This window comes from Stenella coeruleoalba (assembly GCF_951394435.1).
Source record: "Stenella coeruleoalba genome assembly, chromosome: X".
In the NCBI taxonomy this organism is placed as follows: domain Eukaryota; kingdom Metazoa; phylum Chordata; class Mammalia; order Artiodactyla; family Delphinidae; genus Stenella; species Stenella coeruleoalba.
The window spans coordinates 122,514,883-122,651,405 of record NC_137152.1 but is presented as its reverse complement, the minus strand read 5'-3'; the positions used below and the strand labels follow the sequence as shown (position 1 = coordinate 122,651,405).

Here is a 136,523-nt window from a genome sequence, read left to right as displayed (position 1 = left end):
GGCGGCTGACATGGGGCAGGACTCCAGCAGCACCGTGAGCCACCACAGCTGTCGCCCCAGTTACCCAGGGAGGCCAGGCCCAGGATGGTGGTGGCAGCGAGGACCACAGCAGTACAGCAGGGGCCGAGCTCTCCTCGGTGCCGTCCCAGCCCATCCCCACTTATGGAGAACCAGGGTTGCCAACAAGAGCCCAGGCAAACACCCAGTACCCAGCGCCAAGAGCTGTCCAGGGGGCCTCCCGCCACCTCAACCCGCTCAGCCCCCTGCCTGCCCTCAGGGTCTCCCACTCAGTGCAGGGCAAGAGCGTCTAGGGTAGATGCCCCTCCCCGACCACGTGTCTTTCACAACATCCATCCACGCCATCCATCCCCTTCCTCTCCCTTCCTGTTAGACCTGTTCCTCCAACCCAGCCCCAGACGATTCTGGGTAATTCCTCCCTCCAGGAACCTCGCCCCTCAAGGCTCTGCCTCCCACCAGCCCAAGCCCCTCCTCTCTTCCTCCATTCCTCAACCACCAACAACCTATATCCTGCCCTGGCCATGCCACCAGCATGATCACCGGTGCCCTAACCGCCCAATCCAAGGAGCACCCTGGAGTCCTTGGGGCACTCGTTCTGTAGCACTTGGCACAGCTGACGGGTCACCCCCTTGGAACTCTCCCCTACCCTTGCCTCAAGCAACCCTCACCGCCCACCAATCCCACCCCCGACAGGGGTTTATCTCAGCCAGATCCTGACACCCAGCTGCCGACTCACCAGTGGCTCCTGCATGGCCCCGAGACACGCCTGACTCAGCCCATCCATGACAGGCCAACTGCTCCTGCACCGCGCCATGGTGGACGCCGTCACTGAGCTACCCAAGCTCTTGGGCCTGCACGCCACCTTGGGCCCCAGACATCCCTGTGGCCTCACTGCTTCTTTCCTGGGTGACTTTAATAGCTCCTAAGTGGCCTCCTCCCTACCCTCCACCATACAGCTTTGCAATCCATGCCCCCAAGGAAAGCCAGTGATCTTTCTCCAAGACAATCTGATCATGTCACTCCTCTGCTTCCATCGCTCTGACGCACGCCCACTGTTCTGGCTGGCACACAGCCCTCTGCGAGCTGGCTCTTGTCCCCTCACCACCCGTATGGCCCTTTGCTCTACTAACACCAAACCACTGGCTGCTCTTGAACACGCCAGTCCTCACTTGCCTCATCTCCTGTCACTGCACGTCAGCCCACCAGTCTGCAGGGGTGTCTCCCCTTCTCTTTGAGAACTCTCGCTGATGACTCAAGACCCAGCTCCAGGGGACTTCCCTGGTGGCGCGGTGGTTAAGAATCCACCTGCCAATGCAGGGGACACGGGTTCGAGCCCTGGTCCAGGAAGATCCCACATGCCGTGGAGCAACTGAGCCCGTGCGCCACAACTACTGAGCCTGTGCTCTAGAGCCCATGAGCCACAGCTACTGAGCCCGCGTGCTACAACTACTGAAGCCCACGAGCCTAGAGCCTGTGCTCCACAACAAGAGAAGCCACCGCAATGAGAAGCCCGCGCACCATAACAAAGAGGAGTGCCCGCTCACCGCAACTAGAGAAAGCCCACCTGCAACAACGAAGACCCAATGCAGCCAAAAATAAATTAAAAATAAATAAAATTTAAAAATAAAAAAGGGGACATTTTAAAAAATCCGCCTGCCAGTGCAGGGGACGTGGCTTTGATCCCTGGTGCGGGAAGATCCCACGTGCCACGGAGCAACTAAGCCCGTGCACCACAACTACTGAAGCCCGCGAGCCACAACTACTGAAGCCCGCGAGCCACAACTACTGAAGCCCACGAGCCACAACTACTGAAGCCCACGAGCCACAACTACTGAAGCCCACGAGCCACAACTACTGAAGCCCACGCGCCTAGGGCCCGTGCTCCGCAACGAGAAGCCACCGCAATGAGAAGCCCGTGCACCGAAACGAAGAGTAGCCCCCCGCTCGCCACAACTAGAGAGAAGCCCACGTGCAGCAACGATAGACCCAATGCAGCCAAAATAAATAAAGACCTAGCTCCATTACCACTCTCCCCTCAAAGCCTCTCCTGAACCTCCCAGGTCCCCCTTCCACATGTTCCCACACCAGCCCCTGTGCCCCCTCATCTGGTTGCACGGTTCTTCCTCTCTTCTCCTCCCAATCATCTCCCCGCATCACACTGTCACTTGCTCCTCAACTGGCTGCCCAGCCACAAATGCCTTCAGACCAGGGAATGCACCTTCAACCTCTACACGCCCCCCCACCTGGTCCACTGGGAAGGGACCCTGCAGATGACTCCCCCACCGTCCCCCATGTGTGTGATGCCACACCTCAGGCCAGGACAGAATGTGAGTCTGGGGCCCTGGCTCTCCCCAAACTCAGCCTTCCCTCGGCCCAGCCGCACAGAGGGGGACACAGGCAGACACGGGCGGGGCTTGCCAGTCAGTTGAGCAACAGGGTGACGAGAAACAGCAGCAGGAAGGCGCCATGTCAGACCCGTGTTGATGAGCCAGCCAGGCTTGTGACTGCAGCGGTAGCTGAATAGGCACTTGGGAAAACACTCATCACCAAAGCTGGGGGCAAAGCCCAGTGCCCCGGCCCAAGTCCAAAGGGTGCCCCTGCAGGGCCCCCGGCTAAGCCAAGAGCAGCATTCCCTAGCACGGCCGACCGGGCCTGCCCAGGAGCTGGCCTTCTAGAACTTCTTAGTGCCCCTCACACATTAGGCCCCATGCTCTTGTGCCTGTCCCCAATTCACCCAAGATCCAGCTCCAACACTCCCCGAGAGCCTCCACCCTCTCCCAGGCACATCAATGTGCCCTTTTTGTGTCTGTCCCCTCAGTGTTCTGAGTCTCCACCGAGACCCAGGACAGAGCAGGGCATACGGTGGAAGGTGCTGAGCTTCAGAATCTCCAAATTTCAACAGCCCAGAGATGTCAGCCTAGAGAGAAGGCTGATGGACTGCTGTTCCCACTCCTGCTGGCCATCCTCCACCGTGCTCGGCTGCACTGTCCAAGTACTGTTATGCAGGTAACTATTTCTAGCCATTTCTGGACAACAGGTGAGAAGCCACAAGCCGAAGGGATTTCCCAAAGGTTCAGGGCTGGTAGAGGGGCCACGGTCTGGGTTAAATGCACCCAGCGACTGGGAGAGAAGTCAGTGCACGAACCGTAAGAGAATCCAGATGTGCCCTTGGCAGACAAACGTCATCCCCAAATACCTGAATTCAACTGGGCTTTCTCGGTAAGATGTTTCTGGACGCTGAGTGGGGCTTTCATGCTTTTATAAAACGTTGAGTAAACAAGGATCGGCAGGAGAAACAGAGCCAACCATATCAAGCTATGGAGACGTGGTTTCACATGTGCTTTACACCGATCCTGTCTCCCTCCTGTGGGCGAACAGGGGGAGGCAGACTTGGACTTTACAGGAAGTGGGACGAGAGCAAGGAGGAGGGTCCTCCCAAGTCCCAAAAGGAATATTCTATGCTTGTGGCCCCCCCTTGCCAATCCTGCCCACTAGCATTTACCAGGCATCTCCCAGGTGCCACGCCCTCGGGTCACTCAGCCCTCAGGGCCCCGCAGCGAGACAGGTGGGCAGGCAACTCCCCTCACCCTGCTGCCCTGGGGAAGCGGGAAGCTGGTGTCACAGCGCCACCTGTTGACTCTCCAGGCTGACTACAGCTCTGCCTCTGGCGCCGCTCCACAGGGTGGCAGGTGGACTCCGGGTGAACTCGGCCCAGCTCGCCAGCAAAAAAAACACTGAGGAGGCGGCGGCGCGGCGGCGTGGGGAGGTGGCCACCGTGGCGAGGAGCCAAAAGCCAGGTGCTGCCCCAGCAAAAACTTCGGACAAAGCAGACCAGTAATAACAGGGTGGAAGCCGCCCCAGGAAACTCTTACCCTACAGAGTCTGGAGTCATGAAAATAAGGAGGCAGCAGAATGGGAAGAAGGAGAGTTTACTCAGAAAGATCCAGGGAAAATCTTTCCAGGGCTGCCCCCATCCATCTCAGGAGTACATCTCAGCACACATGCTCGGCCTTCCTCTTAGCCCTTGAGTTCGGACAAAATGGGAGGGGGCCAGGGTCGAGGAAAGGCCAAGGCCCTGCAGCAACTCCAGCTTAAGCCCAGGTGGTGCCTATCTACCCTGGGGACAGCAAGGCCAGCTAGAGGGAGCGGGGACGGGGGGCCCTCTAGAGCTGAAGAGAACCAGCGAACAGGAGCGAGCCTGTCACGTTGCCTTCTTGAAACCAGGGAGCAGAGGCATTCTGTATAAACTGGGGGACAGAGAGCAACCAAAAGAGGCCAGACAACCTAGACAGATGTTCCAACGCTAAAATATGCTGGTGGCCCCCTGGCTACTTCAAGGGGATGGGAAGGAGGGAGCTGTCGACCCCCAGATGTGCCCCACGTGGTACTCCAGTCCAAAGGCAACAAGGCAGTGTCACCAGCAGGCGGTGGCGATGTGCTGTGGAAAAAGCCCAGGAAATAGGCCTGGCCCGGGCTGGGGAACCAACAAAGCAAAGAACGAGAGGTGGCATTGGCTACGCCGTCCAATACAGAGGCCACCAGAGGTCCTTTCAGTTCAAATAAATTAAAATTACATTAAATGAAAAATCCAGCTCCTCAGTCACACCAGCCCCATTTGTTCACAGCGAGAGTGTCTCCAGCCTGCAGGCAATTGGTCACATGGCGCTGGGCTGGAGGAGCCAATCGCCCTTCCCATCTCCAGCCCTGCTCTCCGCTCACCCTACCCTCTGCCTTCAGAGAAAGGGGCCCTCCTGGAACATCAGGCTTCCGATGACCTTGGAATCAGGAAGACTGAACCCCTGTAGTTTGGCACCCTGCCCCCAAAGAGGTCATTCACCATTTGCCTTTAGAGTATGAAGAGAATTCTTCGGCCAAAATCCAGTAGCTGAGCAAACAATCCATATTTTAAAAGAAGCCAATGCGTGTCAGATGGTCTTCCATGGCCTCTTCGTAGCAACTCCCCCCGCATTAACACGGTCCCCCCTTTATCAGAGCCCCCTCCTGGGCCCAGCACCCACAGGACACCAGCACACTAGTAGCTGGGGTGAGTTTGGCTGGGGGAGGGGGGGGACTAGAAATCAACGGACTTATCGAAAAGGCTCTTACCCAGTGCTGAGCTGTGAAGCACTACTGTATTTGTAGTCTTAGAAAATGATGGCAGGGCTTCCCTGGTGGCACAGTGGTTAAGAATCCACCTGCCAATGCAGGGGACACGGGTTCGAGCCCTGGTCCGGGAAGATCCCACGAGCCACAGAGCAACGAAGCCCGTGCGCCACAACTACTGAGCCTGCGCTCTAGAGCCCGCGCGCCACAACTACTGAAGCCTGCGCGCCTACAGCCCGTGTTCCACAAGAGAAGCCACTGCAATGAGAAGCCCGTGCACCGCAACGAAGAGTAGCCCCTGCTTGCCGTAACTAGAGAAAGCCCGCGCGCTGCAACAATGACCCAATGCGGCCAAAAATAAATACATTAATTAATTTAAAAAAAAAGAAAGAAAATGATGGCAGCTGATGGATGGATCGTCGGATCAAGAGGAAACAAAGGTCAAAAATCCCTTTACCTGGTCTTCTAAGGTCAGTCCTCCACTTAAATCACTTTATCTTTGGGTAGGCCCTGAGCATCAGATTTTAAAAACCCCTTAGGTTCCCTTATCTAGACACAGATTTAAACAAACAGTAAAAAAGCATAAACAAAACCTGCAAAGTAATCTGGGAAACGTGAGCAATCACTCCTGAGTTGGTTACTAAGGAGTTACTGTAAGGTTCTTGTAATAAGCAAGATGCTAGTATGCTTACGGTTTTTTAATAAAGTCCCTCTCTTTTCCAAGTGATAATCCAAAATATTATTTTGCCTGTAAACATAATATTTGGGATTCGTTTCAAAATAATCCAGAGAATAATGGGGAAGGGGGCAATCAAATGAGACTGGCCAGGGAGACACTCATGTTGAAGCTGAGTGACACCACAGGGGGTTGGCTCTTCTACGCTGCCTCCAGTGCTGAGAACCGGATGCCCAGGGCCCTGAGGATTCCTTGGCTTGGCCGCCTCCAACCCTTATTTGGCCTCTCCCTGGGGCAGCCCTCCCCCCACCCTCTGCTCTGGCTGCAGTACCCGTCCTCTCTGTCCTTCTGTCCCACTCTGCTCTCCCGCCCCCACTCTCCCCACCCTGTGCCCAGCCTGGAATGTAAGACCCCTGAAGGCCAACACCAGCTTTCTCTTCAACTCCCTACCCAGGCCCAGCACAGCCTACCACGTGAGTGGGAAAAATCCCACGAAACTCTCTCACTACTTGGGGTGATGCCGGTAACAACTACCATTTATTAAGCACTCCCCACGTGCCAGGCATGATGCTGAGAACATAACCCAAGTCACCTCCACCCTCACACCAAGTGCTCGAAAGAGGCATCCTCAACCCCTGCGCAACAGGTAAGGAAAAAGGCTCCGGAGAGTTAAGTGACTTACCCGAGATCACACAGCTAGACAGTAACAGACCCAGAATCCAAACCCAGCCAATTCCAAAGTCCACTCTCACTACGCCCATCTGTCTCTCAGGACCACCATGGGCTGTTATACTCCCTTGGGCAAGGGAAGAAAGCGCCCCGTGGCCACTGCAGGCGGCAGAGCCCAGGCTGGACGTTCATCCTCGCCTGCTGGACCCACGTGGCCTCCGTGGACACGGTGGCTCTGGCTTGTCTCGCCATCAACACAAGCCCCAGCGGCCGCCTGGGCACCAACTATCTGCAGAGCTGAACGCTGGCAGCAAGCAGGGCTGACCCAAAAGCAAAGAAAGCAGAGCAGAACGTCCCGCTCACCCCAGAGGGTCTGGATGGATTCCGCCTCACCAGCAGGTTAAAGGGCACGATCACCTTCCAGGAGACAACCCAGCCCCCAAGTCACTGGTGGTTAAGCAGAGGAACTTTGTAGCAAAGCACGGGCAGCTCCATCTGGACTGACTGTGGTGACACAACCCAGCCCCAGAGAGGTAGGCAGAAAACAAGAGCTAACTGTGGACCAAGTTCAGGTCACTACAGATCGAGGGGCCTCACGCACGACGGTGGACCTTCCTGGGTCTGGATGGCGACCACTACTTGGGTCCTGACCAGTAACATTTTAGCAAAAGCGGAGAAAACAGAGCACTGCTCTCAGAACACGCAAAACTCAGCCCAGCAAGGGCTGCTGTGCAGCCACACCTGCAGCTCCAGAGGGATGCCCGCCAGAGGCGCTCCCAGAGCAGGGAAGTAGGCACTAAGGCAACGGATGAGCAAGAGCCCGCGAGACAGAGCCCGCGCTGCCGAGTCCACACTGAACAGTGCCCTGCGCCACACCCATCACAGACCAGAGGCCCGCTACGCAATGCTGGGACCAACGGCATCCACATCCACATCCTCGGGGCGCCCAGACATGTGTCTTCACGAGCACCGCCCCCACCCCCCGGCGTTCCTGCTGCCAGAGCTCAGGAGACCTGAAGAGCTGGGCATCCAATCTAAAACACTCGACACAGCAGTTCGATGAGTTCAACCAGGACATGGGCCTGAAGCTGTCCCTGTGTGCCCAGGACACTCCATTCAGTCCCTAAGGTGAAGGTGGCACAGAGCCAACCAGACTAAAGGGGGTGAGCCCAGGTCCCCACGCTGCCCCTCACAGGCCGCTGGGGCCCTTGGAGGACAGCTCTGTGAGCCAGCCCACAGCACAGCACGGGCCTTGCACGGCAGAATCAGGAGGGAAGGCCCAAATAAGCATGAAGAGGAGGTCTTGGCTAGACCAGCAGACAAGAGTTGGGGGGTTCCAGGCAGAGGCCACAGAAATACTCAGGGACGGGGACCCACGAGGCTGGTTCACGACACGGGGCAGCCGAAGCAGAGACTGCAGAGGGCTGCAGGATGTAGGTTTCAAGCCTTGATGCCAAAGGTGCTCTGAAGGCACTGGAAGCAGGGGGTGGTGGAGTCGGTTTTACATGCCAGAAAGGTCACTTGGCTGGGGCAGGGTGGACAGGCTGGGAGACCAAAGCCAGCGGCAGGAAGCCTACTTGGGATGATGCAGCCCCACTGTGGCAGCACTTCCCCGGGGAACGAGGAAGAGAGGCTCAGGAGGTGAGATCCCTGGCTGTGGAGTGGGGACAGAGTTCCAGTTTTGCAGATGAAGAGTTCTGGAGGCTGCCTGTACAATAGTGCGCACGGGCCCAACACTACTGAGCCGTACACTTAAAAATGGTTCAGATGGCCAGTTTGATGTTAATGCATTTTATCGCAATTTAAAAAAGGAAAACACAGGAGCAGGGGATCACATGGGACAAAAAAAAAGAGGCAGAGCACCCCCAGGTTTCTAAGTAGAGACAGCTGTTCTCAGACTTTGGGGCCCAGCCCACAGAGAAAGGAGCGTGAGGACATGGGAAGGTAGCAAGCTGCCCGACGTCAGGGCGACCACGAAGCAGACGCAAGACAAAAGCCCAGACCCTGCCCCCTGCCCCTCCCCAGCAGCCTGTTGCAGGGAAGTACAGACTTGTTTAAGGACGTGATGCGTCCTTTAAGCCTGGGGCCCCTGTTTTCAATCATGAGGGCTGCTCAAGGTTCCCCCCAGGTGCTTTTTTTTTTGGCCGCCCTGCACAGCCTGTGGGATCTTAGTTCCCCAATCGGGATTGAACCCGGGCCCTCAGCAGCGAAAGCGCAGAGTCCTAACCACTGGACAGCTAGGGAATTCTCCCCCAATGTGCTCTTGACCCCAGCCCCATGAGGAACCAGCGCCACCCCCAGCCTCTCTTCTGAGCATTGCTCTCTGCCTCTGTGGTCCCCTCACCCACTAACCTGCTGTCTCTCCCCCTGTCTTGCCTCTCCCTGCATCTGCTTTCATTCCCCTCCATCTCACTTCCAGGGAGCGGCCAGCACCTCCCTGTCGCCCATTCCTCGACCCCTTGGTGCAGTCATCGCCCTCCTCTCCCCCGGCTTCTTCGTTCCTTCCAGCAGGCCTCACCGGCTCCCTTCCTTCCACGCGGGTGGGTGTGCAGCCTTCCTCTGGGTGCTGCCACTCTGTGGGCGCCCACAGGAGAACCCACCACCACCTCAACCTCAGAGGCTTGGCATCCCCACTAGTTCCTCCCCTTTCTTCCACCAGCACCTCTGAAGCCAGGTTCAGGCCACCAGCATGTCTCAGTTCGGCGACCTCTGACTTGGTCCCCCTGCTTGCAGGCTCTCCGGCTCTACTCCACCCCAGGCGCCAAGTATGAACACGCAACTCTGACCATGGCGCAGCGCCACTGGGAAAACTCAGTGCTGTACCACACAGAGTTCGGGTACAAACTCTGAAACTGGCATTCAAAACCCTCCACCCTCTCTCTGGCCACTCCTGACCCATCCACCCTGATCCACGTGCTCTTTTCCAAACAGCCTACAGGGGTTCAGGGACTGAGCCAGTACCTGCAAGGGAGACTTGCACAAATACAGATGAGAAAGAGACAGACAGTGAGAGGGGCAGAGACACTTTGAAGAGTACCAGGCGGTCTAGCTGAGAGGCACGCAAAGTGACAATTGAGAGGGGTTTTCCCTGTTTATGATATCAGAAAAATGGGGAGATCGGCCTGATGTTCACCAGCGGGGAATTGGTAGACACCTAAGAATGCTGGCAACAGATGGGGTGTCCTAGAACAATGTTAATGACAAACTCAATGGAAGACCCATGTTCCCACGTGGTAGTTACAACCTGACCCTGTTTTGAAGAAGCATGTGGCTGCTGAGGTCCCATCACTTCAAGTCTGAATTCTCAGCTCTGCTGATGACTAGTTCTGGGAACTGGGGTCTCTGAACCCCAGTTGTTTCTTCACAGAGCTACTATAAAAATTAATGTGTGCCTGGCATACTGAACGCTTAACAAGTGGTAGCTGCTATTAGGCATAGAAAAGTCTAGAAAAATATTCAACAAACGTATGTGTCGACAGTGGTTATGATAGCATTTTAGAGGATGTATTTTCTTATGTTTATTTAAAGCCTCAACCTCCTCCAAAGGTTTTAGACTACCAGATTACTTAATAATCCTCAGATGTACAAATGGAGCTAAGAGATTAAAGTCGTTGGACTCCTAAAACTTAGACTAATAAGACTGATGTACAGATCGTGTACTTGATCGAGGCACCTTCCTACCAAAATCCAGGGGAAAAAGGCAGCCCACTATCCAGTCTATGGTCTGAGGCAGGCTATACACCAACAATCTGGCACCAATTGCTCACTCCGATGCACACTAGCTGGCATCTGAACAGAGGGTCGGAACTCGGCGTGAGCTCGGGCTGGCCACTTAGAACCTGTGCAACTCAGGCCGCTCCATCTCTCTTGGGCTGCCCTTTTCCATTTATAAAGGCCCACTGAATTATGAAGAATTATTAAAGTCCTTACTGACTTCAAGCAGAAACAGAACCCAAACAGCTCACACGCACACAGGCGAGGCCACCTGGCCATCCAGTCTTCACGATAAGCTTTTGTTTTCTTTCTTTCTTTTTTTTTTTTTTGGCCATGCTGCGCGGCTTGTGGGAATCTTAGTTCCCTGACCAGGGATTGAACCCAGGCCCTCGGCAGTGAAAGCGCAGAGTCCTAACCACTGGACGGCCAGAGAATTCACACGTAATCTTTTTTCTTCTTGGATGGTTAATGTCATGCAAATAGAGAAGTTCCTCAAGGGCCACGGCCGCCATACAGGATCTGACCCCTAGACTAGGGAGGAGTATATCATCTCAGAAAATTCTAGAAACAATTAAACAGCTCATTTGTGGGCAACTGATGAATCCACACTGATCCTTGGGGTCACTGTTTCCTTTTCTAAGAAGTCACACAAGACCAACCTCACATCCTTTTTTTGATCAGCTACTGGCCAGGAGGGACACGGGAGGGTATGGCAGGCACAGCAAGCTAAGATGGACAGGCAACAGATGTATGGCTGCTGGAACAACCAGGCCCAAGAAGTTACTATGCCCGACATGTTTTAAAGGGAATTCGATGAAGCCTTCCTTACACGCCTGTCAAATGGAGAGGTCAGAGCAAAGTGAGGGAGGCAGCTGACACGACAGAGCACAGAGTGGGATTGTGAGGGAGCATGGGACCTGTGGGCCCAAATCTCACTCTCCTCTCTCAGTCTCCGCGCGTCCCTTCAGGAACAGCCGAGGTATAAATGAGGACTGCTCTTCTTTGAATTCACCTGTTTGGGTTAGGAGACTGCCAACTACTCTGTACCCTGACGGTGGTGGTGGTGTTATCCTACTCTGCATTTGTCAAACACTCACAGAACCAGATGCCCATTTGTGCTATATGTCAATTTTTTAAAGTCAACTGCAGGAATTAAGCTGGAACACCTCGCTTCACAGTGTCGCAGAGAGGACAGAGCTGAGCACACACTCACTCGTCTGGTACACCTGGTTACCCACTGTCCCCTGGCCTTGTCAGATAATACCTGCCCTGGAGATCTCCTTCTGGAAGAGATCACAAAAGCAGAGCAGTCAGGAGAGTCTCAGTCCACAAGATCATACTTCTTTTTTGGAGCTTCCTGAAACCCTAAAACTCTAAGCTATGTGTCCAACTCCTCCCAGCCTTCTCAGTTCCTGACTCTCAGAAGTTGGAAGACAGCAGCCTTGCAGATCACTCCTGTGATCAAATGTATCCTCCTGAAAAGCCCTTTCCAGCTCCACCACCCGGCACTTTCCAACTATGGAAAGTGACTTTTTTTCTGAAACACTGAAACCCAGTCATTCCAATGCCCAAGAATCCATCCACTGACCCTACTTCTCAGTAACCTCACGGTAGGCTCTTCCCAATAACTCCGGAAGCCCTTGGCCCCCAGGCTCCAATAGGCCTCATGCTCCTGTGACAGACAGGTCTACATCTGGGAAGGCCCTGGGGACAGGGTCGGTCTCAGCCCCTTCGTGCCATTTCTGCCCACTCTTCTCAGGACAGGACCCCATACACAAAAAGCCCCTGTTCAACTGGTCCCTTTTTTTTTTTCTTTTTTGCAGTACGCGGGCCTCTCACTATTGTGGCCTCTCCCGTTGCGGAGCACAGGCTCCAGAGGCGCAGGCTCAGCGGCCATGGCTCACGGGCCCAACCGCTCCGCGGCATGTGGGATCTTCCTGGACCGGGGCACGAACCCGCGCCCCCTGCATCGGCAGGCGGACTCTCAACCACTGCGCCACCAGGGAAGCCCTCAACTGGTCCCTTTTAAGCTGGGCTCCAAAGAGCCTCTCCCAGAAGAGGGTAACGCCTGTCATTTACTTCACTCTGTGTACAGAAAGCGAGCTGGTGATAAGACATTTGTCCTAAAAGAACGTGTTGCAGATTACGGCAGAGCCAGAACGTGGTCTTCTGACCTTCTAGTCAGCCCGCTCCCACCCTCCATGCTGCCTCCGGAGGTCAGGAGAAAAATCAGAGGCCTCTGGGGAAACTGTGTGGTTCCCCTAACACAGAAAGGGCCTCCAGTTCAAGGCCACAGACTGAGGAGGCAGTCATGGGCTAGGTCCCTTCACAGTCCCCCAGCCCTCCCCACTCACAAGGACAGCAGCAAGGAGAAGCCAGCAATGTAGAGGTTCCTCTGGGCACGGAAAAGCTTCATGTGGAAGTGTTCCACAGCCCCGGGGTTGTTCTGGAGGTTCACCTTCTCCGTCACGTCGTCGTACTTTCGAATCTCGCGAACAGCATCTGTGGCGGAGCAGAGAAGAAATACGGGCATTTAGCTCCCGCTCAGACTAGGCTGGCCTGTCCAGGTAAGACAGGCGGCATGAGCTGGGGCAGTCTTGCTTCCCTCGAATCTGTCTCCCCTGCTATCCCCCTTCTGTACACACCTTGGGGGATGCCTTGTCAGAAGCGCTGCCCTTGGACCTACTCTCTCCTCCAGCTTTTCTCACGTCACCCCCGGACCCATTCTACACAGGCCATGAGCCTGCTCTCCGCGTCAAGATGCTCATCGAATCTGAGACATCGCCAGCAACAGAGGCAGCTCCCCTTTCCCATGGTGCCCCCAATGTTTGGTTCTGTTTATCTCAAACTGGGCTGGTCATGGGCCATCCAACTGATAAGCCGGGGTACTCCTGTTTATGGAAATGCCCGCTAGGGAGGCATGAGCTGCCTAGGAGTCAAGACCTGAAGCATGCGTGCTAGAGATTCAAGGGTTTTCATTTCTAAGCTTTATAACCCATTTTATTATTTAAACTGTTTTATTCTGATTACAAGAGAAATTCACACTTATCAAAGGTTCAAACATAGCAGAAATGCAGAAGGAGTAAGAATCCCATAACATAATCACCTCCAGCAGGACCTGCTACATGTGGCCAGCTTAGCTAAAAAGCAGTCATTTTCAGTCCCATTACCTGATGTCATTCTCTTTGCAATACACACATCTGAAATTACCCCAATTACAGGTTTATTGTCCATCTCCCCCAAATTAGACTACAAACGCCACGAGAGCAGAAATCTTTTCTATTACACCCCTAGGGCCTAGCATAGTGCTAGGCGCACAGGGGGCACACAAACACCTGCTGAATGGTGAACAGCCTCTGCTCTGGAGAGCTGCTGCTGGCCACACAGCGCTCTGGTTCACCCGTGTATTCACATCTATGTGTTTGTGGAATAGAAATGGAACCATCACACAGGGAGGGGGAAGGGTAAGCTGGGACGAAGTGAGAGAGTGGCATGGACATATACACACTACTAAAAGTACAACAGCTAGTGGGAAGCAGCCGCAGAGCACAGGGAGACCAGCTCGGTGCTTTGTGACCACCTAGGGGGCGGGATGGGGGGGTGTGATAGGGAGGGTGGGAGGGAGACGCAAGAGGGAGGGGATATGGAGATATATGTATACGTATAGCTGATTCACTTTGTTATACAGCAGAAACTAACATAACAATGTAAAGCAATTATACTCCAATAAAGACGTTAAAAAAAATAAGAAAAAAAAAGAAGAAATGGAACCATCCCATACCTACCGCTTTTCTCCCTCAACCCTGAAATCTCTTTTTTCTTGAGGTACACTGATTTGTAACATTATGTAAATTTCACGTGTACAACATTTCTACTTCTGTATACCCTACAATGTGCTAAAAAACATGGAACGCTTCATGAATCTGTGTGCCATCCTTGTGCAGGAGGCGTGCTAATCATCTCTCTTTCCAATTTTAGGATACGTGCTGCCAAAGTGACCATCTGAGACATCTTTTTAAGTCAGTACATAAAGAGCTACCTAAAGAGGGCTCTTAATGGACCCCCATGGGAGAGGGTTAAAGTATCACTGTATGGCTATTGTCTGGTTCTTAATTTCTGGTTTGAGACTGCTTGTTTTTTAAGCTGATCTTACATTATAAAAATCTGTCCCCCTTTACTGGTGTTTTTGTGTTACATCTGTACCATGAAGCAAGCCCTCTTTCAACACTGTTGGCAGGGATATAAACCAGGACAATGCTTTTTATGGACTGCGTGTTCCTGGCCCCAAAAATTCCTAAGTTGGCATCCTAACCCCCAACCAGATGGTATTAGGAAGACGGGCCACTGGGAAGTGAGCACGAGGCCCTCGTGAATGGGATTAGTGCCCTTGTAAAATAGACCCCAGAGAGCTCCCTTGTCCCTTCTTCCATGTGAGGACATGGCAAGAAGACAGCCACCTATGAACCAGGAAGAGAGCCCTCAACCAGACACTGAATCTGCCAGCACCTTAATCTTGGACTTGCTGTCTCCAGAACTTTGAGAAATACATGTCTTTTGTTTAAGCCACTCGGTCTATGGTCTATCGCAGCCCAAACTAAGACATAAAATTTTAAATGTTCATGCCCTTGGGTTCATCCATTCCACCTCTATGAATTTACCCTACAGAAAGTTTTGCATATACGTGCAATGATATGAGGATGCCTATAAAGAAGGAATTACACTATAACCATATGATAAAATACTACCCAATCTTTAAGAAGAATGAGACTGCTATAAGAAAAAAAGCCTAAGATACAGTAAGTGGAAAAAGCACAATCCAAAACAGTGTGTACTGTGATCTGAATCCAAGCCAAAAGGGTATGTACTAGTTTAATAAAGACGGCAGCATAGAAAATGCCTGTGGAAACATACCATAAACTTTTAACAATACTCACCTGTGAGACATGGGATTATGGGGGACTTTACCTTTCTAGGTTGAATTTGTGAACTTTTAAAGATGTGTTATTTTTGTGATTTAAACAAACAAAAACCATGTTTTCCTACACTGTCTTCTGCATCCAGAAACCCCAGCACCTCCAGGACCACCTCTGGCTGATGGCAGAGAGCAGACCGGGGATGGGGGCGTTGGGCCAAACTAGCCCAAGTCACGCAGCAGAGTGCTGCCCTCTATCTCAGGCCTCCAGCCCAGGGTAGTTGACCCTGGACCCTCATTAAGCCCACTCCCCCAGTGAGATGTGCCCTAGGCCCCTCCCAGTGATGGCTAGGGGCCAGCCAGGCCTGCAGCTTCTAGCTGGTTATGTTATGTCATCAGTATTTGCTACTAGCTAACAACTTATTTAGGTAGGCCTCTCTAGATTATGCTTCTTACCCTTAGGATAGAAAGCAGCCTATCATCATAGCAGGACGTCTCTCTAGAACATCCAGGTAGTTCCCTGACCCCCAAAAAAGAGGAATGGCACCTTTGCCAACTACTGCCTTCTGCAAAGGGCCCCCCCGGCCCACTCTGCCATACTAGGAGAGTTCGTGGAGTCTGGTTTGCAGAGGGGCAAGGCCCCAAGTGAACACCCTCAGCACGGTCCCTCCCCACCCCAATTCTTGCCCCCAGCCCACACCCAAAAGCAAAAGCACACACACCCAATTCCAAAACCCTGCAGCCTGGCCTTTCCTGCTCACGGGAAGACACGCATAATCCCTACCTGTTCTGGACTCAGAGGCTGCTCAGGGAGAGAACCCTGATTGGAAAGAGCTGCCTCTTGGGGCCTTACCAAGTACTTCAAGAACAGTGAGGTCTGTGCGCAGCTGGCACCCACCCTCCACGGCTGGGAATGGATAGGCTGCACCTCACCTGTCCAGAGGCAGTCCTGCCTGAACCTATCCCATCAGGCCCCGAGACATCAGGAAGGAGACACGCCTAATGCTGCAGCTGGTGGGTGGAGCCCTGCACTTTCCCCTGAACTATGGCTCCCTGGCCTCCCACCCCCTGCCACATTTCTGCTGGGGACTCAGGGAGACAGAAGTGCTCTGAGTCTAAGCAGGCATCGCACCTTGGAGACAGGACCACTGTCTATGGCAGAGGTGAGCCAATACTTTGGAGACCAAGCAGGGGGATGTACTGATCACTTACCGCAGCAAAAGGCACATTTAACAGACAGATGAGAGCTATACTGATTCCTCGGGTCTCCAAACAATCATGCCACCACCTGGCCTCAGGCCCCGCCCCTGTTCATCTTTCAAGCCCCTGCTGGTGTGTACCTCAATGCAGGGTTTATAGAACTTCAGAACTGGAAGGACTTCGAGGAACCTGAAGTCTGACCCAGATCCAGAGAGGTCTGGGATTTGCCCCCTAGATATGCTATCAGACCTCTTGCCCCCCGTATACTTCAGGACATGGCGGCTTCTTTCCCAGCTTGACTCCCTATCTATTTGGTAGCTCAGTCCCCTATCTGAGGCCTGTTTCAGGCACTGAGGAAGAGACTGACGCTGCTAAGTGCCCAAGGAGCAGCACTACTTGGACCAAGGTCAGCATGAGCCAGTTAGCTTCTCTTGGTTTCAGCTCTGGAAGGGCGTGAGGAGCTGCCTGAGACATGAGGTGGTCATCGCCAGGTACACAAAGGCCGCCGGTCAAAGTGAGGGCCCTGCCAGCAGCCAGCATCGTCGTCTTTGTGCATGAAAGGAGCCTCCTCCCCCAAGAGAAAGACAGGCGCCCTTCAGTGGTCTGTCTCTGAGAAGCCAAAGCTGTACACTGCTTACGGAACATGGCACGGGGCTTTGCAGCAGAGGCTACTTTGGTCAAAGGGTCTAGGTCAGGTAGCTGCCCTCAGCCACAGCTCACTCACCAATGAGCAGCAGCACAAGGATGACAACGAGAACCACAAAGAAGGTGTTGCCATAGGTCACTACCAAGTGCACGAGGCGGGACTTGAAAATCTTCTGCCATCTGTGAAGAAAACAAAAAGGCTAAGGCCTGAAGAGAAAGAACGCACGCCGGGGATCCAGGGCCCTGTGAACAGAAATACAGTTTTGCACTCGTCTCCAGCGGCTGAATATCCCATACAGATTCAGCCTCAGCCACTTGCAATTCTCCAATTTATGGCATCCATTCAAGAGTGTTAAAAAGAAAAAAAAAAGATACATGTCCGTGTATAGAAATTTCTAGAAAACCAGTCTTAAACACTGGTAGGCTCTGGGGAGGGAAATGGGAAACTTACTTTCCCCTCTGTAGTATCAAAATGCTTGCCACGTACACATTTCTTTAAACTGTTTTCCCCCGTTGACCAATCGTGGTTCACCTAGACTCCCACCACCCTACATTACCATGAAGCAGACCGCAGACCTCTCTTCGTTTCCCTCCATGAATACCTCAGGATACAGCTCTATCAGAGAAGAGTCTTCCAAAATACTAATCACGATGCCATCACCAGACCTCAAAAATATCAACAAGATCTCTCATCATCAGAACTCCAGAGCCAGAACTCCAAAGTCCAACTGAGACAATTATTTTTAGTTGGTTTGTTTGAATCCTGACAAGATTCTGATTCTGCATTTAGTTGGTAAGTATCTTAAGTCTCTCTTATTCTATAGGCTCCCTCTTCCCTTGCTCTTTTTTCTTTCCCAGTTTACTGTCTGCAGAAAACAGACTGTTTGTCCTACAAAGCTTCCCAGATTGCAGCTCCAAGGGGGCCTCTGTTCTGCATCTCCTGTGAACTGTACGAGGCGACTCACATCTCGCTTTTGTCAAGAATATTCCTTAAGCAATGTTGTATACTTTCTATCACATCACGACAGGGCCTTCACTTTTTCATTAAAAAAGAGCTTTTAAAAAAACATCCATAAAAACACAGCCTCATCTGTAATGCCCCAATTTAAGTCCAAACGTGTTCATATAATAAATGTAATTAAAATTAATTTCCAGTTAACTTTCTACAGGTCCTCTGTTCATTGAAAAGAAACATGGCTCCAGCCTTCATAGGCTGAGTAATGCTCATGAGGGCACTACGCAATGCCAGTGAGACTAGTTAGGAGAACAGAAGTCACCAAATCAATGGCAACGTGACCCCGTGATGCAAGTTTTGCAGATCCCACAATGCCATTCCCCGAACGCCAGGGCCCCCGAGGGGGTGGCAGGAGGGCATCATTCCCAGAACCATAACTAGGTCTTCTCCCCTCTGGGACATTCTGAAGACCAGAAGGCAGGGCGCACAGGAAAGGAACTCGGCAAGATGTGACAGAGCAGAACTGTGGGGAAGGTTGGCGATAATCAACGCAACCCTTGCCACCCCTACCCCAGACAGGTTCTACCTGTTTCCATCCGGCCTCAGTTCCAGGGCCCACCAACTCTGCAGGGATAAGCTGCGGAGCAACTCTCCCTGGCTCGCCTGCGCGCTCCACGGGCCATACCTTTTGGGAGAAATGAAGGGAATGCAGAGAAGCAGCACAGCGAAGACCTCTGCATAGAGGAAGGTGGCGACTGCAGTCCACTGCAGACTCATCGTGTTGCTAGCAGCTTCCCAACGGGGAGATGTGAGCCTGTTCCTGCGGGAGCACAGAAAAAACGGGAGTCGTGACAGCTGGGCGGCCCCCGCACCCGACCTCAGAGCCTTCCAAGGCCTGGCTGACACGGGCTCGAGCCCCGGCAGTCTGGGCGCTAACACACCCAGAGCCGCCTTTTCGGACAATTCCTTCCCGGTGGAGTCCGGGAGGCTCCTCCCGCCTGCGGAACCGGGGCAGCGTCTGGAATCGGAAACCCGTGGAGCCCAGAGGCCGTCCTCGCAGCCCCGCGGGCCCGGGCCCGCCCCGCCCGCCGAGGGGAGCGCTGCGCCAGACGCTCCCGCCCCCCACACCCCAGCCCCCGTCTCCATAACGCCCTCGCGCTTTCTCCCGAAGCTGCGGCGCTCCCGTCCCCCGGGGAAGCCAAGGGGCCCTGGCGCCCGCGGCCCTCCCATCGGGGCCCACAGAGAACCAGCAGCCCCTCCCGGGGTAGGAGCGGGGCTCCAAGGTCTCCCGACCACTGCGTCCGCCTCCGAAGGGGCGGAAGGGCTCGGGGTACCTCAGAAAGCCCCGGAGAGCGACTCCTAGAGAACGGGAGTCGGGGCCAAGGGCAAACGCGGGTCTCGACCCTGCACCTCACGGCCCCATCCAGAGAAACTTCTAGAAGACTGTCTCCTCAAAAGCCGGAGGAGCCCCTCCCGGCCGCCCGGGTCGGCCACGGCGTCCACCCCGCTCCAGAGAAACCCCGACGTGGCCCCGACCCGGCACGCCCTCCCAAGCCCCACCCCGGCGGCTCCTCCGGATGGACTCGGCCGTCGCCCCCCGCCCCCGGCGACGGCTCCACCCGCCGCCGCCCCGACTTCCCTCTGCCCGGCCCTGCCCTCGCACTCCCAGCTCGGCACTGGCCCCGCGCCCCGGGCCTCGCGGCGCTGCCCGCCGTTCCCCCCCTCGTCGAGGAGCCGGGGCACCTCGGCGACCCCGGAACCCGGCCGGGAGCGCGGGCTCGCTCACCGAGTTTCCCACAGTCAACCGTCACGCCCCGTCGCCGCCGAACTCTCCCACCTCAACCTCGGCCCCGCCCCTTCCCCGCAGCCGGAACCGGAAGCGCCCGCCGGGTCCCGCCCCGCCCCCAACCGCCGCGAGGCCCCGGAGGCCCCTCCCAAGGCGGTTTTCCGCCCCGCCCCCGAGCCGAGGCTCCGACGCCCAGGACTGGGGAAGAAGCTGCGCCTCGGGCGCGCGGGGAGTCGGGGCGAGGCCTTGGCGGGAAGGCGAGGTGCAGCTTCTCTAGCCCGCGCGGTCCTCCCACGTCTCTGTGGTCCGGGGAGGGGGCGGGGCCCAACCGTGGGGCGAGAACGGGGTGGGGCGCCCCGCGCCCTGGCTCCGCCTCCCACCCCTCCTCCGCCTCCTCCCCTTCCCCCGAGTTCCCCCTGGGGAAGAGTGGGTGGGTAGGTGGGGATTCCCGGCGGGTGGCGGAGTCACAGTCGCTTCAGCCAGGCTGCGGAGCGGACGGACGCGCCCGGTGCCCCGGGGGAGGAGGAGGTGGAGAGGAAAAGACGCCCTCTCTGCCCGAGACCTCTGGAGGCTCTGACCCCAGGGGCCAGGGGACTGACAAGTTCCTCCACCTCGGCTGCCTGAAGAGGCCGCGACCCTGGAGGCCCCTGAGCCCACCGCACCAGGGGGCCCAGCACCACCCGGGTGGCCTAAAGCGACAGTATCTGGGACCACTGCGAGGTTTCCAGTTGCCTAGACAACGAGCCTGGGGTCAGAGCCTCCACCCTTCCAGCCACCTGCCTCCTCTGCTGCCTCAGGCACCAGTCCCAGACCCGTGAGTCCAGCCCAGGTGACATGACGGTGCTCTCGACCCCCCGGCCCTCGCGGGTGACCACGCTGAAGCGCACAGCTGTGGTCCTGGCCCTCACGGCCTATGGAGCCCACAAAATCTACCCCCTGGTGCGGCAGTGCCTGGCTCCGGCCAGGGGCCCTCAGACGCCGGCTGGGGAGTCCGCGCAGGAAGCTTCCGGGGCCACGGTGGGCGCAGCGGCCAAGGCCGGTGTCAACCGGGTGTTCTTCCAGCGACTCCTGTGGCTCCTGCGGCTGCTCTTCCCCAGGATCCTGTGTCGGGAGACGGGGCTGCTGGCGCTGCACTCAGCCGCCCTGGTGAGCCGGACTTTCCTGTCGGTGTATGTGGCCCGCCTGGACGGCCGGCTGGCCCGCTGCATCGTGCGCAAGGACCCCCGGGCCTTCGGCTGGCAGCTCCTGCAGTGGCTCCTCATCGCGCTCCCCGCCACCTTCGTCAACAGTGCCATCCGCTACCTAGAGGGCCGACTGGCCCTGGCGTTCCGCAGCCGGCTGGTGGCCCACGCCTACAGCCTCTACTTCTCCCAGCAGACCTACTACCGGGTCAGCAACATGGACGGGCGGCTCCGCAACCCGGACCAGTCCCTGACGGAGGATGTGGTGGCCTTTGCCGCCTCCGTGGCCCACCTCTACTCCAACCTGACCAAGCCGCTCCTGGACGTGGCTGTGACCACCTATACCCTGGTTCGAGTGGCCCGCTCCCGCGGGGCCGGCACAGCCTGGCCCTCGGCCATCGCTGGCCTCGTGGTGTTCCTCACGGCCAACGTGCTGCAAGCCTTCTCGCCCAAGTTCGGGGAGCTGGTGGCAGAGGAGGCGCGGCGGAAGGGCGAGCTGCGCTACATGCACTCCCGGGTGGTGGCCAACTCGGAGGAGATTGCCTTCTATGGGGGCCACGAGGTGGGGCAGCTTGGGGCACCGGAAAGCGTGTAGCTGGGGGCTCAGGGGCCGGAGAGCCAGGGCTGCCTATGGCTGATGCCAGAGGTGTGGGCCAACCAGGGCCTTGGGCAGCTCAGATGGCACAGTAATGAAGAGGCAGGAAGGCTGGGTGGGGACTGCCCTGGGCCACTTCTGCTTCTTCTCCGCCTCACTTGTCTTGGCCGTAGGGCTGTGGACCCTAGCGATTTGAGGCTAGAGTTCCCTGGTTGCCCCATTCTTCTAGCCAACAGAGAGGAGGCTCCTGCCATCTGGGGACGTGGCCTTATGCCCGGGCCCCCAGACCCTTTGAAGGCTGGCCTCTGGCCCAGCTGGCCGGCTGGGCAGGCGGGCAGTATGGGCATGACTCAGCCCAAGCGGAGGTTAACGAGCAGCGCGCAGCGTGCCGGCCGCAGCGGTGGTGGAGCTCAGCGCTCCAGGTCAAGGCTTCCCCCATCTGGAGCCCGAAGGCCCGCCTGGCTGTGGGCTTGGCCGCCTCTCCGAGGCCCCGGCCCAGGATGCTGGGCCCAGGCCGCCACTGCGGCAGGACGCACTTCCTGCCTGCCCGGCGGCCACCCTGCCCCCAGCGTGGCCGCCCTTCCGCCTGGGTCCCAGTCGTGCAGCTTCCCGGCAGGCCGGGTCGGGGGGCCGGGCCAGCTACGGCCAGCCTAGGAAAGGTTACTCCAGGCCAATGCTCCCTTTATCTCGCCTCGGCCCCTCCCCTTCCTCGCGCCTGGGGTTGCGGCTGCCTCTGGCTAGGCTCTCTGCAACTCTGGTTTCAGTTCCCAGTGTTTCTCGGGGGAGGGGCACAATGGCATCCATCTCGTGAAGGCCCATGTGTCGTCCCCGGGTCAGGTGGCCTTGTGCCCCAGACCTTGTCTCACTGGCTGCGCATCACACCAGGCAGATAGGCAGGCTTGTCTCTGATTTTTAAAAAGGGTTTCTTCCCGAGCAGATAGGGGGCATCCCGGGCATGGGCTGGGCTCCAGATTGGAGAAAAAGTGCCTGGTCTGCAGCTGCAACCCCCTCTCCTCCTCTCCTGTCCTCTGGGCCGCAGGGCCTTGGCAGGCAGCCGTGGCCTTGGGTGAGGCACTTGGCACGTTCCCCGTAGCTACACTGTCAGCTCCTGCCAGCTCCCAGCACGAGCCTGGATTGCCCGGGTGCTCATTTCAGGAACAGGAGATGGGCTTGAGGCAAAGCCACTGAGCGGTGCTGCAGACCTGGGTGGTGGGGGGTAGAAGAGAGATCACTGGCTCCTTGAAGGACTTCCTCTGGGCTAGCTTCAGCAAATCGCATGCTCACCGGGAGGATTCACCGGCCAGGGCGGGAGGGACCTTGTGAGCGTCCACAGCCTGTCTGTTAGGGCCTCAGCCAAAGGTCTGAAAGCAGTGTGGAGTGATGGGCCTTCACGGGTGGGTTGATTGCCCTTACTGTATAGGCAGGTGGCTCACCCCAGTCCCATAGGCAGACGTCCCCATGCCCAGACTCAGATCAACAGGCTAGGGCGGAGGTGACTGGCTGGAGGGCAGACAGCAGGGTATTCTGCTGTTGCTGGGATCTCGAGGAGGCTTATTTAGACACGCACATACAAACACACAACCTCTTATTGGCTTGTGCCTAGGTAGACCTTTCTTCATAAGTGGAAGCATGAAGCATCGTTTACAAGAATTTGGTCCTCCTAATGGCTCAGCCAATGTGATCCAAATTCCATACCTCTTGCTACCTCCAGGCTGGGTGAGCTGGGGCAGGTCACTTTGCCTATCTGGGCTGCAATGGACATGAGAATACACACACAGTGGGACATGGTGAGAATCAAATGGAGAGTCAGCTGTGAAACCACTTGGCGGAGGAAACGGTTCCAGGCTGGGCAGCTGTTGTCGGTCAGGGGTGGGAAGGCGGGGCTCGGGCATGTGCCCCCGCCCCCACAAGAAATCTATGCCCCAGTGGCCACCTTGCTGTGACTGCTTCCTGACCACTCCAGCCCCCCGCCCGTCTACCTGCTGCTATCACAGGGAGCCTCTTTCTCTCCCACTCCCTCTCCTCCTCTCTCTTCTCCAGGCCCTGCATAGGTCCCTCTCCTGAGATGGCAGGTAGTGGCCAGTGCAGGAGGGGGAGGGCAGGGGAGGCCCACTCTCTGCTGAGCGGGTGGGCCAGAGTCCTCAGCTGGCTTGGGCATGGGGCTGTCCACTGAGGGCGATGCCTGCACGAGCTGGCTTGGGAGTGTGCCCTGCAGGTTCTGGTGGGAGAATGCAGGGCAAGTGTGTCACCCAGAGGAACTGTGGGAAAGTAGAGGGAGGTGGGGCCTAAGCAGGTAGAGGTTATTGAACCAAGTTCTTCAAAACCAACAACCGCCTTTTGCTTTCCTGTGCTGTCCTTCGCTTAGTTCAGGGTAGCCCCCCAGCAGTTGCCCAAAGAAACGGGCAAGGTGGCTGCCCTCAGCCCATGTCGAGAAGCTGTGCAGGGCAAAGAGGGGTGTGGTGAGCACTCCAACTGAAGAGGTAACGGAAAGGAGATGAGCGTGGGCCTCGGGAGGTGGGGGCGTGAGCCCCTTCACTGCCGCTGCACCCCAATGCTGTGATGTCCATCCCATACCTCCCCCGAGTTTGAGACCTGTCCCCTGTAAACGTGGCCCGGTCCTAACCCCCGGCTCTCAGCCTCGTCGTGCTCATCATACAGCATGGCCTGTGTGAGCGACACTTGGGGACTCTCGCTGTCCCCCCCGTGGGACTGACCGCCAGGCCGCTGGGTCTCCGGTGCCCGATCCCTGCAGGTGGAGCTGGCCCTGCTGCAGCACTCCTACCAGGACCTGGCTTCGCAGATCAACCTTATTCTGCTGGAACGCCTGTGGTACGTCATGCTGGAGCAGTTCCTCATGAAGTACGTGTGGAGCGCCTCGGGACTGCTCATGGTGGCAGTCCCCATCATCACCGCCACCGGACACGCGGAGTCAGGTGAGTGCACCGCTGGGCTAGGCTTGGGGGGCCCCAGTGCTCAGCCGGCCCACCTGACTTTTCTACTTCTGGGGTCAGGGGGCACCCGGCAGGTCACACTCTCCCGGAGCTCCTCGCTGCCTGCCACCCTGTGTGCGGCTCCCCTTTACAGCATCTCATGCTTCTTGGTCCCGCTTGGCCAGGCCCAGGGACTGCAAGTCAGGAACAGCCTTCACCAGGCGCGTGCACCCTTGCGCATCTGGCCCTGCCCTCGGCTCATCTTGGAAGCAGGAGGGTGGGGAAGTCCGTCGAGGGAGCCCCTTCCTGGCTTGGGCTTTGGCTTTCCCACCCACGCCTACAATAGCTCTTGCAGGTTGTCGAGGGCAGAGCCCCCTTCCCCAAGGCCTTGGGGGGACTGGGAAGGATTCGCATTTTGTTCCTCTACTGGTTTGCAAGGAATTCATTCTGTTTGCAGTCTTTTCATGGTTGCCCTTCGAAGGTTAACGTGCTCACTTGAGAACAGTCTGGGTTAATCAGTAGCTCCTCCTCCTCTGGGCCCTTACTCAGAACACGTGGGCTGGAGGGCCAGCCCGCCTGACGTGCTGATGTCCCCAGCAACGGGTTTGCCGTTGCTTTATCCGGTTGGTGCGTGTTCAGATTCACCTGTGAGTTTCTGCTTTCTTGGCTTCCCAGCCCTTCCCCGCGGCCCAGTGACCCTCCTTCAGACAGCCGTCCTTCAGAAGTCCTTACTGTGACGCTTTCATCATGGAGCTTCGAGATGATTTTCTTGTCTGAAAATGTCTTTATTTTATCCTCCCCCTACCCCCGAACTGAAGTTCAGTTGGGTGAGGGAGTTGAGACGGACGGTGGGTTTCTCTCAGCCCATTGACAACATCCCGTTGCCTCCGTTGGAAAATCTGTTACCAGCTTAACTGCTCTCACCAGCCTGCGTGGTCTCCCTGGTTAGACTTTTCTCTTTTTCTGCAGTCTCTTTAGGAAGCGTTTGCCTGTGTGTTTCTGTCTATTCTGCTTGAGACTTGTTGTATGGCCGTTGAATACTCAGATTGTTCCATCGTTCTGGAAAGTTCTCAGCTGTTATCTTTTCAAATATTGCCTCTCTCATTCTTTTTACTCTTTCCTTCTGGAACTCTCACGATGTGTTGGGCTTCTCACTCCTTTGTGACTGTCCGTCTCTCTTCACTTTTCCCCATCTAGCACTGTCTATGCTGAGTTCTGGGAGTTTTCCTCAGATTTTCCTGCTCACACATTTGCTAGTTTTCTCTTCGGCTGCATCTAATTTGAATTTTCTTTTTTTTTTGGCCACACTGCGCGGCATGAGGGATCTTAGCTCCCCGACCAGGGATCGAACCCGTGCCCCCTGCATTGGAAGCACAGAGCCTTAACTACTGAACCGCCAGGGAAGTCCCTAATTTGAATTGTTTTTTATTTCAATGGCTATTTCTGTAAAGTTCTGCCGGCGGCCATATTAATCATGCTCGTTCCATGGTTTCTGAGCAGCTATTCGGTTGTCTGAATTCTTGGGGGTCTAAGCCAGCTTCATCTTCCGTCTGCCGGTCTTCTTTGCTCGTGGTCGTTGTGGGTTCTGCAGCCTAACTGGAGGGTAGGATTCCCCTACGCACATTTGCTTTAGTTTTAGCCAAGCGGCTGCCCAGTAATGAACCAGTTGGAGGCCACTTTCATGTTAACTTCTCTGCTTGGGGGAGGAGGGGTCCCCGCACTTGCAGGTGATATTAATTTGCAGCCCAGACACATAATTACAAATTCTTAGAGGAGACCTTTTGGTCCTTGCACCTAGAGCCCTACCTTCTCCGTCTCTGGGGATGTCACAGGAGCACCTGGCTACTGGCTTCTCTTCTCACTCCTGGGAATTTCCCTTGCTTTCCTGCAAGCACAGCTCTGATTTAAAAGGTGCTGCATTTTATGCAGTTTGGTAGTAAGAGGGTTTTCAGATCTGTGTAAAGAGGGAGAGCCTGAAGTGCGTGTCTCAGAGCCAGAAGTCTCTCTGATTCTCTCCCTATTGGTGTCTCTCCCTTGGGGCTTCCGTACCCTCAGCTGTCTGTCCCTCTCTGGGTGACCCCCAAGAGGAAAGATCTAATTGAGGGGGTAGTTGCTTCCACCAATGGACCTACACTAAGGGTGGCCTTGATTTAGGCCAGGAGCATGGGAACGGACCCAGGAGGAAACCCAGCCGTGGTTTCTGTGAGGAAGTGCCTGTGGCCGCTTCCCTCTGAAGCTGGCACAGGGCACAGCTCAGCCTGTCTAGTCCCCGAGGCCTCTCCCTCCTCTGAAGGCCTAGGACTTTTTGGCGCCTCTGCTGTGTCGGGCTCTGTCCCCACCCTCATGGCCCTTATAGCCAGTCACCTGTGAACACGTGGACCGCTCCCATCCCCCTGGCTCACTCCGCTTGTCTCACTGGCCTGCTTCCGCCTCAGGCCCTTTGCTCCTCCTGGCTCTGCCAGGAATGCTCTTTCCTCTGCCACCCCGTGGCCCCTCCCTCCCTCTATGGGAGCTTTGCTCACAGGCACCCTCTAGGTGAGCCCACCGCCCCGCCTTTCTCTCCCCCTCCCCTGCCTCGCTGCTCTTCAAAGTGCTGAACAGCCGTCTACTCCACGTCTGCGGCTGCCTTATAGAGGCTCTGCCACTTTAAACTCAAGGAGGCCAGAGGTTTGTCTGTTTTGTCCCTGCTGTGTCCCCAGTAACTGGAGACTGAGAGCGCTGGGAACCGGATGAGGAGGCCAGCGATTATCCACAGGGAAAGATACCTTTGCCTTTCTGGCCTGCCGGCATGGCGGCCTGGCCGGGAAGAGCTGTCAGGTGTCTGGCTCTGGGGTACTCATCTTAGCCCCCAAGGCGCCGAGGAAAGCTGCAGAGGGTTATGCTGTCTCCAGGGAGGGGCCCACTGTTGCCAGGGCCCCCGCGCAGACCCTTTCCCTTTGTGCGCAGTCCCTTTCCAGCTCTCAGGATGTCCGGGGAGGAGGGTTTGTGTCCCCCCTGCCTAGGGACCTTAGACTGTCAGAATCACCACTGCCCTCCCCCACCCAGTTCCCTGGACTCCTGGTGCTCTAGCCAGCTGTCTGGCCGTATCCACCCCACACTGCACCTGCCCTGACCTGACTCCCTGGCCCTTCCCAGCCCACCCCCACCATCACATCCTTGAGGCTCCAACCTCAGATCCATTTATGCCCGTGGATAGAGTTAGCCCTCAGAGTTGGCCTCCCCCTTGCTCCCCATCACCATTTCCAGAACATTCCTTGTGTAAAAACCTTGCCCCTCTAGGGGGTCCAACGGTCAAGGGAGTCAAGACTATTGACAAGAAAGGGTTGAAGTGAGTGACCACGGGGTCTCAACTGAGACAGAAAGGAACAAAGCAAGTCAAGACAGGAGCAGGCTCTCAGGGAGAAATAGTAGCATTGAGGACGGCCACAGAATACGGCAGCAAGGGGAGAGATGAGGGCGACACGGGGTAGACCGGAGGTCTGAAAGGGGATATTCCTGTTTGAGAGGCTCGGGAGGGGCTGCCGTTGTAGTACAGGACACAACATCTGCGTTACTGAGACATAATTAACGTACCATACGATTCGGCCTTTTTAATGGGTACAATTCAGTGGTTTTTGATGTAGTCACAAAGTTGTGCAACCATCACCACTATCTAAGTCTAGAACATTGTCACCACCCCAGCAAGAAAGCCCAGACCCACTAGTGGTCACTTCCCCCCCCACCTGGCAGCCCCCAGCGACCACTAATCTGCCTGTTGCTATGGGTTTGCGTCTTCCGGACAGTTCACATAAATGGAATCACACAATATGTGGCCTTGTGTATCTGGCTTCTTTTACTTAGCATCATGTTTTTACGTTTCATCCACGCTTTAGGATTAATCAGTACTTTATTCCTTCTTATGGCTGGATAACGTTCCATTGTGTGTACATAGCTTCCACGTCGTGTTTATCCACTCATCCATCGGTAGACGTTTGGGTTGTTTCCATCTTTCGGCTCTTAGGAATAACTGCTACACATACTCATTTATCATTTTTTGTGTGGACCTCCGTCTTCACTCTTGGATATATGTACACCTAGGAGTGGAATTGCTGGGTCATTTGGTAACCCTCTGTTTAACATTTGGACGAACTGCCAAACTTGTCTTCCGCAGCAGCTGCGCATCGTTCATCGCCACCAGCGGTGTCTCATGGCGCCAGCTGCTCCGCTTCCTCACCAGCACTTTTACTGTCTTTTCAGCTGTAGCCACATCCTGGTGAGTGTGAAGTGGTGTCTCATTGCAGTTTTGATTTTGTATTTCGCTGGTGACCAATAAGCATCTTTTCGTACGCTTCTTGGCCATTTGTATATCTTGCAGAGGAAATGTTTATTCAGGTCCTTTGCGCATTGATTAATTGAGTCGTTTGTCTCTTCATTGTTGAATTGAAAAAGTTCTTTATGTATTCTGGGACCTGGGACCTGGGCCCTTAGCAGATATATGATCTGCAGATATTTTCTTCCAGTCTGTAGGTTGTGTTTTCACCTTCTGGATGACTTACTCTGGTGCCCCAAACTTTTTACTTTTGTCGAAGCTCCCTTACCTGTTTTGCTTTTGTCACTTGTGCTCTCTGGTGTCGTATTTAAGGAGCCACGCCTAATCCCAGGGCACGAAGGTTTACCCCTGCTTTCTTCGAAGAGTTGTGTGGTCTTAGCTCTTCCGTGCAGGCCGCTGCGGTGCTGCACTCTGAGTGAGTTTCTGTGTGTGGTGTGCGGTAGGGGTCCTTCTTCTGCATGTGGATGCCCGGTTGTCCGAGCACCATTGGCTGGACCGACTTGCTCTCTCCCCCAGTGGGTCAGTTATGATTTTCCACTGTCCTCGCCACTCCCCACCCCACTGTGCTCCGCAGACTCGGAGGTGGCGAAGAAGGCGGCCCTGGAGGCGAGGGAGGAGGAGCTGGTGAGCGAGCGCACGGAAGCTTTCACTATCGCCCGCAACCTCCTCACGGCTGCCGCGGACGCCATCGAGCGGGTCATGGTGTCCTACAAGGAGGTAACCCCCCGCCCAGCCCCCGCCCCTACCATCTCCCCTCCCTCTCCGCCCCCACTGGCGGGGGCTGAGCCACGGTCGCCCTCCCTGCAGGTGACAGAGTTGGCTGGCTACACAGCCCGGGTCCACGAGATGTTCCAGGTATTTGAAGACGTCCAGCACTGCCGTTTCAAGAGGCCCGGGGAGCCAGAGGACACTCAGGCAGGGTCCGGGGCCGTGGTGAGGTCTGGTGTCCGTGTGGAGGGGTCCCTGCAGATCCGAGGTAAGGGAGCCCTCCCCAAAGAGGCCGCCCTGGTCCCGGCCCTCCCACAGCAGGCTGCCCGGCGCCCCACGGAGGGCTTCCTGGGCACGTTGCGGCCCCCACAGCCCTCCCTCTCAGAGCGGCCACCGCTGGCCACCGTGCTCACGTGCCCAGTCCCTTCCAGGTGCCCCGGTCAGGGTTTCCCTTTGCGAGAGAGGGGGGCGCAGCTCCAGTAGGGGCTGGGGCGCTGGGGAAGAGGCCCCAGGCGTCGCAGCCGCCTTTCAGGTGGTGTGGCGTTGAGGGGCTGCAGGGGCGGACGCTACGCTTGGGCTCCAGAGGCCAGGGAACCGGCTTTGCCCCTCCGCCGCCCAGAGCACAGCAAGGGGGCTGTAGTCAGCTGGTGGGCAGCCGCACTGTATTCCCAAGGGCCCCTGGGCCACACAGTGGCGTGCCGTCACGGGTGGGGGTCCATGGCGCCCAGCGGCAGGTGGCAGGAGAGCTCTGCTCCCTCTCTCCCTTCCTCACGTTCTCTCTCCAGGCCAAGTGGTGGATGTGGAGCGGGGGATCGTGTGTGAGAACATCCCCATCGTCACGCCCACGGGGGAGGTAGTGGTGGCCAGCCTCAACATCAGGGTAGGTCGAAGGGCGGAGGGGAGCCCCAACCTGGCAGCACGGGCAGGGCCAAGCCCAGCTCTGGGGCCCGGGGCCTGGCCTTCTGCACCCACCTCAGCCCTCAGCATCCAGCCTGGCCAGCCTGCCCGCACTGCCAGTAGCCATTGACCCCAGGTCTATGTGGCAGGCAGGCTAAGCTCAAGGTGAAAGACCAGCGTGTCTCTGACTGACTGTTAGTTCTGGGGCAGTGGAGTCAGAGCTGATTAAGAGGGCTGGGCTGGAGTCACCCAAAGGTTCCTGGCCCTATCACTGGCAGCACCCCACGCCCGCCCCTATCCCTGAGTAGCCCAGGACTTGGGGACTCTGGTCCAATTCCAGCTGTGATGAAAGAGATTCTCTTCCACTGACCCGGGCTTGAGGTCCCACGGATTTGCTGTGAGAGGCCCCCAGGGCGGGTGTGTGCCGGCTGCAGCCTGGCCCACTGGGAGGGCTCTCAGCCATTACGCACGCTGTCTGTGGAGAGGATGCCCTGGGGGCAGACGTCCACCAGTGACCTGTGTCCCCAGCCGGAGCTTTGGACAGGGCCAGGGAGTGATAGAGTGAAGGGGAGTCCTGGGTGCAGTAGTCATTCATTCATTCATTCATTCATTCAACTAATGTTCCCTGAGCTCCAGGCTGGACACTGTAAACCCCAGGTAAATCAGGGGAACCCCAAAGCGTTACAGAGATCCCGGATTTGGGACTTCCCTGGTGGTCCAGCGGTTAAGACTCCACGCTTTCACTGCCAAAGGGTGCAGGTTTGATCCCTGGTCAGGGAACTAAGATCCCACATGCCGCCCAGTGTGGCCAAATTAAACTTTAATAAAAAAGAGAAAAGATCCATGGTTAGATGGCTGTCCCGGGTGCAGCGAGGGCCACAGGAAAGGTAGAGTAGAGGTCTGCATCCCTGGGGGAGTAGAGGTCACATGAAGCCTCACCCAGGGCAGGGACGAGGAGCCAGGGGCTTCGGGCCCAGGTCCTGCAGGGGCCACGCGTGCCCTGCTGAGGAGCCAGGGCAGCGGAAGCCACGGCCAGGCAGGGAATAGGCAGGAAGGGCCAGTGCCTAGAGCACCTTTCCTTGATCTGCTGAGAGGGGGCCTGAGAGCCAGCTGGAGGCTGGACGCAGGCCAGTGGTGTGATCCCCGTCACCCCGGGCAGTAGTCACCCTTGGGGTGTGGGGCTGCCACTGACGGCCGGTTCCTGCAGGGTGAATGGCTTCCAGGCAGGCCCAGTGGAAGCCCAGCCGGGCAAAGCTCAGAGGCCATGGTGAGCAGGGGCGTGGCTGGTTAGGGAGCAAGGTCAGGCGAGGAACGCGTGACCAGGGGCTGAGCAAGAGCTCTGTCCTGGCAGAGCCGCTGGTGGAGCTGGGCTCCGGGGCTGGGAGATGTCGGGGGCGGTCAGAGAGATGCACGGAAGGAGACAAGGGAGGCAGCCGTGGAGCTGGCTGGGGCCACGCAGCTCCCCCGGAGCCAGACACACAGAGGAGCCGGGCCCTGACCGACCAACCCTCCCACATTTGCACGGAGGTAGGCCTGGGCCCTGCCCGGGGGAGTTTACAGTCTAACGAAGGAGGAACAGCAAACGAGGGGCTCAGCCAACAGAAGTTCACATCAGGGTGTCTAGGCCTCTCCCGGCTTCTGGTGTTTTGCCTTCATCTTTTTTTTTTTTTCTGGGCCGCGTTGGGTCTCTGTTGCTGCGCGTGGGCTTTTCTCTAGTTGCTGCGAGCGGGGGCTACTCTTCGTTGCCGTGCGTGGGCTTCTCATTGCGGTGGCTTCTCTTGTTGTGGAGCACCAACGCTAGGCGTGCGGGCTCAGCAGTTACGGTACTTGGGCTCAGTAGTTGTGGCGCGCGGGCTTAGTTGCTCCGCGGCATGTGGCATCTTCCCCGACCAGGGCTCGAAACCCTGTTCCCTTCATCGGCAGGCGGACTCTTAACCACTGCGCCACCAGGGAAGCCCCTGCCTCCATCTTCACTTGGCACTCTCCCTGTGCACGTGTCTCTGTGTCTAAATGTCTCCTGTTTATAAGGACACCAGGTCACACTGGATTAGGGGCCCACCTCACTCCTTATCTAAATTTCATTATATCCGCAAAGACTCTATTTCCAAGTAAGGCCACATTCTGAGGTCCTGGGAGTTAGGACTCGAACACAGGACTCTTTGAGGGGACACGGCTCCACCCATGGCACTGACCGAGATAAACCAGATGGATGCGCGTATCCGCCACACTCTGGGGTCTCACGAGGACTGCACTGGCTGTACCCCGCGTGCCTTGACTCCGTGCCTCATGCTCTCCCCCACCCCGAGGATGGCGGGCTCCCTGCCATCTGCATGCTCCCCACCTGCTCGGGCGGCCTTTTTCCTATAGCAGGTGTTTCCAGAACACCAGTGGACATGATGTAATCGGCTCATGGCGGGCCTCAGGCGCTTGACGCTTGGCTTCCAGGTGAAGCGGGCTGCAGCTGCCATTGACCTTCTGGGGCGCGCACCCGTTTGCTGGACTGTGGCAGAACAGGCCCTCCTCCTGCTGGCCCCCTGCTCTCTGGGGACAAGGCAGTGCCTGAAACAGGCAGCCGGTTAGGGCTCCGGATACCAGAGCTCACCCTCGGGGCCCTGCCATTCCTCACCAAGAGATGGAGGATGGCATGTGCTGGGTGCGGGGGCCTCTCCGAGGCTGTCAGGCAGGCCGTGGGTAAGGGGAGGGAGGCCCGGGCCGGCTTCCACGGCTGCTGCCTCTACAGGTGGAAGAGGGCATGCACCTGCTCATCACGGGCCCCAACGGCTGCGGCAAGAGCTCTCTGTTCCGTATCCTGGGCGGTCTCTGGCCCACCTATGGTGGCGTGCTCTACAAGCCCCCACCCCAGCGCATGTTCTACGTCCCCCAGAGGTGAGCGGTGGGGTGCTGGGGCCACCGGCGGCTGGGCGGGGGTGGGGGAAGAGGGAGAGAGCCAGGGTCCCCAGGTCCGCCCCCACCCCTTCTGACCTGCGGAACCTGACGTCCCGGAGATGGCAGGGCCTGAGGCCTGGGCAGAGGACGGCAAGGTGCTGCCACCCCGCCCCGCCCGCCCAACAGCTTCACAGCTGGGGGTGCGTGTGCATGCGTGAGTGCGTGTGGGCGAGTACCTGCATGTGTGCCGTGATGCGTGTGTGCAACCTGAGCGGGCGTGCGTGTGTGAGTGGGTGGGCGCGGCACGCTGTGCGGCAGTGTCTGCGGCCTTCCGGTCAGCCCCCCTCGGGCAGGCAGGGCCCATGCGGAGCCTGCTCGGGAGCAGGGCATCGGCAGGGAAGCCGGGCCGCCCTTCCCTCGGCGGACACGTGGCTCTCCCGCAGACCCTACATGTCTGTAGGCTCCTTGCGCGACCAAGTGATCTACCCAGACTCTGTGGAGGACATGCGAAGGAAGGGCTTTTCAGAGCGGCACCTGGAAGCCATTCTGGACATCGTGCACCTGCACCACATCCTGCAGCGGGAAGGAGGTAGGGGAGGGGCATCCCGCTCACCAGTGCCGTACGGGGCGCCGTCGATCGATCGCCCTTTGTCCCAAGACTCAGCTGGGGAACCTGCTGCTGCCCCTGCCCGTGCCTCTCTCCTGGCCCCCGAGGGATAGTCCCCGAGGGACTGCCCCAGCCAACGTTCGCGAGTCCGAAGTGCTACGTGGCCTGGGGAGCCCCCCCTCCCCGGGGAGGACCGACAGGAAGCGCGCGGCCCCAGACCGCCCGAGTGCACTGCACTCGGGAAGGGAGCCAGGCCTGGCGGGGGCCATCCGACGGGGCACCCTCTCCAGGCTCTGGGCTCTGTGGCAGGCAGGGCCTCTTGGGCCAGGCAGGGAAGGAACAGGTCAGTTATGCATTTCAGCGAGAGGGCAGAGCACGGGTGTGGGCAGGGCAGCCTGGAGCGTGCGGAGCAGAGGTGGAGGGGACGCCTGCCCACCCACGTGTCTGGCTCGAGCCTGGGAGGTGTGTCTCCTGGGAAGAGACCGCAGGAGGGAGGGACAGGCCGGTGGCCAGAGAACGCATCGCCTGGGGACTTCTCAGCTTGGTCTTTAATTGCCCATCGTGCCCAGAGGGGCGGAAGAGGAGAGTGCGGCCCAGCTGCCAGAGTTTGGATTTTTATACTGAAAGCTGAGTGGCAGAGGTCCGAGCCCTGCCTAGGCTACCAAGGGGCAGCTTGACCTTGAGCAAAACCTGACCTCTTGAGATGCTTTCCACCTGTAGAAGGGGCCAGGTACCAGTCTCAACCTCAGTGCCAGCAGTAAATGAAAGAGCGCCTTTCAGGACCCATGGGGGCTCTGCAGGACATGGCGGGTGACTCGTGAGAGTCCCTCCCAGGTGTCGTCACCTGGGCAGAAAGGGGGCCACGGGCAGTGGATTCAGTGGGGCTGTTCCTCCCGGGCCTGCCCTGGTCGCCACGGTCCCTGCAAAGCTTCATCCCCAGCTTCCCCCTGGCCTGGTCGGGCCTCTTTCGCTCGCCCTGGGAGTGTACCCCTCCTCCTGGGCTGCACACACCCCTGAGTGCCTGGGGCCCCTGAGGCCGAGCCCCACTCCACAAAGGCGCCCAGGTCACTCTGCTATATGTGGCTTCCTTTCCCAAGGTCACCTCACGGTCCAAGGTGGCTGCTGCGGCATCACATCGTATCCCAGGCCATAGGATGGAGAAAGTGGCAGGGGCGGGGTTGGGGTGCAAATCATAGAGGGATTTAAAGAAAGTTCCTTTAAAGAAAGTTCCAGAAGCTGCCACGTGTGTTAACACACTTATACCCCATTGGCCAGAATTCAGTCCTGTGGTTAAACCTCTCATCAAAGCAAGCTGGGGGATTTTGTCTCTTTTGTGTGTGGCCACGTGCCCTGCCAAAACCTCTAGTTTTCTGGAAAGGCAGTGGAGGGAGCAGGCGAGGAGGCGTTTCTGATGAATTGCCCACTCGCCTCCTGAGATGCACAGGCCTGGCGCTTGTGGGTGAGGAGCCTTCTGGGGAGCCCATCGCAGCCATCCTTGGGGCTCTGCCATGACTGTTTGATGCCCACTGGCACCCCATTAGCACCCCGTTAGGTCCTGTGTGAGTTCGCTGGCGCCACAGACTGGGTGGGGCAAACGACAGAGACGTGTCGTCTCCCAGTTGTGCAGGCCGGGAGGCCAAGATCCAGGGCTGTGGGCAGGGGCAGTTCCTTCTGGGGACCGCGAGGGAGGGTCTGTTCCAGGCCTCTCTCCTGGGCTTGTAGTTGCCGTCTGCTCCTTGTGTCTTCACGCCGTCACTCCTCTGTGCGTGTCTGCGTCTCCAAATGTCCCCTTTTTATAAGGACACCAGTCCCATCGGATGAGGACCCACCCCCGTGACCTCACTTTAACTCGATCACCTCTGTAAAGACCCTGTCTCCAAATGCAGTGGCATTCTCATGTCCTGCGGGTGAGGACTCCCATGTGTCTTTTCTTGGAGGGGATGTAATTCTGCTCCCAACTCCTTTGAACTATTCCGGTGTCCCCACAGTCGGACAGGTACCCAGAGCACACGTCCCCAGCGGACAGCCTTTCTCCGAGTCACGTGCGCTGCTGTGTTCCGCTATTGTTGGTGGCCCGGCCCCTCCCACCACAGCCACTGCGCCTGGGCCCGGGCCCTCTGCCCGTGCTGCCCGGCCCTTGTTGAACTGAACAGCGACCTTTGTCTCCTGCCAGGTTGGGAGGCCGTGTGTGACTGGAAGGACGTTCTGTCCGGGGGCGAGAAGCAGAGAGTTGGCATGGCCCGCATGTTCTACCACAGGTGAGCCACTCTGTCCTGAGTGGTTGGGCTCCCTCGGGCACTGGAGGTCCTCCAAGCCAGCGGCAGAGACAAGGGTGCTGCCTGAGTGCTCCCAGGAGCCTGCTCGGCATCTGTGCTCCCTGGGAGCCCCTTAAACGGGGAGGGCAGCGCCACCAGGAGGCCTTGCCCTGCCCCCCAGGGCCCAGCAGGGATGGGATCGAAAGGACATGGGGTCAGCACGCAGATCAGGCTTCCCGCCCCCACTGGGAGCTGGGGCCGGCCCGGGCTGTTGGGGCTGTTGGAGGGTCCACAGGCTCACCCACTCAGCCCCCACCCCCAAGGCCCAAGTACGCCCTCCTGGATGAATGTACCAGTGCCGTGAGCATCGACGTGGAAGGCAAGATCTTCCAGGCGGCCAAGGATGCAGGCATTGCCCTGCTCTCCATCACCCACCGACCCTCCCTGTGGTAGGTGCCCTCACTTCTGGCGAGCGACGCGCCCGTGGCTTCGCAGCTGGGGAGGGGGCGGTGCTGCCAAACGGCCTCCCTCTCCCTCTCCTGGGACAGGAAGTACCACACACACCTACTGCAGTTCGACGGGGAGGGTGGCTGGAAGTTCGAGAAGCTGGACTCGGCCGCCCGCCTGAGCCTGACCGAGGAGAAGCAGCGGCTTGAGCAGCAGCTGGCGGGCATCCCCAAGATGCAGCGGCGCCTCCGGGAGCTCTGCGAGATCCTGGGCCAAGGCCCTGGAGTCCTCCAGGCCGCTGCCACCTGACACACGGCCCCGGCTCTTAGCCCTTGGCCCACGCCCCACACCAAGCCCTCGGATCACGTGAAGGAAACGGAGCGCCTGCCCACCAAGCCTTCCCCCCACCGCCCCGCTGCAGGCCCACCCTGCATGCTTTGCCGGCCTCCCAGGCCTCCCAGAGGACAGCCAGCGAAACCCGTGCCCACTTCCCAGCCCCACCAGACTGGGACCTGGGCAAGTAGAAGGGGAGAGGGGCCAGAGGCGCGGCCCCGCTCACAGCGCCAGCCTGTGCCCAGGAGCCTTGGTGTTTGCGGCGCAGCGCCTCCTAAGTCTGGAGTCCCCCCATTCCCTCCTCTGCGGTCCCTTGGAGACACCACAGACGGTCCATCTCTCTATTGCCATCATCCCAGTGGCCCGCCAAGGCTCCCGTCCCCCGGAACACCCTCACTGCCATAAAGACGGCCAAGTGGGCCCCGCGATGAGGCAGGGCCCGTCATCTGTGCCCCTTCTCCCCACCAGTCATCCCAAAGAGCCTTCGGGAGAAAGAATTGCACAACGTTTCCTACCGAGCAATGACGAGAATGTAGTCCCTGTCCGCCTCCGTCCCCAGCCCTCCCTCCTTCAAGCTAATTTATTGGATTCCCCTTTGCAGCCCTCTGTATCGTCAACATGAGCACCCTGCTAGCGGGAGAGGTGGCCTGGGCCGCCAGCCAGCCCGCTACCCCACCGGCCTACACTGCCAACCGCCAGGGCGTGGGTGGGGGCGGGGACGCTGGGGCTGCCAGTTCAGTGCCAAAGAGGGGTCAGTGGGGAAGCTGTCTCTGCAAAGACTGCCCCCACCCGAGGGGGAGACCCCGCCACCGCGCCGCCGTGTGCCTTTCGGGTCGGGGAACCTCCCTCAGTTCCTCAGTAAAAACCTCCTGTGGAAAGTGCAGTCCTGCCTCCCAGCGTCTTTGTCCGTCGGGGCTTGGGGGAGAGGCGGGACGGGCAGCAGTGGCCTGCGTCGGGGGGAGGAGCCTTGATCCCACCCCCAGGCGAAGATGCTGCCCTGCGCGTCCTCCGGCAGACACAGCCGTGGGCAGGCGGCATCAGCAACATCTCTCGAAAAGGATGGCTGAGCCGGAAGGGGACTCTGGACCCAGCCCGACCTTGTGCCAGGGTGGAGAGGAGAGGACCGAGGTCCAGTCCACCCGTGACGAGCTCCAAGAGAGATGCTGAGAGAAAACCAGTGAGCTGCCAAATGGGCTGGCAGGGTACACGGAGGAGGAAGAGTCCCGAGCCAGCCAGGCAAGGAGCAGTGGGGACACAGTGCTTCCAGACCTCCTAGGAGGGGGAACGCTTGTGCCGAGGCCCAGGGGTGAATCAGGAGCAAGATGCAGGGGGCAGGGAGGGGCCTCACTTCCAGAGCCTGGCCTTCAGAAGCAGCGAGAAGCCACTGAAGGGTTTTCAGCAGGATGGAAACAACATGGGATTCACGCTTAAAGGAGGCTGCGTGGAGGGTAGCTTGGAGGGAGGCACGAGCACTGCACTTGGCTCACACACTGCTGCTGGGACACAGGTGGGGCAGCCATCGTGGGGAGCAGTGTGGCAGGTCCTGGAAAGCTAGGCAGAGTTCCCGTGTGACCCAGCACTTCCACTCGGAGATGTGGACCCAAGAGAATGGAAAATAGATGTTCAATCAAAACCTTATACGTGGGGCTTCCCTGGTGGCGCAGTGGTTAAGAATCCGCCTGCCAATGCAGGGGCCACGGGTTCGAGCCCTGGTCCGGGAAGATCCCACATGCCACGGAGCAACTACGCCCGTGCGCCACAACTACTGAGCCTACGCTCTAGGGCCCACGAGCCACAACTACTGAGCCCGCGTGCCACAACCAATGAAGCCCACGCGCCTAGAGCCCGTGCTCCGCAACAAGAGAAGCCACCGCAATGAGAAGCCTGTGCACCACGACGAAGAGTAGCCCCCACTTGCCGTAACTAGAGAAAGCCCGCGCGCAGCAACGAAGACCCAATGCAGCCAAAAATAATAGATAAATAAATTTTTTTTAAAAAACCTCATACATGAACATTATTAACAGTACTATTGATGGTAACCAAAAGTGGAAACAACTCGAATGTCCATCAACAGATGAATGGACAAGCAAAATGTGGTCTGTCCGTACAATGGAGTATTATTCAGCTTGACAAAGAAAGCAGACCAGTGGGTACCAGGGGCTGGATAGTGACTGCTGAATGGGGTCAAGGTTTCCTTTTGGGGTAATGAGAATGTTCTGGAACTACAGAGGTGATGGTGGCACAATACTGTCAGTATGCTAACTACCAACAAACTGTGCACTTTAAAAGGGTTAATTTTGTGTTATGTGAATTTCGCCTCAAAAAATAGATAATAGGTGATGGATACATTGATCATAAAGAGGTAGAAGTGATCGATGATTGATAGATAATAAAGAGAGATGATAGACTGGTGATGATGATAGATAGATGGATGGATGGATCACAGGTAAAGAGCTAGACATAGACGAAGGAGCACACCGCTTGACGCAACCCAGGCCAGACGTGCTGAGGCCTGAAATCCCAGATGCACTAGAGAGAATAGAAGAAAGTCATGCGGGGGGTACCTCAGACTCTGGGGGAGGGGACGGGTGGAGTGAGAGTCAAGGTGACCCCTGGGTTCTGGCTTGGGTGGCCGGTTGGGCGATGGCATCCATTGCAGAAGAAGGGACAGGTCGGGGAGAAGGTGCTGCCTGATTAGTGCTTGCTGGGCCCAGGCCCTTGGCCCCAGCAGAAATGATGAGTAAGCGCTAGGAGGGTGTGACTGGCTGAGAGCTCCAGACTGGGGGTGGTCCGAGGGTGCATTGGCCAGCAGAGAGGCAGCTGGTGGTTGAAGAGACACATGGACGTGAGGTGCTTGGTCTCTCATCTGGGGCACGGGAGATAGACGGCGTTTTCTCTGAGTTTTTTTTTTTTAATTTATTTTTGGCTGTGTTGGGTCTTCGTTGCTGCGCACAGGCTTTCTCTAGTTGCGGCGAGTGGGGGCTACTCTTCGTTACGATGTGCGGGCTTCTCATTGCGGTGGCTTCTCTTGTTGTGGAGCACGGGCTCTAGGCATGTGGGCTCAGTAGTTGTAGCACTCAGGCTCAGTAGTCGTGGCTCACAGGCTGTAGAGCGCAGGCTCAGTAGTTGTGGCGCACGGGCTTAGTTGCTCCGCGGCATGTGGGATCTTCCCGGACCAGGGCTCGAACCCGTGTCCCCTGCATTGGCAGGCGATTCTTAAGCACTGCACCACCAGGGAAGTCCCTTAGCTGAGTTTTGAGGTTAGGATTTGTTCCTGATCCAGGACAAGTGGCGATTTGGAGGGTTAGGAGGTGTTCCTCCATCTCTTCCCAAGACTGTGCAAGCCGTCCCTACCTGATAATAAATCCTTTTTTTTTTTCAACTTACAAAGCTAGAATGGTTCTGTGGTCTGCCACCAAACCCTAATTGATACAAATGGAAACAGACATACCCAGCGAGTATCATTCAAAAGGGAGTTAGTGGAGAGAAATTAACATCAGACAAAGTACACCTCACGGCACAAATCATTATTAGGAATAAAAGGGGTTGCTGCCCAATGATTAAAGAAATAATCCATTCAGAAGCATTAACCATTCTGAATGTGTGTGTAGCTGCCTGATGACAGAGCCTCAAATGTACATCAAACAAAAAAGTAGCAGTGGGCTTCCCTGGTGGCGCAGTGGTTGAGAGTCCGCCTGCCGATGCAGGGGACGCGGGTTCGTGCCCCGGTCCGGGAAGATCCCACATGCCGCGGAGCGGCTGGGCCCGTGAGCCATGGCCGCTGAGCCTGCGCGTCCGGAGCCTGTGCTCCGCAACGGGAGAGGCCACAACAGTGAGAGGCCCGCGTACCACAAAAAAAAAAAAAAAAAAAAAGTAGCAGTAAAAGGAAAAATTAATAAATTAGTAAATTCACCACAGTAAATCACACTACCTCTCACTCCAATAGGTAGCTCAAGCAGACAAAAATAGGAAGAATATAGCACAAACTGAACACACTTGATTAACAGACATCCCAAAACTAGAGACTACACACTTCAAGTTCACCTTGAACACTTAATAAAACCCACATGTTCGCAGCCACAAAACAAATCTCAGCAAATGCTAGAAGAATGGGTATCATACAGATCGTGTTCTCAAACTGCAATAGAATAAAATCATAAATGATAATAAAACTAAAATTAAGTCCTCCCGTATGTTTGAAAATTTAAATCTACAAATTTAAATTTAAAAATACACTTCCCAATAACTGATTGGTCCAAGAAGAAATATAATGAAAATCTAAAAAAATGTTAGAACTGAACAACAATGAAAACGCGCCATTTGAAAACGTGTGGAGTGTAGCTCAAGCAGTACTTAAGAGTAAATGTACAGCCTTAAAAAAGTAAGCTGAGCCCCAACCCAGGAAGTTAGAAAAACCACAGTAGAATAAACCCAAAGAAAGTAGAAGGAAGGAAATCACAAAGCCAGCAGAAATTAATGAAATAGAAAAAACAAAGATCAAGAAAACCAAAAGTTGATTCTTTGAAATTAGTAAAATAGACACAAGGCTCTGGCAAGAATGAAAGGAGAGGAAAAGAGGGGTAAAACCATGGATACCATAGCCCTTTCCAACGTAATGAGAGACTCTGGCTTAAGCATGGGAGCTTGGACACCTGTGCAAGAGGCTGCTAGATCACATATATTTCAATTATATATATATATCAGCTTTATATATATGAAGCTGCTAGATGCTCACATCTTTACCCCACCTCATGCAGAAGACCAGACTTTATTCCCTGGCAAGTTAGAACAGAGGGTCTTTGGAAATGCAGATTAAAGCCACAGTGATATATCTTTTTATTCCCATCCACTGACTGATAGAAACGAAAAAGTCAGACAATAGTAAGTGTCGGCATTGATATGGAGTAGCAGGAAGTCATACGCTGTGGTGCTATACAAACTTGTACAGCCACTCTGGAAAACAATTTGGTGTTATCTAGTAGAATTAAAGATGTACATATTTATGGCCTAACAAGGTCACTCTTGGGCACACCCTAGAGAATGTCCTTCACAAATACCCCAGATTACACGTACAGGTCGTTCACAGGCAGCATTGTTTATAATAAGCAAAAGCCAGAAAAAACCCAGGTGTCCATTAACAGGTGAATAAACAAACCATGTTGCAGTCATATGATGGAAAACCATTCAGCAAATGTAATATGGAACTAAAGCAACAGGCTACAGAAAAATACATCCAGTATGATTCCATTTATATAAATTCTAAAAATATATTGTTTAGAGATGATGCATATATGGGACAAGTAAGAAAAGTAAGGAAAGGCTAGTGGTTGCTTATGTCAAGGGAGGAACAGGGTATATGGGGGCTTCAGAGTCATTGGGAATATTGTCTTCTGGTTGACAGTAGGGACACGTGTAGCAACAAAGGATACAACAAACAGAGTAAAAAGGCCTCCTACAGAACGGGAGAAAATATAAGTCACATATCTGATAAAGGGTTAATACCCAGAATATACAAAGAACTCCTACAACTCAACAACAACAAATCCAATTACCTGATTTAAAACTGTGCAAAGGGACTTCTCTGGTGGCATGGTGGTTAAGAATCCGCCTGCCAATGCAGGGGACACAGGTTCGATCTCCCCTGGTCTGGGAAGATCCCACGTGCCGTGGAGCAAAGAAGCCCATGCGCCACAACTACTGAGCCTGCGCTCTAGAGCCCACGAGCCACAACTACTGAACCCGCGTGCTACAATTACTGAAGCCCGCAAGCCTGGAGCCCATGCTCCGCAACAAGAGAAGCCACCGCAATGAGAAGCCCACGCACCGCAACGAAGAGTAGCCCCCGCTCGCCGCAACTAGAGAAAGCCTGTGCATGGCAACGAAGACCCAACGCAGCCAAAGATAAAATAAATTAATTTAAAAAAAAGATTTAAAAAATGTGCAAAGGCCTTGAATAGACATTACCCCGAAGATGATATACAAGTGGCCAACAAGCATATGAAAACATGCTCAACATCACTAATCATCAAGAAATGTAAATCAAAACCACAATAAATTACCTGACACCCATTAGAATGGTTACTATTTTTTTTAAAAACCCCAAAATACCCAGAAAACATCAAATAGTGTCAAGAATGTGGAGAAATTAGAAGTCTTGTGCACTGTTGGTGGGATTGTAAAATGGTGCAGCTGCCATAGAAAATGGTGAGGAGGTTCCTCAGAAAATTAAGTCTAGAACTACCACGCGATCCAGCAATCCCACTTCTGAGTATGTATCTAAAAGAATCGAAAGCAGAGCTACTTACAAATCCACGTTCATGGCAGCGCCATTCGCGACAGTCAAGAGGTAGAAGCAACCTCAGTGTCCATTGACTGATGAAAGGATGACCAAAATGTGGGCTATACACAAAATGGAATATTATTCCTCCTTAAAAGGAAGGAAATCCTGCCGGATGCTACAACATGGGTGACCCTTGATGACATTATGTTATGTGAAATAAGTCAGTCACAAAAGACGAATATTGCATGATTCCACCTATGTGAGGTCCCTAGAATAGCCAAATTTATAGACACAGAAAGTAGAAGGGTGGGTGCCAGGGGCTGGGGAAAAGCAGAGTTGCTTAGTGGATATAGCATTTCAGTTTTGCAAGATGAAAAAGTTCTGGAGATCCGTTTCACAACAATGTGAGTGTACCTAGCACTGCTTAACTGTACACTTAAAAATGGTTAAGATGGTAAACTTTATGTTATGTATTTTTGACCACAATAAAAAAAATTGACTCAAGAAGAAACAGAAAACCTGAACAGTCCCATAATTACTAAAGAAATCGGCAATGTAATTTAAAATGTGGCCTTCCCCCTTGGGGGAGGGGGGTGTAGCCCTCCGGATCTGCTAGGCCTTCAGGTTCTGGGTCGCTCGCCTCCCCTGACGCCCCTCGTCTCCCAGTTCCCTCTTGTGACTCCCACCCACCCCCAGTGCTCTTCACCCCGAGCCAAGCTTCTTACGCTAAGACCCCACCAGCTCCATTGGCCACCTCCTCCTGCCTTGTGGGCCCCTCAGTCCTCCCCTCCACTGGCACCCGTGCTCCATAGGGAGTGATGCCCCAGCAGAAAGAGCCCAGAGATCTCCTGGATCCTTCTGCGTTCGCCGCCTACACCCTGTCCACCGCCACGTCTCCTGGGTCCTGCTCCCCCTCTCCACACCTACAGCCCCCCCGACCCAGGTTTCCCCCATGCTCTCCACCCCTGGGCCACCAGCTTGCGCTTGTTCAAATGCAAAGCCGTTTGCCGGCCCTCCGCAGCCTCGAAGCTCACCTCGACCAACTTGTGCTCCAGGTAGGAGAAAATGCCCTGTGGGCGTGTCACCTGCAGGCTTGGCCTCGGCCAGTCCCCATCTCCCTTCCTGCCCAATGCCTGCTGCCCTTCATGGTTCAGGGCCTCGTGCCTGATGGTTAAGGGCAGGGACCCGCGGTTGACTCTTAGCCTTACCACTTACTAGCCCTGTGACTTTGTGCAAGTTTCCTAACCTTGCGAGCCTCAGTCTCCCCACCCGTGAACCAGAGGAAATAACTGCACCCGCTCTGGGGTCATTGGAAGGACTGAATGAGTTCACGTCCACAGAACACTTAGACCAGCCCTGGTACATTGGAGGATGACAGTAGGAGTAGCACGGTGTGGTTCAAGGTCAGCTTAAACTTCACTTCCTCTGTGATGCTCTCCATGATGCCCTGAGCGGCCCTAGACTTGACTCCCCCTCCTTGGTGACCCACAGTGCCCTCCACAAATGGCTGTCCTGGCAGTGGGGTCTCATCTGTTGGCAAGTAGTTCTGCCCCTGAGACCCGGGAGACTCTTGGGGCAGGTGGCTGTGGGCTTTGTCTCTGAACGGTGCCAGTGCCAGGGCCAAGTCTGGCGCTCAGTCAGGGCACTTCATGGAAGGCTATGGAATGCCCGCCTGCCCCCACCTCCCCATGGGAGGGCACCGCCCCCTCTCACCTCCTCCGGGCAGGTGCGCGGCCGGCCCTCTGCCATGCCCACCGAGGCCGGCAGAGGGCAGCAGTGCCCTGCCCTGCGCCGTCGGGCAAAGGGGTGGGCGCGGAGGGGCTGGGCTTCCCGGGGCACCCAGGACAACTCGGGCTGGGAGCCATTGCATTGTGGGGAGGGAGACTGGGGCTCCTCCGGGACGCACTCCTGGCACCGCCAGCTGCTCCTCGGCCCGGCCGGCGGCCCGCTCAGGTAGGCAGGAGCCGGGGCTGGCTAGGGCGCGGGGTGCAGGGGCCGCCGGGTCGGGGTGGGGGGCGCCGCCTGGGAGCCAGGAGAAGCCAGGGGTCCACAGGCCGACTAGCCCGAATCAGGCAAAAGCGCTTAGGTGCCAGACCAAGTCCTGCGACGACACCTCCTGATGCCTGGGGGCACGGATCCCCCCAGTCCTGGCCAATGGGTGGCCCTGGCGCTGGGAGGTAGGGCTACGGCTGCTGCCCCCAAATGTGAGAGCTGGCGCCTCTGGCCACGGGGCAGGGCACGGGGTAGGGAAGCGGCCCGCCTGGCTCCTACAGCCACCCAACTGGCCCAGCCAGGTGGCAGCGAGCCCTGTGGCTGTCACCTCACCCTGGAGCCTGCCTGCTGCTACCGCACCCTGTGGAGGAAACGGGGAGACTGACTCAAGCACACCTGTTCCCGCACCTCGGGTCACGGCCTGAGCCCTGCCGCCTGGTGTGCGGACGGTGCCCTCTGAGGGAGGCAGAGGAGCCGGCTGCCGGCTGCCGCTCCCTTCCCCACCCCACACGTGAAGGGGGAGATCCAGACCCATCCTGGGATGGTATTTCCCCGAGCGAGCGGGAGGGGGACAGCCTGCGACCAGTTGCCAAGTCTGAAGCTAAGGGCTGGGTGGGCTAAGGGCTGGGCTCCCACCCCCTCCTGTGCATCCTCTATGCCTCAGCCCCCTCCAGAAGCATCCTCCGCTGGCACCAGACTGTACCTGGCACGACTTTGCCAGTCCCTGGGGGTGGGGGGGCGTGAGGGGAGAAGGTCTCCCAGGCGGGCTGCCTTGGCCAGTCTCTCCCCTGCCCCCCGCCTGGACAAACGCAGGCATTGAGGGTCGGGACTCCCCTCCAGCCAGGCGCCAAGGCTACCGAGGGTGAGGCCTGCTATGCAGGGGCGCAGGGCCCTGGCCCTCGCAGAGGGGCTCCGTGGCCCACTCTGCGCCCTTCACAGGGACCCCGGGGGGACACGGGGAGGAGCACGCTGGCTGGCACGGGGCGGGAGTGGGGCACTGGCTGTGTGGGTCTCATTTTTCTGGCTGAAGGAAACCCTGTCCCTTTGTCCCCAGATCCCAGGGGGTGTCTCTCTGGGGGTGGGGAGTGGCAGGGAGCCCCCTGGTCAGAACAGCCTGGATGGGGATAGGAACACCAGATAGCGGGTCCCTGGCCTGGGCCTCTGGACAGAGGGGACATTGTTGGCGTGGAGGCAGGGCTGCCTTGGCCCGGCCACTATTGACAAAGCTGCCAGCTGTGGTGGAGCCCGGCTGCCAGGCCTCGGCCCCCCTGGCCTCCCTCCTCCCCCGGGGTTGAGTGTGAATGGAACCAAGCCTTGCCTGTCTCCCTCCTCCTCAGGACGATGCCCCCCACAGCCATCCTGTGCCCGTCACCACTGCCCCGGGAGACGCCTCTGCTGCTGCCCTTCGCTGCGGTAAGTGCCTGAGTCCGGCGTCCCCAGAGACCCCCCTCTGGGGCAGGGAAGGCAGGTGAGGAGCGCGGAGGAGCCTGGAGCCTGGGCTCCCACGCGCTGCGCCTCCAGCTGTGGGCCGTCTGCCCCTCACCCGCCGCAGACACTGCCACCGATACCAGGGTCCAGAGGAAACGGCCCTGTCCCCAGGCCAGGCCCGACCTTCCTGTCTGTATTCCCAAGATAAGGGCCCAGGGGCGTCCTCGGAGCTCTCCCCACAGCTGGCACGCCCACGGGGGCCGGAGCTGGCAGGCCGCTGAATGACAGCGGGCCCGCTCCTGGCTGGCACGCGCCCACACACCCAGCTGTGCGGGACCTTGGCTCAACTCAGGACCTGGCTTCCACCCCGTCCTTGGGGCTCTGCGCCGGGGTCAGGAGGAGAGAGGCGTGAGGGGCCATCACGGCCCAGGGATTCGTGGCGCGTGTCACCTGGGCACTGCAGGAGGCTGCTGGGCAGCGGGTGCTAAGGCCCCTGGCCGGGAGGTGAGCTGGAAGGCGCAGCAGAACCCAGGATCGGAGCCTCCTCTGGAGGCTAGGGCCCTGCCCTTCCCTCAGGGCTCAGCCTTGGGCCCCAAATGGGTGGGGAAGGGAGTCCATGCCCAGCTTCTGGCTAGGACTTTCTTTCAAGCTCTCCTCTCCCCTCCCGCCCTCTCTGGCTGTCCTCTTCTCACTCCACCCGCCCCCCCCACATTAACCCTCCCCGTGCCAGTCCCGGTGGACCCTGGCTGCCGGGGCTGATGGGGCAAGGGACAGGCCTCCCCCAACCCCCTGCACCCTGGGTTGTCTCTTGGTGCCCCCCAACTCCCCCATCCCCGCTCTGAGCACCCCCAGCTCAGTCTGGGGCCCTCCCAGCCCTCTGTTCTCCTCTGCCTCGGCCCTGGCCACCGGCCCCTTGCTTTCTCTGGGGCAGGCAGCGGGGTGTCTGGCTCTCTCCTCTCTTCCGCTGGCTTCCCAGGGCAGCTTTCCTCTCCCACCCTCGCTGGCCCTCAGGCCCTGGTCTCCGGGCTCCTGTCCCCTTTCCCCTCGCCCTCCACTGTCCTCCACCGCCGCCCGGGGAAAGGCGCTCCCCACCCTCCGCGCTGCTCTCCTTTCTGTGGTCTCTCCTCTCTCTGCCACTCAGTCCTGTTGGTGTTCCTGTGGCTCTTCAGGATCTGCCCCCTTCCACAATCTAGATGCATCTAAAGTAGACGAAGGAAATTCCTCGCGCATGCGTGCACCCCGCCCCCACCTCCTGGGGACTCTCCGTGTCCACCCCCACCCCCCCACCCCCCCACCCCACCCCCCTGTCCCTGTCTCCCTCTGACTCTTTCCCTCTCCGCTTCCCCTGCTGCTCCCTGCCCCCGCTTTCTGCTGCTGTCTCTCTGCCTCTCCGTCCTTCTTTCCCCCCCTTCTGTCTCTGTCTCTCCTGGATTCTCCTTTTCCTCCTGCCCCCTCATCCTCCATTCCCACAGCCGCCCTGACTCATGCCTTCCTGCCTGGCCTCCCCCAGGGCCCCGCGATGGCGCCCCGGCCTCCACTGGGCGCCTGCCTGCTGCTCGTGCTGCCGCTGCTGTGCCCACCGCTCACCCCGACGTGGGCACACCGCTTCCCAGCGCCCAATACCACCCTCAACCGCTTGGCGCTGGCCCCAGGCCGGGGCGCGCTCTACGTGGGCGCGGTGAACCGCCTTTTCCAGCTCAGCCCCGCGCTGCGGCTCGAGTCGGTGGCCGTCACAGGCCCGGTCCTCGACAGCCCCGACTGCGTGCCCTTCCGGGAGCCGGCCGAGTGCCCGCAGGCCCGGCTCACCGACAACGCCAACCAACTGCTGCTGGTGAGCGGCCGGGCCCGGGAGCTGGTGGCCTGCGGGCAGGTGCGGCAGGGAGTGTGTGAGAAGCGGCGCCTCGAGGATGTGGCGCAGCTGCTGTACCGGGCCGAGGACCCCGGCGACGGGCAGTTCGTGGCTGCCAACGCCGTGGGCGTGGCTACGGTGGGCCTGGTGGTGCCCGGGCCAGGCCAGGACCTCCTGCTGGTGGCCAGGGGCCTGGCGGGCAAGCTGTCGGGCGGGGTGCCACCCCTGACCGTGCGCCAGCTGGCTGGGCCACAGCCCTTCTCCAGCGAGGGCCTGGGCCGCTTGGTGGTGGGCGACCTCTCCGACTACAACAACAGCTACGTGGCGGCCCTCGCTGACGCTCGCTCGGCCTACTTCGTCTTCCGCCGCCGTGGGGCCCGGGCACAGGCCGAGTACCGCTCCTACGTGGCTCGGGTGTGCCTGGGGGATGCCAACCTCTACTCCTACGTGGAGGTGCCCCTCACCTGCCGGGGCCACGGCCTCATCCAGGCCGCCTCCCTCGCCCCAGGCGCCTTACTGGGAGCGTTTGCTGCCGGCCCGAGGGGGGCGCAGGCGGCCCTGTGCGCCTTTCCCCTGGCCGACCTGGACGCGACCATGGAGCGGGCCCGGCGCCTTTGCTACACCACGGGCGGCCGGGGCCCCGGCGGCACGGAGGAAGCCACCGTGGAGTACGGCGTCACATCGCGCTGCGTCACCCTGCCGCCCGTGAGTGGCTGGGCCCGGGCCTCACCCCTGCCCTCTCACCTGAGGCTTTCCGCACCGCCACCTGGCAGCGGCTCCCGCCTCTCCCGCGGCCTCGTGTTGCCCGGCCTGCCACCCCGGCCCTGTCCCTCTGTGGACCCGCAGCATCTCTCTGACCAGGGCCGGGGCTGCCACACGTAGTCCTGGCCGAGGGCAGCTGGACGCTCTCATGTGACAATCGCCTGTGACCTCTGCTTTAGAGGATGTCAAGGAGGGGCCCGCTTGTCTGAGTCTCCTTGGCCAGTCTCTCCCTCTCTGCGGTGCAACCTTGAGCCCTTCTCGCCTGCTGCCTTGCCATCCTGGGCTGACTGCAGATCTGGGCCCAGGGAAGGTACCTCGTGCCTCTTCCAGGAATTGAATCCCCCCTCTCCGCCCCTGCAGGACTCCCCCGAGTCATACCCCTGTGGCGACGAACACACCCCGAGCCCCATTGCGGGCCGCCAGCCCCTGGAGGCGGGGCCTCTGCTGCAGCTCAGAAACTCCATCAGCGCAGTCGCAGCCCTCCAGGCAGACGGACACACGATAGCGTTCCTGGGGGACGTCCAGGGCCAGCTGCATAAAGTAAGGGCCTGATGAAGGCAGGGCGGGCCTCGGCCAGACCCCCGGTCCCAGCCTCAATGCTGCCAGGCCGGGCCCGGCCTCAGTGGCCTGACTGGAGGCGCTCCTGCCCTGTGGTGGCTCACAGGAGCCCCGTGAGCCGCGGGTTCCTTCCACACCTCTCGGCCTGTACCCTGCTGGCAGGTCGGAAAGCCAGGCCACACACTGAGGGCTGCTTCCCAGATGTGTGGCTCAGGACGCCTCCCAGGCGGCCCCCACTTCTCCGGCCGATAAGAGGAGACTCTTGCCTTTTCATGACCTGCTTGTCCCTCCACAACTGCCCTTCCTCCCCTGGCACCCAAGGGCCCCACCCAGGGTGGCTCTGCCCCCCTAGCTGGGTGAGGCCGAAGGGGGAGGCGACATGGGCAGGCTGGATGCCCGTGGGCCTGCCCCACCCTCCACGGCACAGCCTGGCCGCCCTGGGCCGGCAAGAAGGGGAGACAGCTCTGTGGGCCGGGATGCTCCCCGGGAACCCCAGCCGGGACAGCACCTCCTCCGAACGGTTAGCCTGCGGCCATCTTGAGAGCGGGCCTTGGCTCGGCGGGCTGGCCCAGCCCTGCCCTTGTCATCCCCCCAGGTCTTCCTCAATGGCACCCGAGGCCAGGTGTACCACTCACAACAAGTGGGGCCCCCGGGCTCGGCCATCAGCCCCGACCTGCTGGTGGACAGCAGCGGCAGCCACCTCTACGTGCTGACTTCCCAGCAGGTGAGGGCTGTCCCGGGGGTGGGGGGTGAGCACACGAGGCCCGAGGCCCCGCAGCCACCACCTCCGTACCCCGCCGCCTGTCCAGGTGGACCGCTTACCCGTGGCAGCCTGCCCCCAGTTCCCCGACTGCAGCAGCTGCCTCCAGGCCCGGGACCCCCTGTGCGGCTGGTGCGTCCTGCAGGGCAGGTGAGTGGGGGCCGCTCCCGGAGCACTTCTAGGTGGGCCAGGAGGCCGGGTCGTGTCCCCGAGGTGGGATGCAGGGCCGTCGCTGAGTTCCCCCATCCTGCCCTGCGTGCCCAACCGAGAATCTGGTGGGCATCTCCTTCCCCCCACTGCCCAGCCTGTCCACTTCTCCTCCCCCCAGCCCCTTCTGGGCCAGGCCTCCGTCACCTCTCTCAGGTGTCCCCTGGCCCACTCCAGCTCCTCTCCAGCCCACGCTCCTCACAGCAGCCTCAGGAATCCCTCACGGCAACCCTAAGTCAGGTTCACGTGCTCATGCACTTGGCCCCTTCCTCTCTGAGCAGAGTCCCTTTCACCCCCACTGCTTGCTGCGCTCCAGCTGGGCCGTCCTCCCAAGCCCCTTGCCGCAAATCACCCAGGGAGCCTGAGTCCCACACAGGGACCCAACGGGCCCCTGCCCCACAGGTGTACCCGCAAGGGCCAATGCGGGCGGGCAGCCCAGCCCAACCAGTGGCTATGGAGCTACGAGGATGGCCGCTGCCTGCACATCCAGAGCCTGCTGCCGGCCCACCATCCCCGCCAGGAGCAGGGCCAGGTCAGATGCCTGCCGCCGCCTGCCGCCACCTGCCGGGGCGGGGGCTGCCCCGTCTTCCTCCTCTCCCGCTGCCTCCGCTCCCAGCCCTCCCTTGCCCTGGATCCCTCTCCCTCGGCGAGCTGGGCCCCCCAGGAGGCCCCCGCCTGCTGTGCTTTCCTCGCATGCGTCGCAGGTCACCTTGTCTGTGCCCCGGCTGCCCACCCTCACCGTGGACGAATACTTCCACTGTGCCTTTGGGAACTATGACAGCTTGGCTCACGTGGAAGGGACCCACGTGGCCTGCGTCACCCCTCCCCAAGACCAGCTGCCGCATAACCCTCCAGGCACAGGTGAGGGGCCCCCGGGGCGAGGGGCAAGGGGGGAGCCGAAGGGGCAGGAGCCACATGGCCGCCCCTGCCACCACCATATGCCCCCCAGAGCACATCACCTTGCCCCTGGCCCTGATGTTCGAGGACGTGGTCGTGGCTACCGCCAACTTCTCCTTCTACGACTGCGGTGCCGTGCAGGCCTTGGACGCGGCTGCCCCGTGAGTGCCGGGCCCAGCTGCTGGGTGGGGGTGGTGAGTCCCGATGGCGCCCCGCCTGAGCGTCCCCCCGTCCCCCCAGGTGCAGTGCTTGTGTGGGCAGCCGCTGGAGGTGCCACTGGTGCCCCCAGAGCAGCCGCTGTGTGTACGGGGAACGCTGCCCGGAGGGCGAGAGGACCATCTACAGTGCCCAACAGGTGGGCGGGCCCAGCCTGCTGGCTTCTCTTCACCTCCGCCGTGCGCCCGCCCTACCCCGGGCCCGCCTAGGCCCCTCGACTCCTGAAGCGCTAAGGGGTCTCCTTCCCCCAGGTGGACATCCAGGTGCGGGGCCCAGGGGCTTGTCCCCGGGTCGAGGGCCTGGTAGGCCCCCTCCTGGTGCCTGTGGGCTGGGAGAGCCGTTTGGCCCTGCGCGTGCGGAACCTTCAGCATTTCCAGGTGAGCATTCCGGTGGGTGGGGGACAGCGACAGTGGGGGAGGAGCAGTGGTAGCGGCTGACAGCGTCCAGGATGCTGACAGAGCCCACCCCCAGGGCCTGCCTGCCTCCTACCACTGCTGGCTGGAGCTGCCCGGAGAACTGCAGAGGCTGCCAGCCTCCCTGGAGGAGGTGGCCGGGGACGCCGGCCTCATCCACTGCCAGGCCCAGCAGGTGGGCAGCTGCCCCATAGCCTCACCTGCCACTGGACGCGCAGGCCCTCAGGGGCTCGCCCCCTTCAGCCTGTCGTCACTCAGGAGGCCTGCCGTGGGCAGGCCTGGGCGTGCACAGGAACGTGGCGCCCACAGCCCCTGCTGGGAGACGCGGTGGTTGGGGGGGGGGGCGGGGCTGAACAATGGCACGCATTCTGGGAGGAGCGTCCTGGAGGAGGCGGGGGGCGGTCAGGGGGTGTCCCGAGTTGGGTCGGGCCTGACCCCGCCCTCCACCCACAGTTCCAGCCCTCCATGGCCCAGCGGGAGCTCCCGGTGCCCATCTACGTCACCCGGGGCGAGGGCCAGAGGCTGGACAATGCCCGCACTCTTCATGGTGAGCCTGGGGGCGGCACAGCAGGCAGGGCGGGGTGTGCAGCTGGGGGAGGCGCCTCAGCGCACCGCCTGGCCTTCCCTAGTGACCCTGTACGACTGCGCGGTGGGCCACCCCGACTGCAGCCACTGCCAGGCGGCCAGCGGGAGCCTGGGCTGCCTGTGGTGCAGCCACGACCGGCCCACCTGCCGCTACGGGCCGCTGTGCCCGCCGGGGGCCGTGGAGCTGCTGTGTCCCGCACCCAGCATCAACGCGGTGAGCCCCCAGCCCTCCCCCACGGCCCAGCCTCTCACTCATCCGCCATCCCCCATCGCGGTCCGCCTGGCGCCGCCCTGCCCCCCACTGTCTCAGCTTTACCAGGGTCAGCGCAGCCCTGCCCCAGGCCCCCAAGCCCTAGCAGCTGTGTCCCACCTCAGTCTGGTTGGCTGGCCAGGCACCCCCCGACACCGCAAAGGAGGAGCAGGTTGGGGGCATCCCATCACCACCCTTCCCTGTTGCAGATTGAGCCCCTGACCGGCCCCCCTGAGGGCGGCTTGGCCCTCACCATCCTGGGCTCCAACCTGGGCCGGGACTTTGCCGACGTGCAGGACGCCGTGAGCGTGGCTGGCCGGCCCTGCAGCCCTGACCCCTCTCTCTACCGCATCTCTGCCCGGTGAGGCATCCTGGCAGCCGGGGGCGGAGGGACGCCCTCCCAAGGAGGCCCTCAGAGACTGGCCGCCCAGAGAGAAGGGAGGCTCGCAGCCAAGAAACGTGGGCCCGGGTCAGATGCGCCGAAGGAAGATGAGGCCGGGGGAAGGGAGGGGGGGCTGGCAGCGAGAGGAGTGGAGGGGGTGGGCTCTGGGCAGCGGCTGGCAGGCGGCCTGTGGCTCCCGACAGGCGAGGGCCCGGCCCACGGGGGTCCTGAGCAGCTATCGGGCCTTCGCTCTGCAGAATTGTGTGTGTGACATCTCCTGCCCCCAACGGCACCGTGGGCCCAATCCAAGTGGCCGTTAAGAGTCGGCCACCGGGCATCTCAACCCAGCACTTCACCTACCAGGTCAGTGCCCACCCAGGGTGGTCCCCACAGAGGGGGCAGTAGAAAGAAGGGACAGGAGGGCAGTGACACCTACGTGAGGATTTCCAACCTGACCTAAGGTTAGTGGGAAGCGTCACCTCATGTCCAGGAGGGAAGCCACGCGATCCGAGTGATCGTTCTGGCCACTGAGTGGACGGTGGGCTGTGGGCAGCGGCGGGATGGTGAGGACGCTGCCCACCGGCCGCTGTCCAGGAGGGAGGCAAGCAGCGGAAGCAGTGAGTGCAGCGGCCGCCGGATGGCCAGGGGGACCACTCGGGGACGCAGACCTGTCAGGACTTGCTGCCCACCCGGATGCCTGCGGGCAAGGGGATGGGGGAGAGCAGGGATGCCTCCAGGTGCCAGCCTGAGCCCTCGAGACTTGCTGGAGCCAGAGAGCCCGGGGTGGGAGCAGTGGGTGCAGGGGCAGGGGCAGCACCCCAAGGAGGTGACTGGATCTTAGGGCTTAGAGCTGCGGGGAGGGGGGCCTGGGAGGTGCAAGCCGCGGCAGAGGACGAGGAGACGCAGCGAGGAGAGAAGAGCACCCCCTGGTGGGGCAGGGCGGCTGGCAGGAGAGCTGCGGGGCTGCAGGAGCTGGGCACAGGGCTTCCGGAGGGAGAGCAGGGTCAGTCGTGGCCCGGGAGGCAGAGCTGAGAAGTGGGCCTCCACGTGCCCCAGCTTGCCCTGTCCCCCAGGACCCCGTCCTGCTGAGCCTGAGTCCCCAGTGGGGCCCCCAGGCAGGGGGCACCCAGCTCACCATCCATGGGCAGCACCTGCAGACGGGAGGCAACATCAGTGCCTTTGTGGGCAGCCAGCCCTGTCGTATGTGAGTCCCTCCTCCTGGCCCCAGCTGGTCGCTGTCAGCTGGGGATACTCCCTACGGGCCCCAGCGTCCCCTTGCGTACAATGCGGGCGATGAGCTCAGGGCTCCCCAAGGCCCCCGTGAAAGTCCCAGGTCCACGGCTGCCGTGCCCACCCCAGGGGTCTCTGCCCTTGGTGAGGGAGGCAAAGCAGGCCTCTGGTGGGGAGGCCGGGCTGAGGCTAGAGCCCAAGATGCCAGACACCTCCCCACCCTGCAGAAGGGAGCCAGTGTGTCCTGAGGCCATCGTGTGCCACACCACGCCCCAGGCCAGCCCAGGAGAAGCCGTGGTTCGAGTGGTCTTCGGCCGTGCCCAGCGCACGCTGCTCGCCAGCCCCTTCCACTACACCGCCGACCCCCAGCTCGTGGCGGCGGAGCCCAGCGTCAGCTTCCGGGGGTGAGGACCTGATCCACCTGGGGCAACCTGTGCACCCTGCCGGGAGGGCGGACAGCCAGGACTGGACTGGGCTGCCCGCCGCCCCTGGTCCTGCTGAGTGCTATCCTGGCGCAGGGGCGGGCGGCTGATCCGAGTCAGGGGCACGGGCCTGGACGTGGTAGAGCGGCCCCTGCTGTCCGTGTGGCTGGAGGCCGCGGAGGAGACGGCTGTGGCGGTGCAGCCCCGGGACCCGACCCCCAGGGGGAGCTGTCGGGCCCCCGCCGCAGCGCCCCAGGCTTGCACCCAGCTTGAGGGGGGCCTGCTGCAGGTGAGGCCCCACCAGCAGGTGACGCCGTGCCCCGCGAGGGGGTGGGGTGGCCCCCACGTCCCTGGGAGCGAGTGGGCAGCCCAGGCTCACCCTGCCTCGTCCTGGCCCCGCCGCCTCACAGTGCTCCACCGTCTGCTCCATCAACTCGTCCAGCCTCCTCCTGTGCCGGAGCCCTGCAGTGCCGGACGGGGCCAGCCCTCGGCGCGTCTTCTTCGCCCTGGACAACGTGCATGTGGACTTCGCCCGCGCCAGTGGGGGCCAGGACTTCCTGTACCAGCCCAACCCCCGCCTGGCCCCGCTCAGCCGCGCCCGCCCCTACCGCCTCAAGCCAGGCCACATCCTGGACGTGGAGGTGAGGCCTTCTGCCGGCCGCCGCTGCGCGAGGGCTGCGGGCACCAGCTGGGTGGCTCGACTCAGGCCCCGGATCCGGCTTCCAGGGTGAGGGTCTCAACCTGGGCATCAGCAAGGAGGAGGTGCGCGTGCACATCGGCGACGGCGAGTGCCTGGTGAAGACTCTCACGCTCACCCACCTGTACTGCGAGCCGCCCGCGCGGGCCCCGCAGCCCACCAACGGCTCCAGACCCCTGCCGCAGTTCGTGGTGAGGCTGGGCCCCGGGTGCCGGGCTGGGCGGGCGGAGCGCTGCAGGCCGGCGCTCAAGAGCCCTGCGTCCCCACCGCAGGTGCAGATGGGCAACGTGCGGCTGCCACTGGGCCCCGTCCAGTACGAGGCTGAGCCCGCGCTCTCTGCCTTCCCCGTGGAGGCCCAGGCGGGCCTGGGCCTGGGCGTGGCCGTGCCGATCGCCGCCGTGCTCCTCCTGACCCTCGTGTACAGGTGAGGGGGCCGCCCTGCCACGCGTGCACCCGCGCCAACTCCCCTCCTCACCTTTGGAAAGGGTGGCCCACGGCGGGCCTCTGCACAGGCGGCCATCTTGGCTCAGTGGCCTCGGCCCAGGCAGTTCTGGTCCCATGGCTGACACCTGGCCCCTGGGCCGCAGGCACAAGAGCAAGCAGGCCCTGCGGGACTACCAGAAGGTTCTGGTGCAGCTGGAGAACCTGGAGATCGGCGTAGGCGACCAGTGCCGAAAGGAGTTCACAGGTCGGGAGAGGGCGGTGGGGAGGGGGTGGAGGGCGGACCTGGGCCTGAGCTCACACCTCGGTGGCTCCTGGCCTACAGACCTGATGACGGAGATGACTGACCTCAGCAGCGACCTGGAGGCCAGCGGGATCCCCTTCCTGGACTACCGCACATACGCCGAGCGCGTCTTCTTCCCCGGGCGCGGCAGCTGCCCGCTGCAGCCTGCCCTCGAGGGGCCCGGGGAAGAGGGCCGCCGCGCGCCGGTGCACCAGGGCCTCATGCAGCTCTCCAACCTGCTCAACAGCAAGCCCTTCCTCCTTACGGTGAGGGCCGCGGGGGCGGGGGCGGGCCAGGCGGCAGGCGTGGGCTCAGGCGTGGGAGGATGTGTGGGGCGCAGGGCTTCCCGGGGTGGGTGCCAGCACCCCCTCCTCCCGCCTAGCTCATCCACACCCTGGAGGAGCAGCCCAGCTTCTCCCAGCGGGACCGCTGCCTCGTGGCCTCGCTGCTGTCCCTGGCGCTGCACGGCAAGCTCGAGTACCTGACCGACATCGTGAGGACGCTGCTCGGAGACCTGGCTGCCCATTACGTGCAGAAGAACCCCAAGCTCATGCTACGCAGGTTGGCCTTGGCCTGACCCGTCCCGGCAGCAGGGGAGCTGGCTCCGCCCAGCCCTGTCCTGGCGTGGGTGGGGCTGGGAAGCCCTGGGAGGCGGGCTGGGTCCGGAGCCGCTGGTGGCGAAGCAGATGGGCATCCTGAGCGGCGAGCCGGGCACAAAGGGTGGCCAGGCGGAGCAGCTCTGCCCTCCTGCTACCGCCTGCCTCAGCCTGGACACAGGGTGGACCTGCAGCAGCCCCTCTGACCCGGGGCCTGCTCCCTGCAGGACGGAGACTATGGTGGAGAAGCTGCTCACCAACTGGGTGTCCATCTGTCTCTACACCTTCCTGAGGGTGAGGGCCCCTCTCCCCTCACGCCATTCTGGGGCTGCTGCCTCTGGCCTCACTGATCTGCGCCCCCATTCCACCCAGGGGCCTCGGGCTCGAGGGCGGGGTGTCGGTGAGGGGCAGGCTACGAACATTTGCCCGGCTGGATGTGAAGCAGAGGCCGCTGGCGTTGCCTGCCGTCCATCTTCGCTCCGTGCAGCGGGCCGCCCCTCCCTGCCCGCACCGCCCACCACCCCCCAGCTGACGCCAGCCCTTCCTGGTGGTTGCAGGAGGTAGCGGGTGAGCCGCTCTACGTGCTCCTGCGGGCCATCCAGTACCAGGTGGACAAGGGCCCTGTGGACGCCGTGACAGGCAAGGCAAAACGGACCCTGAACGACAGCCGCCTGCTGCGGGAGGACGTGGAATTCCGAACCCTGACGCTGACGGTGCTGGCTGGCCCGGGGGTTGGTGGGGCTGCGGCGGGCAGCATGGCGCAGCGCGTGCCTGCCCGGGTGCTCGACACGGACACAATCACCCAGGTCAAGGAGAAGGTGCTGGACCAAGTCTACAAGGGCACCCCCTTCTCCCAGAGGCCCTCAGTGCACGCCCTAGACCTCGGTGAGAACCTACCCCTCCCGCCCCGCCCGAGGCTCTTCTCACCTGTGGCCACTCGGCTCTGCCCTACGGGAACAGGCCGTGGGCTGACCGGCTTCCCTGGGTCCCCCCAAGAGTGGCGCTCAGGCCTGGCTGGTCACCTAACCCTGTCGGACGAGGACCTGACCTCAGTGACACAGAACCGCTGGAAGAGACTCAACACGCTGCAGCACTACAAGGTGCCGGGCAGGTGGGCGCTGGGGGCAGGCTCCCGCCTCGGGGTCAGCCAGGGAGGGAGCCCAGCCTCTGCTCCCCTCCCCGCCAGGTCCCGGATGGAGCCACGGTGAGGCTCATTCCCCAGCTGCACAACGGAGGCGCCGTCTCCCAGAGCCCGGCCCCGAGCTGCCCCTCTGGGCAGAGCGAGTCCCGTGGCCCAGCCGCACCAACCTGCCCCCGAGTTCGAGGTGGGCAGGCCGGAGTCCTGGTCATGCCGTCTGCCGTGTCCGGGTCTCCCCAAACCTCGCCAGCGGGGAAGCCACAACTCCAGGCTGAGCCAGGGGCCCGGGGTGGACGAGGGCGGCAGTGCGTCCGGGTCGGGGAGCTCCAGGGCCGTGGGGTGCTGGGCCGAGCGAGCCCCTGGGCTGCCACCCTGTCCTCCACATCTCTCTTACCCTGCGGCCCTCGGCGCCCCCCACCCTGCCCCACCTCACCAGGGAAGCGGGCTGGGCCTCCCGGCCGGCGGCATGACAGTGCAAAGGACTGAGGGCCGGCTTCTGTGCCCTCAGACGTCCCCGCGCTGGAGGACGGTGAGGACGGCGGGGTCCGCCTCTGGCACCTGGTGAAAGTCGCCGATGAGCCAGAAGCAGCGAAGGCGCGGCGCAGCAGCCTGAGGGAGCCGGAGCGGGAGCGGACGCGGGCCAAGGCCATTCCGGAGATCTACCTCACCCGCCTGCTGTCCATGAAGGTAGGTGGGCCGGGGAGCTGGGGTGAGGGGGCGGCCCCACCCACTGAGGCAGGCCGCGGCTGGCCGCGGCTTCGAGGCGCACACGCCCTGCCCCCCCATACCGCCCACGCCTGCCTTCTAGGGCACACTGCAGAAGTTCGTGGACGACGCCTTCCAGGCCATCCTCAGCGTGAACCGGCCCGTGCCCATCGCTGTCAAGTACCTGTTTGACTTCCTGGACGAGCTGGCCGAGAAGCACGGCATTGAGGACCTGGAGACCTTACACATCTGGAAGACTAACAGGTGCCTCGCCTGCTGCCCCCGTGCAGAGAGGACGCTGCCAGGGCGGGGGCGGCAGGGCCGGGACAGAAGCCCAGGCCCGGCGGCCTTCGCCCTGGGTTCCCGGCTGCCCCCGCACGGACTCGCAGGCCAGCTCCCCGCACAGCTCAGGGCCGGGGACCAGGCTGAGGATGCCAGCTGGGGCAGCCTGCTCACACCGCGGCTGGCCCGTGTCCCCAGCCTGCTCTTGAGGTTCTGGGTGAACACCCTGAAGAACCCACAGCTCATCTTTGACGTGCGGGTGTCGGACAACGTGGACGCCGTCCTCACCGTCATTGCCCAGACCTTCATGGACTCCTGCACCATCTCGGAGCATAAAGTGGGCCGGGTGAGGGCAGAGGAAGAAAGCCTGGCGGGGGAGCCACGGGGGCTCGGAGAAGAGCCCTGGGTGGGGCTGGGGGGGCACGAGTGGCACGGTCAGAAAGCCAGGGCAGAGCTCCCCAGCTCCCGCTCACGCCCACCCCTGCCCAGAACAGGATTCCCCCGTGAACAAACTGCTCTACGCCCGGGAGATCCCTCGCTACAAGCAGATGGTGGAGAGGTAGGCGTCGGGGCATCACGGGTGAGGGAATGGGCGCTGCCTGCCCCTGACTCCGTCCCCTCCTCCAGGTACTACTCCGACATTCGCCAGAGCTCTCCGGCGAGCTACCAGGAGATGAACTCGGCCCTGGCCGAGCTCTCGGGGGTGAGGCCCGGCCCAGAGGGTGCACCCTTCCACACCTGGGGCGGGGGAGGGGGGCAGAGGGGAAGGGGAGGCTTGGCTCGAGGCCCGGGCTGGGGCCTCAACCCCCGCGTGCTACCCCTAGAGTTACACCTCCGCTCCCCACTGTCTGGAAGCTCTGCGAGAACTCTACACCCACATCCACAGGTACTACGACCAGGTGAGGCCCGGGGCACTCTGGGGGGGAGGGGCATGCCTCCAGAGCCCGGAGCCCGGAGCCCAGAGCCCAGAGGGAGGCCCCAGGAGTCTCCCTGGGGGCGAGAGGCAGTGTCCAGGCCCAATCTGGGCAGAGGAGAGGAAAGGCCCAGGTTGGGGAAGGGGCTCAGCATCCGTCCAGATTCCTCAGGGAGCTCTGGCTCCCCAGGCTGCTACTGAGATGGAGCCAGGGCAGGGCGGCCGGTGGGCCGAGGGCCAGGGCCTCAGGCGGGCCGGCCTCCTCTGCTCTGGTAGATCATCAGTGCCCTGGAGGAGGACCCTGTGGGCCAGAAGATGCAACTGGCCTGCCGCCTGCAGCAGGTTGCCGCCCTGGTGGAGAACAAGGTGACTGACCTGTGAGCTGGGCAGCAGCAGGGTCTGCCAGTTCAATGCCCTGGACGGAGCCTGGACGGAGCCGGTGACACAGGAGTGGCTGGCAGAGAGCGGGAGCGGCTCCCTGCTGCCTACCCGCCCCCCCCGCCCCCTCCGCTTCCCTCCTTCCCCGCCCGGGCTTCTAACTTATAACCATCCTTTCTCCCTCCCCCTTCCCCACTGTATTTGTGTTTGCTGGAGCATCACATCTGGAAATAAAACAGAAATGTCTTTAGAGGAAGCCCAATGCCCAGCCCCACCTTCGCCTGTGAGTCTCTTCAGTGCCCCAGCACAGCCCTCCCCTCGGCCCAGGGCTACGACTTCTGCTACCTGAGAAAAAGAGGACTCCGAGGCCTTGCTCTCCTCCCTCCCCGACCCCTGCGGGAAAGGTGCCCCTGCCCTCAGGCCCCCAGCTATGCCACCCCATCCTCCCAGTCCTTTCCTCGGCACAGGGACGTAGAAGCAAGTGTCGCCAGTCACCGCCAGGCCCCCTCCGCTTCCCTCTGACTCTGACAGTCCCCAGCTGGCCTCCTGGCTCCCCTCTTCGCCCCCCAGCCCTCCTGGGAGCAGCCGGTGTTCTTTCTGAAGAGCCAAGGTGCCCACCGGTCTCTGCCGGAAGCCCACGGTAGTGCCCACAGGCTCGGGGGGCTCCTTGGCCGCCCAAGGCCTCCCCTCGTCTTCCCCACCCACACCAGCCACGGAGGTCTCCAGCCCATCCTGCTGCCTCCCTGGAGGCTTCCCCACCCACCCCCTTTCTGGGGACCCAATTCTTCCTCCTGGTCCCTTGGATGGGGTCCCAAGGTCACGAGCTCCAAGGGCTCTCTGCCTGACCCGGACATCTCTGCCACCAGCCCACTAGAGCTGTGGGCTTACTTGCTTCCCACTCGAGGACCCCTGAGGGCGGGGCCCGGAAGAACAGCTCCCCACGCCTCCTACGTGGATATGTGCACGTGTTGGAGCCAGTAAGCAAGGCAGGGCTGGGCCGCAGGGAGCCGGGAGAGACGGTGCAGCAGTAGAGTCCCAGGCGGGCCGTCCCCAGGCCGTCACTCAGGCCCAGCACCTGTGGTGGGAAGAGCTGCCCGCAGCTCACGCCCCTGACCTTTGCCTGGCCAGGGCCCCCAGCGACGCTACACTGAGGGACAGGAGGGCCCCAGCCTGTCTTGGGGATCAAGGAGCCATCGGAAAAGCGGGGACCCAGCAGAGAGGGGGCAGGGAATGAGGTACCCATGGGAATGCAGGGATCGCCTCTGGGAAGGCTCCCCCAAGGGCCAAACAGGAAGCCAGAGAATGTTCCCAGAGTGTCACCGGCACCCTAGGGCATGTGAGAAGGGGTGAAAGCCCGGCCTGCCATGCCCGCAGTGCCCTTGTGTGGCTGTCCCCATCAGCGGGCTCTGGAGTACAGGGGTTCAGTCTGACGACCAGGTCACCGCCACAGGCCCACTCAGCGGTCCCCTCTGCCAGCCCTGAGGCGCAGGGGCTCAGCCTGGGGCCCGGTTCGTCACATGCCAGCGTGGGCGTCCCCCTTGGCCCTGGGGTGCGAGGGAGCTCACTGTGGAGGATGCGTCACACCGTGTCGGTGGAGGGGTCCCCTCTGCCAGCCCCGGGGGGCGGGGGCCTCGTCCTGGGGGCCGGGCCCTCCAGGGCCGCCGCCGCCGCCCCCTCCCCGCTGCATACCTTGCCCACAGCCGAGCAGCTGGGAGGCTATTTATAAAGGCGGTGAGATCAGCGGCCGAGGCTATAAATGCGCAGGCCGCGGCCGGGCCCCACAGGAGCAGCCGCCCGGGCGCCGGAGCCGCGGGCAGCGCTGCCGGGATGAGCACCAGCGCGCTGGGCGGCGGCGGGGACAGTGGCAGCAGCAGCAGCAGGTAGGGCTCGGCCTGGGCGCCCGGGGCCCCTGGCGCCTCGCGCGCGCGCGCGCTCACCGCCCACCCACCCCACCCACAGCTCGCAGGCCTCCTGTGGGCTCGAGTCCTCAGGCTCCGAACGGGCCCCCGCCGCGCCGGCGCCACGGATACTACGGGGGCTACTGGGCTCCGACGACGAGGAGCAGGAGGATGCCAAGGACTACTGCAAGGGTGAGGCCTGCCTCGGCGCCGCCCGCGGGGAGGGGCCAGGGCCAGCCCACGTGGGCCGGGCGCCGGCGGGCCGCGCTGTCCCGGGCACGGGGAAGGCAACACCCCCACCGCGCCCGACGGGCTCCCTTCCCCAGGTGGCTACTACCCCGTGAAGATCGGGGACCTGTTCAATGGGCGGTACCACGTGGTGCGCAAGCTGGGCTGGGGCCACTTCTCCACCGTCTGGCTCTGCTGGGACATCCAGTGAGTGCCCCCTCCACCCCCCGAGGCCCCACGCCAGCTGGGGTCCCGCCCTTGGGCACCGCTGAGGCCACGGTGACGGCCCCGTGGGTCTGGCCGGTGCCGGCAGCCGACGCGGGTCTCGGTGTTGCAGGCGCAAGCGCTTCGTGGCCCTCAAAGTGGTGAAGAGCGCAGGGCATTACACGGAGACAGCTGTGGATGAGATCAAGCTCCTGAAATGTGTGAGGCGCCTCCCCTACCCGCTCCCAGCGCCCCAGGAGCCGCCCAGGGCCTGGCAATGTGGGTGCAAGGCCTGCCGGGGCTCCGCGGGGGTGGGGGCAGGGCTCCCGGAGGGGCAGGCTCCAGCTGGCTCCGTGGAGTGGGAGGACCCGAGGAGCGGGCAAGGGCGGGCCGGCAGCCTTTCTTCCAGCGGGGCCCAGCTGGGGCGGGAGGGAGGCCCCCACCCCGGAGGGGCCGCCCGGGGAGCAGCTGGCGAGGGGCAGGTTGCAGCCGTCTGTGGCCCCTTGGCTTTTGCTCCAGGTCCGAGACAGTGACCCCAGTGACCCCAAAAGAGAAACCATTGTCCAGCTCATCGACGACTTCAGGATCTCAGGGGTTAATGGAGTCCGTATCCTTCGTAGGCTGAGCAAGCAGTGTGGCAGCGCAGGGGCCAGCTGGCTCATGCCTTCCCAGCTCCTAGGGCCTCAGTTTGCTGATCTGCACGATGGGGGTTTATCCCTTCCAGTGACACTGCGCAATATCTCCATCACCACTTCGGGGATTTGTGTTTCTGTGTGGGGGGCAGGGAGCGGATGACCAGGTTGGCACTGGCTATCCACGGGTGTTGCTGGCTTACCCCCAGGTGGGAGGACCCACCTCTGTGGCAGTGCCTTCCCTTTCGGGGGGCTGTCCGTAGGCTCTTTGGCAGACTTGGGCGTAGGACTGGGGATGGGCTGAGAAACCCGCCTATTCCTCCAGTGCCCTCTCCCTAGGGTGACCGTGGAAGGTACTGTCCCAACTGGCACACCTAGAGTGACAGGGACACTATGACACCGGGATGGTAGCAATACCGGGACCTCCCAGACCCAGCTCTGCACTGCCCGAGGCTCGTTGCTCCCCCGCCCCAGCTGAGGGTGGGCGGGGCCTGTGCCCCAGCTGCTTGCCCACTGACCGCCCTTCACTCCCGGCCCAAGACGTGTGCATGGTACTGGAGGTCCTAGGCCACCAGCTCCTCAAGTGGATCATCAAGTCCAACTACCAGGGCCTGCCCGTGCCCTGCGTGAAGAGCATCGTGAGGCAGGTGAGCAGCAGGCGCCTGGCCGAAGAGCGCTGCGAGGCGGCCTGGGCGGCGCCGGGGCAGCTCAAGCGCGGCTCTCCCCAGGTGCTGCGCGGCCTGGATTACCTCCACACCAAGTGCAAGGTCATCCACACGGACATCAAGCCTGAAAACATCCTGCTGTGTGTGGGCGACGCCTACATCAGGCGCCTGGCTGCGGAGGCCACGGAGTGGCAGCGGTCAGGGGCCCCGCCCCCATCCCGGTCCACAGGTACCGAGAGCCTGCGCGGGGCGGGGCGGGGCGGGGCGGGGCCCGTGGCCTCAGCCCCTGCCTGAGTCTCGCTTCCTTTCTGTCACTCCATGCTCTGCCGGCCCCACCCCCAGTCAGCAGTGCCCCCCAGGAGGTGTTGGTAAGTGGGGGCGCCCCTCTTCCTGGGCCTCACCCTCCCCAGCACTCCTGCAGTGGCGCTTCCAAGCGGCTGGGTGGCCCGGATGCGGATGATACGCAGAGTGGGCCACGTGCCCCAAACTGCCCTGGGTGGCTGCTGGGCTCGCCCCCGTCTCAGTGGAAGGACACTGCATCCGAGGCTGGGAGGGGCCAGAGCTGCCCCTAGGGGAGGCTGGCACCCACAGGCAGGCCTGCTGGTTCCTCCCCAGCCTCAAGCTCTGGGGAGTGGCGGGCAGGAGGGGAGACAGGAGGCGGGTGAGGGGGCACTGCCACGTCTGGTGTCCCTGGAGCCCCCGGGCCTGCAGGCCACGGGCAGAGGCTCGGGCTGCTCGGGGATGGGTGACGGGCACCCCGGAGTGACCCTGGCTCTAACGGCAGACCGGTAAGCTGTCCAAAAACAAGAGGAAGAAGATGAGGCGCAAACGGAACCAGCAGAAGCGGCTGCTGGAGGAGCGGCTTCGGGACCTGCAGAGGCTGGAGGCCATGGAGGCAGCCGCCCAGGCCGAGGGTGAGGGGCCAGGGGGGCGCAGGGCCGCCTGGCACGTGCCGCAGCGGCGTCTGCTCACACACCACCTCTGCCCGTCTCCCCAGACTCTGGCTCAAGACTAGAGGGGGGCAGCGGCTCCACCTCCTCTTCCGGCTGCCACCCTGGGGGGGCCGCGGCCGGCCCCTCCCCGGCCTCCTCCTCCCCTGCCCCCGGGGGCAGCCGCAGCCTCAGCCCCAGCTCCCAGACCTCAGGCTTCTCGGGCTCCCTCTTCTCCCCCGCCTCGTGCTCCATCCTCTCAGGCTCTTCCAACCAACGCGAGACCGGGGGCCTCCTGTCACCCAGCAGTAAGTCAGGCAGCGGCAGGCACGGGTGGGCGGGGCCGGGCAGGGCAGGTCCAGGCCAGCTCAGTCTCTCTCCCTTCTCTTGCTTCCCCAGCACCATTTGGTGCCTCCAACCTCCTGGTGAACCCCCTAGAGCCCCAAAATGCAGACAAGATCAAGATCAAGATCGCAGACCTGGGCAACGCCTGCTGGGTGGTACGAGCGGGCGCCCTGCTATGAAGGAGGCGGCACAGGCCTGAGCCGAAACCAGCACCGGCCCGCCTGGTCAGCAGAGCTGGGCCCACGGCAGGGGGTGGGGGGCCACAGGGAAGTGGCCAGCCTCAGCCTCAGGTCGTCTGGCCAGACCCTCGGGACACCCGGGGACGCTGAGGCTCAGAGTGAGCCCCACTGTGCTCCGCGGGCGCACGGCCCAGAGGAGGTGGGAGACGAGAGGGGGGCAGTGAGGGGAGGCCAGCCATGGCCCCAGCTCCTCCCCAGGGCTCCCCTTGCCTGCAGCACAAGCACTTCACCGAGGACATCCAGACACGGCAGTACCGGGCCGTGGAGGTGCTGATCGGCGCCGAGTACGGGCCCCCGGCCGACATCTGGAGCACGGCGTGCATGGTACGTCCGTTTGGGCTACCCCCGCCCAGAGCTGGCCCACCGGCCGCAGCCTCACCCTCTCCCCCTTCCAGGCCTTCGAGCTGGCCACTGGCGACTACCTGTTCGAGCCACACTCCGGAGAAGACTACAGTCGTGACGAGGGTAGGGGGAGGCAGGCCCTGGGCTCGGCCTCGGGGTCTCCCGGCCGCCCGGCTTCCTCCCAGCCCCCTGTCTATTCACAGACCACATCGCCCACATCGTGGAGCTGCTGGGAGACATCCCCCCGGCCTTTGCCCTCTCGGGCCGCTATTCCCGGGAGTTCTTCAACCGGAGAGGTGGGGCCGAGCGGGCGCAGGCCACCTGGATGCAAGGGGCGGGGCAGGGACCTTGGGTTCTGAAATAGGGGGAGCAAGGGGTCCCAGATCAGAGTCCTCCCTGGTGGAGTCTGACCTAAGGCCCACCGGCCTGCCCCCAGGAGAGCTGCGGCACATCCACAACCTCAAGCACTGGGGCCTGTACGAGGTGCTCATGGAGAAGTACGAGTGGCCCCTGGAGCAGGCCACGCAGTTCAGCGCCTTCCTGCTGCCCATGATGGAGTACATCCCCGAAAAGCGGGCCAGCGCGGCCGACTGCCTCCAGCACCCTTGGCTCAATCCCTAGGCCCGGCTGCTGCTTTGGGCAGCGTGGGACGGTCCTGGCTGCCCCCGACCCCCAGCCCTCAGTGCCTTCAGGGAAAGCAGGACGGCTCCGCCCCACCCACCCTGCTGAGTGCCTCACACCGCCCGCCCGCCCTCTCACACCCCCCCCCAGCAGGGCAGACAGATACCAGGGCCAGGCCTGCCTTTCAGAATTCGTTCTGCCCCCAACCCTCGCAGAGGGCCCTCTGAATGGGAAGCGCACTGCCTGTTTTCTTAATAAAGTGTGACTGAAACACCCGCGTCCTGGAGCGACAGAAGCACGCGGCCAAGGGCTGGGGCAGAAGTGGGTTTATTCTGGGTCCGCCCACCGAGCCACTCAGGGTGCTGGGGGCGTGAAGGGGATCTAAAGGGTGGGCCGAGACAGTCCCGGGGACGGCCTAGGCCTCCACGGCCCGGCCGTTGATGACACGGATACGGCGGATGATGTCCTGGATGGCTTCTGATGTGGTGCCCTGGCCCCCGATGTCTGGGGTGTGCATCTGCAGGAGACGGGCAAGCTTGGGCACACAGCGGGGCCCAGCCAACACCTGCGCCCTAGCCTGCAGGCAGCCCAGGGCTGCCCACAGCGCCCCGTGGCCTGCAGGGGCTGGGAGCGCCACCAGGAGGGCAGTAATACCAGCTAAGGCCCCAAAGGCCCCCACTCTGCCTGATACACCCCCCCACCTTGGGGGCAGCACAGGTGCCAGGTCGCCATTTCCAGCCCCTCAACCCGGGCTGGGGTGGGAGCCTCACATTTTCATTGTCCATGGACGCCAAGACGGCCTTGCGGATGGAGGTGGCGTAGGAGTGGAGCCTGAGAAAGAAGGGCAGACCTTGGTCCTCGCGGCCTGGGGCGCGGGCCGGGGGCCAGGGCCCGGCACCGAGAAGCCACTTACTTGAGGTGGTCGAGCATCATGCAGCTTGCCAGCAGCGTAGCCGTGGGGTTGGCGATGTTCCTGTTGGCGATGCTCTTGCCTGTGTTCCTCGTAGCCTGGAAGAGGCGAGACGCAAAGGAGGGGGCTGGGAAACACAAGCACATCGAGTGTACACTGCATTTGTGCAAAGCGTCCAGAACAGGCACATCCAGAGACAGAAAGCAGATGACTTCGGTGCCGGGGGCTGGGAAGGGGGAACAGAGAGTGACAGCCACAAGTACAAGATTTCTTCTGGGGGGATGGAAACGTTCTGGAATTAGAGAGTGGCGATGGTTGCACAACTCTGAATATCTTAGAAACCAATAAATCGTACACTTTCAATGGGTGACCTAGGAAGTTTGTGAGCTATAGTTCACAAAAGCCAGGGGCCCTGGCACTGCTGGTGGCACTCACCGTCTCAAACACGGCATACACGTGGCCGTAGTTGGCCCCAGCTACGAGGCCGGGGCCCCCAACCAACCCCGCGCAGACGTTGTTGACGATGTTGCCGTAGAGATTGGGCATCACCATGACATCGAACTGCTGGGGCCGGGACACCAGCTGTGGGGCAAGGAGGGGACGGCCAGCACCTGGAGCCCAGGCAGCCCCGGGAGCCCAGGGCAGGGGCCACGCAGCATGGCAGCCTAACTACCTGCATGGTGGTGTTGTCCACGATCATATTCTCGAAGGTGATCTGGGGGTAACGGGCTGCCACCGCCTTGCAGCACTGGAGGAAGAGCCCATCGCCCAGTTTCCTAAGGGGGATGCAGGACACCAGCTCGGCCACTGCAACCGTCAGCTGGAGGGACGGGGCACGCAGACGCCACAGAAGGCTGGGTTCTAAACTACAACCAGTGCCGTCTGCGGGACGGGCAGAATCCCGTTCCACCTCCCCTAGGTGTGCACTGCGGTGAGGCCACAGCTGGGAAACGGGCAACAGGGCGTAGTCCCGGGCCCCGAGTCCCAGAGAGCAGGCCCCGGCGGCAGCGCGGCGGCGCGAGGCGGGGGGCATACATGATGTTGGCCTTGTGCACGGCCGTCACTTTCTTGCGCCCGCTCTCCCGGGCCAGCGTGAAGGCATACTCGGCAATGCGCAGCGACCTGGCCTCGGTGATGATCTTCAGGCTCTCCACCACCCCTGCCACGCTCTGAGAAGGGGACGAGGGAGAAGAGGCCCACGGCCTGTCCGAGCCTGCCCTCTAGCACAAGGTTCCCCTCGGGCACGGCGTCCCCGACCAGCGCCCTAGCCGAGCTCACGCCCGCCAACACGCCCCCACCTCATGCTCCAGGCTGCTATACTCGCCCTCCGTGTTTTCCCGGACGATGAGGATATCTATGTCCCTGTGCCGCGTCACCACTCCCGGCAGGCTCTTACAGTGGATGACGTTGGCGTAGAGGTCCAGGCTGGTGCTAGGGGCACAGAGGGAGAAGCAGCCGGCAAGTGCAACATCTCTCTGCTGGCACCCCCACCCCTGCCAAGCCCCCAGCCCATGCACTTGGCTCTCACCGCAGGATGTTGTTTCGGGATTTGTGGGATGGCGGCAGGTTATGGTTTGTTTCAATGTTGCCTGCAGGACAGCAACAAGACCAGCAGGCTGGAGAGGGCGCCCCAGGCTCAGCTGCACCACCATATCCCCCTTCTGACCCAGGGGATGCGTGCCAAGGGTGACTCCCACAGAAGGACACAGCAGCTTCCGGCGGCAGAAGCGTTTCATGGAACACTCTAGCGTAACTTGCAGCGTAAGCCCCATGGGGCAGAGGGGCATGTGTGCCTATGCGTTTGGTTCACTGATGGGCTCCTGGCACGTAGCATGCACTCAATAAATACTGAACGAATGAATGAATGAACAAGGGTTGGCATCTGGCCAGGTCTTGCTAGACCCTGGGTGGGGAATGGACAGAAAGTGGCCACTCTTGCTTACTAACAGGCTGGTGGCTAGGCTGGCACCAGCAAGGGGACCTTGGCCACGGTTAGTGCCAGGCCCTGCGTCGAGGAAGCACGAGAGCTGCAGCTCAGAGGCAGGCAGGGGTTGCCTGGAAAAGACCACAGCTTTACCTTGGCTGGGACCAGGGCACCCAGAGGGCCAGCAGCTGCTGAGAGAAGGCAGTCAGAGAGTGCCAAGTAGAGGAGGGCTTTCTCAGGGCCACCAGGGCCGCCGGCCCTCCAACTCACACCCTGCCTGGACTTCCTTCACCCACAGTGCCTTGGGCACCCTGTAGTTAACATGGCTGCCCCTCCATGTGACTGCCAGGGCCTGGGGCTCTAACTGGGTTCATCTTTGCTCACTCACTCCTCACACAGAGCAGGTAATGGTCTAAAGTTTGCAGAATGAGTGATGGAAACAGTTTAAGGACCTGGAGCAAACCAAGGCAAACTCAGAAAGGGTAAAGCTCCCGTCTGTAACATGCACAGCTGTGCCAACTGGAACCAAGGCGGCAGGCAGAGGGTTACAATTGCATCTCTGTGACACGTGGTTTGTGAAGAAAGACTCTGAGGGTCAAAGCTGACTCCAGCAGAGAGGGCTGCCTCAGGAGGGAAGAAGGGGGTGGAAGGGGGCCCATCCCTGGACAGGCTCCCGCAGAGCCTAGTGCCACTGAGACCTCAGAATCGCAGCATCAGTGGGGCCCCAGGGACAAGTGTCAGCTTGGAGGTGAAAGGAATCACGAGCGGTGCCCCATCCTGGCCCCCGAGCTCACCCTTCAGGGCCACGCGGTTCCGCCGTATGGCCATGATGGCGTTTCGGATGTCCTCCTCGTCGGCGTTGGAGCTCACGTGCACCTCTTCGAAGTCCACAGGCACACACGCATGCCTGGGGCAGAGCAGGGTCAGGGCGGCGGCCCCAGGCCTCCGTCTGGGAAGCCTGCCTGGACCACTGGGTGCAGAGGCCTCTGCCCTGCTGCTGCCCACCCTGCCCTGGCTCTGGCTGAGGGGAGACTGGGCCCACCTGCGCCAGCTGGCAGGCATGCACTTACACTCCACAACACTGTCAGTGGGCCTGGTTCCACCCTCCCCGTGCCCGGGCCGGCCTGCTAGGATCGCAGACACTGGGACAAAAGGCCTCCCACCACTGGCTCACTGCCCCTCTTGGCACAAAGTTCTCAGGGTCCCCCTGGCTGGGCCCAGGGGCTCTGTACCTGAACACAGACTTGACGTGCAACATGAGCTCTGGCCCGATGCCATCCCCTGGGATCATGGTGACCGTGTGCCGCCCACCATACTTAGCCGACGGGGGCTAGAAGGACGGGGAGGCTTCAGTTCCCTTCCCCCCTCCAGCACTGACCCAGTGGGAAGGCCCACTGGGAGGCGCCAGCTTGGGGTACCACACCCCTACACCCTGCCCCACCCACCCCAGACAGGGCTGCTCACGGCGGGGGGCGCTCCTGGGTCGCGAGGACAACAGCAGAAACAGGCCCCGTCCCCGCCTGGACCCGGGTCAATCCCAAAGCAACTAAAAGCCCCAACCTAACAGGCAGATGAGAAAAACACTCACAATTGTTTGTTGCTAGAGGCGGGACAGGAAGGAAGAAGACACAGATCAGTCAAGGCTGGAGGAACAAGCTTTGCTGGGGAATGGGGCTGTTTCCCTGGGGCGCCGTCTAGCACGGTTCAGGGGAGAAGGGGTGGGCGAGCTCTGGAGACTGCACCTCAGGGGGAGAGACACAGAAGGGCAGGGAGCCCAGAGGCACGACACACGCGCGTGCACGCGCGCACACACACACACCTCTGCACCCACGCCTGCCTGTGAGTGCATCCACATGCACCTGTACACACACGCCTCCGCACACACACAGGCGGGCACACGTGAACATCAACACACGCACGTGCATGCACACACTCGGGTGGGTACTTACTGAGAAGCTCCTCCGGGGGGCTTCGTGGGCACCTAGAACCTGGCAAAGAGAACCCAGACGCTAGTGGTTGCCATCTAGCCCAGAAAGCCAATTTGGCAAAAGGGCCAGCCGAGCTCCTGGCAGGGAAGGCGAGCGTCCTCACCCGCGCCCAGACAGGCCCTGCGCCTCCCCCGTGCACCGCTGTCTAGCGCACAGCAGCACACAGACCAGCCCGTCGGAGCACCGCGGACGGTCGCTACAACGCTTTACACCTCCTTCAGGTCCCTGGTCAGTTTTTTAAAAAATGTTTACATCCCCCTCCCCACCTTTTCTTGTTTCTGGTCTTCTTCAGCCAATTATTCCTGCTCAGTGATGTCTGTAACTTGGAGAAGTTGGCACGCCAAACGTAGTACGATAGGGAAATCGTGATAAACCACTGGGCCACCACGACCAGCATTTACATCATTTTAAAGATCATGTTTTCTTGTTGCAAAAGCAGCATATGGACAGAACACGAAGATTGGGAGGAAGAAGATAGCACCCAGCCCCGTCCACCCAGAGATAAGCACTGTTGGCACCATGCGGAACAGCACTCTAGAATCAGAAATCTAAAAATGCAACCATTTGCAGAAGAATAGCAGACGCCAATCTTTCAGAAGGCTTTCATGAAGGATTGCAAAACTGCTTTGTGGCCTACATGGATGACAGATGTCCCCACCCCCCACCTGAAACAGCCGCACTTGGTCACACCGGTGCCATGCCTGACAGCTTCAGAGCAAAAGCCACCCGAGTCAAATGGGACAGGTGCTCAGAGTGACCCATCTGGAGTCCCCACACTTTCCTGGAAGAAGCAGCCCATGTCCCAGCTCCCACCGCAGCGGGGCTACAGGCCCACACACTTTCCTCCCTGTTGTGCCCCGCCTGGGTGCCCTTCAATCCAGAGACAGGGGCAGGGCCAAGGTCCTCCTTATCGCTTGGGAATGCCCTGCCACTTGCCTGCTGGGGCAGCCAATGGCAGAGTCACTGTGGCCATTTTCCAAAGAGCCATGCCTTCCTGCTAGAAGTCTAGAAAGCTCACGCAGAGGCTGACCGCCCCATCTGGGTCTCCCCGGCTGGTTTTCACAAGGCTCCCCCTTGCACAGAACTCTGGCAGCACAGGGGTTAGGAAGGGGGTGACTAACAGGACAACAGGCCCTGGGGGTTTCTGCTGATCCATGGGGCCCCCGGGTCTGCAGTCTGACGCATACTTGGGGCTTTTCTGTTTTCCTTCTAGCAATTGTCAGTATCTGGATTCATCTTAACTGTAGGCTCTCAATACAAACTTGTGGATGGTGTCTGTATTGAGACTGCCTTTCCTCCAGGAAGCCTTCCCTGATGCCCTAAGGCTGCTGAGCTGTTGGTCCCCCGGGCTCCCAAAGCCCTACCCACCCCACTCCCTTCCCCTCAACCACAGTCTCACTAGGTTATCACTGCTGTGCTCCCTCTCCTACCCCTAAGCCCCTGAGAGTGGACACCATGTCTGTCTGATCCTCTACTGTCACCCCAAGACCGAGCAGAATGCCTGGTCCAGAGCTGGGACACAAAAAACATTTACTGAATGAATGAGCATATCAGAAAATGAAGGAAGATATGACGGGCTTTGAGGCTAGGTCGACCTCGGTCCAAATCCTCCATCTACTACTCTTGCTGGCAAATGGCTTAACCTTGCTGAGCTTCCCACCCTTACCTGAAATCCACAGAATAGAGGTGCCTACTTTATCTGACTGCTGGAAACATTAAGCAAGAAGAGGTATGCAAGCTGTTCAGTCGCTAGAAGAGCACACAGGGCTATGCAAAAGCATACGCCCCCCTCTACCCCACCAGCCCCTCAGGCCAGTGTTCAAGGCTGCTGGCCAGTGAGGGGATGCTGGGCTGACCCCTACAGCTCCGTGCAGTAACTCCTCCTGGGTTTCAGCCCTCTGAGGTCTACTGGCACCTGGCAGGTAACCTGGCTGTGCCGGTGAGCCAGCGCTCACACCAGGCCTGGCTCTGCATCTGCACAACCACACCCCACCAGACCCTGGACCCCATCACTACCACCAGGGCCGAACGTCTCTCTCACCTGGTCCCAATGCTAGATGTTCCATCCAGCTTTGGCCAAAGACCCGGAGAGCTCTCAGGATAGTGACTTCCCTGACCTTGCTCTGGACACATTCAGGCACCTTCCTTCAGGAGGTTACAAAGGTTCTGTGAAGCTACCTATCAAAGGAGCCCAGTATGAGGCAGAATGGGATATATGCATTGGTCTCCAGCTTGTTCATCAAGCAGGAAGGTGGACTGTTACCCTCGTCCTTTGATAGTGCCACAGAAAGAAAGGAGTTCAGAATGGTACGTGTCCCAGCCTAAGGGCTCCCATGATCCACATTTTAGTGAGGGTTCTCTCATCAGCATGTTTCTGTTGGATCAAGTACCAATGGTGGCGGCATATTTTCCCACGAGGTCCCAATTAGTGGGACCAAAGATCTGGGCTTCATCTCTAAAGGTTCCCATACCCAGGACAACCAGTCTCAGGGCAAGGCATTGCCCAGCTAGCAACCTTTCACTGCCCCCCATCCCTGCCCCAATATAGACACAAGCACACACACAGGGGAAGTCAGGGAGGAGACAGATGTCCCCACCAAGATCCTGCAAGAGCCTAGCTGCCAGGGACCTCTGGAAAGCCTCTGGCGAGCAAGTGGGAGGAGTCAGCATTTTAAACATAATTTTATAAACCAGAAGCTGTTACAGGGCAGTCTTCCCCAGGGCTCAGAGTGGGGAAGCATGGCTGAAGACATGTCCACAAGTAGTGTCAGCAAAGTCACAGAGTTCTGGAAGGTCAGAGTTGGGTGGATCCTTTGAGACAGAGGAGAAACTGGAACCCAGAGAGGTCAGATCTCTCGTCCCTCAGGGCCAGTCCTGACTCGATGACGCTTCAGATGGCTTCCAACCCACCCAGGGACTAAATTATCCTCATTCAAGCGTGTCAAGAGAGAGGAATCAGACCTGAATAACCAAGATCCTAAACAGAGAACAACGGAAGCAAAGCCCTCGCGGCCTCCCAACCCGCCAGCTTCAAGAATCCTAGCTCCTTCCCATTCCAGGCGCCTGCGGTGGGGGGGGCGGGGAGGCTCTGGGGCACCAGCAAAGGCCGATTCACCACCTCCACTGGGAGAGGTGGCAAAGCGGTCCACAAAAGGGAAGCTTGAAGAGGCAGGGCGGCCAGGAACCGATTCCCAAGAGGGCAAGAGCGAGGCGGGCCGGCCACGTGACCGCCTTAGGGGAGGGGTTTCCCACAAGGACACTAGGGAGTTGACACTGCCCCCCGGGGTCCACTCTCCCCGCCCATTGGGAGCTCCCCCGCCACAAGATGCAGACCCCTGAGAAGCCAGACCAGAATCAACTTTCGCTAACCCCTTCAGTGACAGCGAAGGTGGCCAATCAACCCTGGCCCGCAGCGCTCTCCCCTCCCCTCACGGGACCCGCAGCCAATCGGGCCCCAGGACGCTCCGAGAGCGGCGGCCGCCGGCCTAACCCCGACGAGGTGCAAGCACCCCTCAGCGATCGCCGCGGCTGTTCCCGTGGCCCGCTCCTGCTTCTCACCTCCCAAGGACGGCAGAGGAGGGCCGGCCTGAGCACTGCCTTCACAGCGCCGCCCGCGGCCGTCGCCACCTTCAGCGCCATGATGAAAAGTGAGAACTGCCGCAGGTTCCGACTCGCAGATGCCGCTCTCGCGAGAGTTCGGCGGGGCGCGAAGTCCCGGGCGGGGGCGTGGTCCCGCAGTGCGCACGCACACGGCCGCGCCGGTTTTCACGCCCTCTTCCGGCGCCGAGAGCGGCGCCGCCGCCGCCGCCGTCGCCGCCATCGTCGTCGCCATCTTGCGGGGGAGGGCGGCCCGCTGGGCCCCTGGTCCGGGGAGGGGACACGTCAGTGCCGCTGGCGACGTCACAGGCCCGCCCGGCCCGCCGGCCCCTGATTGGCTGCTGCGGCCGCTTACGCGTCGCGCTTCCTCGTCTGCTCCTCGTGTTCAGGGGAGTCGCTCTCTTTTTCCCTCGGCAGAGAAGAGGCGATGGCGGCGCTGGCATCTCTCGGCGCCCTGGCGCTACTCCTGCTGTCCGGCCTCTCCTGCTGCTCAGGTAGCGGCCTGGCCGGAGCTCGTTTCTGGCGAGCCTCTCACCCACGACTGGTGGTGCGTGGGGGGAGGAGGGGTGCGGGCGAAGCGGGGGTCTGGGCTTTCTTCTTCAGAGAGGCAGGTGGTCTCTGGTCGCGGCAGCCGAGCCCACCACGCGCTCTTGCATCACACACGTTTACCAAGCTGCTGGGCTGCTGGGAGAAACAGCCTAGTCTGTCCCTCGTCTACTTCCGCGAGGAAGAGTCCCAGAGCCTCTCCCGTGCGCCTGGCCCCAGCTCCAGCAGGAAAAATGACACACGTCCCTGCTGCCACTCCAGGAGCTCCCGGTCCCGGAGGGGGGTCGGACAGGAGCAAAGCTCTGCAGCGCCGGGCGATCGGAGCGAGAAACTGGGCCGGTGGAGAGGAGCCACTTGACCCGGTGCGGTGGGGCCAGGCCTCTCCAGGAAGAGAGCTCTGAGTGAAGAGGAAGCAGGGACGGTCCAGGCAGAGGGGCCCGGAGTGCGGGCGAGTTAGAAAGGAACTGAAGAGGGAAAGATGAGTGGGCCTAGAGTGCCTAGATCAGGCGGTTGATTTGTTTCCCCCGAGGCCTTGCCATATCTTTATAGGGTTTTTCAGCGGAGTCAGATGGCTTCACGTTCTTGAGAGGTTGTTAACACTTAGTGGCAGGGCTGAGCTCAGACTGGAGTCCAGAAGTTTGTTTAGGAGGAGGTCCTTGCAGGAGCCCCCACCCCGGGCCTGGGGACCTGGACTGGGTCAGGGCCACTTTCAGTGCATTCACTTTACCTGCCCTACCTCAGGCCAGCGCCCTTGATGCCTGCAGTGTTTCACCAGCCTAACTGGCCTCCCCGCCTGCACCCTGCTCACCTGCTCCTCAGGAACCCCCCCACGCAATAGTCAGTGATGCCTGGAAAGGACAGACCTAACTATAAAGCCCCTCTGTGCTCCCCCGTGGCCATAGGAAAAAGGTCAAGTCTAGCAGAGCGTGCAAGGATCTGGGGGATGTGGCTCCTGAGAACCGCCTCCCACCCATGTTCCCAGGCATCTTCCTCCCGCCATTCCAGTCCCACGGCCTCTGACTGCTTCAGCCTAAGTCACGGCCCTGCCCGGACACCACATTTGGAGAGCAGTGGACGCCTTGTGATTTAGGTGGCACCTTTCCTTCCCTTTAGCCTCTAGCAGTGTGGAGATGACTACGGCAGCATCCTTTTTCTCAGTGCAGCCCTGTTCAAGGGGACAAGTTATGCTTATGGACCCAGACCCTCTGCCATTTCTTTCCCTCCGGAAACACTGGGGCCAGTCGTGGTCTTCTGTCAACTGTCTGGGGCAGAGACCCTTTCCTTCATATCAAAAGCCCCATAGGTTGCCAGCAGCACCATGCTTTGTGTCTGCAGAAGATGCCTTCAGTAAACTGTCCAGAGCCATGCATGGCTCTGGATTGAGGTCAGCCTGGCCACCCCCTGGGCTTCTAGGGTGCTCTAGGGCAGACTGCATCCCTAAACCATTGCACGGCTTCCCTGTCTGCAGGTCCAGGCACAGACTCGAGTCGTGCAGTGAATTCATGCAGCACGCCCCCCCACACACACACACACACACTCACCTGTTCTGCCTGTACGTTGAGGTTCCACCTGTACAAAGCCTTCGTGTCTCCCTTCCCCTGCCTTCCTTCAAGACCACTGTAGTTCTGACTGATCATTTGAATCTGTCTCCCAGACCCCACCTGGCAGGGTGCAAAGGGCCCTTTGTGTGCTCAGCTGATGAGCTCTGGGAAGTGGGGTTAGGGTGGTCCCTTCTAGCCCTAACCCAGCAAGCACAAGCCAGGCCTTAGCCGTTCATCTCTGCCTCTCCGCAGCAGAGGCCTGTGTGGAGCCCCAGATCACCCCTTCTTACTATACCACCTCGGATGCTGTCATTTCTACTGAGACTGTCTTCATCGTGGAGATCTCCCTGACTTGCAAGAACAGGGTCCAGGTGAGGCAGCGGGGGTTCAGCCAGGAGGGTGCGGGGGCGAGAGGTGAGCAGTGAGGCTGAGACCTGGGGCCCTCACTGGCAGTGGATGGGGTCAGACCTGGGGGTCCGTGTGGACAGGGAGAATCAGGGTTTTGATTCCCAGGTGTAGGAGAGATCAGGGCACAGCCAGGCCAGATTCTAGCAGATATTTAAAGAACATTCTCCTCACCTGCCTGCTCTGCTGCATCTATGTGCGGTGATATAGACAGGCATCTTGCTGTGTGTGCAAAGAGTATACGTGTGAAGGGAGAGACAGCCAGGGTCAGCCCCCAGGCTTCTGCGTCCCTTTACTGGTTGCTCTTTGCCGAAGTGTGTGTCCACATGTGTGTTTCGTCATTTCAAGACCAAGCAGCCCTGGCCTCAGCCTCTGCAACCTAAAGGCCCAGAGAAGGAAGGAAGTTGGGCCTTTGTAGGTACAATCTTCTTTAGGCAGCTCATTGGGTGTCCGCGACCGTGATACCCCCTTCCAGGCTCAGAGAAGAAACAAGAACACTTCACTCATCCCGCCCGTGTCCAGTTAACAGGCTTGCCGTGCGTTAGGGAGGCCAGGCATAGGGGAGATGTGGCCCCCAAGGAGGGAGACAGACGTGGAGAGTACCCCCGCCAGACACACCGCAGTCCCCGGCTGTGCCCGGCGGCCTCCATACCCACACACAGGCGGAGGGTGCTACTCCGGGTGGCAGAGCGGGGCCTCACCTGCAGCCAGAGAGGGGAGAAGGTGACTCTCCTTTTATCCCCTCCCCCAGAACATGGCTCTTTATGCTGACGTCAGTGGAAAACAGTTTCCTGTTACCCGGGGCCAGGACGTGGGCCGATACCAGGTAAGGGATGCTGTGGTGGTCACTTTCGCGGGAGGCCACCCGTTCACGGGTGTGGCTTGAAGGCCGGGCCAGCAGGGCTGGGGTTCCTGAATTCGATGCGCTGGCCGTGGCGCCATGTGCACTGCCCACCCCCTGCCGAACACACCCCACCCAGGTGTCCTGGAGCCTAGACCACAAGAGCGCCCACGCAGGCACCTACGAGGTCAGATTCTTTGACGAGGAGTCCTACAGCCTCCTGAGGAAGGTGAGTGTCCCCGAAGGCCACCCAGGCCTGCAGTAGGGGGGGCATAGCCGCTGCCCCAGCTGGCTCCACCCTGAGGTCCCCTCTCTGACTTGGAGCAGGACGGCCGGTGGGCGCCTTCCTGCTCACCCACCCCACCTGGCCCTGTGCCTTCCGTGTCGCTCCTTCACCCGCATTTCTCCTTCCACGACTCTGGCCGGTGTTCCTGCCTCTCCCACCCCACCCAGCATCGCCCCCTGACCCCAGCACCTCCCTCACAGGCCCAGAGAAACAACGAGGACATTTCCATCATCCCACCTCTGTTCACAGTCAGCGTGGACCATCGGGTGAGTGGCCAGAAGGGGCTGGCCTGGCACAGGGGAAGGAGGGAGCCGGTGGCAAGCCTCGCGTTTTAGCGAGAGCTGGGGGCTGAGCCAAGTGGACCAGTGTGTCTTCGCGCTCCAGGAGGAGGGTGGCTGGAGCGGCCGGCCTTCTCGCCTGTCCCTCCCCCGAGAATGACTTTGGTCTCCTTTCTTGCAGGGCACCTGGAATGGGCCCTGGGTCTCCACCGAGGTACTGGCCGCTGCCATCGGCCTAGTGATCTACTACCTGGCCTTCAGCGCCAAGAGCCACATCCAGGCCTGAGGGTGATGCCCCCCCGCCCCCCTGCTTCTTTCAATAAACAGTTACCAGCTATCCCAGGCACCAGAACTGTGTCACACACACGGGCAGAGCTGGGTGGCCGGCATCCCTCCGCCTGCCTAGACGGCACAGGCACCGAGTGGGGCAGGTCTGGAGGTCCCCTTCCTCCTTGTGTACGTTTGCTTTACTCTTGGCCATTGTTAGCGCTCCCTTCTCAGCCCCCTAATACCCAGTGCCCACCGTCTCCCAGGGCTGCCTGCCTGGTTCCGGGCGGGGCATGGGGCTTTCTCTCCCCTCCGCCCCCCAATCTCTGGCAAAGAGTGGCCTTGTTCTCCTGCCTGGGCCCGCTTAGGGAAGGACCCTCTGACCACCTGCCATTTTGAGGGCAACTGCCCAGGGCAGGTGGCGTGGGGAGCTTCCCCGAAACCCAGCAGTCAGCAGTGCACGTAGCCATGGCCCCTCCTGGCCTTCGGAAGGGCCCTGGGCAGGAACCACACACTGAAGTACTTCCTGTGCTTTTCCTGGGGGGCGCTGCAGGCGTCCCTGTGGCGCTTATGCGGTCGAAGCTAGTACTCCAGGTAGCTGTCCAGGGGGGTGGTCCTTCCAAGCTCTCCGCTCCAGCGTGGTGCCTCCCAGGATGCTCTCACCTCTGGTGTCGGGTGGGGCACAGAGAAAGGCACAAGAGAGGACCTGGACCCCCAAGCCTCCCAGGAGCCCATCGTTAGCCCTTTCCAGCTCGGCTGTGTCCCTTCCCTCCAGCGAACCCGCTCTCTGAGCACTGATGTTCTCGAGAAATCGGGCGGGCGTCCCTGTGCAGGCTCCACGCTCCACGTCAGCCCGCAGCCCTCCCACCAGCCCAGCGTCCCTGCTGCCACCTGGTGACTGCAGAGGTGAGGGGCCCTAGGGTGACCTGGCTTCCTCCAGGCTGTCGTGAGGGGTCCTTGGGATCAGCGTCCAGGGAGGCTGCACCCCAAAGGAGGCCCAGAGCCTACGGGAGTGGGTGGGGCTCTCCTCTGGGCCTTGTCCTCCGCGGGAGTGTGGAGGGACTTGCCTGGGGACCTTCTCCAGGCTAGGGGACGCCAGCTGTTCCCTGCCCCGCACCCTCAGTCCAAGCGAAGCGGGTCAGCATGGGTGGCTGGCAGGAATAGGGAGGCTCTAGGGAAGAGCCCCGTCCTCGCTCCCAAAACGGGCACAACAGGAACCATGGGGCCCCTGAAGACCAGGCCAGGCGCGAGCTGCTGGCTGAGGCGCTTTCTGCATCCCAGACAGGGCTGGTGGGAGCTCGGGTGGCGCCTGCTGGCTGAGCACCGCTCCTCCTCCTTTTAAGGGGGAAAGTGGCAGCTGTTGGCCACCCAGCGGCTCTATTTGATCCCAGCTCCACCACTCCTGGTCCAGTGCGCCGGTTGCCAAGGGCTTCCAGATCTCCTGGTGTCAACATTGCCCGGAGCCAGTGAGAGCCAAGCCCCAGCACCGGCCTTCACACAGCCGAGGGACCCTCGGATCCGGGCCTGTCCTGGCCCCCACCCCAGAGCAAAAGCAAGGTGCCTCTAGCGCCATCACAGTGAGCCCCCAGCAGCCAGAGAGGGGGTGCTCAGGGAGCAGGCGGCCTTAGTCTCCAACCGCAGCCAGTTTTCTGCGAGGGGCTGGGTCCTGGGAACCCATCCTTCACAGGGGCCTATGTGGAGTGTCCCCTCCCAAGGAACGGGGCCGGTCACGAGTTGATGTTCCTAGCCCCCCGCTCCAGAGGCCTCTGAGGGGCAAGAGGAAGGTGGTGTCTCGTGTTTGCCCCTTTTCATCAACAAGCCCTTTCCTCCCTTGAAGCCACTGGTGTTCTGTGTGACGTGCTGGGTCTTCCCTCCCAGCTGTTCAGACAGCAGGGCACTCCGCTTCTGGGAACACAGGCTCAGGTTTCTTGCTCACGCCAATCTCAGCAAGTTAGCAAAATTAACAAGAGGTCTACATTGCTCTTTCAAGAGAATTTTTAAATGTATCCTCACCCACTTAATGTGCTGGCAGCATCCTGTGTCTTTTCAGGAGACAGCGCCTACTCAAGGGCTCACCGCACAGACGGTACCCCTGGAGTTGCTGTCTTTGGGGCCTTGGCCCCAGCCAGGACTTAGCAGGGTTCCTGACACTGAGCAGATGCCCAGTGGTTTGCTGTGCTGAATGGAACCTCTGGGAGTTCCCGCAGCCACCTGGTATTCATCTGGTCAAAAGACACTTCTTTGCATCTTCTGAGGGCTAGGCACTGTGGGGTCCCCAAACAGGGAAGGAAGCCTGTGCCTTCCAGAAGCGCTAGGGCACTCCCTGAGCTGCAGGGCAGGGAGAGGGTGGAACCACTTCTCTATGACTCTGACCCGAGCAGGGGTGTTGGCCTCATGCACATGCCGGCTCCAGGCTCAGTCGCCAGTCCTGAGACAGGTGTCTGCCATCCTTCCTGCACTGGGCACCACACCCTTGTGACCGTGGCAGACCTCTGAAATGACTCTGGTGGCTCTGTCCCTCCTCCCAGAGTGCTGGAGGCTGACTTCAGAACACCTCGCTTTTGCTCAGCTTCCCCCTGACCCGCCCGGCCCCACGCCAGCCCCCGGTGCTGGAGAATGAAGGAGAATGAACACGAGGAGGCCAGGAGTCACCCTCGAAGGCAGCTTGCTTTATTCTCACGATGCCGGCAGGGGGCGGGGGTGAGCAGCCTGTCAGCCTTCCATCTGAGGCTCTCTGAGCCGGGAAGGGCCCGCAGGCCAGCTCTCACTAATGCACAGGTCCCCGGGGGCTGCCTGGCCCACACTGGCAAAGTGGGGCGCAGGGCATCTTCTCCGGTCAGCCCACCTGGCAGGGCCCGCCTGTCACTCAGCTCCAGGCCGCTCCCTAGCTCTGCGTGGGTCGTGTCACCGAGGTCTGCTGCTACTCACGCCACTCAGGAGAGAAGCCGAGCTCCAGAAGGCGTCTGCCACAGCCCTGGGCTCTCTTCCTTCTTCTTGGACGGACACTGACCCTTCAGTCCCCGCAGTCGCCGGGGAAGGAGGTGACCTCCAAGGTGAGCCTGGCAAGCCACATCGGAAGCTCCCAGTCGCCACACCTCGGAGCGGAGGCCATCTGCAAAGCTGCTTCCCATTCTTGCCTTCATCCCCCCACCTCCCCTCCCCCCATCCCCCTCCCCTGCTTCCCCCCACCCCCCTCCTTCCCAGCTATCACTCGGGGATTCCACCTCTGTCAGGCTGCCTGAAGGAGCTGCCAGCCCTCAGAGCGGGTCCACAAAACGAACAAACCCAAAAAACAACAATTGGCAAGCACAGAAAAGGAAAAGAACCACAGAGATCAGGGTTGCCTTTGTCTACAAGTAACGGACATTCTCTTGTGCTTAGGACAGTCTTCTTTGCCTCTGCTTTTCAGCTGACTTCCCTGTCCCCAAGTGCCCGCACTGAGAGCGCTCTGGAGGGAAATGCGTGTGTCTGCATGTGTACATGGGTCTGGGCTCGTGTCTCACACACACACATGCCTACGGCTGAAGGGGGGGCCGATACGGGTCTGCCCCCAGACCAGCTGTTGATGTGGTCTCTGTACTTGGGGAGAAGGAAGTCACCAATGGAGAGAAGCGTCCCTCGTCCTCCAGGGGCTTCTGTCTGGTAACAAAGTCCCACGTGCACACACACACACACGCTAGATTCTAAGGGAGAGCAGAAGACGGGGTCCCGGCAGGCTCAGTGGACCTGGGCCAGGGCGGAGGACCCGTGCCCTGGAGCACAGCTGGGCTCAGACAGTGGTGACGGAGAGCAGAGGGTTGTAGACCCGCTTCCCATCGGCCGAGCGCGTGCCGTGGGCCAGCATCTCCTGGATGGTGATCCAGTTGTCCAGGATCTTCTTGCTCCGCTTCTTCATGGTTTTGCGGTGGCTCAGGGCGATGATGTTGAGCTCAGCCTTGCTGTCGCCGCTCTGCTGCTCCCGCAGGCACTCCAGTCGGCTCTGCATCATGAACTCGCGCCGCTTCCGCTGCTCCCGGGCCCGGATCAGGTGCTGCTTCCGCTGCTCCTTGCTCCAGTAGCGGCCCATCTTCATCTCACTCACCGCATCGTCGTCGGTGGTCATGCCGCTGCGCTCCTCCCGGATCTTCAGGGCCCGGGCTTTCAGGAGGCGGTCCCGCACCGGTCGCTTGGCCACATAGCGGGTCCCGTCGCTGCGCACCTTGACCTTCCACTCCATGCGGGGCGCATCGGTGGCCGCCGCCGCCACCCCACCCACCCGAGGGCCACTGGCCAAACTCAAGGGGCTGCGGCCCAGCTCTTCCAGACCGCGCGGCGGGGCCAGCTGCATGCAGCTGTGGTAGTGATCGCCCTCCTGGCCCTGGATGCGGTGGCGCCGCGACAGGTAAGGGCTGCCCTCGGGGCCCACGCGCTCCAGGGTCACCCCCGTCTTGGGGCCGCGGCGGACCCGCTCCCCCGAGTGCTGTCTCCGGCCCAGCTCGGGATCCCGGGAGAGGGATCGGAAGTTGGCGGGACCCCCCTGCGGAGGGGCAGCCTTGGGGTGGGCGGCGACAGGGGGTGCGGAGGGGGTCCGGTTCAGGTTGGAGTTGCCCCCGGCGGTTGCCCGCCTCAGGGGGCTCTCGGGCAGGGGCTCCGCCAGCAGCGGAGTGCTGCGGCAGCTCTCACCCGTGTTGTAGGCGCTGGTGCTGTCCTTGTCTGACTTCTCGGGCAGCTCGGAGATGTCGGACAGCTCGTGCTTCTTGGGCTCGCCGGCCCCCGGGTCGTAGCGGCTCTCCTCCTCCAGCAGCCAGGCCTTCATGCAGCGCTCCCGCAGCTGTTGCATCTTCTGCGCGCGCAGGATGTTGCGGCACTTGAACTCCAGGTGCCGCAGCTCCTCCTCCAGCACGGCCATCTCGTGGCCCACACTCTCGTTGCGGTTGACGTCCAGCGCGCCGCTGCCGCCGGCAGCCCGGGGAAACAGGAGGCCCAGGGGATTGCCATTCTCCAGGTGGCACTTGATCTCCAGCAGCTCGCGGTAGCGCTCGTACTCCTCATCCGTGAGGCCCGGCACTTCGCCGCCACCCAGCCCTGCGCCCTCGGCCAGCAGGGAGTCCATGCTGAAGTGGAAGTCGCGGCTCTGCAGGGCGTCCCCTTGCAGGCCAAACTTGCGCAGGGGCCCGGGCGTGTTGGCGGTACTCAGGGGCTCGTCCCCCAGCAGGTCGTGCTCAGAGCTCTCCTCGTTGCGCGTACTCTCATCCGTCCTGCCCACCCCGCTGTCCAGCTCCTGGCTGTTGCTCAAGCCTGGGCCCGCATCAGGGGCCCCTTTCTCCTCTTCGTTTCCAAGCTGGAGCTGGAAGATGAGCCCCGCTCAGTCTGGGACCCACCAGTGGGGGCGCCGTGGGGGGAGGATGGAGATCGGAAGGGCTTTCGGGTCTGGTCCATCTCCCGCAGCCCCCCCAAGCCTCTACTCCGTCTGCCGTCCTGCCCGCCCTCCCCGCCCTCCCCCCCACCGCCTTCCCTCCTTCCTCACCTGCTGAGCAGGGGGAGATTTCAGCTTCCGCGCCCGCAGGTCCCCCTCATTCTCAGAGCCAAAATCATCCAGGAAGTCATCCCGGTCACTGTCCTTCCACCGCTTCGCCAGCTGCAGAGACAGGCCCGTGCCGTCCCCACTGCCTTAAGGACCTCCGCAGACAATGACCCCACTCGCGTCTAGGTCCCAGCCCACTCAGCCATCAGAGGCCACAAAGGGAAATGGGCCCCGAACACCCCCCCACACCCTCCATCAGTGCCAGGATGTTGGCATGTTTGTGCCCTAGTCGGCAGCTTTCAAGACAGAAAGCCCCACATCAGGGGACTCAGGACGCCCTGTTGGGCACACACACCTGGCTCTCAGGCCGGGCCACCAGCAGGGAGATGTTGGTATTCTCCTCCTGGCTCAGGATGGCCACTGCTTCTTCCCGGTTTTGGACGTCCACACCATTTATCTGTGGCAGGCCAAGGGACAATCAACGAGGACACCAGGGCTGGCTCTGGGGCAGGCTCCAGTTGAGCTACAGGGGTCCCCTCGCAGGGAGCTCCAAAGCGAGCACCCTGGGCCAGGACAGGCTCTCGAGCTCTGGCAGGATGGAGACAAGTGGAAGGTGCCGGGGGCGAAGACAGCCTGGCCCACACAAGAGCACACGTGCTTGGAGCGGCGAGGAGCAGGACGCACGCTCACGTCTGGGGCACGGAGGGACAGGCTGGTAAGGGGCCCGAGCAGAGACGCCAGCAGAGCCCACGGGCACATGGGAGCCACCGCGTGGTCGTGCAGGAGGGAGATGGTCCTAGCCCTGGTTTCAGGCCCGGCGGGATGCCCGGCATCGGGCGGGGCTCTGAGCAGGAGGGAGCTAGAACCGGCTGAGGAGAGCTGCGGGGCCTGCCTGCCCTGCTCACCTGGATGATGCGGTCTCCCTCGCGGATGCGGCCGTCTTTGGCTGCGATGCTGTTGGGATTCACCTGCAAGGCACGCGCATCATGGGGACTCGGCCCCCTCCCTGAGGTGCCCGTCTGGTAGGAAGGGGCAGCCTCGCCTCAGAGGCCCCACTGTGAACGGAGGGCTGATTTTTTGAGCATGGCAAAGTATGGGAAAGTACCCAGCACCTGCCAGACGGGTGGCGGAGCAGAACCCCTGTGATTACCAGCAGGGCTCCTGAAGGACGTGGTGGGAGAACACAGCCTGGCCGGACCACATCCTGCCTTACCCCGCAAGGCCCCACTGTTCCACTACGGGCACAGGTCTCCTGGGGAGGACTGCCCGGCTGGACACACGCCGAAGCCACTGGCTGCCTTCCTGTGACGCTAAGCTGCCTCCTTATGGGCAGCCTCAGAGCCCTGGGCAGCGTGGCAAGGCTGTGGGGATAGGGTGGCATGGGAGTCTTCATGGGCCACACCCTGCCTCAGCACGTGCCTCCGTGCTGCCCTGGCCCCCTCATGGGTGCCGTACAGATGGGCACCCAAGTCCAGCTGTCGTGTCCCAGCACACAGGAAGGCACGTAGAGCTCCACTGCCTTCTAGAAGATCCCAGCCGCCCGTCCCGCCTTCATACCTCTCCAACGTAGATGCCCAGGTCCTCCTCGTCATCCGTGCGGTAACAGACCATCAGGCCCAGCTTGTCCCGGTGGCTGGTTTTATACAGCTCCACCTCCTGCCACAAGGGGGATGGATAAGCAGAGGGAGAAGCTGCAGGGACGGCAGCCTCGGCCCAGCCTAACCCCCCAGACCGCATCACCTGAGCTGAGTTCCCAAAGGTCTCTCTTACCATCCCAAATGGCACGTGTGTCCTGTGGTGTCCCTTACCAGGAAATGCCCAAGACACACACAAGACACACGGGACGCACAGCGTACAGACATGCGTGGGACACAGACTCGCCGGCACACACTGACAGAGGGACCTCACCCGTGCCCTCCCCAACTCAGCCCAATTTGGCCCTTGAGCCCTTCAGCCATGCGTGGGAAAGGGCCGCGAGGCCCAGCCGCCTGGGGGTTCGGGAGCCAGGCCTGAGCTGGGCCACAGACAGATGCCCTGGGGCTGGCGCCCAAGGCTGGCCACCAGCTCACCTCATACTCCAGCTCTTCCATATGGTCTGCCTCCTGCGGGCTGCCCTCCATGAACTCCGCCGGGTCATAATACTCATGGCTGATGGGGGGGCTGGCCAGGAGAAGCGGGGCGTCAGGCCAGCCATCTGCTCCCCTCTCTCCCTAGCCCCGGCTCCCAGCTGGCGGGTCCCAGTGCGCTTGGCATGGAGCCCTGCTCGGGGTGCAACCTTGGGACGCGGTGGCCCAGCTACCTCTTCTGTACCCCCTCCTTTTGAGCTACATGCATCTATGCAAAGACCAGGAATATTTCTTGAACAGGAGCGTGAGGGCATCTGCAGCGAGGACCCAGGCATGCCTAGCTCTCCCCACCCCGCACTGTCCCATCCCATCCCATCCTGTCCGCTAGCTCAGACTCCTCTAACCATGCCAGCCAGCAGGGACTGACTTCTCCAAACTGCGGGTGCCCCTCCCACCTGGCACTGGCCCCACTCATGCAGTGCCCCCAGGAGTTATCCAGGCCCTGGAGGATTGCTGGGCAGCGGAGGAGGGCCCAGTCTCTCTCCACAGGCGGCCCTCCTTGCCCCGAGGCTAAGCTTGGCTACTGCCAGCCCCAGGCCTACCTCTCTGTGGAGGAGGGGATCCCGGGATGACCTCCCTGCCGCCGGGGTGAGGCTAGCGAAATGAGTCAGCGCTCACACAGTCATGGGCCACCAGGCCCGGATGAGAGGCCCTTCTTCCGAGCGGGCCAAAGAAAGAAGCCGAAGAGATGGAGGAAGTTCAGAGCAGGCAGAGGAATGGGACAGACAAGGATGCAAGAAGGTTCAAGGGATGATGCTTGTGAGGCAGAAGACGATGGGGCGGCAGAGGAGGAGAAAGGATAGAGGAGGAGCTGAGGACCTCAACCTTCCGGCAGCAAAGTCCCGGGACGGTCCTCCCTTGGCCCTGGGGGTAGATACAGTGGGGAGCCTGCATGTCAGGACCCTCAGGCCCATTCACCAGCTGCTGTCCAGCCAGAGGCTAAAGGCCCGGAGATGCCCGAGCCCTGGGGTGAGACGGTCAGCTCCGGAGGCCAAGGAGCCTGCTTCCTGCCCGGGGGCAGCCAGTCGGGGTCTCCCTGCCACGCCCAGAGCTGCGACAGTGTGGCCTCTGGGTGGCACGGGGCAGCCACCCCAGGTGGCTTGCCCTCTCTGGAGGCAGGGCCCGGGGCCCTCCTGAGGGCGACTCACAGCTCAGACGGGACGTACGGCTCCAGGATGACCATGGGTGGGGTGGGTGGGCGCAGCTTGCCCAGCGCCATGATATGCTCGAAGGTGATGTCGGTCTGAGTGCCACTGTCCACCAGCTGCAGGTCGTGGGAGGAGCCATCGCCCCGGAGGCGGGGACTGCGTCTCAGCACCTGGATTACCAGGGGCTCCTTGGAGGCACGCAGGGCCTCCAGGGTCTGCTCCTGAGACAGCTTGGAGAGCTCCTTCCCGTTCACCTGCGGCAGAGACGACATGTCCCCGTGAGGACCCGCTGAGGCCCTGCTTACCCCTGGGCGCCCTCATTCCCAGGTGAGCCCCACTTCTCAGCCCTGCCCCCACATGGCGCCACGCCCCGAGGGCCCTAGATCCCCTTCGGCCGTCCTCCTCCTTCAAGCAGCACTGAGGCCAGAGCTGGTGTGGGAAGATCACGGGGAGCCCCCTTAGCAATGACCGAGCATCTGCTGGGAACATCCAACATATCAAGGTGGGAGGGAGACCTTGACTCCCTTCTGCCGACAGGAGTCAGTCAACAAACGGGTTCAGGTGGGAGAGTCCGGAAGAGCAAGAAGCCTCAGAGGACAGGGTCTCTGTCCTCAAGGCAGCAACGACTCACCATAGAGAAAAGGCCAACACACACCGAGCCTAAGAGGTGCTGAGGAAGTGGCCCTTACAAGACCACTGTTGTCCCAGTCTTCACTTCTCACGGTGCCACCCCCTCCCCGGGAGTCTCCGGAGAAGGGGTGCTTCACAGAGATGCCCAATGCAATTGCAAAATCATGTCTTCCAGGCTGCAAAGAACAGGCCAGCCCTGGATGTCGTTCCAGGAAGACAGGCTGTCAAAGGAAAGCACAAGGAGTCCTAGGGACGCCTGGCCAGCCAGTGGCTCCTCTGATTCATGGAACCCAAATAATCACCTTGCTGCTACTTGGTTGTGTCCTTGTAGACAGTAGTTTCAGTTTTTATGTTCCCCTCTCTGTAATCTTCGCATGGTCAGAAAAGATTTTTTTAATCAGGTCTGTCTAATTATAAAAAAAAGCAGTTTCGTTGTAGAACATTTGAAAAATACAGAAAACCGTAAGGAAGAAAACAAAAATCACCCATCTCAAGGGTGTAAAAGCTGTGAATGTGTTGGCATATTTCATTCCTGCTCTTTTTCCAATTTGTAACTGCAGGCGCCCCGAGGCCTGGAGCACGCCAGCCTGCGCGTGGACCGTCCGTTGTGTATTGGCTTGGTCCCTACTGTCCATCACTAGTGGTTTTCAATTTTATTATAAAGAAGGTTGCAGAGACACATTGTTTGTATGTTCTGTACCTATTTTCTATGTGTATCTTTGTGTAATCTATAGTTGTTATGTTAGAGAAATTTTCCAAAAGTGGAATTATTGGATCAAAGGGTATCAAGGAAACAGCTTGTCAACCAAGAAGGTATTAGTTGTAAGAATGTGGTCAGCACAGCCCAAGAGGATCTGGACAGCTGGAGAGGCCGCAGGTATAAAGCGAAGAGGGAACGGAGCCCGCGGGGCCAAGTGCATGGGAGAAAAGGGCTGGCTGCTCACGTGTATTTGGAGACGCGTGTGAAGGGTGGACTGGCAAAGGCTGGGCACCAAGGGAATGTGAGGACTGGCCTTGAAGCCCTTAGCAGAGCCAAAACTGTCAGGAAATGCTTGAGGCAGCATTAAACACAGCCAGTATCGACCTTTCAATGGAACAAACTTACAACTAAATGAATTTTATTAAAAACAAAGGCAAAAGCAAACATGCATGTTCCTTATATAAACACCAATATTTAACATTTAACTCAACCCTCAGGATTCATTAAGAAAAGGAAATTCAATAAAGTCAGACAGATGTGACTACAAGAAAAACTACCTCCAATGAATCTGGCTGCTTTCAGAACTTTGAATAAAAGAGAAGTCAGTTTTACTGAAACCATTTCCTCTAAGATCAAGAACAAGACAAAGTTGTCCACTCTCACCACTATTATTCAACATAGTTTCGGAAGTTTTAGCCACAGCAATCAGAGAAGAAAAAGAAATAAAAGGAATCCAAGTCGGAAAAGAAAAAGTAAAGCTGTCATTGTTTGCAGATGACATGATACTATACATAGAGAATCCTAAAGATGCCACCAGAAAACTACTAGAGCTAATCAATGAATTTGGTAAAGTAGCAGGATACAAAATTAATGCACAGAAATCTCTTGCATTCCTATACACTAATGATGAAAAATCTGAAAGAGAAATTAAGGAAACACTTCAATTTCCCATTGCAACAAAAAGAATAAAATACCTAGGAATAAACCTACCTACAGAGACAAAATACCTGTATGCAGAAAAGTATAAGACACTGATGAAAGAAATTAAAGATGATACCAACAATATATGGAGAGATATACCATGTTCTTGGATTGGAAGAATCAACATTGTGAAAATGACTCTACCACCCAAAGCAATCTACAGATTCAATGCAATCCCTATCAAACTACCACTGGCATTTATCACAGAACTAGAACAAAAAATTTCAACATTTGTATAGAAACACAAAAGACCCCGAATAGCCAAAGCAATCTTGAGAAAGAAAAATGGAGCTGGAGGAATCAGGCTACTGGACTTCAGACTATACTACAAGCTACAGTCATCAAGACAGTATGGTAGGGCTTCCCTGGTGGCGCAGTGGTTAAGAATCCGCCTGCCAATGCAGGGGACACGGGTTCGATCCCTGGCCCGGGAAGATCCCACATGTCATGGAACAACTAAGCCCATGCACCACAACTACTGAGCCTGTGCTCTAGAGCCCGTGAGCCACATCTATTGTGCCCACGTGCCACAACTACTGAAGCCTGCATGCCTAGAGCCCATGCTCTGCAACAAGAGAAGCCACGACAATGAGAGGCCACGCACTGCAACAAAGAGTAGCCCCCACTCGCCGCAAGTAGAGAAACCAGCAACGAAGACACAACACAGCCAAAAATAAAAACAAATAAATAAATTTATTTAAAAAAGACAGTATGGTACTGGCACAAACACAGAAATGTAGATCAATGGAACAGGATAGAAAGCCCAGAGATAAACCCATGCACATATGGTCACCTTATCTTTGATAAAGGAGGCAAGAATATTCAATGGAGAAAAGACAGCCTCTTCAATAAGTGGTGCTGGGAAAACTGGACAGCTACATGTAAAAGAATGAAATTAGAACACTCCCTAACACCACGAACAAAAATAGACTCAAAATGGACTAAAGACCTAAATGTAAGGCCAGACACTATCAAACTCTTAGAGGAAAACATAGGCAGAACACTCTCTGACATACATCACAGCAAGATCCTTTTTGACCCACCTCCTAGAGAAATGGAAATAAAAACAAAAATAAACAAATGGGACCTAATGAAACTTCGAAGCTTTTGCACAGCAAAGGAAACCATAAACAAGATGAAAAGACAACCTTCAGAATGGGAGAAAATATTTGCAAATGAAGCAACTGACAAAGGATTCATCTCCAAAATTTACAAGCAGCTCATGCAGCTCAATATCCAAAAAACAAACAACCCAATCCAAAAATGGGCAGAAGACCTAAACAGACATTTCTCCAAAGAAGATATACAGATTGCCAACAAACACAGGAAAGGATGCTCAACATTACTAGTCATTAGAGAAATGCAAATCAAAACTACAATGAGGTATCAGCTCACACCAGTCAGAATGGCCATCATCAAAAAATCTACAAACAATAAATGCTGAAGAGGGTGTGGAGAAAAGGGAACACTCTTGCACTGCTGGTGGGAATGTGAATTGGTACAGCCACTATGAAGAACAGTATGGAGGTTCCTTAAAAAACTACAAATAGAACTACCATATGACCCAGCAATCCCACTACTGGGCATATACCCTGAGAAAACCATAATTCAAAAAGTCATGTACCACAATGTTCATTGCAGCTCTATTTACAATAGGCAGGACATGGAAGCCACCTAAGTGTCCATCGACAGATGAATGGATCAAGAAGATGTGGCACATATATACAATGGAATGTTACTCAGCCATAAAAAGAAACGAAACTGAGTTATTTGTAGTGAGGTGGATGGACCTAGAGTCTGTCATACAGGGTGAAGTAAGTCAGAAAGAGGAAAACAAATACCGTATGCTAACACATATATATGGAATCTAAAAAAAAAAAAAAAAAGTAGTTCTGAAGAACCTAGGGGCAGGACAGGAATATAGACGCAGACATAGAGAATGGACTTGAGGACACGGGGAGGGGGAAGGGTAAGCTGGGACGAAGCGAGAGAGTGGCATGGACATATATACACTATCAAACGTAAAATAGCTAGCTAGTGGGAAGCAGCCACATAGCACAGGGAGATCAGCTCGGTGCTTTGTGACCACCTAGAGGGGTGGGATAGGGAGGGTGGGAGGGAGGGAGATGCAAGAGGGAGGAGATATGGGGATATATGTATATGTATAGCTGATTCACTTTGTTATAAAGCAGAAACTAACACACCATTGTAAAGCAATTATACTCCAATAAAGATGTTAAAAAGAAAAGAGAAGTCAGTTTTTGAAATAAAATGCCAAATATAGATGGTGACCATCATTATAAATATTTTCTTTTGTTTTTAATCCTAGAGTGACTATCTTTTGTATCTTAAACTACCATGTTTCTTCAGTCCCTTGGAATACTTTTAAAGAATCTCATTGTGTGAACTTTAAATAAATAAATAAATAAAAATAAAAGCAAAGGCAATGAGTCCTCCAAGCTCATGGCTTTCTAATTATTTTACTACACTTTTATCTGGTCTAGTGTGTCTGGAAGGAGACACCATAGGACAGTGTGCGACTGTGCATGTCTTCCCATCCCCGCGTTCAGTGACATCGGGCTGGTGGCCATGGTAGGAGTGTTTACACCATGGAAATCGACAAAGGCTCCAAACGAGGGCTTTGCGTTTCAGAACATTTACCGGCTCCCCACTGCCCTTAAGTCAAGGGCTCCTGTAAGAAGCAGAAGGGCCAAGGGCCGAGAGCTGTGCTCGGCATCTTTGACCGGGGTTGGTGGGGGGTGGGGGACGTTTCACCTTTTCACCATGTGCAGTGGGACGCTCAGGTGACACTGGGAAACACAGGGATGTCTGTCTCCCTGGAAACGTTACCCAGCAGCAGCGTTGCTATGGAAACTGGGCCCAGGCAGTGGGAGGGGAGTGCAGGGTGGTCTGGGATGTCAAGAGGGGGATGGGCACACACACCACGGAGCAGATCGAGGCCACCGGAGTGATGCCCCTGACAGCCCAGCAACCTTCCCCTTGACCCACGTGGCGCAGAGCAGAGGCAGACCTCTGGGTGTGGAGGCCTGGAGCTCCTGGGCCACTCCTGCAGAGAGCGCCTGGGGCTCCTTCAGCCTCTTCTCTTCTCCTCAGCAGTCACGATGGGCCCCAAGAGCTAATGAAGGTGTGTGGGACCAGGACAGGTAAGACAGGAGCCCTCCCAGAAAGGGTGAAGGCTACAAACAAGATGCGGAAATGCGGGGCAATGGGCAAAGCAGTGCGGGCCCAGGCACACGGTAAGGATCCAGCGTTCTGCCGCTTCTCGTCCTCACTCACCCTACGGCAGCGAAGACTCGCGTGCACCGGCGAAGCCACCATTCAAATGGCCCCGCTCCAGTCCCAAAATGTCTGAACCCAAGCCAGCTTCCCTTCAGGGTCCCCCTCAAGCTAAGGCCACCGGGGGGCGCTCCCCACCTCCCCGGCTGCCACTGCTCGAAACCCACACCAAGCAATTCCAAATGGATCAAAGTCCTAAACGGACTGAGCTTTAAAACTACCTTGGAGGCGAGAGAACAGTGTCTTTATGATGCTGAGATAGAGAAGCAATTCTTTTTTTTTTTTTTGGCCATGCCTCGCGGCATGCAGGATCTTAGTTCCCCGACCAGGGATCGAACCTGGACCCTGGCAGTAAAAGCGATGAATCCTAACCACTGGACGGCCAGGGAATTCCCTTAAGACAAAACATGGGCAAACAAGAATGGAAAAGATAAATTTGACTATGTTAAAATGTAAAACTTCTGGACAACAAAAGACACCATAACTACAGTGAGAAGATAGGACAGGCTAAGAGAAGATCCTTACAAACGCACAGAACAGAATAAAGGGGAACGGGCATTCCAGGAAAAGGGAGCCTGCACCCACCCATAAGCTTGAATCGATGCCCCTTCGGGACGCTGGGAAGCGAGCAGCGTCATCTTAATAGCTAGAAAGAGCCGAGGGCCGGCCGTCGGTGGAGTGGCTCCAGAAAGTGTGGCTTGTGACAACACACCCGCTTATGAATAGCACACACAGTAGAAAATGTGCCTCAGAATGGCAAACCTGCATCCCCTCGGACAGAGAAGGAGAGGAACGGGGTCAGGGATGGGAAAAACACTGAGGCCAACAAGGCCCACATCGAGGCTGGTGGCAGTACACGCGCGTGCTGACATCATTTTTGATGCTCATACTTTCCCAAGCTCAGGAAATATTCCAGAACATCTCCACGTGGAGGAGCAGCTAGGGGGAGGGAGGCCAGCTGGGGGGCTCTTGCTGCCGTCACCCGTTAGGATGTGGAATGGGTGAGACCTGGGGATGTGGGAGCACAGAGGTTTCTGGCCTGGGTGGCTCTAATACTGGCAGGGATGCCATTACTATTATTACTAATAATAGCTACAAACCAATACTAATAGCTACCACTTACTAACGGGCGACCGTGCCCCATTCTGCTGTGAGTGCTTTGTGGCCAGTACCATGAAACAGGCACTGAGAGTACGTCCACCTCACAGATGAGGAAACTGGGGAGGTTAAGGGATTCGCCGAATAGGCTGCTGAGGGGCAGGGAGCATGCTCAGTCGGGACAGCTTCGAGAAGCCCCCTCCTTGCGGGCTGGGGGCGTGTGGGTGGTGGGAACCCATGGGGGGAAGGGTGCGGAGGAGTGGGGTGAGAAGGCGGGGCTTCGGCTCAGGTGGGGGGCTCTGGGCTGGTGGTCTGGGTAGGGGCGTGGGTTGTGGTGGCATGGCTTGGTGGCAGTGGGGGTAGGTCTAGGATCCTGCGTTGGACTCTCTTCTCCTTGCAGAGGCTCTTCTCTGGCCCCCTCCCTTCGCCACCCTCCCCCTAAGCGCTCCAGCCAAGCTTATTCATCTCTTGGGCTCCCTACTCCCGCCCTCGGCACTCTCCTGCCCGCTCACACACCCTTCTTCTTGCTGCTTGCACACCTGCTCGTCACCTCCTGCCCCCCTCCTGTCACCCACACTCACTTAAGGCCAGGTGCCCAGGCATGTCCATTCCGAGCCCAAGCGCCACTCAAGGCCTAGCGACCACCCAGGGAGAATGCCGAGCAGGGGGTCTGAGGGTGACTCGCCTTCCATCGGGCTCCGCCCGAAGGCCTGGCCGGATACACTCACACCACACCTCGCGTGGACCTGCGCTCAGCTTCACCAGGAACCCTTCTAGTTCAGGGAGAGCAAATACTTGCTCGCTGAGCCCACAGTCAGGGAAATCGATTTGAAGATGCTGCCCAAGGGGACCGCCCTGTGGACCCAGCTGGGCTGGAAGTCGCTTTGCTTCCACTGAGGACTCTGCAGAAAGGTGCCCTTGCCTTGCCGGGGGGGGGGGGGGGCGGGGACCGGCGCCTCAGAGGCGCCTCTTTGCCCAAATGTGGCCCAGGTGGCCCTCCCCCTCCCCTCGCTGAGGGCCTGACTCCCGTTTACCTGGAGATCCCTGCCCTGGAAGCAGCTGCGAGCCTGGTCTGGGGCGCGGGCAGGAGAGGTCCCTGGAGTAGCAGCCGCCTCCCCCCCCCACCCGCACTGCGACCCTTGCGCGGGCTGACCCCATCACAGACCACACACTCTCAGTCTGAACGTTACCCCAGAGCATAAAATGGTAAACTTGCTGGAGGAATCTGTCAATAACTATAAAGAACCTTGAAAATGTTCATCACACCCTTTGATCCAGTAAATTGACTCTAAGTAATAGATCCTAAAATAATCAGAATCGATATTACATGAATCACAGGATGTTCAGAGCAGCATTCATGATTTTTTTTATTGTGGTAAAATACACCAAACGTAAAATTGACCATTTTCAAGTGTACAGTTCAGTAGCATTTGGTGCATTCACGTAGCTGTGCGACCATCACATCTATTTAATTCCAGGACCTTTTCATCCCCTCAAAGGGAGACCCCCTGCCCATTCTCTCCAAATTCACCCCAGGCCCTGGCACTCACCAATCTCCTTTCTTTGCCTCTAGACATTTCATAAGTGGAATTCTACAACAGGTGGTCCGATGTGTCTGGCGTCTTTCCTCAAGCATGTTTTCTAGGTCCATCCACATTACAGCCGGCATCAGTACTTCATTCCTCTATGGCTGAGTAATATTCCATCATATTCCAAACTACTGCATTGGGCGGACAGACCGTTGATCCCTCAACAGACATTGGTTTGCTTCTACCTTTTGGCAATTGTGAATCACGCTGCGGTGAACATTTGTGTACAAGGTTTTGAGTCCCTGTTTTCAAATCTTTGGGGCCATATGGTCATTCTACATTTAACTTATTGAGGTACCAGCATTATTTTTAATGCCCAAAACTTTACAACAGTCTTAAGCACAATTGTCTGCCTCGAGACTTCCCTGGTGGTCCAGCAGTTAAGACTCTGCGCTCCCAATGTGAGGGGCCTGGGTTCAATCCCTGGTCAGGGAACTAGATCCCGCATGCTACAACTAAAGATCCCGCACGCCGCAGCTGAGACCCAGCGCAGCCAAATAAATAAATAAATTTTTTAAAGGTGTCTGCCTCATCGAAGTGTACAGCTGCCCTACCAGAGTCTTCCAATAACAAGCCTGTTTCTCAAAAAAGATATAAAATGCCATGTGAACTATGACGATTGCCATGTAAAGTATGTTTATGGAAAGACTGGGAAAGAATATATAAAAACATTGTTCGAGGGAAATGGAAATCTGAGAACTTGCTTTTTTCCAAACTTTATATACCATGGCTAAATTGTTTTTTGAAAAAATGTTTACAAACTTCAAAAAAAATAGCATTGCTGACCCCAGTTCTGAGAGTGTGGATCTCAGCACGTGGGAGGCAGCTGACAGATGAAGGTGGGGAGGGGGGTGTGAGCCCACGGAGGCTTCATGATGCTACAAATGCGCCAGCTCCCAGGGTGCACGGGGGCCCACGGGGCTTCGAAAACTATTTGGAATGCACGTGCCCGTTATGTATATTCATTGGTACGTGCGTAAGTATCAATTATCACACAATATCTTCTTTAAAGACTGGAAGGAGGGACTTCCCTGGTGGGGCAGTGGTTAAGAATCCGCCTGCCAATGCGGGGACACGGGTTCGAGTCCTGGGCCGGGAAGATCCCACATGCGACGGAGCAACGAAGCCCGTGTGCCACAACGACTGAGCCTGCGCTCTAGAGCCCGCAAGCCACAACTACTGAAGCCCGCGTGCCTAGAGCCCGTGCTCCACAACAAGAGAAGCGACCGCAGTGAGAAGCCTGCACACCGCAACAAAGAGTAGCCCGCCAAAGCCCACGTGCAGCAACGAAGACCCAATGCAGCCATAAATAAATAAATTTAAAAAAACTACAACAATCTAGCCTGTGCTCGGTTTCCCTGAGGAGGCCCCAGGCTCGGGGGCATGGGCTGCTTTGTGCTTCTACTCCTGGGCAGCCCCCTCAGGCCCCTTGGGAGCAGGCCATGAAGTCCCATCAGACTTCACATCCAGATCCGATCTGAGGAAGCTCGGGACGTGCTTTCTGGCCCAGGTGTCACCAGAATGCAAGGGGCAGCTCCCAGGAGCCTGGAGCCCAGATGGGGGCAGAGCCTTCACTCCAGGACCTCCGGCCTGGAAGGTGGGGGAGATGAATCACAGCCTCCACCCCCAGGAGGGCCCCACGCCCACCCCACAGAGCATCAGGAAGCTGGTTCTGCAAGGCTGGAGAAGGGCCTTGTCATGGGGCTGCCAGCTGGTCTCAGGCCTGGGACCGGACAGAGCAGACACCATCCCACCCCCCATTTCCCCCATGCCCCTCCCCGTCACACCCACCCCCCACTGGCTCTAGGACCGCCTTTGCAGAGAGGTTCTGCGGGAGCGGGCCCTGAGCTCCCCCAGCCCAGTGTGTGAGCAGAGGGCGGCAGGAGGCCCCTGGGTGTGGAGGCACTGACCTGCGAGCGGGGGAGCACAGCCAGCAGGCCCCCAGGCCTGCCTTCAGAGGGAGGCCGTGCCCAGCCCAGCCCCTCAAGGTAGGCCAGGCCCCGGGGCAAGGCCCCTCACACCAGCGGAAGGCAGGTGCCTGTGGCGGCGGGGAGTGAGGTGAGGGTGGGAGGGGTGCGGGAGAGGAGCCAAGGCACAGCTGGCTCCCAGCTGGCTCCCAGCTGGCACACAGCTGGCACACAGCTGACACACAGCTGACACACAGCTGGCTCAGGGACTGCCTCAACCCAAGCTCCAAAGGAGGACTGTGAGGCAGTGCGGGGGGGCATGCGAAGGCCTTTCCAACGATCCAGGGTGTTGGGGGTGAGCAAGGAAGCAGAGGGCCCCCAGCGCCAGAGGCTGAACCCGGGCAGGGAGTCTGGGTGCCTGGGCCACTTGCCACTGCTCAGGCGCTGAGGGGGGCCCTGGGGAACACCCAGTCCCTTATCCCCAGGGGGCCGAGGACAAGGGATTCCTGGCACAAGCCCATGCTGTGCTGTCTCCCCGGGGCTTCTCCGGGGATCAGAGAGACATGGGAGAATGAGCCCAGGAAGGGAGGGGGAGTGGGATTTCCTCGCCGCCACCCACCCGCCATGCCGGGTTGCTCTTGCGGAAGCTGAGAGGCAGCCTGCTTCAAGCTGTGGGCAGAAGCTTGAGCCTGGGGGGACCCAGCACACAGCCCCTCCCACAAGGGTCCTGGCTGGAAGGTAGGAGGGAAAGGGGGGGGCAAGGCTGCGGCTCAGAGGGTCCACGGCAGAGCGCAGGAGGTGAGGTCGGCACGTGGGGTGTGGGTGCACCAGTGACCCAGTCCCTGGTCGGCCAGGAACCACTGGAGGGAAGAGGGCACGTGTCCCGGAACAGGGCATTTGGGGACAGGCCCACGGCTGGCTCAGAGCCCAGGCTCACCCAGCACCGGCAGAACAGGAGCAACAACCTTGGGCAAGACAGACATGATCCCCACGTTGTTTGGGGAGACCAGTGCCGGGGCAGAAATGAGCATACAGAGCCTTGAGCTTGGACGGGGGCTGCTTTAGATAGAACGCACAGGGACAGCCTCTCTGGTGACATTTGAACTGAGACCTGAAAGATGACAAGGAGCCATCCATGCTAGGGACTTCGAAGAACATTGCAGGCAGTGCTAAGCTCTAGGATGGAATGACTTAGCGCTTGCTGGAGAATAAGGCACGTAGGGGACAGGGCGGAGGCAGGGGACAGACCGGCAGACAACTGCAATGGCTCAGCTCAGGGGGTGGTAGTGGAGACGGGGCTACCATGAGCTGCTGCTGAGCTGGGGAAAATGACCAAGGAACCGTGAGGGAGGAGGGACACCGAACGAGCACAAGAGAAGATGCTAAACGTCACTCATCACAAGGGAAATGCAAATCAAAACCGCAATGAGATAGCCCCTCGCACCCACTAGGATGGCTGAAATAAAAACACAGAAAATAACAGTTGATGAGAAAGTGGAGAAATTCAGCTCTCACACACTGCTTGTAGGAATGTCAACAGCAGTGGACGTGGAAAACTGTCTAGAGTTCCCAGATGACCCAGCAGTAACACGAGAATTGAAGACAGGCACCCAAACAAAAACTTGTACACAGATGTTCATAGCAGCACTATTTTTATTTTTTTGGCCACCCCACGCAGCTTGCAGGATCTTATTTCCCTGACCAGGGATTGAACCAGGGCCCCAGCAGTGAAAGTGCTGAGTCCTAACCACTGGACCGCCAGGGAATTCCCAGCAGCACTATTCATTTTTTGTTGTTGTTTGGCTGCGTTGGGTCTTCGTTGCCGCGCGCGGGCTTTCTCTACTTGCGGCGAGCGAGGGCTACTCTTTGTTGCAGTGTGTGGACTTCTCATTGCGGTGGCTTCTCTTTGTCGTGGAGAACGGGCTCTAGGCGCGCGGGCTTCAGTACTTGTGGCACATGGGCTCAGTAGCTGTGGCTTGCGGGCTCTAGAGCGCAGGCTCAGTAGTTGTGGCGCACAGGCTTGGTTGCTCCGCGGCATGTGGAATCTTCCTGGACCAGGGCTCGACCCCATGTCCCTTGCATTGGCAGGTGGATTCTTAACCACCGCGCCACCAGGGCAGTCCAGCAGCACTATTCTTAATTGCCAAAATTTGGAAGCAACCTACATTGTCCACCAACAGATGGATAAACATAATGTGGTAACATGCACCCGGTGGATTATTCCACCGTATAAAGGAATGAAGTCCTGCTACATGCTACGACGTGGATGAAAACAGCCCAGCTGAGTGAGAGAAAGCGGGCACAAAAGGCCATGTACTGTATGATTCCAGAACAGGCAAATCCATAGGGACAGAAAGTGGATGAGAGGTTGCCAGGGACTGGGGAGAGGGAGAATGGGGATTGCCTGCTTAATGGTGTGAAGTTCCCTTCTGGGAGGATGAACACGATCAGGCACTAGCTGGTGGTGACAACTGCACCGCACCGTGGACGTACTCAGTGTCACTAATGGTAAACTTGATGTCATATATCTTTTCCCACAATAAAACATTAAAACTGCTGCCCGGATCCAGAGACCACCAGTGCCCTTACAGAGGTGAAGACCACTGGAAAAGACACAGGGGTGGGGGGGAGGGGCGGGACCTGGGGAACTTGTTTAATCAATGCACATCTTTGTCTCTGATTTGAAGGTCCTGAGACCTGCAGGCGCCCCCAGCGCCCCCACTCCACTTACACGTATCCCAAACCAAGCCACCAAACCAGGTGTCATATGACCACTGCTACTGAATTCAAGCAGGGATTGGTTGTTCTTGACTTAAAATCATGAGACGGAGGCTATCACCTGGGGATTGAGTGTAGCAGAGGATAAGAGGCCCAAGGAGGACCCTAAGGCACCCTGACATTGAGCAGTTGAGGAGACACAGAGCTTAAGTCAGCCAGAGAGAAGGAAAACTAAGGAGGGAATCTGGGCAAGACAGTGCACCACGGACCGGGAGGATGGACTGGATCAGGACGCAGAAGGGTCCTCAGGATTTGCTAAAAGGGGGCAATCGGGGAGGGCGACCTGTACAGATACTCAGCCTTGGGGAGCTTCTGCAGAGAATGGGGTGGAAGCGCCCTGGGGCTGGGGCTTGGGGATGCGGGAGAGCACTAACGTTTGGGTTTTACCAGGTCAGACGCCTGAGAGCGTCTGAAAGCTTGATGGGAAAGGTAGGTTCCGAAGAGGAAAAAATTTTAAATGCCAAAGAAAGCGAGGGAAAGACCTGCAGAAGGTACGGCCATAAGAGAGGGGAACACGGGGGCAGGAGGGAGGGACACGGCGGGGGGGGGCAGCAGAAGGGATATCGGTGTCAGGTGAGACATGGGGGCTGACTAGAGGGACATGGGGGCAAGAGGGGACTCGGGGACAAGGGGTCAGGCAAGAGCAACGCAGGAAGCTCAGCGGGCAGTCGCGCTCCCGCAGGGGCCCGGTGGGCGAAGCGGGAGGCACGGCCCCACCCCGACCCCCGCCGCGAAGCGGCGGCGCCCAGGGAGGCGGGGGGCGGGGCCCAGGCTCGCTCGTCCCGCCTCCCCGGGCGCGGAGCCGCAGACAAAGAGCGCGCGGCGGCGGCGGCGGCGGCGGCGGCGCGAGCTAGGCTGGCAGCCCGTTGGCTGCGTCTCCGGCGCCAGCAGCCGGCGCAGCCCGACCGACCGGCGCGAGTCCTCCGCCCCCACCCCTCCGTCCCCACTCCCGGCCGGGGCGGGTCTCCGGACCCCGCTCTAGGAGGCCTGGCGCGACTGGGCCGGAGGCTCCGGGTGGGAGGTCCTCGCCGTACTTCCCAAATGCCCTGATCGGGAATCTCTGAGCAGGCGAGAAGAGGGAGGGTAGGCTGAGAAAAGAGCCCTGGCCCGGGTGACTGGGGGTCCCGCGGGCCCCACGGCTCCCCGGGAGGTCTAGGGACCTCCCCTTTCACCCAGGGTAACGCGAGGGGGAGGGGGTTAACGACACAATTCTAGGGGCGCCCACGGTTGGGGTGAGTCTCCCAACCCCACCCTGCGGATTGGGAAACCTAGGCTAGGCGAGAACACAGACCGGAAGTCAGCCTCTGCGCTGGCGCCCCGTTGCACCCGCTATCTCAGCTCTGCTGTCGCGAGTGTCCAAGGAACACCTTGGACGCAGCCGTGTCTGGCTCAGCAGGACCGAGAAAGGAGAAGCCAGGCAGGCTCTGTGCGCTCCCATCTTTTCAGTGGCCCAGCAGAAGTCCTCATTCATGTGTTCCCATCTCTGGAGCTTAAAAATTGTCAACCCACAGGAACGTTGGCGCATCTGACCGTGGACATCTGCATTCCCCTCACCCAGCTCTCCCCGGAGTGCACATTCCACCGCACCTGCTCCCTCCTCTCTACACACACACACATTCCCAAGCAAAATGCTGGCACCGACGCTCTCCACACACCCCCACCCCCCGGGAAACCGCGACACCCTTAATGTGCTCAGGGATTTAACACTGACACAGTCAGCACCTCTGCATCTCTCCAATTGTACTGCTAATGCCCTTATAGCTGTTTTGTTTCTTCTTCTTTTTTTTTTCAGATCCAGGATCCAATCAAGGATCACACACTTGGTCATTAGGTCTCTAGTCTCCTGTAATCTAGAACAATCTATGCATTAAAAAAAAAAAAACAACCTTTCATGACACTGACCTCTTGGAAGAGTCTAGGGCACGCGCCTTGCAGAAAGTCCCAGTCTGGATTTGCCCGCTCCGCTTCCTTCCTGGTTAGATTCAGCTTAGGTGTTTTGAGGACAGCGCTGCCCAGGGCAGGCTATGTCCTTCTCCCTCCCCGCACAGGGCGAGGAGGGGCAGGGGGCCGGGCTGCCCACCGTTAGGGAGGCTCGGTTTGATCACCTGGTGTCTCCCTTGTAAAGTTGCATTTTCCCTCCCCAATGCACAAGTAATCTGGGTGACACCTTGAGACCCAGTGACTATCTTTTCTTCCCCAACAACCTTTATCTAATGGTTTTACCTTCCAAGGATGATCCCCAACTGGATGAATTGCATTGGTGGCTGCAAAATGCCTTAATTTGTTAGAACTCTAGCAGGGACACAGCACTACACGCCAACATGTGACTGGCCCAGTGAATGGCATGCCCCCAGTTGAGGCTGCCTGGACAGGCCATACCATCCGCCCCCCAGAACTCTGTGCCCACTCTTTCTACCCAGGGGCAGGAGCGAGAGAAGGAAGAAGCACAAGAAGCCCTCATCTCAAAGGACTTTTTAGTAGTTTGGGGCTGGTGTGTGTGTCTGGGTACCCATGTGAGCTGCCTGTAGGTTGGTAAGGTTGTGGGTGATGGGAAGAGGCTCAGTTAGTTGCACGTAGCCTGGAAGAACAGATTATGTCCCTTGGGGCCCCACCTGGTCAATTATCCCTGGAAATTGATCTGATAGGTGTGAGGCCTGCCCCTCTTATTTGTAATAACCTCACTTCCTAGGTGTTATTGACATAATTTGGGGCTTCACTGACTTATCCAAGTCCTGAGCGAGGTCCTAGCTACTCAAAGTGTAGTCTGAGGGCCAGCAGCATGGACATCCCCTGGGAGGTCGTGAGTAATGCAGAATCCCAGGCCCGCCCCTGGAGCTGCTCGAGCAGATCCTGCATTCTAACAAGGGCCTCAGGGTAGAGTCATGCTGGCCCAGAGCACCCCCTTGAGGAACCAGGGAGGACTTGCACACACCTTGACAGGATTCAGACCACAGGCAAGTGCTTCAAAGGGTCTCTGCTCTCACTCCACAAAGGGGAGTGGGTGGGTGGTGCCCATGGGGCAAGCGGAAATCTGATCCACCTGCCCTGGCCCCCCTGCCTTTCCAGGGAAGAGCAGGCCTCTCGGGCCCCTCTGAAGTCCTGCCTGGAGAGAGAGGCTGGGAATGAGGGGTGCCCCACGTGCGGCCAGTATGGAAAAGCAAAGAACTTCCGGAGGTCATCATTAAGATCAGTTTTAGGGGGCTTCCCTGGTGGCGCAGCGGTTGAGAGTCCGCCTGCCGATGCAGGGGACGCGGGTTCGTGCCGCGGTCCGGGAAGATCCCACATGCCGCGGAGCGGCTGGGCCCGTGAGCCATGGCCGCTGAGCCTGCGCGTCCGGAGCCTGTGCTCCGCAACGGGAGAGGCCACAACAGTGAGAGGCCCGCGTACCGCAAAAAAAAAAAAAAAAAAAAAAAAAATCTGTGTTTGGGTGTGTGCTCACAGCTTCCCAGGCACCTTGGGTGATGATGGAAAACGTCCTCCCACCCCCACCTACCTCTGGGCTAACCTGGCTGGCCCAAAAGCAAGCTCTGTGTCTCGCAGTAATCAAAATGATATCCCTTATGGAGTGCTTTTCATTTCCACTGCTCAAAGCAAGCATGAGGAAGAGACAGATTGCACGACAAAGAGGGGAGACGCCTGTCACACCCAAAGCCAGCTCTGAGCCCCAGCTTCTCAATCTTTCTTCTTTTGACTTGGCTCACGTGCAAAAGGACCAAATGTGCCTCCACCTTGGCATGTGTCCATCGCCTAAGTAATCTTACACGTTACACTTCACAACTCACGGTGCCTCTGTTTTTCTCCCCCTTCTTTCTTACTAGAAAAACCCTCAGAATAATATTGGACATTCTTCTGTCACTGGACATTAATTGTGACATGTTCATGAGGAATGCCTTCTCCATCCGATTTCCACGCCTTAACGCCTGACCAAATGGCCTGATGGCAGCAACTCCACCCCCACCCAAATGAGATCCCAGGGGACCCAGTGCCGCTGATTTCCCAATGGCAATGACGCCGGGAGGCAGGCGCTCTTTATTCCCATAGAGCAGGTGAAGAAACTGAGGCACTGAGCCAGTGAGCCGTTGAGTATCCCCACACCACACTGTCTTCCCCGGCAGGGATCCCGAAGTAGAAGGAAAGAAGGGGCTCCTGGTGGGCTAAGTGCTCTCGCGTGCTTTTCTTCCTTTGGTAGGTGTACACGTGTTTCTTGCTTTCAAAGCTTTACCGGGGTACCATTGCCACATGATCAGCTGCACATATTAGAGCGTACAGTTTGAAAAGTTTTGATATAAGGTGTACATACACATCTGTGAAGCCACCACCACAATCAAGATAGTGACCATTTCCATCATCCCCGAAAGCGTCCTCGTGCTCCTGCCTCTGCTCCCTCCCTCCCACCCATCCCTGCAAATACTTTCTGTCACTATAGATGAGTTTGCATTTTCTAGAATTTTTCTATCAGTGGCTCAGACAGATCCACGTCATGGGGGTCATGGTGTCAGAGAGAAGGACACAGGCCCGGCAAGCAGGGACAACAGGAAAGGCTCTCGGAACGTGCGTTTGTGTCTCAGTGTTAGGCGACCAGGCTACCTCCCTTTCTGCCCTTTATGACCTGGCTTCTTCCTCTTCCTATCAACATGCATGACCCTCCCCCACTCAGGGTCATTTCCAGATTTTTCAAGCTCTCCCTGTGCCCCCCCATGCCCCCAGCGCCCACACTTGGTTAAGTATCCTTGGAGGACTAGACTGGGATAACAGAAATGGAGCTGCGGTTCTGACATGCCGCACTTAAAGTGCCCGTGATAGACCACGTCAGTGGAATCAAGGGCCCAAAAACCACAGGATCATCTCAAGAGCCACAGAAAAAGCATTTGACAAAACCTAACAACACTTCATGATAAAAACGCTCGAACTAGGAACAGAAGGGAACTTGCTCAAGCTGGTAAGGAGCATGTATGACAAACCAGAATTGTGGGTGAAAGACTGGAAGCTTCTTAGACCAGCAACAAGACAAGGATACCCACTCTCACTTCTATTCAACACTGTACCGGAGGTGCTAGCCAGAGCAAATAGGCAAGGAAAGGAAATGAGAGGTATCCACAATGGAATATTACTCGGCCATAAAAAGGAACGAAATTGGGTCATTTGTAGAGACGTGGTTGGATCTAGAGACTGTCATAGAGTGAAGGAAGTCAGAAAGAGAGAAACAAAAATCGTGTATTAACGCACATATGTGGAACCTAGAAAAATGGTACAGATGAGCCAGTTCGCAGGGCAGAAATAGAGACACAGACGTAGAGCACAAACGTATGGACACCAAGAGGGGAAAGTGGTGTGGGGAGGGGGGGGTGGTGTGATGAATTGGGAGATTGGGATTGACATATATACACTAATATGTATAAAATGGATAACTAATAAGAACCTGCTGTATAAAAAAATAAATAGAATAAAATTCAAAAAAAGAAAAGAAATGAGAGCTATTCAGATTGGAAAGGGAGTAAAACTATCCTCTATTTATATATAGGAAATCCTGAAGAATCCACTCAAAACAACCATTCGAGCTAATAAATGAGTTTAGTAAGGTTGCAAGATATAAGACCAATATAAAAAATCAATTGTATTTCTATACAGTGGCAAAGAGAAAAATGAAAAGGAAATTAAGAAAACAATTCTACTTACAATAGCATCATAAAGAATAGAGTACTCTGGAATAAATTTAACAAAAGTGCAAAACATTGGCGAAGGAAATTGAAGACTCAGGGAATTCCCCAGCGGTCCTGTGGTTAAGACTCTGTGCTCTCACTGCCGAGGGCCGGAGTTCAATCCCTGGTCAATCCCTGGTTGGGGAACTAAGATCCCACAAGCGACGCGGCAAAGAAATTGAAGATTCAAATAAAAAGGCATCGCATGTTCATGGGTAATACTCTCCCAGATTCAATGCAATATTCAATACAAATTCAATGCGATTCGTACAAAATCACAGCTGGTTTTTCTGAAATTGACGAGCTGATCCTAAAATTCATATGGAAACTCAAGTGACTCAGAATAGACAAAACGACCTTGAATAGCACAAAGTTGGAAGACCCACAGTTCAAAAGTTACTTACAAAGCTCTAGTAAAAGCAATGTGTTACAGGCATAAAGATAGACATTTCTCCAGAAAAGATACGCAAATAGCCAATAGCACAGGATAAGATGCTCATCAGGAAATGCATATGATGTCCCCTCAAACCCAGTAGGATGGCTATAATAAAGAACGTGTGTGGGGAGGGTGTGGCGAAACGGAACCCTCATACACTGCTGGTGGGAACGTAAAACGTAAAACTGTGCAGCCCTTGTGGAAAACAGCTCCTCAAAATACTAAACACAAGTACCATATGATCCAGCAATTCCATTTCTGGGTATATACACAAAAGAATTGAAAGCAGGGACTCAAACAGATATTTGTACACTCATGTTCACAGCAGCACTGTTCACACTAGCCAAAAGGTGGAGATAAGTCAAATGTCCATCAATGGATGAATAGATAAATATTATGTGGAAAATTACTCAGTAATAAAAAGAAATTTAGTACTGATACATGCTACAACATAGATGAACCTTAAAAACACGATAGGGGCTTTCCTGGTGGCGCGGTGGTTGAGAGTCCGCCTGCCGATGCGGGGGACGCGGGTTCGTGCCCCGGTCCGGGAAGATCCCACATGCCGCGGAGCGGCTGGGCCCGCGAGCCATGGCCGCTGAGCCTGCGCGTCCGGAGCCTGTGCTCCGCAACGGGAGAGGCCATAACAGTGAGAGGTCCGCGTAACGCAAAAAAAAAAAAAAAAAAAAAAAAACCACGATAAAGGGAAGAATTCGGACAACAAAAGGTCGCGTATCATATGGTTTCATTGAGATGAAATGTCTGGAACAGGCAAGTCCATAAAGACAAGTAGATTGGTGGTTGCCAGGGCCTAGGAGGTATTGGGGGAAATGTGACTGCTAATGGGTACGGGGTTTCGTTTCAAGGTGATGAAAATGTTCTGGAATTCGATAGTGGTGATGATTGCACAACTCTCTGAATATACTAAAACCCACTCAATTGTATGTTTTACAAGGGTATGTGAATTATATCTCAATAAAGTTTTTTTTAAATGCCTGTGAACTATCGGGAGAAAAGGGTCTGGAACTCAAGGCTAGAATAAGACACTCGGCACTTAACCTGGGTGTCAGAGACCTCTGGGGATCTAGGAAGGGGCCCCAGGGCGCCCCAGCAAAATGAAGCCACATGGCAAGTGCTGTAGGTGTACTTGTGCATTTCTCTGGGCTGAACTGTATCCCGGGGGGGTTCCTTATTTTGGCAAGGTGCGGAGGCCACAGGTGGGTGTGGACAAACCATGGAGAAGCCTCTCTGAAGCTGTGAAGCACCAGAGTTTAAGGGGGGGCAGGCAAGGGGTCCTGGAAACTGCCTGGTGTTCTGGGACAAAAGCTTCCCTCCCCTCTGAAAAGAGGCTGGGACCAGGAGAAGCTCCCTGCTGCGCCTGGGACGCCAGCCCCCAGACCCAGAGTCATCTGGGATAGTTAATGGTTTTCCCTGCTCTCCAGATTTTTTTAAATTCAATTCTCTTTTGTCTTCCCTTAATTTTGAAGGATAGTTCCTTTTTAAAAACTGCATCCATACTGTATAGCACAGGGAACTCTACTCAATACTCTGTAATGACCTATATGGGAATAGAATCTAAAAAAGAGTGGAGATATGTATAACTGATTCACTTTGCTGTACACCTGAAACTAACACAACGTTGGAAATCAACTATACTCCAACAAAAATTAACTTAAAAAGATAAATTTAAAAGGTAAAATAAAATAAAACTGCATCCAGTCTCGGATTCTGTCCAAACTTCTGCAGGAGCTTTAAAAGGGAGCAGCACCCCCAGGGACTGGTCAGTGAGGGCTGCAGATGAGGAAAAGCAGAGGCGGCTGGCCTGAGGCCGCCCTCCTCCTGGGGAGCTACTTGCCCAGGGCTTGGGGTTCTCTCTCCAGGAGAAAAGCCTGGACTGCGACCTTCCAGCCCAGGTTCACCTCAAGCCTTCCTGCGACATGAAGCCTCCCTGAAGGCCGTCCCAGCCAGACCTGTGGCAGCCTCCCTGCCACTGCCCATGGGGAACCCGAAGGGTCACAGCAGCGTCGCCTCCCAACCACGGCTCATCTCGGGCCTGCAGCGCAGCGCAGGTTGCCCTCCACTCTCCACACATCCGCAAGGGACTGGCCTTTAACGAAGCACTACCTCAATCCCTCTGGGAGGAAGTTAAGATTCGCTTTTTGCCATTTGATAGAATGATCCCAAGAAAGGAAGCAGTGAGGACGGGATCCCACGGCCTCATCAACCAACCAGTGCAGCCCACCTCCCGCCGGGAGCCCTGGTGCCACTACTGGGATTCCACGGGACTGCTCGGGGTCCAGCCTGGGCCATTCCCGAACCTGATCCCACGAGGGCGAATAGCAATGGCCAGGCAAGATTTCCAAACAGCTGGAACGAGAGATGGGAGGAAGCACGAGGCGGGGTGGGGGTGGCGGAGAGAATGGCAGAAAGAAGGCGGAGGGCCGAGAGCGGGGAAAGCAGAGGGCCCGCGTGTCCCGGGAGAGCGGCCCGAGAGCGCGGAAGAGGAGCGCCGCCAGGCTAGGCAACATTCCCGTCCTGCCCCCCTCCCCTCCCGCCCAGGACGGCCAGAGGCTCTCAGCACGAATGCAGCACTCCCGCGGGCTCCCCAATCCCCACCGCGCCCCGGCCGATGCCTGTAGGGGTCCCCCCTTTTCTTCTAAGGAGACCCCATTCCCCCAGCCACCACCTCTCCGACCTGCACTTGCTCCCCAGTCCGGACCAATAAACCCAGAGCAGAAACGTTATCCCTGTCTGCGCCCGGTCTGCCCCTGGGTCCAGACTCCCTCTAACCTTGAACTCCCTCCACAGAGCCCTGGGGGCGTCTCAGACCACGCCATCCGGGACATTTCTCTAGACAGCTCTCAGAGCGCACACAGAAAGTACACACACGCAGGGCCGGAGAAGCCTCCGCGAACACACAGACGGGGCACAGGCACGCACTCACGAAGTCACGCCACGCACAGGCAAGGAAGCCGAGCTCCGGGTCCGAGAGCGCGACCTGGAGTCTCCCCTCCCTCCCCGCCGATCACTGCCCGGTACACGCCCCCACCGCCCAAGACCCGAAGGCCCTGCGGGGCCTAGGGCAGGCCGGTCACCGACTCCCGAAGACTGCCCTTCTGGCAGACCCGGCGACAGCCACTCACCCGAGGCTCCCAAGGGCTGGGAGCCCACCGTTTGTCTGGGCAGGGCCGGAGCGGAGAGTGCGTGCGGGGGTAGATGCCCGATCCTGGCCAGGCGGCGGCGGGGTCCCGGGGCGGCCCGCGCGCTCCAGTACCCCTGGCCCACGGGGACCTGGATTTGCCCCGCCCCACCGCGCCGCGGGCGCCCTGCTCCCTCCCCCGCCCCGGGTCCACCGGGGCTAGCGAGTGCGGGGAACGGAGGCCGTTGCTATGCAACCCCCATCCCGCGCCGGCGCCGGCAGCAACGCGTTTCCCGGCTCCCGGGCCCGGGATGTATGAGCACAGGACCTAGGCTGAGCCCAACTTCCCGACCCGGGCCGACCTGGACCCAGGGCTCGCGTCCCAATCAATGTACTCCGGGCGAGCCAGGGATGCGCCCCGCACCCCTACCCCCGCGCAGGGACCCCCCATCTTTGCCTGGTTCCCACGGAGCACCTACACCCAGCAGCCCCAGAAACTGAGGGCGAGGATGGCTCCCTACCTCTTCCTCGTCGAGCCCTCGTGCCCCTCCACCCGGCCCTCCCCGCGGGCCAGCTCTTCCCCAGGTGTCGCCCACGCCCCTCGCCCCAGCTGCCCAGCCGCCCTACCTGAAGCATCACTTTGTACTGCTCCTCCGGTTTCTGGACCACGCACATATTACATCCCATGGTGCTAGCCGGCGAGGGAAGGAGGGCGGGAACGGGAAAACGCCTTTCACTGGCCCGTGCTCAGGACCTCGGGTCCCGGCCCAGGGCCGGGGGCCATACCCTAGCGCGGGGGGCGGGCCGCCTAGCGGGGGAGGGGGGCACGCCCCCGAGGGGGGGGCAGCTCCACGCCCCTCGGGTTAACTCTTAGCTGGCTGAGGCCAGGCGCGGGCATGCTCCCTTGCACCCGGCCAGGAAAAAAAGGGCAGCGGGGGATGGGCGGGCGCGCCGGGCGTTGCTTGGCTACGGCCCCCCAGGAGGCGCGGGGGCGCGCCAGGCCACTGGGGACCGTCAGGGGCCGTAGGCCGCGCGCCTCCCCGCCCGCGGGGCCCGCCGCTGCCGCTGCCGCTGCCGCTGCCGCCTCCGGCTCCCGCCCATGGCCACCAGCCCCGGGAGCCCGGCCCTCGCGCTTGGCGCCGCGGCCCGGCCAGCCGACTGGGGGGCGGCGGCGCGGCTGCGGCCCCCGCCCGCGGCCCAGGCCCGCGCCCGCGCTCCCGCCTCGCCCGGCCGCGCTACCGGCGCCTGCTCTCGGGCCCGCAGCCGGCCCCGCGGTCTCCAGCTCCCGCCCGGGACGACGGGCACAGCGCGCGCGCCCGCGGCGGCGGCGGCGGCGGCGGGGGAGGGGCGCGGGGACCGGGCGCAAGCGCGCGGGAGAGTGGAGCTGGGCTGGGTGGGAGAGCGAGCGGCTGGAGGCCGCGGGAGCTGGCGCGGGAAGCTGGGGGCGGGGCCTTGACGGGGATGGAGTGGGTCCCTGGTTCCCCGCGGTCCCCGGCGTCCGTCTCCGAGCACCCGGCCCAGTTTGTGCCGCCCGCCCTGTGCCAGCCCGGGAGACGGGGATCCTGTTTGGAGGAGCGCCTCCCGGGATCCCCCAGAGAGCTCAGGGCCTCGGGAGGGGGGCGCGATTTCAGACCCTTTCCCAGTTCCTCCGCGCCGCATCCCGAATGCCTCTAGCCCTCCCTCAGGTTGCCCTTTAACGAGTGCTTCTCTCCTTCAACTTAGCCGTTCTCTCGTTGTTGAAACGGACACCTCTGTTAAAATTTACAAAGAAACAAATGTTTTTAATACGAAGGAGAAAACGAAAAAAGCATGAGGTGGGGTGGGTCCTGGGGAGAGCCGACTAAGGGCCTTGGGGTGCCCTGGGGCCCTGGCGTGCAGCCTACCTGCGTCTCTCTCAGCCACAGCCTGCGCTCAGGCACACCGCTTTAACGTTCCCTCCATCTCCCTCTTCTCTCCCACAACCTGTCCTGGCTCTCTTCTTGGGAAGCCTGGAGAGGGACAGCCTGGGAAGCAGCATCGGATTGAGGGCTGGGTCCCCATGGGGTACCAGGAAGAGCTGCAGAGCCACGCCCTCTGGCTGCAGATCACTTGATTAAATTGTTGCATGCTTCATTTCCAGGCTTTGGCAAGTGATAGAATCATTAACCACACAGGGCCGAAGGCCCCTCCAAAGCCTTTCATTCCTCCCTGACTCCTGGTTTAGAGAACAGGAATCAGGAACGGTGGGCCTGCCTGGAGTCTGGAAAAGGAATGTGGGTGTTCCAAAATGCAGACCTTGAGACAAGACAAGGGCTGATGTGCAGGTTGCATATGTCAGAAAGCGGTCTCAGGGGAATGAGAGCCATTCTAAGGGTGCATTATCAAGTTGGTCGGCACTTGAAGCTGCTAGGACTTGACTCTGCTAGGGGCTGGCTGGGTAGAATTGTCTGCCCCGGACCCAAAGAGGAGACTGCCACACCACAAAAGACCACGAGCCCGGTGGCTTAAAACAACAGAGACGTATTCTCTTCATAGTTCTAGAGGCTCCAAATCCGAAATTAAGGTGCTGGCAGGGCCACGCTCCCTCTGAAGGCTCTAGGGGAGGGTCCTTTGCCTGTGCTGAGCTGCTTGGCGGCTCGTAGCCATGTTTCGTGTTCCGTGACTTGTAGCTGTATCGCTCCAATCTTTCCCTTCATCTTCATATGACCTTCTTCCCCATGTGTCTACTCTGTGTCTGGGTCCAACTTTCCTTCTTCCTTACAAGGACGCCAGGGAGTTCCCTGGCGGTCCAGTGGTTAGGACTCCGTGCTTTCGCTGCCGTGGGAAGCCATGCTGCGTGGCAAAAAAAAAAAAAAAAAAGAGAAGACACCAGTCATTGGACTTAGGGCCCACCCAAATCCAGCATGACCTCCTCTTAAATTGGTTACATCTGCAAAAACTGTAAATCCAAATAAGGTCACATTCACAGGTACCAGGGACTGGAACTTGAACTTCTGGAGGACGTAATTCTACCCACTACACATCAGCAAGTCCAGATTCCGAGCCTGCAGAAGTGGACTCTGCCTCTTGGTGGGAGGAACGACAAAGTCACACTGGATAGGAGCGTGAGTGTCTGTGTAGACCACATGGGAGGGCTTTGTGGACGTTTTGCCATTGACCGTACCCTCCTCCATCACCCATTCTAGATTTCCCTCGCCCTCAGAAGGCCTCTCCACGGGTCGAGGTGATTTTCATGGAGGACTGAACCACATCTTTATCCGCCACAGGTCAGCGCGTTTCATTGCTTTCCCCTTGTCAGGCCACCAGCGTGCAATCACCTGTTTACAAACACCGAGAGACACACTAGCGAATCCGTGTGTCACGGACATACTTCCTGCTGTCCTTGGAGAGCAGCAACTCTAGCTCGTGACGTACTCAGGATCAGCTGCCCTGCCGATACAGCAATCTTTTCTTGAGTGGATGGTCCCTGGGTACGAGGAGCTCACATTGACCAGACGGTAGGTTTCATTTCAAGTTCTGCAGAGCCCTTACCATGAGCCCTGATGGAAGCAGTTCCCGCCACCCCAGAAACCAGGACCGCTGGTTCAGGAGGGCCTAAGGTTTCAGAAATGGGGAGCACAGATTCCCCAGATGGGTCACTGGGAAGCAATGGGAGAGCAGCCAACGCTACTCTCATTCCTCGGTTCACAGCACCATGGATTCTATCCACTGGGGACACAGCACCACAGCACCACGTACTAACTATTAACTCAGTGCATTCGTCACATTATGGAGGAACACTCCGCAGCCCCACAGGGTGTATTTCCCGAGCTGGCATCTTTGCAGAGCAAGACCACTGACTCCCAGGGTCGTGTGCCTATTGTCACACCTCCTTTCTTGGAAGAAGAGCCCCTTACTCTGAAGCACTGTTACGTGACATACTATGTCAGCCCTCCGATTGCTGGCAGACACGCTATGCACAGGAAGGCCGGTCCACATCTGGAGTACAACCAATTATCGCCCCTTCCAAGGTGGGAGGAGCCCAGTGTAATCACGCTGCCTCCAAACGGCTGGATGGTCCCCTGGAGGAATGGCATCACATTGAGGGCTGAGGTCACTGCTCCGGCGGGCTGGGCACTCAGTGGTGGCAGAATCAGGATTAGCCTCCTCGGTGAGAGGAAACCCTAGCTCTTGGGCCTTTGCAGAACCGCCAGCCTTTCCACTACAGCCACTGCCTTCACGGGTCCAGGGTACCACGGAGAAAGGCCAGCTGACCTCCGCAAGGCAGAGACACGGGACCCACACCCTCTTCCCACGCACCCCTTTCGGCGTGCTAGCTAGCTCCCACGCTCTTCTCCAAATCTTCTAGGCTTTGGCTGTGATACTGTGATTTATGAAAAGAAATATATATACTTGGTATTTGTCCCTGTTTCTGGCACAGAGCTCCTAAAACTCTTGGAATTTCCTAAGTGATGAGAGCTATAGAAGTGTCTTTATTAAGTGAATGAGGTGACTTTGGGACCCCACCTGAGGATGGGGGCTGCTTGCCAGGGGAACCAGCCAGGTGATTAGAAGCTTGGGATCTTCACTTTCTCCCCCCATCTGCCTCTGGGGAGGGGAGAGGGGCTGCAGGTTGAATCAATGGCCAATGGCCAGTGATTTCATCAATCGTGCCTGTGTGATGAAGGCTCCATGAAAACCCACCAGGACTGGGCTCAGAGAACTTCTGGGCTGGTGAACACATGGAAGTGGCCGGGAGAGTGGCCCCTGGTGAGGGCGTGGAAGCTCCGGGCCCTTTCCTCATGCCTCGCCCTGTGCCTCTCTTCCATCTGGCTGTTCCTCAGTTATATCCCTTTATGATAAGTCAGTGATCTAGTAAGTAAAGTGTTTCTCTGCGTCCTGTGAGCTGCTCAACCAAATTAATTGAACCCTCAGATGGGGTCGTGGGAAGCTCCCATCTATAGCTGGTCAGTCAGAAGCACAGTTGACAACCTGGGCTTGCAGTTGGCATCTGAAGTGGGGGGTGGGGGAGCGCAGTCTCATAGTCTCGTGGGACTGAGCCCTTAACCTGTGGGGTCTGATGCTATCTCCAGGGAGACAGTGTCGGAATTGAGTTGGATTATAGGACACCAGCTGGTGCGCAAGAATTGCTTGGTGCTGGGGAAAACCCCACCCCCACCCCTCGGAATTGGGTGCAGAACCCTTTCTACCGACCCAATCTTACTCCCTCTGGGTCCCTGACCGATCAGTTAAGTTGTTTTCCATGGACACCTTTAACTCAGGCCATAGCTCTCTCTACCAAGTGGACGGCCAAGTGTATTGCTCACTGGGGGGATTTCCCTCACCACCGTCCCTGAGGGCCACCTGAATGGGACCATAGTGAGACAGCAATCCACTTTTATCAGTACCAACATAATGCGGTGACCCATCTATGAGCCGGGTCTGAGTGCTTCCCCCGCGTGGGTTAGTCACAGGGAACCTCCGCCCGTGAGCCCACAGGTGTGAGCTGAGGAAGAGTACAGAGTGTGATGGAGGCAGGTGACACGTGGGGTCTTGACTACCTGTCCATGTACCTGACCATGTAGCCTTGGGCCCCAGTTGGGCCTGGTCTGGAAGGTGTCATCTCCATTGGATCGCTGCTGTGTCTGCCAGGCCACAGGGCTCAGTGGGTCTGCCAATACTCGGCTCGTGATGGCCAGCTCTGGTTACACAGGCACTTGATAACCTGGCATGAGGCTCTAAGTCTGGACCACGGCCCGGTAGCATGACAGCAGCTTCTTTTTTTTTTTTTTTGGCTGCATCGGGTCTTCGTTGCTGCACGTGGGCTTTCTCTAGTTGCGGTGAGCGGGGGCTACTCTTCGTTGTGGTGCGAGGGCTTCCCATTGCGGTGGCTTCTCTTGTTGCAGAGCACGGGCTCTAGGCGCACTGGCTTCAGTAGTTGCAGCACATGGGCTCCGTAGTTGTGGCTCACGGGCTTCGTTGCTCCACGGCATGTGGGATCTTCCCAGACCAGGGCTCGAACCCGTGTCCCCTGCATTGGCAGGCAGATCCTGAACCACTGCGCCACCAGGGAAGCCCCAGCAGCTGCGTTTTTGAGCGGTGGGTAGCTCTGCCACAGAAGATATGGCCTTGCTCCAGACCTCTATGGGTCTGTACTGGAACCCTTCTACAGAGGCTTCCCACAGACTCCCCCCAGCATCATTGTCTACCATGGACAGATCCCCTTGAGCCTTTAGACTGGCTGCATCTTATAGCCCTAGTGGCCTAGCATCTGGCACTGCAGTCCAGATCTTCTGCACGGCCCTTTCTTGCTCTGGACCACTCTCAAAACAAGTGACACCTGTGCATCTCAAGACCTGCTTATAGACATTCTACCAATTCAGTGATCTACCCAGCACCATGCCAAATAAATCCCTTTTCTTGCTTAAGTTAGAGTCAGTTTCTTCCTGCAATCAAAGAGCCCTAACATGAAAAACCTGTGAGAGTGTGGGAGAGGAAGATGGGAGACAGTCGATCGATCGAGGAGCAGCTGCTTTGGTCTGACCTCAGCAATTCAGCAATGAGGACGAGTGTGGAGGGGTGCCCCAGCATGGCAGGAGGGCAACAGGTATGGCAGGCAGCCAGGCTGGAGCAGAACAGCCGGCTCAAGAGACAGATATGGTGAGGGCAGTCACCACCATCATCTCCATGGCCATTGCAGCATTCGTTAACCTGAGGACCAAATACCAAGGTGAGCCAGCCCAGGTTCTTATCTGGACTGGTCCTATCCTGTGACTCTGGGTTTCTTTCCCTCGATGCCCTGAAGCTTGGTCCTGCTGAGGACACCATGTCACCCCACAGAAAGTTTGCACTCCAACTCACCCCTGATTGCTGCAAAGAGGTCAGGAAGCCAATCTCCTATTTTTCCAGTGGATGTACGGTCCCTGCCTGGTCTTCACCCCAGTCCTGCCATATGCCCAACTGGGAAGCCCTGTTTCCCAGTAGTCACTCATGACCTTGCCCACTGGCATCCCCAGAAGGGAGCTCCCAGGGAAGCAGAGGCCAGACCACAACCGGGAAACTGTCCAGCTTCTCATCTCTGGAGAGTCTGGACTCTTTGTTGTCTGTCATCCTAGAATGAAGAGGTTGCACTCTCCTAATTCTTTGTGTTTGCCACTCTATTTTCCACTGCTCGTATCTTTGGTGTTGTGAGCCAAAGAAGTCATCAGCAAACGCAAGGTCACCTAGATGTTCCTCTAGGTTATCATCTTCTAGGATTTCATAGTTTGACATTTCCTGTTTAGGTCTACGATTCATTTTGAGTTAATTTTTGTGAAACGTATAAGGTCTGTGTCTAGATTCATTTTTTTGCATGTGGACGTCCAGTTGTCCCAGCGCCATTTGTTGAAAAGATTATCCATTCTCCATTGAATTGCCTTTGCTCGTTGCCAAAGATCAGTTGACAGTAGTTGTAAGGGACTATCTCTGCTATTCCATTTTGCAAAACTGAAAACCCTGTTGATGACACGGAGGAAGCAGATGGTGGGCCCAGGGGGCTTCTCATGTTCTATATGAGAATATGTCCTGGCTCATGGGAACATAGGTATTTGCTTTTCTAGTTTTATTCTGTTGTTTTGTTTTTTTAATTCAGATGCACAGAATTGGATTACTCACTATCCACCAAATTTGTCCACTCAAGGCCTACTTTCATTTTGTTTATTTTAAAAATAAGCTCGTTAACACCGACTAAGCCAGCACCCAACCCTGACACAGGACCATTACCGGTAACTTACGTATACCATCCTGACCCCGCCTCCCCTATGCCCCACAGTGACCAATAGGCCACAGTTGGATTTATCATTCTCTTGCTTTTTAAAATTGGGAACAAATATGTATAACACAAAATTTGCCATTTTAACCACTTTTAAGTACAATTCAGGGGCATTAATTACACTCACAGTGTCCAACCATCACCATATCTCCAAAACCCTTTAATCACCTCAAACAGAAATTTTGTACCCATTAAGCAATAGTTCCCCCTTCCTGTCCCTGAGCCCCTGGTAACTTCTATCTACTTTCTGTCTGTATGAATTTGTCCATTCGAGATATTTCATATAAGTGGGATTGTATAACATTTGTTAGTTTATTAGTATTATTTTTTTAATTTATTATTTTTGGCTGCATTGGGTCTTCGTTGCTGCGCGTGGGCTTCTCATTGTGGTGGCTTCTCTTGTTGCAGGGCACGGGCTCTAGGTGCGCAGGCTTCAGCGGTTGTGGCGTGCAGGCTCTAGGGTGCGCGGACTACAATAGTTGTGGCTCACGGGCTCTAGAGCGCAGGCTCAGTAGTTGTGGCACACGGGCTTAGTTGCTCCGTGGCATGAGGGATCTTCCCAGCCCAGGGACTGAATCCATGTCCCCTGCATTGGCAGGCAGATTCTTTTTTTTGTGGTACGCGGGCCCCTCACCGCCGCCACCTCTCCCGTTGCGGAGCACAGGCTCCGGACGCGCAGGCTCAGCGGCCACGGCTCACGGGCCCAGCCGCTCTGCGGCATGTGGGATCTTCCCGGACCGGGGCACGAACCCGCGTCCCCTGCATCGGCAGGCGGACTCTCAACCACTGCGCCACCAGGGAAGTCCCACGACTGGCTTACTTGACTCAGCATAATGTCCTCAAGTTTCATCCGTGTTGTAGTGTGTGTAGCAGAACTTCATTCCTCTCTGTGGATGAATGGTATTCCATCGTATGGATGGACCACATTTATTCCTCTAGTTATCTCTCTATGGACGCTTGGGTTGCTTCCCCTTGTTTTATCATATATGCTTTCAGTTTAGCTTATTTTTTAACTTTATGCAAAAAACTATCTCATCTGTAGTCTTCTGTGACTTGCTTTTCTCCCCTCAACATTATATAACTCAGACTTTTCCCCATGATGTTGTTTGTAGCTATAGGAATAGGTAACAGTAGGTAATAATGCGTAATTTATCTACCCATTCTCTTGTTGCTACCAGTGGGTCGTGTGCAGTCTGCTAGTGCAGCGTATGGAAGTTTCTCTTGAATATGTGCACATATTCAAACCAACAGATGAGGCCTAGCTGTTTCCCAAGGCGGTCCTGCCAGTGTACACTCCCACTAGCGATGCGGAAATGATCCTTTGGGATCTGCATCTTCAACTCTTGGCATTTTCAGACTTCATCTTTGCCAGGCTTGTGGGTGGAAATGGTCCCTCACTAAGATTTTGCATTTCCCTGATGACTGATGATGGAAGAAATGTTCACATAGTGAGGTCTGGGGAAGTCATTCTGGCTTATGCATGAGTTCATTTGAATTTGAGGCTAACCAAAACAGCTTGTTTGTGGCCTATCGAACATACGTTGCCCATCTGCTTTATTAAAGAAAAGGGTGCATTGACCAGAAGTAAAGAACGTCAGTGATAAAGATATGAAATGCCTCCCCTCCTAGAACTCCTTTGATTTGATAAGACTCCCTTCCCATGTGCCAAGGCCATACTGACTCGCTGTGGACGTGCCGGTCTGTTTTTTTAAACCTTGAAGGAATGTGTCCTTGACTTGTTTGATGGTCTTTGTTCTGACAAGTTCTAAAACTGTGCTGAAAACCATGCGTCTCTGGAACAGTTCCTCAGAGTCATATGAGAGGCTGTCTTCCAGGCTAGAGTCCTCAGTTTGGCTCAAATAAAACTCTTTTCTATTCCTATTATAGATTGTTTATTGATTATTTTCGTCAACACTAGTGAGGCAAATATTTTCTTCCGTGGTTTCTTGGCCATTTGCATTTTCTCTTCTATGCTACACCTGGTTTTGACTTTTGCCTTTTTTTGTATTGTTTTCTTTTTCCATTTGCTTTTACTGATTTGTAGGAATTGTTTGTATATTCCGGATACTAATCCTTTGTCAGTTACAAATATTACATATATTCTCTCTCAGTCTGTGGCCTGCCTTTTCACTTTCTTGAAAGAGTGTTTGGTAAACAGAAGTTCTCAATTCTAATGTAGTTAAATCTACCAAAAAATATTTTTTTAATAAATTTATTTATTTATATTTGGCTGCGTTGGGTCTTTGTTGCTGCGCGCGGACTTTCCCTAGTTGCGGCGAGCGGGGGCTACTCTTCGTTGCGGTGCTCAGGCTTATCATTGCAGTGGCTTCTCTTGTTGTGGAGCACGGGCTCTAGGGTGTGCGGGCTTCAGTAGTTGTGGCTCGCGGGCTCTAGAGCTCAGGATCAGCAGTTGTGGCACGCGGGCTCAGTAGTTGTGGCTCACAGGCTTAGTCGCTCCGCGGCATGTGGGATCTTCCCAGACCAGGGCTCAAACCTATGTCCCCTGCATTGGCAGGCGGATTCTTTTTTTTTTGAATTTTTGAATTTTATTTTATTTATTTTTTTATATAGGAGGTTCTTATTAGTTATCCATTTTATACATATCAGTGTGTATACGCCAATCCCAATCTCGCAGTTCATCCCACCACCCACCCCCGCCACTTTCCCCCCTTTGTGTCCATACATCTGTGCTCTACATCTGTGTCTCTATTTCTGCCCTGCACACTGGTTCATCTGTACCATTTTTCTAGGTTCCACATATATGCGTTAATATACGATATTTGTTTTTCTCTTTCTGACTTACTTCACTCTGTATGACAGTCTCTAGAGGCAGGTGGATTCTTAACCACTGCGCCACCAGGGAAGACCCCAGAAAAAATTTTTTTAAGGATTAATGCCTTTTATGTCTGGTTTAAGAAGTCCTTCCGTACCCCAAGGTCAAAAAGATACTTGCCTATATTTTCTTATAAGAATTTTAAAGTTTCCTTTTTGACATTTAAATTGTTATTTGCTGGGGACTTCCCTGGTGGTCCAGTGGTTAAGACTCCGTGCTTCCAGTGCAGGGGGGCGTGGGCTCGATTCCTGGTCGGGGAACTAAGGTCCCACATGCCAGGGGATGTGGCCAAATAAATAAATAAATAAATAAAAGTGTGATTTGCTAGACAAGCCCCTGCTCATTCATCTTCTTCAGGGGTGTATTACCTAGTCTTGACCTTTGCTGTTCCGTAAAGCCAGCAGTAAACCAAATATATAAACCTAGTAAAGAGAGTATAGAACGAAACCTTTTGAAGACAAGTGCAAAAATTCTAAAAAGCTAAGCGAGTAGATTCCAGCAATATACCAAAAGAACGAGATATTATGTATGACCAAGTAGGATCTAGTCCAGAAATACAAAGGTAGTTCTGAAGCAGGAGGTAGATGGGCCCCAGTCTGAAGTTTCTCCCCTGTGGACGGAAACTCCATAATAGCAGAAACTCCATAAAAACAGGATGGTGGAGGAGGCTGGCCCTGCCCAGATAAGAGATGAGAGGCCACATATTCCCATTCCCGAAGTCAAGGAGACCTCCCCGACTACACATGTTCAGAAAGGCTCCTTGGAGGTCAAAAAGGGAGGGGGCGCCACCCCATAGTAAGTTACGCCAACTACCCATAGGCCTCTTCGCTAGAATCCATCTTGGCTAAGAGATGCGTATGCACACGTGGGAGGACCCTGAGTTATACCAAACACGGACTCAGAACCAGGCAAAGCAAGACGACTGGCCAGAGGAAACCCGGAAGAAATGCCCCATAAAAGTGATTCAAACCAGCACACGGGCGCGACTCTCTCTGAGCCTGCCCGTGTGTCTATCCACACGTACTGTACTCTTTTCCCTCCTAATAAACATGTTACTTGCTTCACTACTTTCCTTCTCTATGTGGAAATTCATTCCTACACAGCTGATGGGCCAGGGCCTTGTCACTGGCCACTGGTCCCTGGTGGTCTGGTGGTTAGGGTTCAGCTCTCTCACTGCCGCTGCCTGACCGCCATCTCTGGCCGGGAACCGAAGCCCTGCTTCAAGCTGCTGCAGGCCGAGGCCACCGGAGATCAGTTCAACAGGAGAAAGTCTTTTCATAGAAATCATTACTCAGCAAATTAGAGGAAACAACTTAATCACATCAGTAGGTGCTAATAAGGCATTTGATCAAATTCAACGCTCATTCCTTTAAAAAAGAGTACGAGGTAGATCTTATACTAGTGAAATAAGACAGAAGGAAAAAGACAAATGCCATATGATATCACTTATATGTGGAATCTAAGATATGACACAAACTTATCTACGAAATAGAAACAGACTCACAGCCATAGAGAATAGACCTGTGGTTGCCAAGGGGAAGCGGGGATGGGGGAGGGAAGGACTGGAGGTTTGGGATTAGCAGATGCAAACTAGTACATATAGGATGGGTAAACGACAAGGTCCTACTGTAGAGCACAGGGAACTATAGTCAGTATCCTGTGATAAACCATAATGGAAAAGAATATGAAAAAGAGTGTATATATTCGTATAACTGAATTACTTTGCTGTACAGCAGAAACTAACGCAACATTGTAAATCAACTATACTTCAATAAAATAAATTTTTAAAAACAGTGCAAGGCAGTGAGACAGCGTTTTGACTCTTCTGGTGATGTCACAAAAGCAGTAAGTTGCATGGAACCCCCCCCCCCAAAAAAAACAAGCTTCCATTTTCAGCAAAACTAAGAGACAGATCTCCTCAGCCCCAAGGCAGTTAGAATTCGCGTCGTGCAGAGTCCACAGTGAGGCGGCCCCACCCTGGTGTGTCCCAGATAGACCAGCGCACTCTGTCCAAGTAGGGAGCTGACTCTGTGATGGTAACCCTATGTCCCTAACTACAGCAAGAGCTATAGGACCTGGGGGACATTGGGAGGAGGCGGACCGAAGCCACACGGGGGATACGTGCAATTAAAGGGTAAAGAGCAGAGAAAAGCAGCTAAGGGGCAGAAAATCTCAGAAAACACCAGAAACAAGATACACTTCTGTAGGTGAGGGGCTCATCCTGACATAGTAATCCTACCTGCCTAAAGCAGGAGCTTGGAGATAGGGGTCAAGAGAAAGGAGAGAGCAGAAGCCACGCTGCGGGGGGAGGGGCAGGGTGCAGGGAAGACTTGAAGAATAGCAAATTGGCCCAGTGCCGGCAGAGCTCAGAAAACACTAACTTATCAATATCTTCTCCTACGGTTAGTGCTTTTTGTGTCCCACCTAAGAAATCTTTCCCAACTCCGAGATCATAAAGATGTTCTCCTGTCGTCTTCCACAAGCTTTGCTATCTTGCCTTTTAGTTTTAATTTCCAGTACAACTGAAATTGATTTTTGTGTATGCTGTCAGGCAGTGGTCACGATTTTTTTTTTCTTAAAAGAGAAGAAAAAGACTCTTCCAGGTTGAAGATGCTCTGTAGGGTCTAATCACGAGGTCCAGGTTGGTTTTCCAGACTGTTATTTTTAACAATGCCAGGAAGCTGACCAAAGTACTCTCTTCCTTTAAAAAGACACAGCATTGAGATGCAAGTCCCTTTGCGGGCGGGGCATTTGCTTCTACAGACTGGGTCTTGGGCACTTTTAAGTTTTAAGCGAAGTCCTCCAGGAGCAAATGCATCTCAGGAGTTCCTGGGGAGGGGATGTTGGGGGTGCTCTCACTCTGACTACTCTCCACTCCTCTAAGAACTTAAGTGTATTGAAATGCAAGTCCTTTGGAGGGCGGAGGCATTTGCTTATCCATATCGGGGCTTGACAATTTTTCAATTGTAAGGGGGCCGTTGGAAATTCTCTGGGCCAGATCACAATTCCTTCCTGGAGGAAATGCACCTCGTGAGTTCCTGGGGGAGGGGCTGCTGTGGAGTCTCTCGCTTTGGCAATCTTCAATTGACCCTTCCTCTCCTTGCTGCCTTGGGTCCCACCTTCTCTCGAAGTCCCCTCAGCCCCCATCTTTCCTGCTGCTGCTGGGGAGGGCTTTGCAAAAGCACCTCTGTTCTTGGGAAGGGTGGTGACCCAAAGGGATGTGGAAGGTAAATGCTTCTTTACCATCTTTGGGTCTCTGGCTGGGCCTGAGAATAAAACGGACACAAGACACATTAACAGGAGACAAGCATACGCATTCTATTAAATGTTAACATGTACCTGGGAGCCTTCACTAGAGAATGAAGACCCGAAGGAGTGACCAGAACGGGAAGATTTTCTACCTTTTAGACACAGGCATGTTGCATTTGTGAAGAATTGACAAGAGAAAGGGGTTTGGGCTTGGGTGGCAGGTAGTAAAGAAACAACTCGGAAAACTAGGGTGAGACTAACAAGGTTTGCACAGACTTCCAGGCCCTCACTCCGTCCCTGGGGCACGGAAGCACTTTCGTGGAGGCGGGCTAGCTCCAGCTCTCAGCAAGAGAAAGGCTCAGTACATTCATGACCTTTCACTTTCCTGCCTGGTGGTTACAACTGAGGAAAAGTTCAGTGAGAAGACTTTTTTTCTCCATGTAGATATTCAATGAACACATCTCCATTGAAGCAAAAGTTGCCCTTTCTCCCTGGCTGCGAAGCGTGTCGGAGAAACATCACTAAAAACAAAATCTCCCAACCTGGAACACCTCTCCACAAAAGCAGAAAAGATAGAAAACGGATGTAAAAAGCCTGAAAACAGAATGATCTGTGCAAACGCAGGCACCCCACCCGAGGGATGCGGAGACAGAAGGAACATCTCCACAGGGGTAGCAGACAACAGCCCCGCCCCCCACCTCCCGCACTAGCTTTTGCCATTTGGAGTCCGGTCGGCTGAAGTCAAACGGAAGCTGGGAGGTCTGCAGGGCCAGTGTCTTCCTTGATTACAATTCAAAAAGACGCTCCCAGACCCTGGAGTGGGGGAAACATTCCTGAGTTGTGAGAATGACCGGAGGCTGATTTAGCCATTAAAAAGATTTACATATATTTAAAAGGACAGAGGGAGAGATTCTGAAAGAAAATGTCTAGGAAGGGGAGTCTCTCACCTTATCTTCTCCCAGTAGAATTAAGACTCTTACTCTTACTTTGTATTCGTCCTTACAATTGCCTCCCTGTGTTCCTATGAAATAGTAACATTACAATATTTCATTATCTCCATTGTCCTTTTAACTTTCTCTGGGCAAGGGACAAGTTGCAGGTGCCTAATTAGCCAGGAGGAAAAATGTGAGGCAAAACGATTATCAGAATTACAATAGGATGATGGCCACCACGGAGAACAGTATGGAGATTCCTTAAGAAACTAAAAATAGGGGCTTCCCAGGTGGCGCAGTGGTTGAGAGTCCGCCTGCCGATGCAGGGGACGCGGGTTCGTGCCCCGGTCCGGGAAGATCCCACGTGCCGCGGAGCGGCTGGGCCCGTGGGCCGTGGCCGCTGAGCCTGCGCGTCCGGAGCCTGTGCTCCGCAACGGGAGAGGCCACAACAGTGAGAGGCCCGCGTACCGCAAAAAATAAATAAATAAATATATCATACCAATGGGGAAGGGTTAAATCAGATTCTTGGGAAGCAATGCGCATTTTCCTTCTTCATAGATTAATTTTACTAGCGGTTATGACCTCTTTATTAACTGACCTTTCACATGGTTAACAATTTGAGTATTATTCTGAAGTTCCTTACAAAGTCTTGTCCAATCCAAGTCTAGAGTAGCTTAACTCTGGAGTTTTATAATTTAAAATTTTAATTCAGAGTTTTTCTTGTAAGGCCCAATACCTTTCTCCTGAGTTTTCATCAAATGTATAGGTAACATCATATTTATATCAGTTTAGGCCCTTCTGTAATTGTTCTATCTTCTCACATACTGTGTCTCTCATGTGGACCACAAAGACACCCATGGCCACCATCCAAGTCTTAGGTGGCACCAATCCAAGGGCACAGATGGAACTTCCAGTGTTTGATGTCCATGACCGTATTTGTTTTTAGTCTTGGGACAAACCAGTCCCTTGCGCCATTTTTTTCATGCATCAGTCCAAATCAATAGTATTATAACGTTAAGTCAACGACATCTCCCTGAATAAAAGCCAACCTTTGTTTATCCCTCCGTACTGGGATTGGGAGAGCTTGTGTCCGAAAGTTAATCAAGTCATATTAGACCCGTCTTTTGGAGCCTCTGTCTGCAAATGCCAGATTTCTGTTTGTCTATTAATTAGATTCTTTTCTTCTGAACACCATCCTTTCATCTCTTTTGGAAGTCGTGGCCCAATACCTAACTGTTCCTTTAAATATCAATAGTCCTGTAACTTTGAACAATCTCAGTGCTCTTTTTTTTTTTTTTTCCCGCGGTACGCGGGCCTCTCACTGCCCCGGTCTCTCCCGTTGCGGAGCACAGGCTCCGGACGCGCAGGCTCAGCGGCCACAGCTCACGGGCCCAGCCGCTCCGCGGCACGTGGGATCTTCCCGGACCGGGGCACGAACCCGCGTCCCCTGCATCGGCAGTAGGACTCGCAACCACTGCGCCACCAGGGAAGCCCTCAGTGCTCTTTTATAGCTGATTGTTGCTGGACTCTTCTAGTGAAGGTCTCTGAGGTCTGGGTGGGATGATTTTTTTCCCAGTATTAAACTATTTCAAATTTTTTAAATGTAATTATCTTTTTAATTTTTTATACAACGTTTAAAGGTTACACTCTATTTACAGCTATTACGTAATATTGGCTACATTCCCCGTGTTGTACAATACATCCTTGTAGCTTACCTTACACCCAATAGTTTTTACCTCCCGCTCCCCCAGCCTTATATTGTCCCTCCATCCCCACTGGTAACCACTAGTTTGTTCTCTTTATCTGGGAGTCTGCTTCCTTTTTGTTATACCCACTAATTTGTTGTCGTTTTTAAATTATCTACTTTTTTAATATTGATTTTATTAATTTTTTTGGCTGCATCAGGTCTTAGCTGTAGCATGTGGGATCTTTTGTCGAGGCATGCAGGATCCTTTGTTGGGGCGCGTGGGCTTCTCTCTAGTTGTGGTGTGTGGGCTTCTTTCTAGTTGTGGCCTATGGGGTTATTTGCCCTGTGGGCTTATTTGCCCTGTGGCATGTGGGATCTTAGTTCGCGGACCAGGGATCGAACCCGTGTCCCCTGCATCGGAAGGTGGATTCTTTGCCACTGAACCACCATGGAAGTTCCTGTTGTAGTTTTTAGATTCCACATATAAGTGAGATCATACAGTATTTGTGTTTCTCTGTCTGACTTATTTCACTTAGCATAATGCCCTTCAAGTCCATCCATGTTGCTGCAAATGACAATTTTTCACTCTATTTTTTAAAACCAATTTTTTAAATTGAAGTATAGAAAATTTCATTCTTTTTTTTATTATTATTTATTGGCTGCGTTGGGTCTTTGTTGCTGCCTGAGGGCTTTCTCTATTTGCAGCGAGCGGGGGCTACTCTTCGCTGCAATGCACGGTCTTCTCATTGCAGTGGCTTCTCTTGTTGCGGAGCACGGGCTCTAGGCGCACAGGATTCAGTAGTTGTGGCTTGTGGGCTCTAGAGCGCAGGCTCAGTAGTTGTGGCGCACGGGCTTAGTTGCTTCGCGCATGTGGGATCTTCCCGGACCAGGGATCGAACCTGTGTCCCCTGCACTGGCAGGCAGATTCTTATCCATTTTGCCCCCAGGGAAGCCCCATTCTTTTTTTTTTTTTAATTGAAGTCTAGTTGTTTTCCAATGCTGGGCCCATCTCTGCTGTACAGTAAAGTGACTCAGTTATACATATACAGACATTCTTTTTTTAATATTCTTTTCCATTATGGTTTATCACAGGATTTTTTTTTTTTTTTTTTTTTTTTTTGCGGTACGCGGGCCTCTCACTGTTGTGGCCTCTCCCGTTGCGGAGCACAGGCTCCGGACGCGCAGGCTCAGCGGCCATGGCTCACGGGCCCAGCCGCTCCGCGGCATGTGGGATCTTCCCGGACCGGGGCACGAACCCGCGTCCCCTGCATCGGCAGGCGGACTCTCAACCACTGCGCCACCAGGGAAGCCCTGTCACAGGATACTGAATATAGTTCTCTGTGCTCTACAGTAGGACCTTGTTGTTTATCCATTCTAAATGTAATAGTTTGCATCTACCAACCCCAGAGTCCCCGTCCATCCCTCTCCCTCCCCCCACCCTTGGCAACCACAAGGCTGTTCTCTGTCTCTGAGTTGCTTTCTGTTTTGTAGATAGGTTCATCTGTGGCATATTTTAGATTCTACATATAAGAGATATCATATGGGGCTTCCCTGGTGGCGCAGTGGTTGAGAGTCCGCCTGCCGATGCAGGGGACGCGGGTTCGTGCCCCGGTCCGGGAAGATCCCACATGCCGCGGAGCGGCTGGGCCCGTGAGCCATGGCCGCTGAGCCTGCGCGTCCGGAGCCTGTGCTCCGCTATGGGAGAGGCCACAGCAGTGAGAGGCCCGCGTACCGCAAAAAAAAAAAAAAAAAAAAAAAAAGACATATCATATGGTATTTGTCTTTCTCTTTCTGACTTATTTCACTTAGTATGATAACCTCTAGCTGCAGAAAATGTCATTCTTTTTTATAGCTGAATAGTAGCCATATATATATGTAGTATATGTGTATATACTACATATATATACACACATATACCACATCTTCCTTATCCATTCATCTATTGAGGGACACGTAGGCTGCTTCCATGTCTTGGCTACTGTGAATAGTGTTGCTGTGAATATAGGGGGTGCATGCATGCATCTTTCTGAATTAGAGTTCTGTCTGGGTACATGCCCAGGAGCTGGATTGCTGCATCATATGGCAACTCTATTTTTAGTCTTTGAAGAACCTCTATACTGTTCTCCACAGTGGCTGCACCAATTTACATTCCCAGGAACAGTGTAGGAGGGTTCCCTTTTCTCCACATCCTCTCCAACATTTGTTATTTGTGGTCTTTTTGACAATGGCCTTTCTGACAGGTGTGAGGTGATATCTCATTGTGATGTTGATTTGCATTTCCCTGATGATTAGCGCTGTTGAGCAAACTATTTCAAATTTTAAACCTCTTACCTTTTACAAGCATTAGTTCTACTAAGTTCCCAGTAAAGTGGGTCAGGGAGAACTTCCTGCGCTTAACTTGGCAATTGCCCGTAGAGGAGTCTGCTGATAAATGGCACATCTCTTTGATGTGCTTTGAATAATTTCATTAAAAAAAAATTTTTTTTTAATTTATTTAGTTTTGGCTGTGTTGGGTCTTCGTTGCTGCGTGCGGGCTTTCTCTAGTTGCGGCGAGCAGGGGCTACTCTTTGTTGCAGTGCGCGGGGCTCTCATTACGGTGGCTTCTCCTGTTGCAGAGCACGGGCTCTAGGCACACAGGCTTCAGTAGTTGTGGCATGTGGGTTCAGTAGTTGTGGCTCGTGGGCTCTAGAGCTCAGGTTCAATAGTTGTGGCGCATGGGCTTAGTTGCTCCGCGGCATGTGGGATCTTCCCCGACCAGGGCTCGAACCCGTGTCCCCTGCATTGGCAGGCAGATTCTTAACCACTGCGCCACCAGGGAATCCCCAAATAATTTCATTTTTTTTAGTGGACATAGTAAGAGTCTAGTACCTTTAAAATTCCTCTCTTAGATGATTTTTGTTGATGACACAAAAACACTAACCAGGCAAGTAGGGATTGTGGTATAAGAACGATTTTGGATTCCCATAGCCCAAACTTCTTTTAGCCCCCTTTTCAGTTCATTTGCCCATTTCCTTCTGTGGAGCTTTTTTTTTTATGAACAAAATCTTCTTATTGTAAAAAGCGGAGCACCTGTGTTTGGAGGCCGCCATGTTTTACCAGCAGCTTCGGCAGCTCTAGCCAGAGAATCTGGCATTCAGCAACTTCCTCCTTCTGCCCCGCGTGAGCTCTGCAATGATTTATTGATATCTGAGCAGGCAGTTGTAAAGCCTCTGACGAGCCAACTATCAATTTTTCCATGAGATATTTTAGTTCCTATGGAATCCAGAAATCCTCTATTTTTTCAAATTCACCCTGTGGTTTGGCCTGATACCAAACATGGAGTTATTATTTATATATTGTATATAAACTGTATATATAAAATATGCATTCATTTTAGGTCCAGAACCAAGAATTGCAGCCCTAGTCACTGACATTAACTTGTCTGCTGTGCGGGCTTAATTGCAGACAAAACACCAACCTCCACGGTTTTATGACAAGTCATCACAGTACAGGAAGCTTTAGGTGGCCGCTTTTTTTTCTAAATTTATTTTATTGAAGCATAGCAGCTGATTTACAATGTTGTGTTAATTTCTACTGTACAAATCAAAGTGATTCAGTCATACATATACATATATATATTGTTTTTCGTATTCTTTTCCATTATGGTTTATCAGAGGATATTGAATATAGTTGTTCCCTGTGCTATACAGTAGGACCTTGTTGCTTATCCATTCTGTATCTAATAGTTTGCATCTGCTAATCCCAAACTCCTCCCCTCCCCCACCCCAATCCCCTTGGCAACCACAAGTCTGTTCTCTATGTCTGTGAGTCTCTTTCTGTTTCGTAGTTAAGTTCTTTTTTTTTTTTTTGGCTGCACCTCGCAGCATGTGGGATTTTAGTTCCCCGACCAAGGATCAAACTCGTGCTCCCTGCAGTGGAAGCGCAGAATCTTAACCACTGGACCTCCAAGGAAGTCCACGGATGAGTTCATTTGTGTCATATTTTAGATTTAAGTGGGCCACTTTTATCCCAAGTACCTGACCCATGAGTAAACGTCATCAAAGGTGCGATATGAATAGGAATATCGGATGAATCAGGTTGGGATTTTCACAGTTTGGAACCCCCAAAGCTGGGGGAGAGACTGGAAGCCAATTTCAGTTGCTCAAAAGCCTCTTCAGGTTCCAGAGACAGAGACCGGGAGAATGTGCGTGCAGTCGCTCCACCTGAGGTTTGGTCTGCTCTGCAAAGCTGGAGATAATCCACTGTGAGTTAGACTGCACCAGCCCCCACATTGGCTAATTATTTTCGGTCGGAGTAAGCTGTTTTATCTGCAAAATGGGCCGACTCCTAGACTCTAACACTCTATGGCCGGCAACTGACAACAGATGCTCTAAATATTCCACCTGAGTTTAGCAAGATTGCAATTTGTCTGGTGAGGCTTATGTGCTTATTCGGGGAGAAATTGTAAGAAAACCCCAAAGCAGGCAGATTCTTAACTGCGCCACCAGGGAAGTCCCTCAGTCTTACTTTTTTAACCACTCTCATAATCTCTGCCTTTTAATTGGTCTGTTTAATCCATTTACGTGTGATGGTTAGGTTTAAGTCTATCATCTTGCTATTTATTTTCTATTTGTCCCATCTGTTCTTTGTTCCTTTTCTCCTCTATCCCTGGTTTCTTTGGATTAATCAAATATTTCTGGCGTTCTATTTTTTCTCTGCGGTTGGTTTGTTAGCTCTGATAACTGAGGCCACTGGTTCTGCTCAGGAGCCCCCTCTTCCTGCACCATATTCTGGAAAGTACCTCCAGGCAGAGATGCAGGCTGCTCGGAGCCATCTCCACATCTGTCTTCCTTCTGATCACAGTCGTGCGTTGCCCGTTGGCCAGCAAGTCATCTATATCCTGAATAACCTTAGAGCTCTCTGGTGGACACATCTCTCTAAGTTTTCCCATAAATGCCTAGAGGCAATAATAAGAGAGTGTGAAACCCTCGAGGAGTCCCTTGCTATAAATATCAGACTTTTTTCATAAGCAAAAGCAAACAAGAATTTAGACTCATCTGCTAGAGGAACAAGAAAGAAAGAAAGAAAATGCAGGCCAATGATCAGATACAGAAAAACTTGTGCAGACAATGGTACCAAAGTCAAAGGAGCTGTAGGAGTTCATGAAACAACAAATGTATTTACTTCTTTGAGCTCTTGTACAAATCTATGTAATGGTTGGTTATTTTTACCAAATTTACCTTCCATTATGGGATGAATGTGTCTCCCCCAAAAATTCATATGTTGGGGACTTCCCTGGTGGTGCAGTGGTTAAGAATCACCTGCCAATGCAAGGGACATGGGGTCGAGCCCTGGTCCGGGAAGATCCCACATGCCGCGGAGCAACTAAGCCCGTGCGCCACAACTACTGAGCCCGTGTGCCACAACTACTGAAGCCTGTTCTTAGAGCCCGTGCTCTGCAACAAAAGAAGCCACTGCAATGAGAAGCCCACACACCACAACAAAGAGTAGCTCCTGCTCTCTGCAACTAGAGAAAGCCCGTGTGCAGCAACGAAGACCCAATGCAGCCAAAAATTAAAAATTAATTGCTTAATTAATTTTAAAAAATGTATATGTTGAAGCCCCAATCCCTGATGGGATGGTATTTGGAGGTGGAGACATTGAGAGGTAATTAAGTTTAGATGAGGTCATGGGGGGGCCCTTATAAGGGATTAGTACCCTTAAGAGAAGAAGTTAGAGGTCTCATTCTTTCCACCCAAAAGCGCGTAGCAAAGGCTGTGGGAGAACACAGTGAAAGGAGCTCACTACAGGAAGTGAGCTCTCACCAGGAGCCACATCTGCTGGCATCTTGATCTAGGACGTCCAGCCTTGAGCACTGTGAGAAATAAATGTCTATAGTTTAAGCACCCTGCCCCCAATCCCAGGTCTCCGTTATTTTGTTATAGCAGCCCAAGCTGACTAAGGTATCTTTATTTTTTACTGGAAGTGTGGGAATTTAGGGGGTGAGTGCCTTTTAAAAATTATCCTTTGTGTTTTGAATTCTTTTATAACGTGTGTGTTATATTCCTTCTAGTTGAGCTCTTCACAAAGGATTTTGTTTTACACATGACTATGGCTTATCCCTTTAGTAAACTATTTGTATTGTTTCTATATCTCGAATTTAACTAACACCTTTATTCTCTAGGGTTCAAAAGATGCAACAATTTGTTTCAGCTTGGGGTGCTTTTCCAGCACGGTGTGACATGACCACTTCTGTCATCCCCATTTCCTTTCAGAAGCCACAGAGTAACCAGATCAGGTGCTTTTCCCCCCAGGAGCTACACAGACACTCCCTCTGGAGGACAGAATATGGCAGCCTCTAAGTTGCACAGCAAGCCCCTCTCCCCAACAGGTTTGTGCTGATTCCAGAGGCAGTGAGAACACACATTCCTTGGTCAGAAAAAGTATCTGTGTGGGAACTGCAGAGGGAAAGGAACAGCAGCCCGTACTGGTGGGAAGCGAGACATTTCTCAGGAAGTTGCAGAACAAGCAGCACCAGTATCTGCCAGAAAAGGCACTGACGGATTAGCCCCAGGAAAGGAGGAAATGTTATTGACACAGAGGTTCCCCACTTCCCATGTCTCAAAGTCCCAGTCTGTGAGCTTTGAGCCGTTTGCCAAGTGTTTCCTAGCTGAGGGTCTTGCCCTCTAGGCTCTCCTGATTCTCTGGTCCCTGCAATTCCTGCCTCTTCCGATCTCTTTCTCCAAAATTCCTCTGCCTGGGAGTCTTTGGCTTCTCCGGATAAAGCTATACAGGGTCTTTCTTCCTTTCTCCTCCTTACAGGTCGGCCAGAGCAGAGTTCCAACTGAGCAACTGACACTGCTTCACGCTGCCAAGGGCTTCAGCAACGTCTGGGGCCTTATTTATTTATTTGGCTGCGTTGGGTCTTCATTGCTGCACATGGGCTTTCTCTAGTTGTGGCAAGTGGGGGCTACTCTTCGTTGCAGTGCGTGGGCTTCTCATTGTGGTGGCTTCTCTTGTTTCGGAGCACGGGCTCTAGGCGTGCGGGCTTCAGTAGTTGTGGCTCACGGGCTCTAGAGCACAGGACCAGTAGTTGTGGCGCATGGGCTTAGTTGCTCCATGGCATGTGGGATCTTCCCAGACCAGGGCTCGAACCCATGTACTGTGCATTGGCAGGCAAATTCCTAACCACTGCACCACCAGGGAAGTCCACTTCTGGGGCTTTAAATGGTAATATCAGGTGTCCAGGAAGGCATGTGGATGACCTCAGAGTCCTGGGTAGTTTCTCAATGGCATCAGCCTTGCTGACCATCTAAGTAGGAAGAGCTCGTTTTCCTCTCACTGTGACAAGAAAAAGGTAGAATTATATTGCATTTTGCTCTCCTTTCCAGTACTGACGTCCAACAACTTAACACCTTATTAATAACAGAGAGACAACAGGAAAATCTCTAAACCCTCGGAAACTAAACAACACACTTCTAAACAATCCATGGGTCAAAGAGGAAGTCCTGAGGGAAATTTTAAAAGTCTATTGAGCTGGATGAAAATAAAAATACAGCAGAGCAAAATGTGTGGGACAGCTAAAGCAGTGCTGAGAGGGAAATTTATAGCACTCAAATGTGTACATTAGAAAAGACGATAAGTCTCAAATCAATAACCTGAGTTCCCACCTCAAGAAAGTAGAAAAAGAAGCACAAAAGGAACCTAAAGCAAGCAGAAGGAAGGAAACAATAAAGGTAGGACCAGAAATCAAGGACAATGGAAGCAGAAAATCACATGAGAAAATTAATGAAACAAAAGATCAATAAAATTGACAAACCTTTAGAAGACTGACAAAGAAAAAAAAAGAGAGGGGGCTTCCCTGGTGGCGCAGTGGTTGAGAGTCCACCTGCCGATGCAGGGGACGTGGGTTCGTGCCCCGGTCCGGGAAGATCCCACATGCCGCGGAGCGGCTGGGCCCGTGAGCTATGGCCGCTGAGCCTGCGCATCTGGAGCCTGTGCTCCGCAACGGGAGAGGCCGCAACAGTGAGAGGCCCGCGTACCGCAAAAAAACAAACAAACAAAAAAAAAGAAAAAAGGGAGGGACTTCCCTGGTGGCACAGTGGATAGGACTCCGTGCTCTCAATTTAGGGGGCCTGGGTTCGATCCCTAGTCAGGGAACTAGATTCCACATGCATGCCACAACTAAGAGTTCGCATGCCACAACTAAGAAGCCCGTGTGCCGCAACTAAGGAACCTGCCTGCTGTATCTGAGACCCAGCACAACCAAATAAATAGATAAATAAATAAATATTTTTTAAAAAGGAAAGAAAGAAAAAAGGGAGAAGAAACAAATAACGAGTATCAGGAATGAAACAGGGGATATCACCATAGACCCTTCAGGCATCAAAAGGATCATAAGGAATTCTACCAATAGTTTACAAAAATGTGACAATTTAAATAGAAATGGAAATGGACAGGAACTTCCTTGGCAGTCCAGTGGTTAAGACTCCACGCTTCCACTGCAGGGTGCACAGGTTCGATCCCTGGTTGGGGAACTAAGATCTCAGGTGCTGCGCTGCACTGTCAAAAATAAAAAGAAAAAAAGAAATTGAAATAGACAAATTCCTCAAAAACACGAACTACCAAATCTCGCCCAATATAAAATAAATAATTTGAATAATCCTATAACTATTAAGGAAATTGAATTGATGATTTAAAATCTCCCCCAAAAAGAAACTTCTAGTCATAGATGGTTTCACTGAAGAATTCTGCCAAACATTTAAAGAAGAATTAATATCCATTCTACACAATCTCTTCCAAAAAATGGAAGAGGAGGGAGTATTTCTTAATTTATTTTATGAAGCTAGTACTACTCTGACACCAAAACCAGACAAAGAACATTTAAAAAGAAAAGACTACAAACCAGTATCCCTCATGAACTTAGACCCAAAAATGCTTAACAAAATATCAGTGAATGGAATTCAACAAAATATGGAAAGACAAATGCTGAGCCCGTGTGCCACAACTACTGAGCCCACGTGCCACAACTACTGAAGCCCGCACGACTGGAGCCCGTGCTCCGCTACAAGAGAAGCCACTGCAATGAGAAGCCCGTGCACCACAGCAAAGAGTAGCCCCTGCTCGACGCAACTAGAGAAAACCTGTGCGCAGCAACGGAGACCCAAAACAGCCAAAAATTAATAAATAAATTAATTAATTAATTTTAAAAAATGAGATGTCACTTTACACCCACTGGAATGGCCAGAACAAAAAACAATTGTTGGAGAGGATGTGGAGAGACTGGAACCCTCATCTATTGTTGGTGGTTGTGATTGTTCATTTTATGTGTCCACTTGGGTGGGCCCTGGAATTCCAGATATCTGGTTAAACATTATTTCTGGCGTGTCTGTGAGGGTGTTTCCAGAAGAGATGAACATCTGAATCGGTTAGACTGAGGAAAGCAGATGGCCCTTCCCAATGGGGGTGGACCTCCACAAACCCCTTGAGGGCCTGAATAGAACCCAAAAACCCAGGGAGGATCTCCTCTCTCTGCCTGACTGCGAGCTGGTGTCATTGGTGGTCTCTCCTGACCTTGGACTGGGATTTACACCATCAGGTCCCCTGGTTCTCAGGCCTTTGGAGTCAGACTAGAATTTATATCACCGGCTTGCTGACTTTAGACTGTGGGACCTCTGAGCCTCCATAATTTCATGAGCCAATTCCTTATAATAAACCTCATGGTGTGTGTGTGTGTGTGTGTGTGTGTGTGTGTGTGTGTGTGTGTGTGTGTATATATAATCTCCTGTATTCCAGACACTGCAGACATAGTCTTCCTTACGTCCAGTGTGGACCAGCAGTCCAACTTCCCCTTGGTAGTCAGGATCAA

General features: G+C 57.1%; 7 protein-coding genes across 15 annotated transcripts in view; 4 read left to right on the top strand and 3 right to left on the bottom strand.

The window, feature by feature from the left end:
* BCAP31 (B cell receptor associated protein 31) overlaps positions 1 to 19,807 on the bottom strand; it is a 25,332-nt gene extending 5,525 nt beyond the window's left edge. Inside the window, exons 1-4 of one of the 2 annotated variants that reach the window (XM_079909790.1) lie at positions 19,679 to 19,807; positions 18,578 to 18,712; positions 17,017 to 17,117; positions 12,535 to 12,682 (exon numbers count right to left, since the gene is read on the bottom strand). In XM_079909790.1, the coding sequence (XP_079765916.1) occupies positions 12,535 to 12,682; positions 17,017 to 17,117; positions 18,578 to 18,669 (341 nt within the window). In that variant the 5' untranslated portion in view covers positions 18,670 to 18,712; positions 19,679 to 19,807. Of the gene's footprint in view, positions 1 to 12,534; positions 12,683 to 17,016; positions 17,118 to 18,577; positions 18,713 to 19,226; positions 19,371 to 19,678 lie in introns of those variants that run through there. The other variant, XM_079909791.1, reaches the window with a different exon arrangement.
* A 2-nt stretch (positions 19,808 to 19,809) lies between these two features.
* Positions 19,810 to 37,702, top strand: ABCD1 (ATP binding cassette subfamily D member 1). Its single transcript, XM_079909789.1, has 10 exons — positions 19,810 to 21,421; positions 24,207 to 24,387; positions 29,268 to 29,410; positions 29,501 to 29,669; positions 30,187 to 30,281; positions 33,039 to 33,184; positions 33,628 to 33,773; positions 35,965 to 36,049; positions 36,370 to 36,495; positions 36,595 to 37,702. Exons 1-10 carry the CDS (start codon positions 20,513 to 20,515, stop codon positions 36,800 to 36,802), a joined length of 2,208 nt encoding a protein of 735 aa, XP_079765915.1. The 5' UTR covers positions 19,810 to 20,512; the 3' UTR covers positions 36,803 to 37,702.
* A 10,340-nt stretch (positions 37,703 to 48,042) lies between these two features.
* Positions 48,043 to 60,875, top strand: PLXNB3 (plexin B3). Its single transcript, XM_079911288.1, has 34 exons — positions 48,043 to 49,080; positions 49,498 to 49,677; positions 50,291 to 50,419; positions 50,505 to 50,605; positions 51,065 to 51,194; positions 51,367 to 51,523; positions 51,612 to 51,720; positions 51,800 to 51,914; positions 52,027 to 52,152; positions 52,247 to 52,363; positions 52,642 to 52,735; positions 52,818 to 52,987; positions 53,233 to 53,384; positions 53,663 to 53,768; positions 54,479 to 54,609; positions 54,863 to 55,039; positions 55,154 to 55,346; positions 55,468 to 55,698; positions 55,784 to 55,945; positions 56,027 to 56,178; positions 56,342 to 56,442; positions 56,521 to 56,744; positions 56,861 to 57,039; positions 57,302 to 57,368; positions 57,632 to 57,959; positions 58,071 to 58,174; positions 58,261 to 58,363; positions 58,721 to 58,899; positions 59,021 to 59,181; positions 59,398 to 59,545; positions 59,694 to 59,758; positions 59,827 to 59,902; positions 60,024 to 60,098; positions 60,389 to 60,875. Exons 1-34 carry the CDS (start codon positions 48,046 to 48,048, stop codon positions 60,491 to 60,493), a joined length of 5,682 nt encoding a protein of 1,893 aa, XP_079767414.1. The 5' UTR covers positions 48,043 to 48,045; the 3' UTR covers positions 60,494 to 60,875.
* A 1,251-nt stretch (positions 60,876 to 62,126) lies between these two features.
* SRPK3 (SRSF protein kinase 3) lies at positions 62,127 to 66,627 on the top strand. 2 transcript variants are annotated; one of them, XM_079910572.1, is made up of 15 exons: positions 62,127 to 62,370; positions 62,450 to 62,580; positions 62,715 to 62,823; positions 62,954 to 63,041; positions 63,340 to 63,427; positions 63,993 to 64,099; positions 64,181 to 64,346; positions 64,460 to 64,485; positions 64,902 to 65,031; positions 65,115 to 65,354; positions 65,446 to 65,546; positions 65,847 to 65,954; positions 66,026 to 66,095; positions 66,176 to 66,268; positions 66,409 to 66,627. In XM_079910572.1, the coding sequence occupies exons 1-15, from the start codon at positions 62,318 to 62,320 to the stop codon at positions 66,591 to 66,593; spliced, it is 1,695 nt and encodes a 564-aa protein (XP_079766698.1). In that variant the 5' UTR covers positions 62,127 to 62,317; the 3' UTR covers positions 66,594 to 66,627. The 2 variants fall into 2 exon arrangements, with proteins under 2 accessions (XP_079766698.1, XP_079766697.1); XM_079910571.1 differs by having other exon boundaries at positions 62,303 to 62,370; positions 66,026 to 66,268.
* A 255-nt stretch (positions 66,628 to 66,882) lies between these two features.
* IDH3G (isocitrate dehydrogenase (NAD(+)) 3 non-catalytic subunit gamma) lies at positions 66,883 to 75,138 on the bottom strand. 3 transcript variants are annotated; one of them, XM_079910523.1, is made up of 12 exons: positions 74,974 to 75,138; positions 71,377 to 71,415; positions 70,660 to 70,757; positions 70,222 to 70,334; positions 69,032 to 69,092; positions 68,802 to 68,934; positions 68,539 to 68,672; positions 68,177 to 68,279; positions 67,939 to 68,085; positions 67,507 to 67,601; positions 67,364 to 67,424; positions 66,883 to 67,110 (listed from the first exon to the last, which is right to left on the bottom strand). In XM_079910523.1, the coding sequence occupies exons 1-12, from the start codon at positions 75,052 to 75,054 to the stop codon at positions 67,009 to 67,011; spliced, it is 1,167 nt and encodes a 388-aa protein (XP_079766649.1). In that variant the 5' UTR covers positions 75,055 to 75,138; the 3' UTR covers positions 66,883 to 67,008. The 3 variants fall into 3 exon arrangements, with proteins under 3 accessions (XP_079766649.1, XP_079766650.1, XP_079766651.1); XM_079910524.1 differs by lacking the exon at positions 67,939 to 68,085; XM_079910525.1 differs by lacking the exons at positions 71,377 to 71,415; positions 74,974 to 75,138 and adding an exon at positions 71,016 to 71,150 and having other exon boundaries at positions 66,884 to 67,110.
* Positions 75,139 to 75,270: 132 nt separating this feature from the next.
* On the top strand, positions 75,271 to 79,233 carry SSR4 (signal sequence receptor subunit 4). 2 transcript variants are annotated; one of them, XM_079910527.1, is made up of 6 exons: positions 75,271 to 75,506; positions 77,355 to 77,470; positions 78,256 to 78,330; positions 78,485 to 78,574; positions 78,832 to 78,897; positions 79,091 to 79,233. In XM_079910527.1, exons 1-6 carry the CDS (start codon positions 75,440 to 75,442, stop codon positions 79,193 to 79,195), a joined length of 519 nt encoding a protein of 172 aa, XP_079766653.1. In that variant the 5' UTR covers positions 75,271 to 75,439; the 3' UTR covers positions 79,196 to 79,233. The 2 variants fall into 2 exon arrangements, with proteins under 2 accessions (XP_079766653.1, XP_079766652.1); XM_079910526.1 differs by having other exon boundaries at positions 77,352 to 77,470.
* Positions 79,234 to 82,945: 3,712 nt separating this feature from the next.
* Positions 82,946 to 110,894, bottom strand: PDZD4 (PDZ domain containing 4; the record flags this gene model as incomplete). Of its 4 annotated transcripts, none has more annotated exons than XM_079911153.1 (8): positions 82,946 to 84,496; positions 84,683 to 84,793; positions 85,035 to 85,136; positions 85,585 to 85,647; positions 86,237 to 86,335; positions 86,749 to 86,881; positions 87,954 to 88,207; positions 110,835 to 110,894. In XM_079911153.1, the coding sequence occupies 8 exons, from the start codon at positions 110,892 to 110,894 to the stop codon at positions 82,946 to 82,948; spliced, it is 2,373 nt and encodes a 790-aa protein (XP_079767279.1). The 4 variants fall into 4 exon arrangements, with proteins under 4 accessions (XP_079767279.1, XP_079767280.1, XP_079767281.1 ...); XM_079911154.1 differs by having other exon boundaries at positions 86,749 to 86,839; XM_079911155.1 differs by having other exon boundaries at positions 86,749 to 86,839; positions 87,972 to 88,207.
* Between the last annotated feature and the right edge of the window lie 25,629 nt (positions 110,895 to 136,523).

Bases quoted from the DNA above. Each gene is read 5' to 3' on its own strand.
- ABCD1 (XM_079909789.1), top strand. From the start codon at position 20,513: ATGACGGTGCTCTCGACCCCCCGGCCCTCGCGGGTGACCACGCTGAAG. The intron at 24,388-29,267 runs GTGAGTGCACCG...TGTGCTCCGCAG, and splicing joins CACCGGACACGCGGAGTCAG to ACTCGGAGGTGGCGAAGAAG. The intron at 36,050-36,369 runs GTGAGCCACTCT...CCCACCCCCAAG, and splicing joins GCCCGCATGTTCTACCACAG to GCCCAAGTACGCCCTCCTGG.
- PLXNB3 (XM_079911288.1), top strand. From the start codon at position 48,046: ATGGCGCCCCGGCCTCCACTGGGCGCCTGCCTGCTGCTCGTGCTGCCG. The intron at 51,915-52,026 runs GTGGGCGGGCCC...TCCTTCCCCCAG, and splicing joins CCATCTACAGTGCCCAACAG to GTGGACATCCAGGTGCGGGG. The intron at 55,946-56,026 runs GTGAGGCTGGGC...TCCCCACCGCAG, and splicing joins GACCCCTGCCGCAGTTCGTG to GTGCAGATGGGCAACGTGCG.
- SRPK3 (XM_079910571.1), top strand. From the start codon at position 62,318: ATGAGCACCAGCGCGCTGGGCGGCGGCGGGGACAGTGGCAGCAGCAGC. The intron at 64,347-64,459 runs GTACCGAGAGCC...CCCCACCCCCAG, and splicing joins GCCCCCATCCCGGTCCACAG to TCAGCAGTGCCCCCCAGGAG. The intron at 65,955-66,025 runs GTACGTCCGTTT...TCCCCCTTCCAG, and splicing joins TCTGGAGCACGGCGTGCATG to GCCTTCGAGCTGGCCACTGG.
- IDH3G (XM_079910523.1), bottom strand. From the start codon at position 75,054: ATGGCGCTGAAGGTGGCGACGGCCGCGGGCGGCGCTGTGAAGGCAGTG. The intron at 70,758-71,376 runs GTAAGTACCCAC...CCGTCCTTCTAG, and splicing joins CCCCCCGGAGGAGCTTCTCA to CCCCCGTCGGCTAAGTATGG. The intron at 68,280-68,538 runs GTATGCCCCCCG...CATCCCCCTTAG, and splicing joins GTGCACAAGGCCAACATCAT to GAAACTGGGCGATGGGCTCT.
- SSR4 (XM_079910526.1), top strand. From the start codon at position 75,440: ATGGCGGCGCTGGCATCTCTCGGCGCCCTGGCGCTACTCCTGCTGTCC. The intron at 75,507-77,351 runs GTAGCGGCCTGG...GCCTCTCCGCAG, and splicing joins CGGCCTCTCCTGCTGCTCAG to CAGAGGCCTGTGTGGAGCCC. The intron at 78,575-78,831 runs GTGAGTGTCCCC...CCTCCCTCACAG, and splicing joins CCTACAGCCTCCTGAGGAAG to GCCCAGAGAAACAACGAGGA.